Raw genomic sequence first — 144179 nt, 5'->3', positions numbered from 1 at the left:
ATTGATTGTGGCAGCATTAACTTCAACAGGCCCAAATTCTGTAGAAATACACATTATACATCACTTGTTATCTGTAGCCTACATATGTTTCCTTTTTCTTATCAGTTTGTATTTTCTTAAAGGACTAGTGTGTAAGATTTAGTGGCATCTAGCAGAACGGACTCGGCAGAAATGGAAAGATAATACTCACAAACACAGACGGGTGGCAAATTAAAGGAAAAACCCAACATAAAGTGTTTTAGTCAAGTGTTGGGCCACCATGAGGGATGAACGCCATTCTTCCAAAAGATATTCCCTCATTTGGTGTTTTGATGATGGTGGTTCACATAGGTGTGCAGTTGAGTTGAGATCTGGTGACTATGAAGGCCGTAGCATATGATTTATGTCATTTTCATACTCATCCAACCATTCAGTGACCCCTTGTGTCCTGTGAATTGGGGCATTGTCATCCAGACCACTCCCATCAGGATAGAAATGTTTCATCAATAGGATAAAGGTAATCGCTCAGAACAACTTTGTATTAATTTGCAGTGACCCTTCCCTCTAAGGGGACAAATGGACCCAAACCATGCCAGCAAAATGCCCCCCCACAGCATAACAGAGTCACCAGACCCCCTCACTGTAGGGGTCAAGCATTCAGACCTGGACTGTTGTTTTTTCTTTTGATTTGTCACCCGTCTGTATGGTTTAATTAGTGTATAATCACCTGAAAATAAGAATTGTGTAACTTAGAATGAGCCCTTCATATCTACATAGGGAACAGATCCTCTTCTACAGAGGCCGCCATGTTTTAACAGTAGCCCAGAAGGGACAAACCAAACACCGGCTCTAGAGAGGGCCTTTCGTGTTTTTCGTGGCCACCATAGATTCTCCTACACGCTTGGAAGGGCAGGTTGAGGGGAGGGGTATTCAGGTGGTTGCTAACCTCACTGCTAGATGCCACTAAATCTTACACACTGGTCCTTTAAAGCTGGAGCGCGGGACTTTTGTCTCCCCCTTCTGGCAGTGAGAGTAATAACAACACTGTCAACACGTGTTTATGTCACAGGCTCCGCCGTAGCCTACTCCGTCACTACTGTCGTGGCTGTAAAATGGTGGATAAATTGTTTTGAGCGTCACACAACTGCCGCGAAACGACTCATTTCACCATCAGAATTTGATCCGTTCGGTCCGATAATATTTGGAACGTCTAGAAAAGTCGCACGATTAAATTATTTTATCCCCGTTCAAGTTAGCAGAGGGCTAACCGGAAGTTAGCGTCTCGGCTGGCGGAAGTCTCCGGTGCACAGGCTCGGCCGCTAGAGCATGCGTAGTATGCATTCATCCGGCCAGCGCGGGAATGTCAAACCCGACACCAGATTAAAAACTCTATACGGTGAAACCCAGAGAGATTTATCTGGTGGTGATTGGCTCAATCAGCATTGTTGTGAACTTGTTTGGCTTGAATGTAACAAACGTTCATTTATATGTAAAAGTCCCGCACTGCAGGTTTAGGAGGAGCAGATATGCTTACAGGCGTTTTAGTATGCAAAATTGTAAAAACTACTGTATTCAACAGCATTAGGTGCCTTAACAAAGAGCTTTTTGACACATTTAGACCAAATTTGTGACTCGACTAATCAATGAAGAGTGAAAATGCTAAGACATCTGCTTCCCCCTTTGAAATATGGAAACACTTCTCAGAGTTCACTGTCAGTCCTTCTGTATATTATTTTTGTTGTGTGGAAGTAAATGAACTGCCCAATCGATTAAGGGATCAACTGAGATGAATGTTAACCCACTTTTCTTGTGTTTAATATGTACTGTTCATATCACCAGCAGCTAATCACCGTTCTGAACCTGGCTCAGTCTGTCCTTCCCCTTCGTCGGACGTCTCCATCCTACACTGTAAACTGTTCCAGGTGTACCGTCTGTGTGGTCTTTGTCCAATAGACAGCTGTCAAGATTTCCAATTGATTTAAAAAAAACAACAAAAAAAAACACAAAAAAAAAGCAAAAAAAAAGCAAAACAAATGTGAATAGTTTGCGGACATTTTAGCGTGTTGCGTGGGTAGTGGGAAACATGTAAAGAGAATTAAAAATGGGCAGTGCATATATTGTCCAATATGTAAATCATGTGAACACATCTTGTACTTATTTAACAGTTTTGAATACTTGAAAACTATATAAAGTTTCTTTGTGACTCTTGTTTCCTGAGCGTGTTTTGACATCTGCTGGATGTTGATGTCAAAGTGATATTTGTTATGTTTTCATTTATATCTTCATCACAGTGCAAACATGTCAGTCATTGAAGAAGTGGCTACATCTTACTGATAAAGTTAGGTTATAGTCTATATATTTCTTATTTTCAGCAAATCCCATGAAAAGACAGAAAACCAACAATGTGTTGGCCGTCCATCAATCATTTTAAGACTTCCCTACTCTGTATCTCTCAACCCCAAGCCCATTGGTTCCTACTTAAAGATATATCATAAATAAGCTGGTCGCTGTAGTTTTTAGCAAACGTTGCTCAAACAGGAAGAAATAGTGCATTTGTTGGGGACTATTTTCAGCGGCGGATGAATCCACACTTAGTGCGCCAGTGAGTATTTCTGGCAGCTGTGTGGGATTGAGTCAAAATAAACTACAGTTTATGTTCATGGTGATGAAGGAACACGTCACCCGGTGCAACAGTGTGACTCATTGATGTGTTTTTAATAGTTTTTGGACAAAAAGGAGGTTTACAGCACAGAGGAATAAAATATATCAGACTTTGGATACACACACAATACTTGTTAATAGAGCAGTTAATCGTTGGTTTTGGTCTTTTCATTGTATTTGTTTACAATAAGAAAATTATAGACTATCACCGTATGTATCCTCAAAATTCAATTTGTTAGAAAAAGACAGCAGAAAAGTATATAAAGGTATATATGAGAATGCTAAAACAGATGTTCAGTAAGTATGATGTTCACCATCTTGTAGCAGAGACACTTTAAAATTGACCGTAGTTTAATATGAATCAGCAGATTTATGATTAAATAGTCCATATATGGAGACAGCATTACTATTCATGATTATTATGTTTTATTTTTCCCCACATACTTCAGTTACATCATTGCATTATCTTTTTTTTTTTCACATTTTTCCCCCAACAAAATGTATTTTATTTATATTTATTTCATTATTTTTATTTAAAATCCAGAAGTGTTGATAATATATTCAATGTTACAGTATTAAGGTATTTCTAAAATAAAATATAATAGAAATATATAATTCTTGAAATGAATGAGAAATATTCAACCGTTTTTTATAAAGAAAATTAAGAAATGGAAATTTTTCTTTAAAAATGTATGTAACAAGAAAAGATAAAAGGAAGAAATTTGTTTTCAGGGGTTTTTAAAAATATATTTCTATAATGTTTTTCAAGAACCAGTTAATTAATAAGAATGAAACGATAATAAAAAGCAACATAATTGAAAGTGTGCATCTCAATCAAGAAAAGAGAACAAAGTTTGGAAACCAGAAAGTTAGTTTTTGAATTTAAAACACAACAAAACAAGACAACCATACAACCACATGTAATCATAGTGTAGCAATCTAACTTTTGACCCTGTTGTTGTCAGCCAATCAGGAGCGTCCTTTCAAAGCTTCATCCAATCAGATTCGACGGAGCGCTATTTGAAAGCTGCTCGGCTCACTGTTGTTTACCTGCAGAAATCGGTGTTCACGGATCTGGTCGGTAAATCGAGCTGGTTGGTGCTAAAATAAATAGTTTCTTTGAGTCACAGTTTGGCCTCGTTGCCGACGTTAAACATGTCGTCTGTTGAAGCTCGTCCTGTGGTGAGTAAATGAATTTATTTAGCTGTTTTTTCTGTGTTCTTAGTGAAGCCGCCGCTATTAGCTTCGTCGGCTAACACCGTTAGCCAACACCATCTGTTCTCTGGCTTAGCTTGGAGTTAACTTGGTCATTTGTGCTTTTTATGCAGCTATCAAAGGCAGCTCTTTGTCAGGCGGCTTTCTCTAGCTTCTCAAGTTTTTGAATTGAATGTCCTTCTCTTTTCAGCGGCTCCCAGCCGGAAACAACCCAGTAAAGATGGGTAAAACCACCGCAGCAGGTCCGAGGAGACCTGCTCTTGGAGAGATTACTAACGTCACTGCAGCAGCAGTCAACAACACAAAGGTAACATTATGAAAGAGAAAGTTTGGTTCACTAACAGGTCTTCATATTTTATGCCCCTTAAAGGACAGGTTCACAATTCATCAAGTCTGTCAGGAGCCCAAATGAACATTGAAACCTGTCTTTCTTGCTGTAATCATTCCCCATGTTCATACTGACCATTAGAAATGAGTCAAATCAAGTAGATAACTTTCAACGTTACAGTCTTTTTCGTGCCAAAGTCCCTCTTTTTGTTACTATGCTTCCGCCGCAGCTCAACAAGGAAACACTGTCCGAGGAAACACAAAGAGGGAATTTGATGCTAAAAAAACTAAATGTGTCAGATATCCACTTGATATGACTAACTCAGACTGCTGAAGCCTCATATACGTCACATTATCTTTTAAATGCATTTTAGCACTAAATGACTCTGTGGACACTGGACTTTGACCTCCATCACTTACACATTGAAAGCACATTTGACGGGGATCTTTTTAACAGCCAGTATGACCAGGAGGAATGATTACAGCGAGGCAAACCTTTTACTGTCTATGTGGACATGTGACCTCAATCTTGAGCGCTGAACAGCTGTTTATTTTCAAGTCTAACAAGGCTTATGTACCCAATTATATCGCTATTTACTTGTCAGCCATCATGTATAATCAGCAGATGTTCAGGTCAACTTATTTATATAGTCCAATATCACAAATTTGCCTCAGGGGGTTTTACAATCTGTACAGCAACATAACATCCTTGGACACTCATCCTTAGATGTTGCTGTTGATTTGTATCAGTTGGCTTAAAACATTGTTTTCATCTGTAATTCCATGGCAGGTTGCAATCAAAACCTACAGTGACAGAGCAAGAGATATACAAATTATACACAACAAAAATCTAACAGTTAGACATAATCTAGCAAAGTGTATCTCAGGCAAAAATTTTATGTACAAGGCAAACCCAGTCAAATTCAGTGTCTGGACAGAGTTGACTAGTTGTTTTTAGTCAACTTTTCATTTTTGCTTGCAAGCTACTGTGAATGCTGACTGCACAAACGATCAACTTGTTTCCACAGAAGAAGGGAGCAGCCAAAGAATCAGCCAAACCATCTTGTGCCCAAAAAGCAAAACCGTCCCAGCCGGTGCATCCAGTAGTCCGGGTCGAAGCGCCTGCGGATCCTCTCCCTCCGGTTTCAGAGGAGTCAGCTGACGTGTCGATGAAGGAGGATGAACTGTGCCAGGCTTTCTCTGAGGCGCTGCTCACCGTGCAGGACGTAGACGAGCAGGACGCTGACATGCCGCAGCTCTGCTCAGAATATGTCAAAGATATTTATAACTATCTACGTGTCCTGGAGGTAATTAATCCCCCACTAAGCCAAACTCTCTGCTTTCTCGTGTAGCTGTTACAACCTCGTCTGTCTCCACAGGTGCAGCAGGCTGTACGCGCCAACTACATGCAGGGATATGAAATCACTGAACGCATGCGAGCTCTTCTGATCGACTGGATGGTCCAGGTTCACTCCAGGTTCCAGCTGCTGCAGGAGACTCTGTACCTCACAGTTGCCATCCTGGATCGTTTTCTGCAGGTAAAAACCGCCTGAATCGTGTTTTTATGTTCATGTTTTTTGTGAGGTGTGTAAAAACCTTCCTGCTGCGCTGCAGGTCCAGCCGGTCTCTCGTAGAAAGCTGCAGCTCGTCGGTGTGACTGCCATGCTGGTGGCCTGCAAGTACGAGGAGATGTACGCTCCAGAGGTCGGAGACTTCGCCTACATCACAGACAACGCGTTTACAAAGTCTCAGATTCTGGAGATGGAGCAGCTGGTTCTGAGGAGCCTCAACTTTCAGCTGGGACGTCCTCTCCCGTTACACTTCCTCAGACGGGCTTCCAAAGTGGCTAATGTGAGTTTTTTGCATGAATGAGATGTAAGGATGAAAACTATTTCTTCATGTTTAGACCAGATTTATCAAGATTGTAGCAACGGTGTGAAAAGTTGGAACCGTCAGTAAACTGCAATAAGCACCAATCACCTTTTCTATCTGAACAGTTCATTAGTTTTTCCTTCACAATATTAAACTGATCTGCCAACAAAATGCACTCAAATTTCCATAATTAGTCTTTCAACGAAGAGTTTGCACAACTCATTTGACCACACAAACAATGCTCCTTCTAATAAAAATTCATACTAACAGTCAGATCTGTTGGCTGCTCCTTTCTAACAATAGTTGGAAAGTTGTACTGAAATTTAATTTGCTTGGACTGATGATTGTATCCCTGACTCTCTTTTTACTGCACATTAATGCGTACACACACAAGTGTATATGGGACAGTTGAATGTTTTTATAATGTCCTGGATGTTTGTGTCTCAGTCTGATGTAGAGAGACACACGCTGGCCAAGTATCTGATGGAGTTGACCCTCATCGACTACGACATGGTGCACTATCGTCCCTCTGAGATCGCCGCTGCTTCCTTGTGCCTCTCTCAACGGCTGCTGGAAGGGCTGCCGTGGGTGAGTTTGTTGGAATTGAAGCGACCAGTTTAATATATGAAGAAGTTTCCTTTCACTGCTTTTTAAACTGGTCTGTGCTTTCTTGTCAGTCTCCTACACAGCAGCACTACTCCACTTACGACGAGGCCCACCTGAAGCCGATCATGCAGCACATCGCCAAAAACGTTGTGATCGTAAACGAGGGGAAAACAAAGTTCCAGGTGAGTTGTCTGATTTTAAAAAGCACAATAACTAATGGAAATGTGTGAAGCACAAGTTTAAATGAATCTGTTTCTCTGCAGGCTGTCAAGAACAAGTACTCCAGCAGCAAGCTGATGAAAATCAGCCTCATTCCTCAGCTGAAGTCTGCGATCATCCAGAACATGGCGGCTGCTCTACTCAACAACTCTTGAGACCACTTTTTTTTCATCAGTGGACATTTCACTTGCACTTTATTTTAGATTTTTTAGATTTACAAACTGTGGAGAAACTTCACTAGTTTTTAATAAATGATTTTTATAATTTTTGATCCAAGCTTGTAGTTTGTTCAGAAATTTGGGCACTAATCAGTTCTGCTTTTTGCCAAAAATTGTGGTACGTGTGATTTTTACTCTTCTGCACCATGGTGTCTTGCAGCCTATCAATCAGTCTGAGTTTCCTGCTGATAATGAAAATTACAGTTTTAAAATCGGTGGTTTCTAACAGCAGCTTGGCTGGACCTTTAGTGGACATTTCTGTGGACTTAAATAGTCTGAAGGTTTTCCACTGAGTTCAAATACTTTCTACCTCAGTGGGTGACGCAAGTGCCTTATTTGTTTTTTGGGTTTTTTCCATAATGGATGTTTTCTGACTGAAAGATGCATGGTCATTGTATAAACACTTGGACACAAATGTTATCATGCAATAGATGTAAGCAGAGCTGCATCTTTTGTACTTGTGTGTTTCTGATGTTTGAAATATTGTGCTGTCACACACATGCAACTTGTGGTAAACATGGGATTATTATTATTTTTTTTTTTTTCATTTAAAAAAAAAAAACACTGAATAAATTGCTTTAGCTTGGCTTGTAAATGTTGTTGGATCTTGTTGACATGTGACAGCTGTGTTTATTGAATCTAAACATATTTGATCAGCCTAATTTTTAACAGCAATATATTAATCTGTATAAAGTACTCTGAAATTCCTACATTATAATCTGTCTGGGCTGCATTTTAACATACAACTGCAAAATTACATCTACTTTGGTACAATCTGGGAAAATACAGTTACATACTGAATCATGAAAACTTGCAAAAGCAATTACATTAAATTGAAATATACCTTTAAACTGTTACCAGGAAATCTACAGTGTCTGTACAAGAGTCCACAGTAGGAATGGAACAGTGTGGTCATGATTACAGGTGATAAATGTCTCATTACCTGCATCTATATATACTCCAATAACTTTGAGCCTTGAGGGAAGTGACATCAGGTGTGAGGAAAACCTGATGTACAGACTGTGAACACAGTCTGGCCACAAACCAGCCAACCAAGAGAAGACCAGCTGACTTTGCAAGATGTTGAGACGGAGCTTCGCTTGCTCCCTGAATGCACCAATTATACCGACCTGAGAAAACACTCAAACCGATCATCATATGTCCAGAGGACTGGAGGAATTTCCCCATATTTTTGAGAGAAATTGGCAAAATGTGTTTTTGCATATTGCAACTGGAGCCTGTTTCAACAAACCAAGATTAGTGGGTTAGCTGGCTGTCTGTGGGCTTAAAGGATGGGTTTATCATTTATAAAAGTTTGCCTTAAACCAACAGGAGCCCAAATGAACATTAAAATATGTTGTTCTTGCTATAATCATTCCTCCTGTTCATACTGACCATTACAAATGAGTCAAATCAAGTAGATATCTTTCAACATTACAGTCTTTTTAGTGCCAAAGTCCCTCTTTTTGTTACTATACTTCCACCTGCAGCTCAACAGGGAAACACAAAGAGGGAATCTGATGCTAAAAAGACTGTAAATGTGTCAGATATCCACTTGATATGACTAACTCAGACTGCTGAAGCTTCATATAAGCTTCTCATCAACTTTTTAATGCATTTTTGCACAGATGGAGTGGATTTTTGTCCCCCGTCACTTCCATTGTAAGTGCATTATGAAGGGATCTAGGAGGAAAGATTACAGCAAGAAAAACATGTTTCAATCAATCAATCAATTTTATTTTAAATGCAGATTCACCATGCAGCGTGGTCCCAATACACTTTACAATTAGAGAGAATACAAAGGACAAAACATACAGCAAGAAATTAAAATAATAAACCACATTAAAAACATCAATATTAAAGATATATTAAAAGGTGATGGACCCCACTAAGTTGTAGGTGATGCTGTAATGAAGTGATGCAGGTTTTCAGTCTTGATTTATAATGGAAGACCATTCCAGAGATAAAGGGCACAGTAGGCAACGTTTCAGTATTCATTTGGGCACCTGACTATTGATTTAAGACAAGACTTGAAAAATTGTGTGTCCTTTAAATTTGTAATGGTGTATTTTTCAAGTCAAGTCAGTTTTATTTGCTATATTTTTTTTTTTTAACAGAAGTTATCTCAGGGCATTTTTCACATAGAGCAGTTCTAGACCGTACTCTTAAATTTACAGAGACCCAGCATTTCCTCATGAGCAGCACTTGGCAACAGCAGCAAGGAAAACTTTTAACGGGAAGAAACCTCAAGCAGAACCGGACTCTAGGTGGGTTTAGGTCCATCTGCCTTGACTGGTTGGGTTGAGAGAGAAAGAAGGAGAAGCACAGTAACAGCAATAACAACAATAATATGACTAATAATAATAATAGCAGGCGTGGGCGTCAAGCAGGAACACGGCAGCACAAGGTCTGCAACTACGACCCACTGAAGCCTGCAAAGTCACCCTGTGAGACGAGAAAGCACAAAAACTCCGAGGAAGAAGCAGAGTTAGTGACATGCATTAATACATGAATGCGTACAGATGGAGAGGAGCTCAGTGCATCATGGGAAGTCCCCCGGCAGTCTAGGCCTATAGCAGCATAACTAAGGGCTGGTCCAAGGTGAGTCTGGCTGGCCCTAATTATAAGCTTTATCAAAAAGGGAAGTTTTAAGCCAACTCTTAGACATAGAGAGGGTGTCTGCCCCCCGGACTGAATCTGGTAGATGGTTCCATAGAAGAGGAGCCTGATAGCTGAAGGCTCCCATTCTACTTTTGGAGACTCTGGAGAGTTTTATTGGTACTTTTTCCTCAATAAAGGATCAGAACACTTTTTCCACCACTGTGTAACCCTGATAACCGTCGCTTGTGACGTTGCTCTTTGTGTGTTTGAAGAAGAAAAATCAGGCCACTAGGATACGACGTAACCCCAGTGAGAGAAGAAATGTGGGACTGAGGTCGATGAGGTCAGGCTTCAGCTCACCAGCTCTAATAGTGTCATTAATCCGGAGCGTCGCTCATCTGTTATAAAACCATCTGAAGCCCGGAGATCGACTGAGAAACTGCTCCTTCAGTCACCCGCTTTGTTCGACGCACAAAACAATCAGACGTTTGGCTCCGTCTGCGCTCTGTGATCACAACTGTAACGTTTACGACGTTGGAGGCTGTGAACGTAGCTCATGTTCCCTCGCATGCTGAACTGACTGACTGTATGTGCTGTGTTGTGGTGTGTGGAGGGCCATTGTACTCCTCAGACTGACCCTGACCTCACCACTACCACCACCACCACCACCCGCCTCCACCCAGACAGGTCAGTCAATACTGAATGGTGTGAGCTGCTGAACACTGTAACAGGACAGGACAGTAATCTGCTACACACAACATAAATATTACCACTGTTATCTGACACCCTCACACACAGGCCAGCTGCATTAACAACACTGAGGTTGTGTTCATTTTCAATGGAAATACAGGATTATTAGCAACTTGAGGGGAATCTACAGTATATTATGCCAGTAGTTCTCAAGCTTTTCGGTGTCAGGGACCCTCAAATTGATACACATCAGGCCGCAGACCCGTATTTGATAAGATGTAGTCTCAGGGATCCCCATCTGATAAGAATTAGTTAATCCATAACTGTCTATAGTGGCAGATTAACAGTGAAGAGTGTGAAACGTTCTCTCATTGGGTTAACCTCTAGTCAATGAAATAACAGTGAAATTCAAATATTTCCCATTTTTCTGGGGACCCCCTGGAGCTCCCTCAAGGACCTCTGGGGGTCCCCAGTACCCAGGTTGAGTACTGCTGCATGATACAACTAAAAACTAAGCTGGTGGTATTTTATAGGCTGATTTCTGTTTCATATTTAGCTTTTTACAACTTTTAGGCCAATAAATAAAGGATGAATTATTTCACATCTGCTGGAACCAGCTGCAGCAGCTGTTCATGAGTTTAAACCTCGTTATACTCAACTTTATATAGAAACACTTTACACACAACACAGTTGATGTCATATAATAATATAATGTGAATCTAAGATGATCACTGGGGTAGGAAATATAAACCCAAAGGGGAAATAGTAATGTAGTAACACCCTGTAAAACCACAAATCTTCATTTTTACATTTCTGTTCGTGTTCAGATTAAACAAACAACATATAATGTGTTAAAATAGTCAGAGAGAACTTTGAACGGAGGCATGCTAGCTGTTTCCCTCTGCTTTCAGTCTTTATGCTAAGCTAAGCTAATCGCCTCCTGCCTCCAGCTTCATACTTAACACACAAGAGCGGCAACCTGTTGATCTTCTCATGTAACTCTGCATATTTCCCAAAAATATTGAATATTTCCAACTGTTTCCAACCCTCAGTGTATCTAACAGCTTTGTTTTTTTGTCTTGTGTCTTGAGTATTTGTGCATCTAATATCCTGTTTCTGGCAGTTTTGGTGTTGTGTGAGTAAATTCACATATTGGAAAAGTTCAACAAATACATTATAAAATAAATAAATTGAGGGGAAAATGTAAATTAATTGTGATTCCTATCATTGAGGTAGTATATATGTTTTAAAAAATGGGTCATCCAATAAAATAATTTAGATAATAACAATAGTAATAATAATTTTGATGGGTTCCCTCCATTACATAATAACAATAACTACTATTTTTATACAACTTTCACACAAATTGCAAATAAAAGGTTGCAAACGAGCAATAAAACACAACAGATTCCTTCTTGTGTGCAGTTGAGATCTTCTGTTGTTGCACCAGCAGCTTGTTTTTAATCCTCCTCTTGTTCCATGATTACGCGCGGCCGTTGCGGGGATTTAAGGGTTACAAGGACTCGTTAATTCTCATATCTGCCACACGGTGGGGACTGAAGGAGACTCCCCCGCTGCTGAGCTTCAGTCTGCAGACTCGCTGCTGCTGCTGCCGCTGCTGTTGCTGCTGCTTTGTTGTTCCCGTCGAGCAGGAGGTCACTCAGTCCGACCAGCAGTCCACTCAGAGCGCACAGGAGCCGCACAGCTCTCCGCAAACACCGTCCAACTCTCCTCCGCAGTTCAGCGCAAAAACAGGTAAGTAACCCGCAACTCGGACTCCGTGAGGTGAAGATCCTGTAGACGGAAACTGCATGTCTTACTTATGATTTTTTTTTTTTTTTGCACACGAGGCGCATGTGGCTGCACGGGTGATTGGGTTCAGATTGATCCCCAGATCATCGATTGATTGGTAGTTTATGAAAACGGTCATATCCTCGAAGCTGTTTTATGAATGTAATTAACTGAACAGGGCTGATGATGTGGCGCATGTGGGATGATTTATGCATTTGAGTTTCACTATTAGACCACTTGTTACTTTGGGACTTTCTGAAATGTCAGTTTTCTGTTCAAATTGTACATGAAACATCTTATTTGGCAGCTCAGACATGCACTTATGATCTTTAAAGGCTCTTTTGGGAACTCCAACAAAAACTGATTAAAATGTACACAACTCAAACTCTGATTAGTTAAGATTCAGCTGCAAACCCTTAAGATATTTAAACACAAACACAAGGCTGCTTTGGTTAAAAATAGCCGAGTTGATGCAAATAATTTGGTGCAAGCAGAAAGTGAAGGTAAAGTTTATCTGTCACTGTGAGGAGGAGGAGGAGGAGGAGGAGGAGGAGAAGGACTGGACTTTGTCCCTAAACTGGATTTTATACTCACACCTTCCCACATAGTTGCTGATTAAAGTTTTTAAAGGGGAATCAAGCGTTCAATATTTGCCAATATGCAGTGTGTGAAGCCAGAATTTTCATGTCAAAAATTTTAGATTCAGTTTCTTTTTGAGTCATGAGGGTCCTAAAGCCTCTGAAACAGCATTTAGCTTCTGACCCCTCAAAACAAAGCAGTGTCTCATTTGTTACAGATTGCCTGCAAGCTGTGATCAGTTCAACCACAATCTAATCTTTGCCTTTTTATTTTAAGAGTCCAGAGGAGGTAAAACTATCCGACATATCTCTAGAAAAAGGCAAAGATTAGAGGAAAGTCTGAAAAAAATCAAGAGATGAGACGATTAATTGATAGTTTTGAGTCATTTTTAAGAAAAAATGTCCAAATTCTCTCATTAAAACTTCTCAAATGTGAATATTTTCTGGTTTCTTTAGTCCTCTGTGACAGTAAACTGAATATCTCTGGGTTGTGAATCGTTGATCAGGACAAAACAAGACATTTGAGAACGTCACCTTGAACCAGTGTCCACCATCTGCCGACATTTTAAAGACCGAGTGACTAATCAGTTAATTGAGGAAACAATCGTTAGTTGAGGCCATAATGATTCTGTGTAGCAGAAATGTTTCTGTTTGCTGTTAATCATCCTGTGGGCTGGTCTTGTGGGAACCAGTGATTTCAGACCATCATGTGACACTTAAAGTCTCCTTGAACTAATTTACAGAAACATATTCAATCAATCAAATGAATTGGAAAAAGGTGTAGAGAGGAAATAAAAGTTGGCTGTTTTTTAAGTGAATCTGAATTGCAGTTGATTGTCGGTTACAAGAACTCCAAGGTGGCATCTTTACATGTCTTGTTTTGTCGGACTAGCAGCCCAAAAACACCAAAATATTTGGTTTATAATGATATAAAACACAAAAAAGCAGCAAATTCTCACACTTGAGGAGCTGGAATTGATGGATTTTGGCTTTTTTGCTTGAAAAGCGACTTAAAAGGGTTTCTCGGTTTATAGGGCTGCAACTAACGATTATTTCTCAATGAACTGATTCGTTGTTTGGTCCATAAAATGTCAGAAAATGGTGAAAATTGTCGATCGCTGTTTCCAAAAACCCAAGATGACGTCTTCAAATGTCTTGTTTTGTCCCGACGGACAGTTTACTGTCACAGAGGACTAAAGAAACCAAAAAAATATTCACATTTAAGACGCTGGAATCAGAAAAATTGCAAATTTTCTTCTTAAAAAAATGACTCAAAACGATTCATCACAATAGTTGGCAGTTAATTTCATAGTTGGCAACTAATCGATAAATCGACTAATCGTTGCAGCTCTATACTGGATACAGAGAGGAAACTCCATCAGCGACTGACCCGTGTCTAAAATGTAATAAAAGATCGATACTGGCTCAAAATTTTATCAAACTTACACAACATCCAGTTCTCCTGCAGGGCGATCGACTGAGCTGTGTGCCCCCGTTTTTTTTTTTGTTTTTTTTTTTTAAAGCCGGGAGGGACTGTTATGTGTTTATGAGGACTGGTCTGCGTTACAGATGGAAATGTGGGTCAGTGTTGTTGCATGGTGGCATCACAGCTCGGCCAACATTTCAGCTCGCTCCCCCTCCTGCGTCCCCCCCCCCCCCCCCCCCCCCATCAGTGAATCTCTTCCTCAACATCTGAGGCTGTAAATCATTTCAGCTGCAGGGTGAGCTTCCCTCCAGCATGACCTTAATTACCTTTCCATACACCGGGAACAGAAAAGAGTGTCTTGTTGAATGGATTATGCTCTCTGCAGCAGTTAGCAGCTGTTGGCGGTTTAAGGTTTGGACGGCTGTCAGACAAGAAACTATAGAGTCACCTTCGCGAGCGCCGTACCAGTTTGGCTGCATTCTGCCACCTTTTGAACAGGATTAGTTTAACCTGACGCAACACGCCTTTGTGTTTTAAAACGTAGGGAAAAAAATAGTCAACAAACTTCTGTGCATCTTGGAGGAAGGAGAGCTGTGTTTGATGATTGCATGAATCCATAACCTGTTTACCCTGTTTAGTGGAATTGCCCTGAAGGTAATTATGGGTTTAATAAGGTTTGAGCCGCTCACATTTCTCCTCCACAAACAAACAACAGACTCGACTCAAGTAGAGTTTTTGCTCACAAATCAAAGGTTGTTGCTGTCAGATGAAACCACTTTTCTTCATAATGTCAACTTTTCTTAAATAGGAAAGTAAATTTGAGTAATCAGAGTTTCATAACTCACAGAAAAGGTACTTTTAAAGGGGAAGTCTGGTCTATGTTTTTCTTTTTGTCAACAATAAGATAAGATCAAAACCAGCAATTAACTGATCTGCAAAGTGCTGTCTGTCATATATCTGATTCCTCTGTGTCATAGAGCTCCTTAAAACTATTAAAAACACCTCAGTGAGCAGCACTGATGCACTGAGTGACCTGTTCCTTCATTACCATGAACACACGCTATAGTTTATTTTGAATCAATCCAACAGAAATACTTACTAGAGCACCAAATGCAGATTCATGCACTGCTGAAAAATAATATTTCCTCCTGTTTCAGTAACGTTCGGTAGAAAACTACAGTGACCAGCTGTTTCTGAAATTACAGAGCGTTTAAAATAAATAAACTATTTAGTTTGACTCATTTAGTTGGAACCAGTCGTCTCGGAGCTGAGAGCCCCAGAAAGTATCGAGAGACAAACTTTTCATTGGATTTGTTGACAATAAGAAAAATAAAGACAATTGGAAGCTTTATTGTTTTTTAATTTTGAAGTTAACAAAATGAAAGTGGCACAGGACCAGAGCTGCAACGATGGATTATCATCATAATCAATTATTCTGATGATTGTTTCCTCAATTAATCGTTAAGTCTGTAATAGAGGAAAATCCCGTCATGATCTCCTGGAGCTCACAGTGATGTCATCAAACAACAAACAGGTCAAAACCCAAAGATACTCAGTTTACCTTTATTAGAGAAGACTGAACCAGACACTGTTAATATACGACTTAATCAATGATCAAAACTGTTCTTTTCAAATTGTCTTGTATTGATACTACACAACATCTATAATCTATAATATATATTGATGCTACATGATAAAAGTTTCAGTAAGGATACAAAACAACTTACATCTAAAGATATGAACACGTTTTTCTGCTAAATTTATTTTATCATTGAACAAAAGAAGCCGAAGTTCTTAAATATTAAATGTTGTCTAAACACAAGCAGCTGAACAGCATCAACTAAATAAAACTGATTAAAGACGCCAGCTTATAGTACTTTGGACACATTTTGGTCATTATTAAGGTTCAGTACTCGGCCCTATAATCCACCAATTGATTAACGACTAATTGTTCCACCATCACATGAGACAACGGCGTCGTATTTTCTCCTGTTTGGTTGTTTGTCAGCAGGAAATCTGGAAAAAGGTCCAAATTGATTGATTTTCATCAGCAATAATCTTCAGTATTCAGGTTGTACCATCACTGATCACTAAAACTGAAACAATTAGTTGAATGATTGATTAGTTGATGGACAGATAGTCCAGCAGTCAACACTTTATTTCTACGTTTCAGTGTAAATATAAGTGATGGACAGTTACTTATTGGGTTCTTTAAAAAGAAAAACCACCAACAATGACTGGTTCCAGCTTCTGAAATGTGAACATTTCCTGATTTTCTGAGTCTTCCAAGATAGTAAAACTGATTATTTTTGGTTTTTAGGCTGCTTGTTCGGACAAAACGAGTAATTTCAATATGTTAATTTGGGCTCTGAGAAAATGTGATGTGCATTTTTCAGTAGGTTCTAACATTTTAAAAACCATATGACTGATTTTTAATTGAGAAAAAAATCTGGAGATCGATAATTACAGGAAAGAATAGTTGCAGCCTTAATTAAAAAATAGAAAATATAATAATAGACTGACTCAGATACAGCAGAGTCAGCTCTGATACTGATGTGTTGTGATGAGTTCATGTGTCAGAGGAAAAAGCAGATTCGTTCAGGTTCAGCTGATGTTTGCATCAAGAAACGCAGCAGATTTTCTGTTTACATGCTTCATGTCGTGGGAGTGAGCGCTCGAGTTTGAGTCTAAACAAGCATGAGATTTTTTTTTTCCCCCCTTACTTGAAGGGATTTGGGACGACTCCTTTTTCCCACACCTCCCCTCACCGCTGCACCTCCCCTGCTGCAGCGTCATCATGGAAACCTGCACAGCTTGCTCCTTTCAGTTGAGTGGGAATAGAGTCGTCTGGGAGGCCCGAACTGGTTTTGGCACTGGAGTGATCAAACATTGAATTAATCATGGTGGGCGGGATTCACTCACTGACAAGCCCAGGCAGTACCTCTCTTTGTTGTGTCCCATCCCAGCCCCCCTCCCTGACCAGTAGTCCACAACCCAAAGATATTCAGTTTACTGTCATGGACGACTGAAGAAACCAGAAAAAAATCACATTTAAGAAGCTGGAAGGAAGAATTTTAGCTTTTTTTCTGTAAAAAATGACTCAAAACGATTAATTGATTATCATTAGTGGGAGCCCAAAAATAAGCCCAAATTCTCACAATCTGACTGTCAACCAATCAGAATACATGTTTTTTGACATGTTTTAAGTGCAGTTTTCTGAATAAAGTTTAGAGGAAGAACACACTCGTTAATACATTCATGACGCACACAAACCAAAACGATGGTGGAGGTGAAGTTTATGTGACTTTGCTGCAGATGGATGACGAGCTGACGTCATCGTAGCGCTACGATTCGCCACATGTTGATCTCACGATCTGACAGCCTCAAACTGATACCGCAGTCTGACACCGATTGTGACCAAGATTTTATTAGAGCTGTCTTTGTGCAGCGTGACGTGCAATGAAAATTATACGAGCTTGGTGTGAAGGCGCTGTGTGAGCTGCATACTGGACCACGATTGGTTCCAAACTAGTTGTGATGATGTCACAAATCCTGCACATACATCATTCTGCACAGAGAAGAGAACAACATCCTACTGAATATTTGCTGGTTTTATTAGTTGTATATGATTGTAATCTGAATACTTCTGCTGTTTTCTGGATATTTTCCACTATTTTTTGACGTTTTATAGACTAAATGATCTGTTAATATCTTCTATTTCAAGCCAAATATGTTGCAGATTAAATGACAACAACTTCTAAATTTAAAAAGCTGAAAGTTTTGTCATTTTGCTTTAATGTAAGTGATATTTTTGTAATCACACCTTTTTTTTTTCCAGTCTGAGCTGCTTCCACACTGTGTAGATCTGGTCGTGTAGCTCAGGGCAGCTTTACATTGTCTGAAACGCACCTGAAAAACGTCTCAGGTGTCTCTGAAAACAAGATCTCACGGTGAGAAAGGGGCATCTTTCAAACGGACGCGGCTGTGTGTTTTTTTTGTATTGTTCTGAGGAAATGTAAGGCTGGAGCGGCCCTCCGTGTGTCGAGTTTCCCCTTTTGTTCCTGGAGAGAAAATAGTGTCTGAAAGCTGCCTTTGTGTCGGTGGCTGCTCTGAGCGGGACCCTGCGAGGAAAGAGGGAGGGCGTGTGTGTGGCGGGGTGGTTGTACTATTGAGAGAGTGGGTGTGTGTGTGTGTGTGTGTGTGTGTGTGTGTGTGTGTGTAAGAGGGGTTGTTGTCAGGTGGGGAAAAGACATGGAGGGGCGTTGTCAGTGTATTGTGTGTATTTTGGTCTCTTAGCTTAAGCTATTGAATGGTTAAGACCAAATATGGAGTATCATACAAATTATATGCTTCAGAAGAGGCCTTTTGTGCTCTTGTTGGAGTAAGAAAATCTTCAGACAGCTTAAAAATATATTAAATTGGCCCAAATATATAAGATGATAAATTTTTTTCTGGAGATTACATTTGAATAAGGGTTTAAAGGGGTTTTCATGGACAAGATAATTACGTGTCAACGACATCAGATATTCTTTTTGAATGGAGAGAGTACAACTGTGACTCTGGCTGCTCCAGAAAGTGTTGCATTATGGGTTGTTTGTAGCCTTAAAGGATAAGTCTGGCAATTTTCTATGTTTTCTTTTTGTCAACAAATCTCAACAGTATTTGAGAACAACAGTATTGTGTGTGTGTGTGTGTGTGTGTATCCAAAGCCGTTGTTGTCCGTCAGCGAGCCACACCGCTGCACTGGGTGACGTGTTCCTTCATCATGAAGAGTTTGGTTACGTTAGTTTGTTTAGAAATGGCTCCAAAGACTAATAACAGTGTGGAGTTTTCAGTCTCTGGACATCAGTTCTGCGTCATGCAGACGTCACTGAGCACTTGCAGGAACGTGGTTCTGTTTACAGCTTCGTTAGCCTGTTGTGCTACATATCACAAATTCTTAAACAACTGTGACTCAAGTTGTTTAAGAAATTTACAGTGTAGTGCAAAGTCAAGAGGTTGTGATGGTGATGAAGATGATGGTCCTGTTTACACCCGGTATTAACATGCGTCTCGGGTGATCTGATCACAAGTGGACAGCTTTAAGTGCGTCTGTTTACACCTGGCGTTAACATGCGTCTCCTGAGTGACCACTTGTGATCCGATCTCACTTCCCCGCTCTGTATGCAAATAAACACGGACATCATTCCCGTCCGTGGCCCAGACCACCTCCGAATGTGGTCTGAGTGATCGGATCTCACTCTGTCCTCAATGTGTCTTGGGTGCGTTTGCACCTGTATTTAGAGCCTGAGACGGATGTTAATACCAGGTGTAAACAGGGCCGATGAGAGGAATAAGATATATCATGCTTTGGATACACACGATCGTTGCTAGTTTGGCTCCAAACATGAGATTTGTTGACAATGAGAAAAATATAGAAAATTGCAGCCTCATCCTTTAAAACCACAACTTGCCATTTCTTTTTTTTGTACGGATTAAACAAACAAGATATAATGCGATAATCACTGAGCTTTAAAGGTGCTCGTAGTTTGATCTTTGAACTTTGGGCTGAGAGAGGCTAGCTTGCTTCTAGTCTTCATGCTATGCTAAGCTAATCTTCTGGCTCCAGCTCTATACTTGATGCACAGACATGATGGTGTTATCAATCTTCTCGTCTAACTCTGGGCAAGAAAGTGAATAATTGTATTTACCAAAATGTCAAACTATTCCTTTTTTTAAAAAGGAAAATGCTGAGGTGACCCCATAGCACATCCCTGGTTCGAAAGAAAAACAGCAAATCAACACATTTGACAAGCTGCAACCAAAGAAGATTTGGCATTTTTGCTTGAAAAATTATTGAAACAATTGAAACAACAATTTTCTATTGATCGACTAATCGATTAAACCGTTGCAGCTCTACTTTAGATAGAAATTATAGTTCTTAATCTGGTGATTTTTGGTCAATGTGTGAAATTGTGGCCAGTTTGTTACAGGGATAGTTAGTGGTCGTGTCTATAATGTGACTTCCAGGGTATTAAATGTTCATCTGCAATTTTCTGTAGTGGTCCCAGTAATATTTGCTGGTAAAGTGAACTGAAGTAACATCACATGACAGGGTTAAGCTACGTTTGAGTAAAAAAAAAACATAAATGCAGTTGCAAGAACAAAACTTTCCACTTATATCTTGGAATGTTTGATTTGAAAGGGAACTTATTTTAATTCTGTTCTTTCATCTGTTTCACTCTGCGGATGTCTCGCACCCACCTGGTCACAGCAATTACAGTCAAATCAAGCGCACCTGCAGAGCAGCCGGCCCACACTAAACTGACATAACAGCTACATGAGTCTCATGTTTTACCTGCAAGACTCGTGTTTTAATGCTGTTGCTCATCATTTGTGATGTGAAAACGTCATAAATAAAAAGTATTAGTTCAGTTATAAATCTAAACGCACCGCGGAGCGTCTCTCCTGCCGAGAGTCGATCACACTGGATGGTAGACGAGGAGACGCAGAGATGCGTCTGTTTAAACAGGAGTTTAACCGACTTCTCTGCATTTAACACCAGAGCTGAAAGCGTCAGAGCTCGGAGCAGAAACACAGTCGCTCTGCTGTTGTCCGCTTCCATCATCTCTCACCGATTCATTTTGAAAGAACAACAGCCAATGGGGGAACTCCAACCCTTGGCCAGCCGACAAATGGTGTAACTTCATCACTCACTCAGTTACAGACAGGCGAGGTTGTAGGGCTCCTCTGTAGCCGGTCCATATATTAAAGCACTTCTTTGGGTCTATGTGCCTTTTTTGGAAATAATAGCTGAGAAATGTTTTGTTCCTTCAGTCGTGTCAGATAAACCCTCGCTTTGTTTGTGCTAATATGAGATTTAAATTTCAGGCTACAAATAGATTCTGAGCTGTTATGAAAGGAGCAGCGAGGGAAGAGTGGAAACAAAAGAGTTGATTGTTGTTGTTGTTGCCCCCACGCACCTCCCGCACATTTCTGCATGAGTCAAAGAGTGTGTAAGCAACGTGGACCCGATGTGCTACAGATGCTGCTCACTAACACTGTACAACTGTCAGTCCTGTCTGTCACATGACCAACCGTCACCTCCAGACAGTCAGGAGTTAAGAGAAAACGTCTCCTTTTATAGCGTGACGGCACTAAGTTTCTCAGAGTTTTAAATCCAAACTCTCATATTAACACCAACAAAATGACAAAACAACGATGTGCAGAAGTTCAACTCATAGCGAACATTACATGAACATCTGCCCCGTCACAGATTCCAGTGTTGTTTCAAGTGGCATCAACATCTGGAACCTACAGCTGAAACAATTAGTCATTTAGTTGATAGATGTAAAATTAATCGAGGGGTGATATTAGATAATAGATTAATCTCTTTTAAGCAAAAATACAAAAAAATCATGCAAAAGTTGCAGCTCCTCAAATATGAATATTTGCTGGTTTTCTTTGTCTTCGATGACAGTGAACTGAATTATTTGGGGATTTGGACAGTTTGTCAGAAGAAACAAGTAATTTAAATATTTCTAGAGCCGCAGCGATTAGTCAATTAATCGATTTACAGAAAATTAATCAGTAACTATTTTGACAATAAGTTTGTTTGTCCCCTTTTTAAGCAAAACTGCCAAACATGTTGATTTTAGTTTCTCAGAAATGAGGATTTGATGTTCGTCTTTGTCATAAATGAATTAAATCAAGAAAACAACCAGCAGATTAATCTAAGTCTGCAACTAACGATAATTATCAATATTGATTAATCTGCTGATTATTTTCTTGATTAATCTATTTATCGTATAAGTCTTCGGTTATGTCGTCAATGCGCCTGTTTTGTGTTTGAGAGTCAATTTACTGTCATATATGACAACAAAAAACAGTTTCATCACATTTTAGAAGCTGGAACCATCAAATGTTTAACCATGAAATGATTAATCGATAATCGTTGCAGCTCTAGATTAATCGTTAAAAATAACTAAAATAATCTTTAATTGCAGCTATAAATATTTCATCTTGGGTTCTGTGATATTTTGATGGTCTTTCTCCACTGTTTACTGATGTTTTACAGAACAAACCACTAATATATAATGAATGTATAATGTGTAGTATAGTAGTCGCAGCCATAATACAACAGTTTATATTTTTCTTTTTCCAGGACAAATGTTTAGCAGATTAAACTTTAATGGAACATTTGTCGATCATTCGGCAGTGCGTCCGTGTGGGTGGTATTTTTCCACTCACACATCTTTTTTGTCAGCCAGTATCAAGTTGTCAGACGGAGCTTGACGTTAACTTGCTGCCAAAAAGATGCTGTAAACAAAAATATGTGACAGTTTCCCCAAAAAAAGAGTTGATAAGAGAATTATTGGTGTCGGGTTATTGACGGGGAATCAGAGCGAGACATCAAGTAGCTCAGAAAAATGAAAACAGAAGAATGAAACAGAAAAAAAAAAGTGGTTTCATGTTGACTGTGACGGATTATCTGTTGAACAGCAGCACGCCGCCGCCTGATAAATGTAGCCTCACTGGTTTTTACTGTGTACGGACCAGTTTTGACGCACTTTCCCATCCGAGTGGTGGAAGTGTGTCCAAACTTTTGACTGTTACTGTCTACAGAAAGAATTAAAAACAGCGGAGAGACCTAAAAGTGATGTGAAAAGTGACAGCATTGGAGTCCATAATAACACCATCTGTCACCTGTTGAATATTTGAGACGCAGCTCATCAGTTCGGATGCGACGGCCGGCTCGGCAGCATTTTTCCTCTCAGGAGCGTGTAAAAGTGAAACCTTGTTAAACATACAAGGGAGACATTTTCTCAGGACACATGAAGGAATGTGGCAATAGAACAGCTGCTCACACAATTGCAAAATAGAAATGAAGTTTATTTGGCCTCATGAATCGGTAATTCCCAGTATATTTCAAATATTTACAATAAACCTCACAAGACAGGAGGAAGAGGAGGCTAAAACAAAGACTGATTTGTCATGTAGGGAATGTAGGGAGGCGCATTTGGTGACTAACAATTAGTTTTATTATCGATTTAACCTACTGATTCTTCTTATCAATTCATTGATTTATGGTCTAGTCTATAAAATGTGAAAAAATGATGAAAAACTTAGAGCCCAAGATGTCGTCAGTTATCTTGTTTTGTCCGATCAACAGTCGAAAACCTAAAAATATTCAGTTTACAAACAGAAAAACAGAAAATCCACATTTGAAAAGCTACAACCAGAGGATTTTTTAAAAATTTGAAACATCACTGGCACGATAAACTGATCCGATAAAAACACTGCCAATAATTCTTTTGATTGACTAAATCGTTTCAGTTCTTGGTGACTAACTTGAAGACTTAATTCAACCGGAAAGTAAAACCAAGACCCTTCCAGATGCTACTGGTTATAGCAAAGTGAGAAAACGAGAACCGAAATTGGCAATCACACGGAAAGTTTCTGATCTCTTTTTAATTGGATTTCTTTGAATTTTTATGTATTTATAGCTGGAAACATGAGATGGCAGCTGGGAAACTAATAAAAACTCATGCAGATCCGTGTGAGACAGACAAAGAGAAACTTGCTCTTATCTTTAGTTTCCTCATTGAGTGTTGAGTCATTCAGTGCAACTGAAGCTGTGTTGTTGTTGTGCCTGGTACAATCAGAGGCTTTGGAAGGAGGAGGAACAGACAGGCAGAAGTGGAAAAGTTTATTTATTAACAGAATTAAACCAAATGGCTCCACAGGGAGCTCAAGTTGTTGAATTTCTCCAACAGAATCCAAACAATGCAGCTCCACAATTATCTGGGTTTTTATATCCAGTTTTGGGCATCGCAAAGAGTTTCTAATGTTTCTATTCGTCACATATTCCACTGGACATTTTAAAAGTGTTGCACGAGTTTAGAGATTGATTATAGTTTTAGTGGAATATATTTAAGTAATATACCAACTGAACTGAAAGCTCACGACAAATATCTTCTCAAAATATTTCTTTTAACAAGCAAAAAAGTAATCACTAATATGCAACTAGTGCAATTTGTGCATTTACAGTTGCAAAAGAAATTATAAGATGGATAGATTTGACTTTTTTTTGGTTAAATTTGTAAAATATTGTATGTAAATGTGGATATGGCACAATAAAGAAGAATAACCTTGTCTAGCCTTTAAATATAACTGGATAAAGACAATCTGATGTGCAGACATTACGTACCACAGCAAGTCAAACCAAAGCTCACATTTAGCTAAAAGTAAAATGGATCTATAAACGGATCCGAGTGGTACATCACATTAGTAACATGACGTCTGAACTATAAAAGTCAAACATGTAAAACCTGAATCTGTCTCTCCACCATCAGTTACAGCAGCTTTGTGTTGTAAAACCTCTAAAACATATCGACACAAAGGAAAGAAGAGAACTGAAAGTTGAATCACACCTTGCAGGAGGAAAATATAACTTTCACCCTCCAGGTGTTCTTGGAAAGAGACAGTGGTGTTTCCTCCGTTCAGTGAATCATCTCTGTCCACACGTTCACCTGCTGTGTTCTTTCGTTTATTTTTAATGCATCGACGCCGTCTTGGACACCGGTTGAATGTTTGTGTAATGGAATATGTGACAGAAGCTGGAGATATAAAACCCAGATAACTGTGGAGTCTTTGTATTCTGGAGAAATTCAACAACCAAAGCTTCCTGTGAACCTAAACAGCCTGAAGAAGCTGAAGTGCGTTCATATTATATAGCTGCTTTTTAAATTTCATTCTGAATCATAATAAATAAACTCTTCCACTCCTCTGTATGTCTGTTTGCCCCTCCTCCAGAGCAAAAAAAATTACCTTGTTTGCAGGCAAATGTGTCCTGCCAACAGTTTTACAGACATCTTTTATAATAGTCATTTATTTAGAAAAAATAAAGATATAAACTTTGAAAGTCTCCACAGATTAAAGGCACACGCTGTAGACGTGAGCTCAGGCTTTGTCCTGCGTTGCAAAAGTACGTAGTGAAATCAACCAAAGAGCTAAACGAAAAATGGCCAAGCATCAAGGAGACTGAATGTGTCAAAAAGAAAATGGGGTTTACCAGGACAGTTATCAGTCCCTCCAGGACTTCACAGTTTTTATTTATTATTGTGGGCAAAAATGTTTGATTTTGCAGCAGCTTTTCTCAAAAATTGCAATACAATTTGCAATGTTTTATGTGCTCTTTTTGCGGTAAAATTGCAGGAATTGGGAAAGCAATACCGCAATTTCTTTTCTGCAGTACCGTTGGTGGCCACCAGGACAAGTTGGTGGCGGCGGCGTATCCAATGCACTCAATGCTTTTCTGTTTTTAGCCTCAGCTGTATTACTGCCAACTTCCACATTTATTAAATCGCATCTCAATATCTTCGGACATAAAACGCTTGAATGATGAGTGTAAATGGAGCCTCAGAGTAGCTCGACCCAACTAAAACCTGCGCGGGTGATCAAGCCCTCGATAACAGTCGTGTTCAATTTGATGCTGCGCAGAAGAAGAAGAAGAACTTCACTGCTGACTGTGACCACAACAAATAAGAGAAAATATATATAATGGAGGCAATAAACTGAAGGTTCATAGGTGTGTTCAGCTGGGTGTGACTTCTCTAATTATGAAGTTTAGAAGACGGTTAGTGAAGTTCGTTAAACCTCATTTGATGTCACCTACAGCGTCAGTCAAGTCTGGACACACTTTCTCATTCTAGTGAAAGGGAAGGTGTGTCCAAACATTTGATTTGTGCTCTGAAGTACATTCTTTCTCATACATTTGAAACTTTTCTAAATAAAAATGTTTATTAGAAAAGTTTAGAAAAGTAGGTGAAGTTGTGCCAGAAATGTCATCATCCAGAGGACTTTACTGAGTGACTAAAGTGAGATCAGAGATGATTCACACTATGAACAGTAGGATAACAGTTTGGAGGACACTGAATGTTTTGTTTTTGTTTTTTTGGAGTCAAGAAACTGCCCAGACTTGACTACAGCGGTGTTGACGGCAGCGCTGGCTCACACTTCCCTCTTGCTCATCTTGAAAGTGAAATTCAGTTACACATGTCGTATAATTAGCGCAACACCTGGGAGGTTTTTTGGCAGCTCAGGAGAGCTTCAAATTAGGAAATGTGTTGTGGTAAATGAGAGACGCCAGCTCCTCTCTGTGTGTTCTCAGTGGAGAAGCTCTCAGTCTCACTTGTGTTGAAGTAGTTTCTGTATTTGTGAGCTGACCGACTGACCGGCTGCATCACTTCAACACACAGCGGTCAATACTGAGCTCTGTGTTCTAACTGGGACTCAGGAAGGTCAGAGAGGACAGACAACCCAGTTTCTAAGTCTGTGTGAACTGGGTCAAAAAAAAACCTTCTGACCAGACTGATTCTACCTGTAGAGCTTCAGTTTGTGTCCAAGAATCATTTTTAGACTTCACCTTTCTTTTTCAACAGCACATTCATGATATTTACAGCCTTCATATGTACTCCAGACTGTGTAGAAGCTCTTTGCAGAAAAAATTTGGATTACTCTTTGACTTCTACACATTTGACATTTGCATTTTTTGGTGTTAAAAAGCAGAAGCTATAAATAGCATCTTGCTTATTGTTTTTATTTAAAAGACATTTTTAAAAAGTTGCCATATTCAACAACTTTTGGCCGATAAATTAATTGAAACATCATGTACATTCCTGATGCAGACATGCTGCTGTTCTCTCAGCAGCTGCAGCACAAAGTGTCTCCGTGGCACTTTTTAAATTCAACAGAGCCTTTGTTACAGGACAAGAAACATAAAAATGCTTTTGTCATGTTAACAACTTTCAGTTTTGGTATTTAAAGCTGGGAGGGAGCCTTGAAGGCACCATCATGTTGTTTTGAAGGATAAATCTGGAGAAATGATTTGGCATAAACATTTCTTATTGTCAACAAATCCCAAAAGACCAAACCCAACAGTGAATTGATCCTACTAATTATTGTAGCCTGGTATATTTTATTGCTCTGTGCCATATTTGTCCCAAAACTGTTAAAAAGTCATCAGTGAGACGTGTTGGGCCACATCAAAAACTGACACAACAAGATTCACCCACACATGTTCACAAAATAAGCAGTTTATGACGCAGGAACTATTCACAGCGCCAGTTGATTACTGTACATAGCAAGCTAACGGCTAACACATTAGCAAACCAGGACTATGCTAGCACTGTTCAGCCATAATGGCTCCTCAAGCTTCTTTCTATTTCTACTCTAGTGGTGTTTTTTTTTTTTTGGTTATTGTGGCTTTTTTCATGTTTTATTTGCTCTTTTTGCAGTAAAATTTTGGGAATTGGGAACAATTGCAAGCAAAGGAAAATAATGCGAGTTATTTATTTATTTATTTTAAACTGCTACCAAGTGAAGAGTCTTATGTAATCACACCCTTCGATAAAAGCACACTGCATATCACAGAAACAACTATATTTCACTGTTTATATTGACATTTATTTTCTGAACATTAGAACCATGGACTCAAAGTTATATTAAAAAAGAAAATACTTTACTTGAATTCCATTTATGAGCCTTTATTAAATAAACATTAGCACCAAATGAAATCAGTCAATAATGCCATTAAAATAAATCCTTCTACATAAAAAATACAGTCCGCTATGGGCCTTGATGCAGCCGCTTCGGTCACAGTGATTTGCCTACATAGTTCATTCATTCATTCATTCATTCATTCATTCATTTATCCATTATTCATTCATGTAGATGTTTCTTATGCTTCGCAGTAGAAAACTGACTGTCCAGCGAAGATTTCTGCTCTTCCACAATGTTATGAGGACAAAAATGTTTCCACCTGAATGTGCACCTGAATCCTTGCTGAATGTGCGCTGCGATGACCACAACACGAAATGCAACAGTTGGTCCAAATCACAAGCGACTGTTGATTCGGCCATTTCATACCGCAAATATTGTCAAGATTTCTTGAATTTCCGTTAATAACTGTGATTGCAAAAATCGCAATTTCCTGAAGGGACTGAATAGTTGCTTCCCGCTGGCGTTTTTGTTCTTAAGACTGAACATCATTTCATTCAAGGAAGAGTATTATTGACTAATCATTGCAGCTCTAACAAAAATGAAACTAAACATTTTTGAAGCTTTTTTTTAAAGATTAATATCTTCAGGATCCAATGTGTTCGGGGCTGAGAGCCACAGACAGAGTAGAGACATCAGAAAGTGAAAGAGAGACGGACTCACACATTGCTGGTTTTGGTCTTTTCATGGGATTTGTTGACAAAAACGAAACTATAGAATATCACCAGCCTTGTCCTTTAACTCTGCATAAGATCTTGTCTCTTGCATTCGTGCCACTTTTTGTTTCACTTTTTTTATCTATGGTTAAATCCCTACCTACTGATTTTTACTGCTCCTGTGTTGTTACAGTAAGCATTTTTTAAGTTCTAGGTTTGAAAACGAACCTCAAAGAACCTACTGAAATTAAGTGTAATTTGTGGTTTCAGTCTTAAAAAGTGGCGTGTCTCCTTTCAAACGCTTGCTGTTTAGTATCAGAGGCTGACCTGGTCTTTGTTAAGGCTTCAGCCTGCTCTGTTTATAGTCTATAATACCTTCCATCTGGCTTTACCGAGACCATTTGCCAAAATGTCTTTCCCATTGCATATTCTCTTCCTCTGTCATCCCTGCAGGTGCCCCTCCCATCCCTACCAGTCTCTGAACTGGCACAGGCAGCGTTGTAACAGTAACCCATTTACAGTGATGGGGAATGTGGGTCGGATACACGGGCACTGTGCTCACGCTACAGGGCTTCACTGCCAGGAGGAAAAATCCAGCCTGGCCTCCATATTTCACCCAGATTTTCATAGATTTATTGGACAGTAAGAGGCCATTACTGTACAGAGGAGGAGAGCAGGGATGGTTACAGGGAGGTGAAGAGAATGTGGAAAAATTACTGAGAGAGAGAGATGCTGTGTTCATGTCAGGCTTGATTTTTGTAAATATGATTCATCAACATTTTCCTATTGCAGAATACAAATAGTACTGTAAGCAAATAGTAGCAATTTTAGGGTGTTTTTTGTGGGATTTAATAACTTTGTGTCTGCATTCAGATATAAAAAAAAATCAAAATTATTCATAATTTCTGTACAGTTTCGCTCCGATAGCTAGTTACATTTGGATCTGGTTCCCAAATGGCAAAGTGTCCCCATTCGCTGAGCTCCAACGCAAAAAAAATCTCCTTCACATGCAAGTATGTGGAAAACATTCAGGCAGCAGGCTTGTCATCTTTTGACAGTGTGGTTTTTGGTTATTTCTATACTATTATGATATTGGATATCTCTGTTAAACGTGGTCAAAGTTCCAAATCGTGAGGTGAATGTATGTAGAAATGCTGCCTGCAAGTCAAAAGTCAGGGCTTCAGCCTGCTCTAAACGCTCCGTTTGTGATGTTTTTCTTCTACCTTGCTGACGAAGTGACGTCGGCTCGTCGCAGAAGCTCATAAACAGCCGTTTGTTCTGTAGCTTATGTTGTTGTTTTCTAAGGTTTTTCCATGTGTTGTTCATATTGTCCACTCTCATATTTCAGATCTGATTCGAGCTTAAACATGTACAGATGTATTTGAGAAGTTGACAAAAAGAAGTGATATCCTGCTACTATAGTTTGTTTATGCAGCCTAATACTTCCAACCAAATTCCCTCCATATCCTGGAATCAGATTTAACTTCTTGTTTTGCATGTGTGAAATCTTTTTGATTGTTTTAAGTGATTTTTGTATTCTGTTTTTATTGATACTGGAGGGAAAATGCTCTCATTGATATCAGGATATTGACTCCAGGCAGCCTTCGTCCTGCCCTACATTATACTGTAAATTAGTTGTATCTGGATCTGAGGGTTTGTGTAAGTCAGAGAAACCGCGGGAGGTCAGAGGGGGTATTGACCCTCCTCCTCCTCCCGTGCTCACAGATTGAGGTTGGGATTGTGCTGGTTTTGCGGGTGTAATCCTGCAGATTTGAGCCCCCCCTTAGTCCTTGATCATGATCAGCCAGACCAGCTTAGACACGGAGGTCTTTCGGTTCTGTAGCATCTGTCACCTCGTGTTCACATCGAGCTCATCACCAAACAAATCTACACACTCGTGCTCTGACTTGTGGTACAGCTAAACCACATCTCTCCCACACACAATAACTTCTCTCCTGCTCTAACCATCATTTGCATGTCTCTTGTTCATGTAAACTTGTAATGTGACTGTTATGTTTCATGTTTACAGATCCGGCACCATGGGGAAAGGCTGCATGACAGCGACCAAGTACTTCCTGTTCCTCTTCAACCTCATCTTCTTTGTGAGTATTTATTTGATTTATATGGTTTGAAGTACAAACAACATACACAATACGATCATAACAGAACAATAAAACCCAGCAGGGACAAAGTACAACGTACATTACTGATTAACTTTTAATACAAGATAAGATTTAGCTTCATTAATGATTCATGATAAAATGTCATTAAAGGAGAAATCCACCTTAAAACATCAAATACAGAGTAAAAAAACTTCTCTATTTCATATTTTCCTTATTTGTTTTCACCAAATGTAGTGACTTCATGTGTAGAAACAGTATTTCCAGCAACTGTTATGTGTTAAAACATGAACTATAAATAAATGTAACACATATTAACTATTTAAACATTTATAATAACATCAATAATTTATAATATTAATAATGCAGTTTTAATAAATTAGATAGTCTGACTTTTTTTTCCAGTTGTTGTTTTGTTATTGTCAAATACTAAATAGTCGTGTGTTATCAGACCAAATCAAACAAACAATCACCTTGACTGCAGCTCCTCCTCCGTCAGTCAGCGCATTCAAGCATTAAAGACGACGTTGTTTTGACGGTGTTCAAGTATAAAAGGAAATATAAGTTAATATAAAGTTGGATCAGACTGTTGTGAACAGCTTGAGAGCAGCGTCGAAACAATCCAATGAACTTTTCATTCATGTTCTGGTTCTGTTTCTCAGAGTCTTAATTACAGTGTAGATGAAGTGTTTGTTGCCTTGTTACCATGGCGATACTCATTTCCTCTCTGTCTCTGTTGTGGAATTGAAGTCTTTGGTTTGAGGTTAAGAGTTTCTCAGCAACCTGCCAGACGGATGTGATACTGTGTGCGTGTTTTGTATTTCTTCTCTTACTCGTCCTCTATAGGAATATACTGTACGATCTCCGCAGCTTGTGCTTCTCATGTTGTTGTCATTGTCGTTTGAGTCTTATTATACTCTCCTCAAAAATAAACAGAAATCAGACTCTGAGAAACTCAACAGGTCATCTGACAACACTTACATCTGTTTTGAAGACATGTCAGACGTCCTTATAGACTCTTCAGCCCCGCCAGAACCAAAAATAACTGAGCTGAACACGGCTGTATTTACCACTGAGGACCTCAGTATTTTCTACAAGGAATTTGTCTATTTTTAGCAACATTAGAAGGAGCACTTGACATTTTACAAATTAAAGTTACACGGTGGTCTTTTATAAGGCTGATAACATTACTTTTTGGACTCTTTATACTTTAGATATTCTTAGATAGATATCAAAGTCCTTGAAACTTTGACTTGACTGCTGTGAAACTGGATTTACTTTAGGCTTAAAGACTTGAAAGCCAAAACATTTCAGTTTCAGGTTTCGACCTTGTAAAGTCCTGAATCAATAAAAAATGAATAAGACAGTGACACATAGGCATTGAATAGCTGCGCACCTTGAATATTTAACAGTCAGGTCTGTTACTGAACTAAACAACTTGCCTCTTGACTTTCAATCTGCTCATTTAAAACTTGACTTTAGGACTTCAAAACATCTTTTTTTACTGGACTTCTGTTTACAAAAACAGAAGCCAACTCAGGACAGTCTCTGTGTTGCGTTAAACTGTTTGCTGCAACACGTGTCTGTGCTGGTGACTAAAGAGAAATCTCTCTGTCTTCAGCTCTCAGTACTTCTGTAACTTCTAACTGAATTTCTGTGGTTTGGAGTTTAGTTTTACTCCTACTACTTTGATATATCAGCTTTATTTTTCTGTTTACTGAAGGCTTTCATCTGTATCAGAGCTATGGTAAGATGCAGAGTATTTCCTGGCAGTGCTTCACATCAAAGGTTTTCGGTGAACCAGCGGGAAGCTTTCATTGTGGAAAATAATTTGAAGATGAATCTATGCAACAAGATATGGAAAATTTCTGTACAATTGTATTAACGGATCAGTTTTAAATCTTGCAGGCAGAAACAGCCACTGAGAGATGTTAGCTGAGTTGCAGAGAACAGCACACCTTCAACACATCAACAGTGCTTTTTACTTTGCCGTCCTGTGCTGTGGAAAAACATTCATACTCTGTCTGCGCAGCTGTTGCTGTATCTCCACCCGTGACAAAAAACGGCTTTTTGTCTGCTACAGCAACTTATCTGCTCTGTAAATCACTTGTTCTTTGTTCTTTGAGAAAATTAGAAACCTAAAGGTAGAAATTTATGTTTCAAATTATTTGATTTGATGACGGCGCCCCCTACTTTTACATTTTTTCAATTAAATACTGTTCAATGATCCACTTACGTAGCTGGAGTCCTTATTTCCATACAGCAAATCAAATGCATAAAACAACAACGTGCCTATTATTGGCAGAGCAGACGGTCACACTGAGCCTGATTTCATCCTGCTACACAGCACAAGACTCCAAAGACTCTTTCCTGCTAAAGTCTCCTTCTTATCTAACTTACAAACATGAACACACGTCTTGTCCTGCACCTTAGCTTGTTGAACGAGCCACCAAACAAACATTCACCGGAAACGTGCAACGCTAACGTCAATTAGCAGGTTAGATAGCTAATCAGCTGCTCAGCACATTAAACAGCATGTAAACATACCTGAAAATGTCACTTCTGACCTGTTAGATGCTGGTTTTGTCGTCCTTCGAAATCCCTGTTAGCTAAGACTTGTAGCTACAGAAATTTGTTTACTTTGTCTTCATTCATACACCGGTAGTCTGCCAGCTGCTGTCAATCAAACACAGACACCGACACGCCCCTCCAGCAAGCTGAGGCATAAAATAGTATTCTGATATTTCCCCATTTTGATGACTAAATGTGATTTCAGTTGGACACTACTGCTGTTAAAATAAAACTGTATAAAACCGATCTGTGAGTTGATTGTGTTGTTACCTTACATACGCAGGAACACAAACCTGTTAAAGTGTATTTCTGACTTTTCTGACCCGTCCGTGTGTTTCTCCTCCAGCTGTTCGGGGGCGTCATCATGGGCTTCGGACTGTGGCTCCTCCTGGACAATCAGAGTTTCATAGTCGTCCTGAGTAAGTGCCTGTATCGGATTTAATGTAATTTTCCTTTCAGTGAAACCGAGGAATGAACGGAGCAGATCTGTGTTTGACTGTAAAACTGAAGACTGGCTCATAAGTTTATTTTCTTTATTGTTGATAGATTAACGATGGGCAATGTAATTCACTTGACCTGTTTCTTTTTATTTGTGTGTTTTGAAACAATTATCACCTCAGTGAGGTCAGTTATCTGTGTCGGTTGTTTTGATTGAACCGTCGTCACTTTGTTCTGGATTTTAGTGCGATGACTAGTGAAGGACAAATAAAACAAAACGGCCAGTATATTTTTTTCCACTGGACTCTTTACACTAATCCACTTGTAGAGCGCATGTAGGCCAATACAAATGGAGCCATGATTACACAGGCTGAAAACAGGCCAAGTTCTGGCCGCAGGCTCCCTCTCTGCGTGTGTGTGTGTGTGTGTGTGTGTGTGTCTTTAAAAGAAACAGAGAGACAAACAGAACCAAAGATGAAGACATTTTTCCAAAGCCTCTGATAAGACACTCTTTCAAACTGTTCACCAGTCACAGTGACCCTGATGAAGTTCGTACTGTAGACCCACACGTGTTGATGTTACTGTGAAAGTGAAGTCTGTGTGTAGGAGGCTGAGGTGTGATGTGTGTTCACTGCTTGTTTTCCACCATATGAGACTGTTCAGTTAAACACAAGTGTCCAACAGATTTCCTCCATTTTCATCTGCCTGGTTCTCTGGACTGTGTTTTTAAAAAAAAAAAAAAAAAAAAAAAATTCCTTTCAGCCACAAGAGGAATTTTTCCTTTTACATCTTTGTCATCATTGATCTACGAAGCCCAGGAGAGGCCATGGAGAAAAGAATAATAATCCATGCTCTCAAATTAATAATTCATCTTCTCGATTTATCTATTTTGCCTGTTCTCCTCTTGTAGAGGCACCAAACGCATCCAGTCTCCCGCAACTTTGAAGAAAGCGATGAAGAAGACATTTCCCCTGTTCTTAGTAATGCATCCATGTGTAACATCAGTTACTGATCCAAGCTGGATCCGAGGCAGCCAGGATTAGCTGTACGTCTTCCTTTCTCACACAAAGGCCATGTTCTTTGCACTTATTGTGCATCCCGAACCCTGAAGCATTTTTTTATGAACTGGATGACATCCGAAGGGGGCATCAAAGATTTTTTGAGAGTGAAAAAGTCTGTGTTGAAGGGTTCTTGGATAACAGTGTTGCGCTTACAAGCCAAAACTCTGAGTATATCCACATATCGTAGTCCAAGATCAAAATAAAACAATTTAGCACAAATTACAAAATTGAGAGCAGGAATTATTAAATTTAGAGCACAGATTATCCATTGACCAGTGCTTCTGTGGAGCGTCTGGAGCGTGTCCAGCTACAGCACATATTAACAAACCTGGCAATCGCACCATTGCTGCATCCAGCTGTTGTTTGCACGAAACTATCCATAAGGCGTTTTTACATTTCTATGTGTGTACAGATGAAACAAACAACATGCAGTGTATTATAAGTGAGCTTTAGAGGTGCTGCTAGGTGTATTTTTGAACTTTGGACAGAGCTGAGCTAGCTGGTCCCCCTGCCTCCAGTCTTTATGCTAAGCTAGGCTAACCTCATCCTGACTCTAGAAACATTTTCCCCAAATGTTAAACTCCCTGCTGTATCTCTGTCTGAACAAGTGAAAGTAAGTGTATTAGAGGAAGAGAATCAGAGAGGAAGAGAGAGAGAATGAGACGAGCAGTGTCAGCGAGACAGAAAGGCACAGAGACGACTGAAGAAGAGTTGATGCTGAAGGAGAGACAGCCAGAAATATAGAGACAGACACTGAGCAAGTGTAATGGAGAGATAGCCTGTGTGTGTGTGTGTGTGTGTGTGTGTGTGCTCTCACAACAGGGAGCGTCACTGAGGACATTTGTCCCTCGTCCGTGGCCACTCTGCAGGTGTCCTCCCCTCAGACACTGGGCCCTTTCTGCTCCGTCCAGCATCAGCATGCATCACATCAGCCCAGTGCGCTCACTGCCTTACTCATCTCACACACACACACACACACACACACACACAAACACACACACAGAGCCACATCACCGGTCTGACCGAGTGGAGGGAGCGTGAGTCCGGGGATTTCATGGAGGTCAGGGATGCGGTCATACGACACAAACCACACGTAACGGAGGGTTAAAGTGCAGCTGACAGATTAGCTTTGTGTCTGGACATAAATGACAAGTATTGATGCTCAATGGAACATTTTATAAGCCGAGCCGGTGGCCCGTTCTAGGCTCACAGATGATCGCAGAGGTTTTGAGGGTGAATCAATGAGCGGCCTGGTGCAGCATGTGAGAGATGAAATCAGCCTGGTGCTGCTGAAACCTGATTGTACAAAGTCTGAGCTGAGTCAGAGTGAAGCAACCAGACGTGGTTCCTGCTTTTACCCGTCTGATATCATCCTCGTCATCTGGTTCATTACAACTTCAATCTTGTTTTTTGGTAGTTTTGGCCATCATTGGTGTCAGTCATGATCTCATAAATAGGTTCTGGGAACACAACTACAATTAACAACTAACATTGTGCATTGCATTCTTGCATTTTTGTTCTTGTCACCTTCATATATTTCATACACTTCATTTCTTTGTCCACAGCACAGTCAGGATTTTAATATTAATTTCAAGTTTTATATCATATTTCACAACTATTATTATTCCATTTTGTGAATAGAGTTAAAATTTTCAATGTAATTTTAATATTTTATTTCATTATTTATTACTTTACTTTCGTTTGTAGCGTCTAATGAGTTTAGTTTCACTCCTGCGTTTTTTCTTTGAGAAAATCAGAAACCAAAAGGGAGAAATTTATATTTAAATTTCTCTGATTTCATGAAGGTGCCCCCTACTTTAACATTTTTCAATTAAATACTGTACCATCATTTGCTTACATAGTTGGAGCCCTCATTTCCTTACAGCAAATCAAATCTTGCATAAATTGATAATGTGTCGTTCTATCTATCATCAGCAGAGCAGATGGTCACACTGAGCCTGATCGCATCCTGCTACACAACACACACGGCCCCTGTGTGCGATTATGAATTTAAGATGACTTTGTGTTTGTGTTTTTTAAATATCATCTTTTTTGAGAAAACCAGAATGTTGAAGTCCTGGTATGTAAGCTTTAAACAAGAAAGCTGATCCTGAGGGTGACTCGGCGGTGTTAGCCAAAGTGAGGCGTAATGGAAACTTGTGCGTGTTGTTTTGTGGGATCGGTGTATTCATGGTCTGTTGGCATTACATGTCGAGGTTCACAGATCGTAATTCAGCATGCAGTATTTCGGCTTTAGTCTGGGGTTGAGGGCTGCGCTGGTCGCCCTGCAGGTTGACACGGCACACGTGTGCATGTGTGTAAAGGCACTGAAACACAGGCAGGCTTTCATTTCCTGCGTCACCCCCCCCCCAGCCTAATTTTCCATCATAAACTCCGCTGGTTTCCCTTTGTCTTGGTTTTGAGCTGCGAGCTGCGTGCCCTGGTTCACTGATCCCAGGGGTATCCCATGTTTCCTTGAGGCCACAAGGACTCTGTGAGGGGGGGTTTCAGTCTTTAAAAGGGTCTGTTGGCAGACATCAACACAGTTACGTGTTCCTTCCAGCATGCTGCATGTACACAACCTCGACTTGCTTTTGTTCAACTCTGAATGTAGATCTCAGATGCTGTGATTCTGTATTTCTGCAGGTTCGATGTTAAAATAAAACTGTCGGTTCTTGATGCGTCATGCTCCATCAGTGAAGAGGGTTCCCCAAATCCCAATCTGGAGTTTGAACTGTAGCTTTTTATTTTAGCTTCCTGCATTATTTTGGACACTGATTACACATCAGTAGAAGAACATTGCAGCCACACGTTGGTTTCTGATTTCATTAATTTGTGATGATCACACATGAGCTCATCTTGTATCAGTTTCCCCAAAGTTTGTAGAGTTCTGTTTACTTCATGGAGTTAAGAGGATTCTACAAAAGTTTTTCTTTATGAAATAATCCTTCAGATAAATTCAAAAATATACGTAGGTCTAACAGAAAAAAGATACTGATGATGTACTACGATATGAATGTTTTTCATGACCAACTTTTTATTTTTTGATAAGTTGTATCCCATTCATACAGAACGGGACAAGCATATATTAATACAACTAAATGACAGATAGTTGCAGAAAATGAGAGCAAAAAACAAATGAAAAGGAAAGAAAATTAAGAACAAAACAAAAACTAACAATACATACAGTTCATCCGCCCACACAGCCCAACCCATCCCGCATTTTAATTCCTGAAAATGTGACTGTTGACAGTCTGAACATTGACAGTCACAGTCGATCTTTCAGATAGTGATGAACCTACAGATAATTATCAGCGACTCTGCAGCTCCTCTCTGCTTTACAGAGCTTTCTAGTGAGTTTTAGCTCATTGTTTATCTGTCCGGCTGCAACTTTACTGTTTTGGTTCACTCTCAGCGCTCTCATAGCGTCATTTTGGGCCGCAGCAGGCAGCTGTTTGCAGAGAAAAATCCCTAAAAAGCCACTGTACACTACCTGCTCAGCACCAAATGGCAAACAGACACAGTTAGCTGTAGACTAGCTGGTGAACATAGTGGAGCATTTGGCAGCTAAAGAGCCAGATATTTCCCTCAGGAGTTGGTAGAGAGCATAATATATAAGAGTGAATATTGGACTTACATCCACCAGATCCACTCAGATACATTTTACATGTAGGATTTCAAATACTAAAAGACCATGAAAACTATGATATTAATGTTGTAGTAGGTATGAAGTATAGATTTACAGATTCTGACATCTTTCATAGATTGAGACAGCAGATTTATAGATTCTTTTGCTGCACTTTGTATGTTTTTACTGTGCCTGCCAATCACCCGCAAAACTCTGTCTACCCTAAATGACTCTCTGGAATTATATGTAATTTGGCGAAGGTTGTTGACGTAGAGTTTTGTTTAGTTTTGAGCTGTTGAGATAAAATATAGTGTATGTTTTTGCGGTGAGGTCTGATGACACTCTGAACAGACTTTTCGACTCAGATGAGGCAAGATGTACAGTAGAAGGAGTCTTATTTTTCAGAAGATGTTTTGCAGATTTTTCAGGCTGTGATGTGTCACATGGAAGCCCTCATTTGCCAATGTAGAAGTGCACACTCCAGCAAATTCCTTTCTTTATCTCCACACTCTAAATCACATCGTGAAGAGGTTTTTCTGTGTCAGAAATTGCTGATGACTTAGAAACAATAAAGTAGATATAGTTTGTTATTGATGGACACAAAGATCTGAAAGTATGATCCCTGAAGTAGGCATTTCTACGCAGTTTGGTGTGGCCTGGAGCCATGCGCCTGCTGAAATATCTCACCAGCCGCATCTTTTCACCTGTAAAATAAGATAATAAAAAACAACTTTACATATATAGCACCTATTATACATAAAAATTCAGCTCAAAGTGCTTTGCAAAACAAAGAGAAGAGCAGACGATGTTAACCTTTAATATATTAAAATACATTTAAAAATAGGGGGAAAGTAAGATAAACAGTTAATAAATGAAATAGAATAACTGAATAGCCATAATAACAGCAACATTTATCTTTATCAAAACCATTTCCACCATCATTATCTCAATAATTGTAATCCGCTAAGACTGAGCCAAAAATAGCAGTAGCAACAAGGATACAATCTCTCATTGGCTTCCCACCCATGAACACTGCCAGTTATGTTCCAGGAGTTACTGCTGATCAAACCTGTGCCAGCCTTGTAGATTGTTTTCCAAGCAGACCTGCATCCAGGAGGAACTTATTTAAAAGGAGTACTCTTTTAAATAAAAAGGGATCAAAATCAATGCAGCAGAACCAGATATCATCTTTTTATTCCACATGTTCTTTTTCTAAAACCCTCTCAAAACCTGGTGCCTACATTACCCACAATGCAACTGGTGATTGAGGGGTGTTATGCTAGTGCAGCTAGCACAGTTTTAAGTAAAAAGGGATTAAAATCAATGCAGCAGAACCAGATATCATATTTTTATTTCATCTTTTTCCAAAAACTTGTCAAAACCTACCCACAATGCAACTGGAGATTGAGGTGTGTTATGCTAGTAACGGCTAATGTAGCCTGGAGCTGCTAGCCTGCAGCAGAGATGAGGAGCTACAGAGGTCTTTTGTAACTCCAAACCCCCAAATTTATTTTTAACTTTTCTAAGTAGTAGCCTTCAGCCCCAACTGACAGTGACTCATATGACATCACTTAAGGCAATTTATCAGATTTCACACAGCTCCCTCTGGAGTTAGTGTTAGCATCTCCCAACACCTGGAAATGCACTTGTGTGTGTAAAAATAGATGGAATTCTCCTTTAATGCTGGCTTAATGTTGTACAGAAGTCACTGTTGTTTTATTTATTGCAGGGATGTTTTATTATACTGCATTAGTTTTATTTAAGTGTACCTAATGAACTGGCAAGTGCGTGTATTTTATATTAGTAGTTATGTTTTTATGATTTTGGCTCTGAATCGTTGCTGTTTGTTGTCCTCAGTACATTTCTTTGTTCTGTGTTTTTAATGTCTGGCTGCTGACCAGATTTCCTTCAGGATGATAATAAAATTAAAGCTGAGTTTTCAAAACCTGAAATCTCATCTGTATTGTTTAACAGCCTGGATGTATTTGTAGAAACATGCTCTGCACACCTCTATGCTGTGTGTATGACGCAGACAAACTACTGATGTTTAGGGCTGCAGCTAACAATTATTTTCATTATTGAATTATCTGTCAGTTATTTTCCTGTTTAATAGATTTGTTGTTTGACATATAAAATGGTGAAAAATGTTGATGATTGTTTCCAAAAGCCCAATTTACAACCTAAAAAATTTAGTTTTGTCCCAACCAACAGTCCACAACCCAAAGATATTCAGTTTGCTGTCATAAAAGACTGAAGAAACCAGAAAATATTCACACGTGACAAGCTGGAATGAGAATCTTTTTTCCTTAAAACTGAGTCAAAATGATTAATTGATTTTAAAAATATTTAATAGGCGATTAATCTTCTGTCAACTGACTAATGGACTAATCGTTGCGGCTCTGCTGATGTTTGAGACAGCGCGGTTTCTGATCTGCTCTCCTCGTTTCTCTGCAGATAACTCTACAGCTGTAAAGGTCGCTTGCTACATCCTGATTGGAGTCGGAGCTTTCTCCATGCTCATGGGCTTCCTCGGCTGCTTGGGGGCCATTTATGAGATCCGCTGTCTGCTCGGCCTGGTGAGTAAGAGGAGAATACTGCATGTTTGTATTTATTTGTGTATGTATGGAAACATCCTGTAGACATGATGATGGATTATGCAGACATCGTACTATGGGAGCATTTACTGCCTTAGAGGTTAAAACTAGTTCTGTGTTTATCACTGATGGCAACAGCAAAGCTTGAAATCACTGGATAAAAATTTAAAGGAAACACTTAAAAGCAAAAACAATCAGTCAGTTAATCGATTAGTTGATAACTGAAGTTATATGCAACTATTTTGACATTCAATGTTTTCATTTTAATCGCTTCTTTCAAGCTTAAATACCAAACAGTTGACAGTTCTGGGTTCTCAAATGTGAGAATTTGCTTTTCCTTGTTTTACATGATAGTAAATTGAATATTTTACAGTTTTGGACTAATCACCGGCTCTAAGAAATTATAATGCACTTTTTTTTTTTTTACTATTTTCTAGGAATTAGTTGAGAAGCTGGTTGTGTCCAAAATCACTCCCATTTTTCTATATAGTGCACTATATCTACTGTCTGCCATTTTATTTGAGTGTTCAAGTGCTAAGTGTGTAAATGTATCCACTAAATATTATAGTAGTAGTAGCAGTAGTATAGTAGAGTATTTCCATTTTATGCTACTTTATACTTCCACTCCACTACATTTATGTGACTTATAGTTGCAAGTTACTTTTACTAGTTAAGATTTTATATAAAATAATATATTTTAATATTCTAACTGTTGTTTAAATTGTCCACTCTTTTCTTTTCTTTTTAAAATGTGTCATGCACTTTGAGCTGCATCAGTGTGTGAAAGGTGCTTTTATACAGTAAATAAAGTGTTTCATTGTTATCATTATCAAAAAAAACATGATACACTGTATATAATATGAAGCAGTACTATTATTATTAATTACTGACTAAAATTGGCACCACAACGATAAACTACAACATTAAAATGCTTTTACTTGTATTAATTACTGATAAAAACAAAAATATAATATACTGTAATATAACTCTAAAAGAACTTTTGATACTTTAAGTACATTTTTAAGTTGAGTTTTACTTGTACTGGAATATTTTTAAGACTACAGTATTTATACTTTTACTTTAGTAAAGGATCTGATAGTAATCTGGATTTTCCATCACTTACTGTCACAGGAAGTAGTGATGAAGTGATTTCACAGAGTCGATGTTGTCAGTTGAATCATCTGCCTGTTGTTTTATCTGCGTCATTGTACACAGAGTAACGCAAGAAAACATCATGACAGGCTGGTTTCTGTTGCTGCTCTGACACTCTCAGCTCTGGTGCTGAATGTTAACGAAGTCGACTAAACTAAACGTTGTCAGCAGCCAATCAGAAGAGACGCCCAACTCAACCTAAATATGACCAGGACACACAGGGATGATGAATACTGACAATAAAACATGAATCTTACAAGTCAAACAAAAGACTCACGTAGGCTGTTAAAGCAGTTTGATTATTAATTAACCATGTTAATTAAACATGTTTATAGATATGAAAAAGCTTGAACCATGAGCACATGACAAAGTAATATATTGACGTACTACTACTACTACTATCTTCTGAGGTTTTATAGATTTTACATATGATTAATCAGAAAGATAATCAATAGTTAGTAGCAGCCCCAACACACTGTTTTAAAATGTGTCTTCATGAGTGTGTTTGTCATCTATTGTTGATCTCACAATCCTTCCTCCCTCCTCTTCAGTACTTCACCTGCCTCCTGCTGATCCTCCTCGCTCAGATCACAGCCGGCACTCTCATCTACTTCCAGAAGGCGTTGGTGAGTGATGTCACTTCCTCCATCCCACTGAACTTATGTGTTTTTCAGCAACAAGAAAGCGCCTTCAGCTTCCTGTCTTCACCAGAAGTGGAGATGTGACGCCTTGTGTACATTGACATCTGCTGCTAGTAATCACCTCGCGCCCACATTTACGTAGATATCTGATTGATTTTATAAAATAATGCACAAACGCTGGCAGAGCTGAAAGAACACCACTTTCTTCTGCAGCAGTCTGACAAACACTGAGCGCTATTTTCATACCGGCGCTAATTAGATCATTTCTCCTACACAACACCCGAATCAGCTGCTCATGTTTCTGTTCAAATAGTCATGAGACTGTGTCGATATTTGTATTTTCATTATGTGTTTATAACAATATGATATCAAAACATAAGTTGCCTGAATGTGGCCATTCAAAACGTGCTGATACAATATTTCTTTATCTAAAACACAGAGTGCAGAAGAGTGGAAACTCAGTTAGTTACACTATTACACACAGTCCTCATGGCTTTGGCTCTTTATTGTGTAACCAGCTAATAATTCCAACTTGTATTTTCAATAAAATATGTTATTAGTTGTGTTTATAAATCAGAAAACAGACCAGCAAAGAAGAAAAACCATCTGGTTTAGTGATCGTTTGTGACAAATGCAAAGAATGGTGATGTAAAACTATATATAAAACTATATATTATATAATATATTAAGTAATAATCTGCATCATTGTACCTCTGTGTCAGCAAATCCAATGGATGTCACGTAAGAGTGAAAACACTTATTTCAAACATGGTCCCAAGATGTTAAAAGACAAAGAAACATTAACAAGAACAAGATGTTTGACATATGAAAATAATCTTTCTCATCTCATATCTGTGGTGGATGCGGTCATGTCAGTTCACATGACCTCCTCAAACTTGTGAAACATTTGTTCCCAAAAACCGCAACATTCATTATGGGAATTTCCCCCTTTTTAGTCTCACCTAGAATCTGCATTAATGAATGTAAATGTTGACTGTGTGCAGTGAGTTTTAACAGATGGAATGTGGTGGTTTGCAGCACACCTGTTAATAATACACCTTCATCCTCTGATTGGTTGGCGCTCACACTGGCTGTTTGTCATAACGTGCCATCAGAAGCAGTGTAACAACAACAAGAAGGAACAACAACATGTGCTATCAATAGAAACTGATTCTAACCTTCCTGGGTTTCATAATAAGTGTACGACTTTAACTGAGAATACAGCATCTGATAAGCATCATCTGATAAGGTGACATCTGGTCAATGTCATACACCAATAAACTGAAATTGAAACTGACAGCGTTTGGTGTCGCGCCGCCCTCTAGTGTTTAATATGAAGTATTTACATATAAACAAAAGGCAGCAGAGATGTTTAAGTGGAAAATTACTCTTGAGTAGCTACTGTATCGGAATATGTCAGTAATTTTACTTCTTTTGTGGTTATTTTAATATTTTTTTATTATTTTTTTCTTAAAGATCCCCTCCAGACATATTTTAAGACATATAAAAATACTCTGCTTTGAGTAATAATTTGTATGTGATGTTTTTTTGTCACAAAAAAAGTACAAATACCTGACATCTCCTTCTTCCTCATTCAAAAATCTAGAAGCTATGAATATGCATATTTTTCATTCCAAACGTTGAACGTCGTGACACAAGACGTCTCCTCCTTCACTGTAAAGTCTATTCTCAGTGTTTGTGCACCGGAGGCTTCAAGTTTCCACATCGCGCTCGTGTAATGTCTCTGGCTGACGTCCTGAGGCCAGTTGTCTTTTGAACTCTGCCCCCTTCGTCTCGGGGAATCATCTTATCCCCACCCTGCACTGCTGATTGATGAGCCCAGTGCTCTATTAATATATAATATACAACATGCACTTTAGTTGTTGCACTTATAGTTTCTACTTTGTACTCCGTTATTATGCGCTTTATGCTTTTTCATTTTTATTTATTGTCATTCTTTCCTGTATGTATTTTAGATTGTCCTGCAGGGGAATAAAGTTCTTTGAATTTAACTGAAAAGTACTTTCACCTCAACTTCCAACAAAGTAACAGCACATCTAACTGAGTCGGACACAGTTCTGTTTATTCCAGTTTATTCCTGGACTGTTTGTTGTTATCTGTGCTGCTGCTGTCACAGTATCACACTGTGAAATAGTTTATGAGCTGGACGATGACATGAACGTCCACAACTAAAGATTATTTTCATTATCAATTAATCTATTTATTATTTTCTCAGTAAATTGATTAGTTGTTTAGTTTATAAAATGTTAGAAAATGATGAAAAATGTCCGTTGCTGTTTCCAGAAGCTCAAGCTAACGTCCTCAAATGTCTTGTTTTGTCCCGACCAACAGTCCACAACCCAAAGATATTCAGTTTACCGTCACAGAGAACTAAAGAAACCAGAAAATATTCACATTTGACATTTGGACTTAAAAAAATGACTCAAAACAATTAATCAATTATCAAAATTGTTGGCGATTAATTTAATAGTTTGCAACTAATCGATTAATCGACTAATCGTTTCAGCTCTAGTAGCATGTTTGTTTATATTTTACTGATTTGCTCAAGCAACAAAAGAAGAAGAAGAGAGAAAACCCGACAGACTTGGAGCAGAAGTCGTCTTGGCTCTGCTGAAATGGACTTTGAGTTCATGGCTTCATGTCTTTGCTTCAAGTATCTGAATAGAAAAGGCTGTAAAAAAAGAGGAACTCAGTTCTTCGGACTGCAGACAGATCTCTGTTTATTGTATCTGAACATTTGTTGGAAGCTCTTGGCTCTTCTCAGCCTCTGCTCACTCTCTGCCAAATTGAGTTTCAAGGCAAACCTCCCCTCCTTCTGCTCTGTAACGAGGGAATATCTGCTTTTCCAGGACAGTACGCAGATCTGTGTTCACTGGAGACCTTGAGCGTCTGGATCCTCGGATCTCTTAGAGAAAAGATTTAACAACAATTACACACAGATTTCCTGCGTCTCCAGTGGTTTGGATCCATTCAGAAACAACACTTCTGTGTTTGGCTTCTGGTTGAAACTACTTAATGTTCTGAACATGCTGGAAATCTGACCACTGATCGCAGATCTGGCTGCCAAAATCTTCACAGCAAGAATGCATGGCTCATGATTCACTTGACATACCAAAGTCAAGAAAAAATAGGACATTATTCAGGAATGCAAGTGAAACATGACACTGATTTAAACTGCTGTAATACTGTGATGTTAATTTATCCTACAGATGTGTTTCTTTTTCAGGAAACTTTATGGTGTTTTTGTTACAAGAAAATCAATCTTGTGTCTGTATGTTGCTGGAAGGTGATTTCTTTATGTTTTGACAAAGCTAGGCTAGCTGTTTCCCTCAGTTTCTAGTCTTTATGCTAAGCTAAGCTAACCAGCTGCTGGTGGTAGCTTCATGTTTACCATAAACATTCGAGAGTGGTATCAATCCTCTCATCTAACTCTCAGCAAATAGAATAGAATAAGCTTATTTCCCAAAATAATAACAATAATGATACTTTATGTATGTAAGTGCTTCACAAGTCGATACAAACAAGGTAAACAAAGACAAAAGTTAGGAAAATTAAACCATTAAGACAGAGCAGTGCTAAAAAGATCAAGAACATTAAAGGGAACATAATCATGGTTTTTGTTTTTTTACACAGTTATGACGTCAGGTGTTAAACACAGTCAAAGTTCCAAAACTTGAGGTGAACGTGTGTAAAAATGCTCCCTGCAAGTCAAAACCCAGGGCTTCAGCCTGCCCTCAACACATAGTTTGTAAAGTTACCATTACTTCCCCATCGAACTGACATCAGATCGTTTGCACTTCTGCTCAAACGGCCGTCCATTCTGTAGCCTTGGTAGCTAACGTTGTTCATGTTGTCCACTCTTATATTTCAGATCGGATTCAGACTTGAACATGTACGGATGTGTTTCAGAAGTTTCTATTTTGAGTAAAGAAGGAGAAAAAGAAGTGAAATCCTACTATGATTGTTTATTGACGTAGCCTCTGGAGTGGAATTCATCGGGAGGCGGGGTCTTAAAGAGACAGGAGCTAAAACAGCCTGTTTCAGACAGAGGCTGAACTGAGGGGCTGCATAAAGAGCCAGTATAAGATGAATAAGGAGTTTTTTGAACTGTAAATCATGCAAAGATATTCCTGTAGAGCCCCAGAATATAAATATACACCTGGAAATGTGCATGATAGGTGCCCTTTAATTAAAACATATTAAAGAAATAAAACCAGGTATAAGTACATAGATTCATACACACACGGGCGCGTACATACATATATTCCTACAGATGCTACATCACACACATGCACATATCAAACTATTCCTTTAAGTCAATGATGAGACAAAAAACTAAACCTACAGCTTCTTCTTCTGCACTCTATCACTGATGTGTGTTCAGATTGAATACAGTGTAATTTTCCATCTAATTTATGTGTGCGGGTTTGAACACTGGAGTGTTTTTGCAGTCCATATTTATTCACCACAAGAGACTAATGAACATGACACACCAGCAGTTGCACTTTCGCTCCTGTTGTCTCTGTGTGTTCTCTTAAACTGGAGTCCTACAGTTCTGGGAATACAATATTTTTCCTCGAGGAAACATTTTCAATTCAAGAGGACACAACTTTCTGCTTCAGTTTGAACCAGCTAGAGTAAATCTGCCATGTTTGATTAGATATTTTATCAACACTACAACCTGTTTTCTTTCAGTTAAATGATGAGATGTCCAAGATCGTCACCAAAGTGCTGGACAACTATCCAGGAAACAACTCCACCACAGAGCAGGCCTGGGACTTCATCCAGAGGAATGTGAGTCAGATTCATGCTCTTTAAATCTGTTTTTATCTGAAATGAAAGCTGCTTTTAAATAACTACAAATACAAACATGAACTAAGTGTCTCATACTGAAGTGTTTCCGTCAGTTGATGTTTCAATCGTTACTGCAAAAAGAGTTTTTTAGTGCTGAAATTCTTTATTTTTCACCCTTAACATGTTTCCAATACAAATTAACCCTTTCAGCCCAATTAATTTGAGTAAAAAACATCACCTACTTATTCTCACATAGACGTACTGTAATACACATCTGTATGAAACCAAATCCGTCCATTTTTTTTACCTTTGATGATGAAATTAAGATATTTTAATGGATTTTAAGGGGATTTATTAATGGATTGTAATATATTAAGGTATTTGTAATGGATTACATGCACAGGTTAAGGGGTTTTTAAGAGGTAAAAAATTGATGGTTGATTTTCATGTTTTTTTGTTCAATTTTAAAGGGTTTTTAATGCTTACAATGTGTGATATTATATGTTGTAGGCAGTTAAAGCTGAGGCCATTGCTAAATTATTTATTAACATTAATAAATGTTTGTGAACTCTTTGTAAAGGGTGACTTATCAGACAGTGGTACCAGAAAACAGAATGATTTGTTCAATTCAATATTCATTTTAAAATGCTGAAAGATAAATGAGTTTTCCTTTTAATTCTTTGATTGTGAACTTTGAAGACAACAATAGACAGTTATCCAGTCCTGGTGTCTATATTCGGCATCAGTTTCAGTTAGTGGGCTGAGCTGATCTGTCATTCAAAAATCTTCCTGCCAAACTCTCAATCTAACATCTGACAGGAAAATTGATGCAGAGACCAATTTTTCTGCCTCTTAAGTCGACAAATTGACTTAACCCATAATTGACGAGGCGTTTTCATTCCTGTCTGAAGAGCTGCTCAAACTGAAACATCCTTGAAAAGTGTTTTTTTTTTTTGTGGGCTGCTGCTGACAGTCTCTCTGATCTTTTCATTCATGATGCTACTGATTCTCCCTGCTGACCTCCGTCCTGCCGTCTGTGTGCAGATGGAGTGCTGCGGCTGGAACGGTCGTCTGGACTGGAACGGGAACATGGTTATCATCAACAGCTCTCAGCTGCTGTTTCCCTGCTCCTGCCAGAACATCTCCGTCACCACCGGAAACTTCTCCGACAGTGGATTCTGTGAGGCTCAGACACCCGACTGGCCCGTATACGACACGGTAAACCATGTTTTCTGTTACTCTCACCTGACATGAAGGATTGGGGGGTGGAGAGGCTCATACTGGTTGTGTTCTTCATTCAATCACTCTGTGTTTCTGTGTCTTAATCAGGGCTGTGCTGCCAGCGTGGAGAGCTGGCTCCTCACCAACATCTGGGTCATCCTGGGTATCTGCCTCGCAGTGGCTTTTATTGAGGTATGGCAGCACCATCGTTCATAAACAAGTCATTACCTGCTGGCTGGTGATTTTCTATATTTTTCTTATCATCAACAAATAAAAAGACCAAAGCTGACAATGACCTGGTCTACTAACAAGTATTGTGTGTATCCAAAACCTGATATATCTTATTCCTCTGTGCCATAGACGTCTGTTGTCGTCCAAAAACTATTAAAAACACGTCGGTGAGTCACACCGTTGCACTGGGTGACATGTTCCTTAATTATAAAGAGTTTAGTCACATTGATTTGTTTAGAAACGGCTCCAAAGACTAATAACACATTTACATTTTACATTTACATTTTGTCTTTTGGCAGACGCTTTAATCCAAAGTGACTTACAATCGAGGCAAAACAATCAAGCATTAGAGAGTGACTCCAAAGGGCCGTGGTACAAATTCTCAAGTAGCTGACCAGATACAAGTGCATTGAGAAAGAGACAGAAGGAGGTGTTTTTGTTTGTTTTATTAATATATAAAGTAAGAAACAACTTGAAGTAGACAAGCACATAAGAAATACCATAAGCAACAAGAAAAAAGTGCAACAATCAACAAAGTGCTAAAAAGGTTAAAGGGGCTCAAGACTTCAGGTGTTCACGAAAGAGCTGAATTTTCAGGCGTTTCTTGAATGTACACGTTTTCAGTCAGTTGGTCCGTGTAGGGCAGACGCCACTGAGCATGTGCAGGACCATCATTTTTATTGTAAACAATTGATAATTTTTCATGTCTTTTCGACCTGTATGAAGTTAGTATATTCTTCTGAATCCTCCAGCTCACAGTTTCTTCTTCTTGTGCGTCAGACAAATAGTAAAAAAAACAAAACTTAAGTACATAGTCAAGAGGTTGTGATATGTAGCACAACAAGTTAGTGAAGCTGTAAACAGAACGTTCCTGCACATGCTCAGTGGTGTCTGCGACAGAGACTGAAAATGTGATCGCTGTTATTAGTCTCTGGAGCCTTTCTAAACAAACTAACTTGAACAAACTCTTCATGGTGAAGGAACATGTAACCAGTGCAGCAGTGTGGCTCATTGATGTGTCTTTAATAGTTTCTGGACAACAATGAAAGGTCTACGGCACAGAGGAATAAGATATAACAGGCTTTAGATACACACACAACACTTCTGAGTAAATCAGTTCAAAGTTGGTTTGGATCCAAACATGAAATTTGTTGACCATAAGAAAAATATGGAAAATCACCAGAATGATCCTTTTACAAGCAAAAGTCCTGCATTCACAATTGTACTTAAGTAAAAGTAAATTCTAATTAAATAATCTATCTTGCCTTCTTTTCCAGGCTTTTGAAATAAATTTAGAAATCATAAATATATCCAAATTAAACATTGCATTTCATGCAGTACTTTTTTTTTAATGTGGTGTTGTTTTACATGTAAAAGTTCACGTTCGAAAAGCCAAATGAAACATTTAAATCATGTTTTGGAGATATGAAATGTTTGGTCTGTCTTGTGTTTGTGTTTGACAGCTGCTGGGGATGATGCTGTCCATCTGCCTGTGCAGGAACATCCACACGGAGTACAGCAAAGTGCCAAAGTACTAAAGATCAACCAACAACGTCCTTGAACTGAAGATTCACAGAAACAGAGAGAGTAAACGTGATGCATTTTTCCACCCTGTATTAGGTGAAATATTTTGTCCAAATGTAAAATACTGTAATGTGAGTTTGCTTCATATTTTGTTGGATTATTCTTCTTTTGAGGCACTTCCATCTGTTTTTTGTCAGCCCAGTTTTCCTTGGAGAACTTTTAGAGACTTTTTTTAGTTTGAACTTTGGATCAGAGAGCGATGCTGAAAAATGTTTTAGAAATATTGGATCTGAGAAATAAGCTGAGGAAAGTAAGAAATGATGGATGAGGAGGATACATGCAGGCTCTCAGGCTCAGATTACAGTGTTGCTGGTATCCATTAAGACTGTTTCTCTGTTAGTTTTCGCTTCATCGTTTCACATTTTAGTTTCCCAGAAAAACCTGAAGCGAGAGATTCATACAGATTTGGGAGATTCTGCACGACAACTGATTTGGACAACTGGAAAATCCACAGAGTGTGGTGTGTGTGTGTGTTTTGTTTTGTTTTTGTTTTTTTTATTTTTATACACCAGCGTTTTTGAGTTATTGTGAAAAGTTTTTAGTACTTTGTATATAATTTTAGTCATTATTTGTGTGAATTTGAATCAAAAAAAAAAAAAAATACTGCCAGTGTTTTCTTTAGACGCTGGTCTGTCCTTGAATTTTAAAAAGTTCTTTTCTTTTCATGTTTTCTTAATTTTGAAAGGATTTTGTTTTGGAAATAATGGAAATAATGAGGTACTAAAGAAAAAAACCTTTATGACTCCAAAAGTACCACTCCCAGTTTACAATTGTCTTTGATGGCAAGCAGAAACAAGACTTCTTTTTAAAGATAGCTTTAAGTTCATCTACAAGCCCATATTCTACCTAGTTTAACCTAAAAGAACAAGTGTTTGAGCAGTGAAATGTTTCTTTTAACCACTTTTGAAATATGTGAACTTTGAATATGAGGAAAGGGAAAGAATAGATTTTAAGTTCTATTTTGGAGCAGAGGAAATATTTTTGGGGAGATCCATCCTGGAAGTGAAATTTGTTTATAAAACAAATCATTTAAAATTCATTTATGTAAAATTTTAACTTTCAGCCAAGATCTTGTGTTGTTTTTAAGAATGTACAAATACACCACTCTGTTTCCTTTTTATGTACAGTCTGTATGAAAAACATTCACTTAACCTTATAATGGTTCCTAAGACAGAAAAGGACGTCTGTTTATAACTAGATGGACTTCTGGTAGCTAGCTGGATTAGTAAGTGTGTACTCACAACATTCATTCTGTTTCATTTTGCCAATAAACTGATTACAATACTTTCTTTGTTTGAAATCAATCATTGCTGCAAAAATTGCATCCAAGTTTTGTTGCATTCATATTGTATGTATGTATGTATGTATGTGTGTATAAATATAAAATGAAAGAAATCTCAGCACAATTCTGAAAGGTGCAGTGTGTAGAATTTAGTGGCATTTAGCAGAATGCACTTAACAGAAATGGAATATAATATTCATAAGTGTTTGTTTTAATTAGTGTATAATCACCTGAAAATATTGATTGAATTGTTGTGTTTTCATTACCTTAGAATGAGCCCTTTGTATCTACATAGGGAGCGGATTCTCTTCTACAGAGCCCGCCATATTGCACCACCATGTTTCTGCAGTAGCCCAGAACGAACAAACTAAACACTGGCTCTAGAGAGGGACTTTCACATTTTTCGTGAGTTTTGCAGCCACCGGAGGTTCTCCTACATGCTTAGAAGGGGTATTCAGTTGGTTGCACTCTGCAACCTCACTGCTAGATGCTGCAAAATCCTACACACTGGTCCTTTACAGCCATACTAATTAATATTTTTATAACTATGTATGAACTGTCAGTGTGTAATGTGTTGGTTGTGGCTTGTACTGATGAACCTACAGAGAATTATCAGTGACTCTGCAGCTCCCCTTGGCTTTACAGAGCTTTATATCAAGTTTCAGCTCATTGTTTAGCTGTACAGCTGTAACTTTACTGTTTTGGTTCACGCTCAGCGCTCTCATAGTGTCGTTTTTGGCCGCAGCAGGCAGCTGTTTTCAGAGAAAAAGCTCCAAAAAACCACTGTACACTACCTGCTCAGCACCAAACGGCAAACAGACACAGTTAGAGACTAGCTGGTGCAGCCGTGGGGGGCGGGGGTCACATCCTCTCCAATTTATGAAATATGGAATTTTGTCCCCCCCCCAATATTTGTAATTTACATGACATCAGACTCCCTCAAAAGGTGAAAGAAAAGTAATTTTTTCCCCTCAATATTCAGAGTTAAACCGACTCCAAAAAGCACAGGATTTGTATTATTCACAGAGAACCTCCTGCATCTTTGTGTTCATTTCATTTTCTTTCTCAATGACAACTTAATATATAGATACAACACTCTGTACAGATGTTTAATTAAGATAACCATTAAAACCTTTATGTGTAGGTTTGAATATTTGTAACTTTGGTGACTCCTGGTGGTGAAATTACTTATTATTCCATAAACACCTCTACTTTATTACCATGTCCAAGAGTTTATATTGTACGTGATTCCACTTGTTGTTATTGTATTAATCCATAATTCCACCCAGGAGCATCTAGCAGTCAATGTTTTTGAGGTTTCACAATGCACGTTAAACCGAGTTAACAGTAATTATCCGCTTTGGCTGCTATGTTTATGATCAAACCACCCCCCATCAGTAACTATCTACAACTATAACTGAATACAGTAGTGGAGCATTTACTCAAGTACTGTACTTATTTTGAGGTACTTGTACTTTACTTGAGTATTTCCATGTGATGCTAATTTATACTTCCACTCCACTACATTTCAGAGGGAAATATTGTACTTTCTACTCCACTACATTTATTTGACAGCTTTAGTTACTTTTCAAATGAAGATTTGACACAATGGATAATATAACAAGCTTTTAAAATACAACACATTGTTAAAGATGAAACCAGTGGTTTCCAACCTTTTTGGCTTTTGACGTCTTACAAAAAGCAGTGTGTAGTCGGGGTCACATTTCAGATGTCTATGAGTTGTTAACAGCTCCACCAAATAGTGATTTTTCCCTCTAAACTTCTCACATGCTTTCATTTCAATAAATGTTCAAATGATCCAATATTTCAGCAAAAATCAAAGATTAGAGAAAAGGTCCAAAAACTGAAAACAGATTTGTGTATCAGAACTTTGTTTTTTCTTCTTTCCTCTCCTATTAATCATCTCACGACCCCTCAGATTTATCTGCTGACCCTTTGGAGGGGCCCGACCCCTAGGTTGGGAACCACTGGACTAAACTAGCTAACTGTATATAAAGTAGTGTAAACTAGCTCCACCTCCAGCAGCTACAACAGTAACATGCTGCTCTAACACTGATGCTTCACTATTAATAATCTAATGATGTCATATATAATAATATATCAGTCAGAGGGACCAAACCACTACTTTTACTGCAATACTTTAACTACATCAAGCTCATAATACTTATGTACTTTTACTGCAATACTTTAACTACATCAAGCTCATAATACTTATGTACTTTTATTGTAGTAGGATTTTCACGCATGACTTTTACTTGTAATGGAGTATTTTTACATTCCTGTATTGGCACTTTTACTTAAGTAAAGGATCTGAATACCTCTTCCACCACTGACTGAATGACACTTATTAACACTATATTGCATTTAATATCATTATAGAACAAGAAAATGTTAGTGAAAAGACTTTAAACTCAGGGCTAACATTAGCTGGTTAGCTAGCAGCAGCTGTTGATTATTAAACGTTGAATAAAGAAAGCTCAAAAACATTTAGCTGCTATTGTAGTGCTGATTTAGTTGCTAATAATAGCAAAGCACAACAAGCTAACACAGTTAACAACGTCATGACCTGGCTCCAGTGGCCACAATAAAAAGGAGACACACTATGATGAAGCTTCAACAAAATATATTTATTTAAGTAAATTAAACCAAATTAAATAGATAACAGAACATTTACAATAGGAGGCGTGGAAGTCAATGGGATCAGTGGTGTATGTGAAGCATGGATGGTGAGTGTGTGTGTGTGTGTTGAAAGGTGCATGAAAGCAAGGATAAGAACTAAACCAACATAACCAAATCAAGAGGGAGAGGAGCAAGGCTGCAGCAGCTGCAGCAGCTGCAGCAGATAGGAGAGTCAGCCAGAGAGTGAGCTGTGCTGCAGCCACCTGAGAAATCAGGTGTTGCAGGTTAGCTAACGAGCACCTGCAAAGAGAGCAGACAGGTGACTCACACAGCAGCCGCAAGATGACAGGGGTCATCACAACATAGTGGAGCATTTAGCAGCTAAAGAACCAGATATTTCCCTCAGGAATTGGTAGAGAGCAAAAACAGAGCTAAAAGAGAGTGAATATTGGACTTACATTCACCAAGTGGACAGAAACACAACTCCAAATGAATGATAATGTTGCTCTGTAACTGCTGGATGTGGAAATAAGCAACTGTTTGCTTCAACATATTAACTTGAAAGGTGATGATGTGTCAGTGTTGTGACCACAAATCAATTAATACAGGTTTAAACTGAGGATTCCGCAGCTTAAAATATTTTAACTTGAGAGAGGTTTTTTAAAAAAATAAATAAAGAAGATAGAAGATAATAATAGAGGCAACTGTATCTCCTCATAAGCTTCAAAGTCAGTCTGAGCCGCAGTTGTAAACACAAAATATCCCAGTGGACAAATTTGTGTGTTTAGTCTGAGCACATCCAGGACCTGCAGCTTTACAAAACTCAAGAGGCAGAACTGCAGCAGCCGTTACTTTTCTTACCTGTAGACAGAGCAGGTTGGACTGAAATTGCTGAGCCTGATGGTTTCAGGTGCTTCACATCACTAGACGCTGTATGCATCCTAGTTGAGTACTTTACCTTTGGTATTGTGAGTATTTTCAAGTACCTTGGAGCTGGACCTCCTTATATTTGATACATTTAGTTGGACACTTATTATGCTGCACATCATGTGCTGTTTTTAGCTCTCTAAACTTAGCGGTTTGGAGTGACTACAAGAAAGAGTATTAAATCACATCTTTGAAAACAGCTTACATAACAGCATGACTACTGTTGCTACCATTTAGTACCACTGTTATTCCTTGTACTATGCTCATAGTTATATGCATTTCTTTTAGCAATGTAGGAGACTTCTCCTGTGTTTTGTACAATAATATAATAACTTAAACAGATAATGAGTGACAATGTAGTAAAACACAGTTGTAATAATATAAAATATGTCTTCATAGGAGAGTTTATAATTGTTGACAAATACTGTACTACTGTAAAAAACACAAATCTGTTTACATCTACTTTATAGTGTGTTATAAACCATTTATTAACTGTTTATATACTGCTTATAAATGCTGAGTAGGATAAAATAATTAGTCCTTGTGTACAGGATTTTAAAAAATGAGAAATTGGACATCTACATTACCATGACACCTGACATCTGCTGATGAAGATCATGTGATATGATTGAAACAAACAAATGAATGCAGAAAACAACAATAAAAAAACTGCACACAGTTCTGCAGTTCCTGCTGTAACCAGCAGGGTGAGATGTACATCCACACAAAAACCTCAGTAACAGATGCAGTTATCAAAAGTGTCCAAAGAAACCAGGAGAGAGAAGACAGGTGAAAGACTGATGAAGAACTGAGTTAATGTTGTGATGTCTATTTGAGTATCAATGAGGATTACGTAGTGTTTATTTAAATATTAAGATATTATTTGGTATTTTCAAGCGTGTTTCACAAGCTTCATTTCTTGTGTAAGTCAGACTTGTAGAAGTTAAGAAAAATATAAACATGATTGAGGGAAAAGGGGATGGAAAAAGTTTTTGATTGTGATGTAATGTTTTTAATGTAACATTAAAATGTATTTAGGTCAGATATTATCGAAACATTCTTACAAACCCCCTCTATACAACTTTTAAGACATATAAAAAGACTGCTTTGAATAATCATTTGTCTGACGTGGTTTTACCTTGTTATTATTGGTTGGTTATTACCTTGTTAGAAATCCTTAAAATTACATTTCTTCCTTCTCTCTCAATGTAAAAATCCAGAATCTATAAATATGCAAATCTTTTTCATTTCAAAAGTTTTCCTGCTGGATACCAGATGTCTCCTACGTCACTAAAAATCTGTTCTCAGTGTTTGTGCACTGGAGGCTTTAAGTTTCCACATCACACATGTGTAAACTGAATACTGGTTGGCTCCAAACTAGTTTTGATGTCACAAATCATGCTCGTAGGAAACATATTTTAAACTGAGATTTAATGTGAGCACAGAGTAACTTTCCTCCTTCAGCAGATGAATGTGAAAACAAACTCTGCACAAACATCATTCTGCAAAGAGAACAACATCCAAATCCAAAATAACTTTGTTATTACAGAGACCATACGAAAACATATCCATATGTTTATGTGTGGTCTCTCTGTAATAAACAACTTAATATTATTACAGAGAGAGTAAAGTACCAAAAAAAGGTACCTTTGGGTACCAGTACCAAATTTGAGGTACTGGTACTGGTATCAGTTCAAACCTTTACAACCATAAAATTTATACTTACAACTTGTCACAGGTTGTCCATAAGCAGTGAGTGGCTTAACTGAAGAGGGACATTTCCTTCTCATTTTGTTTAATTTTAATGTTTTTTAAAGAATTCTGAGGAGGTACAAATGTCCAGTGTTTTACAAGAAAAAAGATTTTAAAGGCAGGAAAAAAAACCCAATTTTGTTATGCAGTAATGTTTGGTCTCCTTGTTAATCATGTCATGACCCCTCAGATTGATCTGGTTAGTCATTGGAGGGTCCTGACTCCTGGATTGGGATCATTTATCCGATGAATTAAGGTGTCAAGAGTGTCTCTGGCGTTCACTGCTCAATGAGTATCGACAGAAGTTTCATACTATTCAGATAAGTCAATTACACACACTCACACTTGCATAACAATGACATCTCGCCTGCCAGCCCTCCTCATACTGAGCTACCTTTAACACTCACACACACTCAGCTTCATCCTGTTTTCAGAAGGAGGACAACACTCCCACGTCTGTCCAACACACACAAATTCACGCTGCTCTGAACACTCTGCTCAGAGCAAAGTGTTCAGAAATCTCTGCCAAAACTCCACATGCACATGTAGTATCCTCCTTCACCCTGTGCAACAGTTCATCTGACTGTAAACACGATGTGTGTTAAGGGTGAAAGAGAGACTTGTTTTTCTTATTATTTTATTACAGATATAAGCAGGTTATTATTTGTACTGTAACCTTGCAATTCACAACAAATGCAACATGTAGAGCAGTGATGTAAGCAGCCATAAAATTATAATTTCCAGTGTTACTCAAACAAGTCTTGCTAAAACAAGACTAAGGGCATTTTCAAATCTATAATTCATTTGCTCTGGTCTGAATCAGTGGATGAGTTGGTAAACTTGGTTCAGTTTCTTTTCACAAAGAGAAAAATCCAAAGGAACCAAAATGCATCACTACAAGTCAGGTTAGAATAATCTCTCCTCTCATTGGTCAGATGTGTCTGGGGCGGGAGTAAGAATGTAAACACAGGAAGAAAGTCCTGAAGAAGGTCCTATTTGCTAAATATCAAAAATGCAACACACCTCGTTGTTAGTCCAGGTCAGAACACAATAAATTCTCCAGCTAGTTGTTAGCAACATGGGTGTATTGTAAGAGCTGGATACCAGACCCAAAATGGTGCCTACTCAGTTCAATAAGAATTGCTCACCTCGTGCATATGCAAAAAATGTTTCTAGCTTCCGTGTTTACTTCCGGGGGTATGTGGCCCACTGAATATGTAGTTTCTCCCGCTCAATCCATAGACTTTACATTGTGATGATGTCACGAATTTTTAAATCACGTTTCTAGGCTCAAGGAAAGCTTTACAGGCGTCTCTTTTAGCAACTGTTAAATTCGCTCATCCGCATCCCAGCATGCAACGTGCACCTGGCTACGGGAGCCGTTTAGCTTAAACTTGCAGCCTTGTAGTCGGAACGATGGATATCAGACAGAGACTGCTTCCTCTAAAGGGTTTAACATCTCATCTGAGGGAAGGCATCTTGTGGAGCACAGTGTCTGTGCTGGGGCATTGGGATTTATTATTAGGACCAGATTCATTATTAGAACTTCCAGCGGCAACTTAATTTTTCCGAAGAGGTCTCCCATCCAAGTTCTAACCAAGCCCATGCCTACTTAGCTTCAGTCACTGAGCAGATACAGGGTACATGTTGGTATGGCTGCTGGATCTTTATACTCTATGAGCACTGTTGGATGGTCCGGTGTAGTAGTTTTGTGTATTTTACGAAGGATGTGTGCAAGGTGCAGACTTTGTCTTGGATTGCTTTTTTCTTCTTAGTTTGTATATTTCTTTTATTGTTTATGTTTATTGTGTAAGTTTTGGGAACATACTGTAAACCAATTTCCCTCTTAATCTTAATTTTTCTCTATTTTTTGTTATTTCATAGAAAAAATAATTAGAGACATCTCTACCTAGATTTACTCTATCCTCTCCCCACATTTTTAAAAATTTCTTTTTAAATTGATTTATTTCTTCATCTTGTGCATGCTAAGTCTCTATGGATTGCTGTTTTCTTGTATTGTCACTTGGTGGCACTGTTTCCTTGTTTGTATATAGCACTTCATTTCAGCAATAAAGTTTACGCAGAATCAATAGTGCATTATCAGTGCTCCATTACCTAGCAAACTAGGTAACGAGGAGTTTGAAGTATGATAGCAATATCAATTCAGTGCTAACGTTGAGCTAACGTTTGCTTGAATAAACCTAACCAAGAAGACAAAGTGCTATTTCTTCTTCCTCTCATGTTGGACTGAAGGCAGACTGGATGCTACAGTCACTCACTATCGCCTCTTAAGGTATAAAGTGGTATTACAAGACAGGACAGGCTGGGGCTAGCTGGTTAGCATGCTAACTTCAGTAGATAGCTCTGAGACACCATACATACGCATGTATTATTTCTTTGACATAACATGAAAACTGTTATTTCTTCATATTCTGTTGATAAATTTAGTTTTTGAATGTTTTAAATTAAAATTCTTGCCAAGTCTTACACAGTGCAGCTTTAAGAAATAAAGAAAACACAGACAGTCTAAAGTTAGTAAATTTCCTGGAAAGATCCAGGTACTTTAGAACTAATTTAAAGGTAAAATAAAGACAGTGTTCAATTGATACACTTCCAATTAACAGATTCCAATTGCTAAGCTAGCATAACCTATAGTCAGTTCAAAGCAGGTCAGCCAAACATGCAAACATGTTTTGTCTACAGAAAAACATACAATTCAACATATGTGACAGTAAAGTTTCCAATAATAAATGACAAATGGAAATCTATAACTTGTACCAAATTACACTGACAATTCTTTCCTGGAAACTTTGAAGAAATTAATAAGAAGAAACTATAAGAATAATGAACCTTTAAAATAATGCGTAACCAAAAACTCAGATGACGTGTCCTGGTGGTCCAGTGGTTAGGCAAAAAAAGTCTAACAAGTCCACAGATATCCAAAACAAAGAACACAGATTCAATAAAATATGGGTCATTTACACACAAAGACAAAAAATAACTAAAATAAAAATAGATGTTATAGATGAAGTTGAAGCTTGACACTGGATAAAAACACTGCAATTTAATTTATTTCCACAGATGTTTCTGCAGTTAGTATGTGGTCTTTGTTTACCACTACCATCATCCCATAACCCTCCCTTGAGAAGTGTATAAAACTTCTCGAAACCAGTGTTACATAATGCTTTACACAAAACTAACACATACATACAGGAAGAAAATAAAACAGTAAAACAGACATACGATTAAAATGTAAGATGTACAGTATATAAAACAAAAACAATTGGTAGATCATTGGATAAAAATGAGTTTTAAGAAGTGATTTAAAGGAAGATGACTTATCAGCCTGAGCTCCTCAAATAGGTTGATCCACAGCCCTGACTGTAAAGACCAGGGCCCATATTTATCTGTGCTGATAATGATTACTAATTCATTTCCCACCGCTCAGTGTGAAGTTATAGAAAATCAAGCTGCATTTGTGCAAATTGTGGCTTTATTTATTCAATTATTCTGTTTGAAATGGCTGATGGCAGAGATATATTTCAAAGACCTGTAAGGACACATAAGTCAACAGGAGGTTTAGCTGGAGATGAGGTGAACAATGGAGAAGATAAATTTAATGTTTTTAATGAAGTTGTGCCCACTGTCTGTTTGCATCATTATCGCTGTGTGCAGTGGTGTACAATACATGCAAGATGCTGCATAAATCTAGAAAAAAAGATGTAAAGTATCTGATTGGATAGAGCTGGACCATGCAGCTGAATCAAATTATCTCACCTACAAGTTTAAATTATATGGTCATTGTTGTAGCCACCTGATTGGCTTACCAGTGTTTACTTACAGCCTAATGCAAATGACTTGTTAAATATCATTATGAGATATAAAGTATTCATTTTAACATCATATTTTTGCATATAAAATCTAGATACCTATACCTTTAATATTTATACACAGAGCGACTCTGAAATGCAATCTGGAGCCATGAAGAGGCGGCTGTAGATTGTAGATGGTAGAGTCCACTAATCAGAAGATCAGCGGTTCCATCCCTGGTTCCTCCAGATGCATGTCAAAATGTCTGAACCCCAAATTGCTCCTGATGGCCGCACCAGTGGTGTGTGAGTCTGTCTGAATGTGCATTAGAACAGATCCTGATGAGCAGGTTGGCTCCTTGCATGGTAGCCTCTGCCATCAGTGTATGAATATGTGTGTGAATGGGTGAATGTTTACATGTATTGTACAGCGCTTTGAGTGGTTGGAAGACTAGAAAGGTGCTATATAAGTGCAGTCCATTTACCATGTAGATAACAGAAGTTAACTTGGGGTGTAGTTGAAAGGGGAATTGGACAGTGGAAGAGAAGATGTTCTTCGTGGAGAGGGTTTGCCACATGTGTCTGTGCAATATGTGCAAGATGCAGCACTATTACAGGCTGTGAAACCATGTGGCTGAACCAAGATAATTTCACACAGCTGAGTCAAATTACCTGTTACCTTAATTAACATATAGGCTACATTTATTTCTCAGGCTTTCTTTACAGTTTTAAATATCATCTTATAATGAATTTTGGCATCATGGTTTTGTTACATAATATTTGTAAGTTACCTGCCTGGTTACATGCCTATACACATAATATACCAAATTACCACTGTTTAACATTTCCAGCCAAGACTGTGAGAAAGCTACAACACGCCATCATTATTTCTACTTGGCTGCTCTGACTGTCATAAAACAAAAGTAGTGAGTAGTGAGTGAGTAAATCTCTTCTGCTTCATAAATAAGTTTTAGTCCTTGGTTAACTCTCAGTGTGATTCTGAAACACTTGATAAATATAGGCCCAGGGTCAAAGTCTTACTTATAAAACCTGTTCTTTTAATCTTTTCTGCATCAAACAGCTCATATATAACACATTTGTAAAGTGCTGACATCAACAAAATCCAGAGATAACTGTTCAGTTTGTAGTCAGTTCAGTCCAGATTCAGACTCCGGTCCAGATGGATAATCAGGATACATCTGATCCTCTCTCAACACACACACCTGGATGTTCACTCACACTCTTACAGAGATAATCACTTCCAACTGATGAGAGAAGAAGAAACAACAGAGGTTATAAATCAGTGTTTAGTGAGGCTCATCAGCTATCAGTCAGTGATGCAGCACATCCAGCATAAAGACCAGCTGGGACTTCAGTCCTGTTCAGACCAGAAGTGGAACAGCTGTGTGCCGTAGCCAGCTTCCTTTCAGCTCTTATGTTGATGTGTTGGAGTGAATACACTGAGCTCCACACTCACAGCCCTGCAGAGACTTTTGGTATCATGTCTGTTTACTCTGCAGATTTCACTGAAGTACACAGAGGAATGAAACTGCTGAAAGTCATGAACACATCATTACTGCAGAAACAGAGACATTCACTCATCTGTTTACTGATGGATTGACTGTTTATCGTGTGAATTGTTACAAAAGTTTAAAAGCTATAGAGTTTCTGTGGGATTTGAAGATCTTTCCTGCTGTTAAATGATCACATGACAATCAGTCAGAGCTCTCAGCTAAACACTTGCTGTGATTCCTGGACTTCAGCAGAGGTTCTTTTGTATAAAGACCACATGGTTACTAAACATAATTATGGTTCTGTGAAATTAGAGCCAGTGATTTGCAGGCTGCAGTCAGACTGATCTTAGAGCTCTGACAAAGATGAACTGATCAATTCTTTAGTGTTGAAATTAGAAACACTTTCAGATCAGATTTGACGGTATGACAGTCTGATGATCAGGACCTCTATCACTATACATCTTATAGGACATCAACTCAAACACATGATCACAATAAGCTTCTGGCTGATCTATTTGGCTGACTGTTCTCTCTCTCTCTCTGTCTTTCTGCCCAATCCTGAAGCTTGTCACCACTCTCCTCTCACTGGGGAAAACAGCCTCACTGAGGAAAACAACCACTGAGAAGGTTAGGGGTTCTCCAGAAAATACTGGATATTTGCTTTGATACTAACTGTGTTTAATACAATACTTCTGAAACCAGCATGGAATGACTTCAACTCTCTACTGACCTCAGAGTCTCCAGTCTACAGTGTTGACTTTGCTTAAGATCAGACAGCAACTTCATGTCTGAAACCTGCAGCTTGTTGTTACGCAGTTCCAGCTCTGTCAGATGGGAGGGGTTGGACTTCAGAGCTGAGGCAAGAGAAGCACAGCTGATCTCTGATAAACTGCAGCAACTCAATCTGAAAAAGGAATAAATGATGTCACTTTAGAACACAATGTTGCTGCTTTAAATCATTCAATGTTTCGTAATCTGCTCAGAGCTGAAGAAGGTTTATAATGTAGAAGTTTAGAAGGTTGTGTTACGCCTTACATGTAGTCAGCCCTATGGGGTGAACAACACTCCACCATTCACCCAAAGCAAAACCCTAACACCTTTTAAAATACCCAAACCATGAAATTTATTGACAAAAACATACAAAATCACCAAGGCACTAAATATATACTATAAATAAAAAAACAGAAACACTAAATAGAGAGGCAGCAAGACCAGCAGTTCACAGTGCAGGTTAAAAACTGTCAATTACAAACAGTGAAAAAGAGCTCTCATTAATATTAATGACAACATGCTGTTACTTCAATAAAGACACAATAACTTCACTTCTTAAACTCTGTGGCTCCATCTATACAAACTCATGTTGTGCAGCCAAACACAAGTAAAAATGCAAAAAGACTAAAACATGACACATCTATATTTTTTAGGCTTACATGTACAAAACAGTTGAGCAAGAAACTGCCTTGAAGCCAGTAACTACAGACCAATAAGTACACTACCAGTACTCTCAAAGGTTGCTGAGAAACTTGTCATTGAACAACTGACAACATTTCTTAATACAAGCAATTTTGGTCTACATTGTATGCAGTTTGGCTTTAGAGCAAATCATTCCACCGAAACTGCTACCTTGCGCTTAATAGAGCAAATTAAATCAAGACTTGACAAAGGAGGAGTAGTTGGTGCTGTATTTTTAGATCTGCGTAAAGCATTGGATACAGTCAATCATGATGTTTTAAAACTCTCTGAATTTAACTTCTCATCTAGAGCACTGGCATGGATGTCTTCATATTTATCTAATAGGATACAATGTGTTAAAGTTGGTGACACACTGTCCAGTAACATGAAGTGCACAATGGGTGCTCCACAAGGGTCAGTGTAAGGTCCCCTATTATTTAGCCTATATATTAATGATCTCCCTCACCAGTGTCATGATGTAGAACTACAAATGTATGCAGATGACACCGTTGTGTACACACACGCAAAAACAGCTGAATTAGCTGCTGCTAAGCTAACAATTGCATTGGAAAGGATCACACATTGGCTTGATCAATCATGTCTGAGTCTAAATGTAAACAAGACCAAAGGTATGTTTTTCTCTAAAACCATGGTACAACCTCCTAATGCTGATGTTTTCATCAATGGTGAAAAAATTGACAATTACTGATTTTAAATATCTTGGTGTGACACTGGATCCAAATTTGAACTTTAAGAAACATGTTAACATGTTAAAACAGTTAAAACCATAAAGTACAGCGTAACAAATTCTAGATATGACTGTCTCGCTTTGGACACAGCCAAGATATTTATGCATGCTATGATTCTTTCCCATATGTCTTATGCATCACATGTTGGGGGCAGGCTGGAGAAACATCCATAAAACCTCTTGGGTCCTTATACAAACAAACTCTAAAAACTCTAGACGCAAAGCCAATACATATCCATCACTGTAGCGTACTGGAGAAATATAATTAACTGAGCTTTGACAATTTTAGATTACTCTCAAATTTGTGTCTAGTTTATAAAATTTTAAATGGTTTGGCCCCTCCTCCACTATGTGACTTTGTGTACACTCACTCAGTAAGTTCTATTAGATCTGCCAGAATATCTTCTATACAGGATTGTACCATACCATTTTGTCGCACTGCATTTGGGCAGTCAGCTTTCTCTGTGAAAGCCACAACTCAGTGGAATGCCCTACCTGATGATATGAAGAACTGTAGTTCAATCAATACATTCAAGGCCAAATTAAAAAATCTACTAAAGACCAATCAGCTGACCACTAAGTCTAGTTTACATTATTAATTTCTAATTGACATTGTGGATGTATGTGATGTGCTGTTGTGTGTAGCTTTGTATTTTGTATGGTGTGTTCTGTGTGTTGTTGTTTTTTTGCTTTGTACTGTTTGTTGTTGTGCTGTTGTATGTTTTGATTGTGGGGGACTACAGATGCAAATTAGCTCTGAGATAGCTCCAGTGCAGTGCATCTTTAATGTTTAAAACTGCACACTGTCCCATTCAATAAATCAAATCAAATTTTAAAAAAAGAATAACATAAGACCTGCATCACTTGCAAGGGCTTCATCATTCTGCACATTAAAAAACATAAATGCAATCCCTTAATGCAACACATGAACTGACAGTACCTGCTGTTTTAACTATATAACTTTGAGCACAGACAGCAGAAACTGAAGGTGTGCTCATTAGCTGATCTGCACTGTTTGTATTTGTGTTGACAAAGCATTATTCTGATACCTTCAGACAGCTGCTGGTTGGCGTTAACTCCCCAGTAGGTAGAGACAGACTGAATACAGTACAATCTGCACACTGTTCAGTCAACTTCCATGATTTCACATCTTGTAGTCAGAGTTAATATCAAGTCAAGTCAAGTCAATTTGATTTATATAGTGCCAAATCACAACTCAGGGCACTTTTTACATAGAGCAGGTCTAGACCATACTCTTTAATTTCCAGATACCCAACATTCCCCCATTAGTCATCATGTGACGACAGCAGCAAGGAAAAACTCCCCTTTAATAGGAAGAAATATCTCATTAACAAACAAACCGAGAGCTCAGATCAGTGTTGAGCCCTTTTTCATTCTGTTCCTCTCATAGATGTGATCTCTTGATCTCCCACAAAACAGCCAGAGTCAGCTGACCATCCTGAGTCACAGCAGTCCCATAAACTGCGGCAGATCCACAGACTAGAACTATTCACATCACGGTTTACAGGACTGTCATGACTCAAGGCAGCTAATATAGCAGCTAGCATCTACGTTACTTTTAAACTTCAAATACGATTTTTGTGCATGTTGTAATAACTCAATTTCCACAAAGTAGACATTTTACATTGCTCTAACTGAACTATTTACAACAAGTAACCAATGCATACAACAAACAGTGAACATGTACATGTTTACTGAATAAAGGCACAAATGCAAAGATTGATCTCTAGATTTCAAGAATCAACTATTGGTCAATCAAATAAAAATAGTGAGTAATTGGAAAATCTATTTTCTTGTTTAGGCCTAAAGTTTAGAAGATGGAATCATCAAACACCTGAATCCAACAGGATGCAGGTTAAAACTGTCAGATATAAAAGACGAAAAACAGAGGTTCAGAGTGAATTATCCAGTGTTGTTATATGATGGTTTCAAATATGTGGCTCAACATTACTCTGACACAGTCAATGGACTAAACCACTGAACAAGAAAAGAAAGACTTTCCCATTAACATGCTCAGTATGGATCCGCATAGTATCAGCTTTATGTCTGTAGTTTAGTGTCACCACAACTGTACCATCATATTAGTTAGGGCCGGCCAGACTTGCCTTGGATCAGCCCTTAGTTATGCTGCTATAGACCTAGACTGCCAGGGGACTTCCCATGATGCACTGAGCTCCTCTCTCCTCCTCCTCCTCTCCCATCTGTATGCATTCATCATCATCTCGCAGGAAACCCTGGGATGCAGGCCGAGCCTTTGCGGTCCTTCGTGGTCTTGTTGGTGTCCTTCCCCGGCTATTGCTGCTGTTATTGTTATTGTTATGATTGTTGTTATTATGCCCCCCCCTTTTTCTTTCTCTCTCAACCCAACCGGTCAAAGCAGATGGCCACCCACCAAGAGCCTGGTTCTGCTTGAGGTTTCTATTTGGTGCTATGTCAATGAAAATTGAGTGATTGATTGATTAATCTCAGCACAGAAGTAAAAATGGTGTCTGACCTCAGAGTCTCCAGTCTACAGTGTGGACTCTCCAGAAAATCACACAGCAGCTTCACTCCTGAATCCTGCAGGTTGTTTCCAGACAGATCCAGCTCTCTCAGATAGGAGGGGTTGGACTTCAGAGCTGAGACCAGAGAAGCACAGCTGATCTCTGACAAACTGCAGCGACTCAATCTGAATAAATAAATAATAAATAATGTAGATTAAAATCCATTTATAAAGAATATAGTAAAGAAATATTTCAATTTAAAATGCATATTAGTTGAGAGGATCTTTTGTACACAAATGATAAACATTGGTTGATTTTATGAACTGACAGTGGACATTTTCTATGGTTTCTTTAAGAATCAGTCATCTTTTATAACTATAGACCAAATTTTATACAGTAAAAATATGAATATATGGGGAAAAAATTAACTTCATGGATGTATATAAATTAGGTTCAGCTGTCAAACATTAAGATCAACAATAGTAACAGACAATCAATGAACTGACCTCAGAGTCTCCAATCTACAGTGTGGACTCTCCAGTCCAGCTGACAGGTGCTTCACTCCTGAATCCTGCAGCTTGTTTCCTCTCAGATCCAGCTCTGTCAGATGGGAGGGGTTGGACTTCAAAGCTGAGACCAGAGAGGCACAGCTGATCTCTGACAAACTGCAGAACCTCAGTCTGAATAAAGAATAAATGATGTCAGTTCAGAAGACAAAGTTCATAAATGCTATCCCATAAGGCAACAAATGGACTGTCAATACCTGCTGTTTCAACTTTATCACTTTGAGCACAGATGGCATAAACTGAAGGTCTGGTCATTGGTTAATCTGCCTTGTTTGTATTGGTGTTTACAATACATCATTCTTACACCTGCAGACAGCCTCAGGCTGGTGTTAGCTCCCTGGCAGGTAGAGAGAGACTGAATACAGTGCAATCTGCACAGTCAGATCAGATCAGTGTGAGGAGTCTTTTTCAGTCTGGTCCTCTTGTAGATGTGATCTTTAGGTCCCCTACAACAGTGGTTCTCAAATTTGATAAGATTTTTGCTTTTAGATGTTTTATTACAGGAAGGGATGAAACCCATGACCAAAATAGTCATACATTCTGTCATTGTGTTTCTTATGGATGGCATTATAGTGACAATAAATTATTCCCCTTTTTGCTGGGGAGCCCCTGGAACCTCCTCAGGGATACCCTGGGGGTCCCTGGATCCCACTTTGAGAACCACTGCCCTACAAGACAGTCAGAGTCAGCTGACCATCCTGAGTCACAACAGTCCCGTAAATTGCAGCAGGTCCAAAGACCGAAACTATTCATGTCACAGTTTACAGGACTGTTGTGACCCAAGGCAGCTAACATAGCAGATTATAATAACACATTATAATAACTCGATTTCCACAAAGTAGACATTTTACACATTATGCTGCTCTAACCAAACCATTTACAACAAGTAACCACTGCTGACACACAACACAGTTCACGTGTACATGTTTACTGAGTAAAGGCACAAATATAAAGACTGATCCTTGGATTTCAAGAATCAATTATTAATCATTCAAATAAAAATCATGTGTAATTGGAAAATCTGTTTTTTGTCCAGCCTTAAAGTTTAGAAGATGGAAACTCCAAACACCTAAACTCAACAGGATGCAGGTTAAAATCTGTCAAATATAAAAGACAAAAAACAGAGTTCAAGAGGTTCAGAGTGAATTATCCATTGTAGGATTTCTTGTTATATCAAGGCTTTAAATATGCAGCTCAACGTTACTCTGACACAGTCAATAGACCATACCACTGAAGAATAGGCTAAGTCTATAGAATAGACTTTACCAGTGTGGATCAGCATAGTATCAGCTTTATGTCTACAGTTTAGTGTCACTACAATTTTCACACCATATTAATCTCACAGAAGAAGTAAAAAGTGGTGTCTGACCTCAGAGTCTTCAATTTACAGTGGGGACTCTTCAGAAAATCACACAGCAGTTTCACTCCTGAATCCTGCAGCATGTAGTTTCCTCTCAGATCCAGCTCTCTCAGATGGGAGGGATTGGACTTCAGAGCTGAGGCCAGAGACTCACAGCTGATCTCTGACAAACGGCAGTCACCCAATCTGAATAAATAATAAATGGTGTTACTATGTCCTAATCAATAAGCTTTTCTCTAAAATGAGTAGAGTGACTTTGTCATTGTATTATTGTGGATCATTGTAATGTCAGCCTTCTACAGATATCATCCAAATGTCACCACAACATTCATGACACCTATTCATGTCAACACTGATTCATAAAAAATACTTTAAACGCGTGCATTGATCTCTCTCTTTAAACAGATATTAGTTGAGAGCATCTTTTGCATACAGATGTGACTCTTTAACAAAAATGATAAACATTAGTTGATTTTAAAAACTAATAGTGGACATTTTCTACAGTTTCTTTAAGAATCAGTCATCTTTTATAACTACAGACCAAATTTTGTACAATTAAAAATGAAAATACGGAAAACAACTTCATGAATACAAGTTATGGACGTGCATAAATTAGGTTCAGTTGTTAACACATAAAGCACAACAACAATAGTAACAGAGTCAGTGAACTGACATCAGAATCTCCAGTCTACAGTGCGGACTCTCCAGGAAATCACACAGCAGCTTCACTCCTGAATCCAGAAGCTTGTTTTCACTCAGATCCAGCTCTCTCAGATGGGAGGGGTTGGACTTCAGAGCTGAGGCCAGAGAAGCACAGCTGATCTCTGACAAAATGCAGCCACTCAATCTGAATAAATAAATAATAAATAATGTAGATTAAAATCCATTTATAATCCAATCAGATGCATTCAGGTTTTAAATGTGTAGTTCAATATTACTATATCCTAATCAATGAGCCTTTCTCTAAAATGAGTCATTTTATTCCATTATTAACTTTATCATTGTTTTATCATTGTGTTATTGTGGATCATCATGTCAGTCTTCTACAGACATCATCCAAATGTTACCATAAAATTCAGACACCTATTCATGTCAACACTGATTCATAAAAAATACTTTAAAACACCTGCATTGTTCTCTCTGTGTCCCTCTGTGTGTATGTGTTCTGAAGGATCAATATCAATGATCAGACATTATTCATTAAAACCCATTAAAGAATATAATAAAGAATTATCTCTCCTTCAGCAAGTAAACTTGATCAATTCTAAACAGATATTAGTTGAAAGGATCTTTTGTATAAAGGTGTGAAGCTTTACCAAAAATTATGAACATTAATTTACTTTAACAACTAAGAGTGGACATTTTCTATTGTTTCTTTAAGAATCAGTCATCTTTTATGACAACAGACTAAATTTTGCACAGTAAAAAAATTAACATGGAAAAAAGAAAATTAACTTAATGGATGTAAATGTATGTACAGTACATAAATTAGGTTAAGTTGGTAAATTAAGATCAACAATAGTAACAGCAGTGAGTGAACTGATCTCAGAGTCTCCAATCTACAGTGTGGACTCTCCAGCCCAGCTGAGCTTTACTCCTGAATCCTGCCACTCATAGAGACTGAGGTCAATCTCTCTCAGATGGGAGGGGTTGGACTTCAGAGCTGAGGCCACAACTTAACAGTGAGTCTCAAAGAGTTTACAGGCAGTAAGTCTGTCATGACACATATATTACAACATATGTTATCATGAAAGAGGACACTTTATATTTACTTCATGCATTTGATGATGAAACAGTTTGACATTCCCTATTTTGATTAACATTTGCTCTTCACATCAGTGTTTCAGCTAATTTTGTTTTTACATTCAAAAATAATTTTCATCAGATTTGCTGATCCCCTGTGCTCACTATGAAATGGCTCTGAAACCATTAAGAAAAAAATATGATGAAAGCAATTCTCCATTACTTCAGAAAGTGCCTTTGGAAAATGATACAGATCATATTTTAAACTCTTAATCATAATGGTAAAAACAGTTTGTCTGATTATATATTATTTGTAGAACCTCCTCATGTAATAATAACTTTACTGCATTCACTGATAACTAACATGATTTTCAAGTTTTTGAATAGTCATTAAATTATAAAAATCAAATAGTTCATGTCACTATTGCCTTGTCTTAAAAAATATATTTTCCCCTGTTTTAACTACCAGGTGCCAATAGAACATGTGTGGCACGTTCAGTTTGGCTCTTTTCCATACAAGGGCAGTACCTACAGCATTTACTACAGCGCTGTGAGACAGGCTAAACAAACAGGAGAAACATGCAACTACATGTACACGATTACTACAGCCATCAAAAAGTTCTGTGTGGAATTCCTTCAAAAAAATAAACAAAAATGAGGTAACGCACAAACTCTGCCAGGTAAAGCTAGCATATTACAAGTCTGAAACTACTATGCATAGTCGTTTGAGAGTGTTGAGAGTTGTGAAAATCGTGAATGAGTTTCTCTCTCTGTCTCTCTCTCTCTCTCTCCCTGTGCATGTGTGGTATAATTTTAAAGACTTGTGATGTGCTGAAGGAAACAAAATGCAAAGCAAAACGATGATTATTGATATGATAAGTTTTAAGCAGAAGTATGTGGAATTGTTATTATTATGAAGCATTATACCAGTCATATTATATGTACACCTCACAAATTCTTGTGATTAATGTAAGGGCACATAATATGGTAAAGATAATCACACTCAGTGCACTGGATTAAATTGTAAGTGTGTTTGTATTAAATTTCATTATTTTTTTAAAATAACTTCAAGAGAGAATTAAGAAATAAGGATGAAAAATGGCAAGAATTACCTTTAAAAAAATAAAGCCAGAAGAAAGAATATGGAAATGATGTAAAGAGTTTCTTATTGTGTAATTGGCCAGTATGAAGAGGTTGGACAGAGGTGTGAGCTGATTTGAGACATCTGCAGAAACTTCTTCAAACTGAGGTCCAGAGATTTATTATGACACATGCATGTGAGGAACCTTTGAAGAACGGTCGAATAGTTCCTAGTGAATGTAGAATAGTATTTTCTCTTGAAATGCCTATCCCTACTGATAACTGAAAAATACTGATACATGTATCACAACCACCACAACCTCTAAAGTCCCTTATTTGTTTTACCAGGTTTGAACAATGCCCCCATCACCCAAAGGAAGATGAATAGAAGAAAAAACTGTAAAATCCATTAATAATTACTAAAAATAAATAGAATAACTGCATTCATTAACAGCTAAACACAACCAACTGAAAAATCAACATTATTTGCACTCACAACATTTGAAACGGCTCAACAACATCTGTGACTAAATATAATTGATGTATTATTTTGGCTATAAACAAGTAGAGTACTATTTTAACAATAATAAGAATTTTATATTATTTATATTTGAAGAACTAAACTACTAATCTACACTGATTTATAATGTTAAGCACATCTGAATTTACCGAGCCTTTCTGCAGTTCCTCACAGCTGGGATCAGTCTCTTGCGTCCCTCCAGTGATGTGTTGTACTTCTTCAGGTCCAACTCATCCAGAACCTCCTCTGACATCTGCAGCATGTAGGCCAGAGCTGAGCAGTGGATATCAGAGAGTCTCTTCTCTGATCTGTTCTCTGACTTCAGGAACTCTTGGATCTCCTGATGTACTGAGCAGTCGTTCATCTCCATCAGACAGTGGAAGATGTTGATGCTTCTGTCAGGAGAGATATCAAGAGTGTTCATCTTCTTCAGGTTGTTGGTGACTCTCTGGATGATTTCTGGACTTTTCTCTGTCTGACCCAGCAGGTCCCCCAAGAGACTCTGGTTGGACTCCAGAGAGAGGCCATGAAGGAAGCGAACAAACAGGTCCAGGTGGCCATTTTCATTTCTGAGAGATTTCTCCATGGCTCTCCTCAGGAAGTCATCCAATGATGGGTAATTATGATTACTGTCAGATGGGTCATGCCTGTCATTATTTCTGAAATAAGCAGAAATTTTCTCGAGGAAAGACTTTGGTTTTGACTGCCTGAGTTTGTACTCCTCTCCCAGGAATTCCTCCAGTACCTCTGCCTTCCTGTTTGTGTAACAGTGGTACATGTAGACTGCAGCCAGAAACTCCTGAACGCTCAGGTGAACAAAGCAGTAGACTGTTTTCTGGAAGATCACACTCTCTTTTTTGAAGATCTCTGTACAAACTCCCGAGCACACTGAGGCCTCTGTGACATCAAGACCACACTGCTCCAGGTCTTCTTTATAGAACATGATGTTTCCTTTCTTCAGATGTTCAAACGCAAGCCTCCCCAGCTTCAGAAGAACTTCCCTGTCAGCCTCCGTCAGCTCCTGTGGACTCGTCTCATGTTCCTCATCATAGTTTTGCTTCTTCCTCTTTGTCCAGCAAAGAAGCAGCAGGAAGTGTGAGTACATGTCAGTCAGGGTCTTGGGCAGCTCTCCTCTCTGGTCTGTAGTCAACATGCACTTCAGAACTCTAGCAGTAATCCAGCAGAAGATTGGGATCATACACATGATGTGGAGAATCCTGGATGTCTTGATGTGTGAGATGATTCTGTTGGACAGCTTTTCATCACTGAATTTCCTCCTGAAGTACTCCTCCTTCTGGGCATCAGTGAAGCCTCGTACTTCTGTTACCCTGTCAACATATGTGAGAGGGATCTGACTGGCTGCTGCAGGTCGGGAAGTTATCCAGACAAGAGCCAAGGGAAGCAGATTTCCCTCAATGAGGTTTGTCAACAGCACGCTGACTGATGACTTCTGTGTGACATCAGACACAACCTTCCTGTTCTTGAAATCCAATGAAAGTCTGCTTTCATCTAGGCCATCAAAGATGAACAAAACATTACAGTCAGTGAGCTTCTCTGCTGTGACCTTCTGTAATATTGGATGGAAATCATGGATCAGCATGAGAAGACTGTACTGCTTATCTTTGATCAAGTTCAGCTCCCTGAATGAAAGCAGAATCACCAGATCGACATCTTGGTTTTCCAAGCCCTCTGCCCAGTCCAGAATGAACTTTTGCACTGAGATGGTTTTTCCAATGCCAGCGACACCATTTGTCAGAACGACTCTGATAATGTGTCTATGTTGGTCAGGTAAGGCTTTAAAGATATCGTGGCACTTGATTGGAGTGTCATGGAGGGTCTCCATCTTGGAAGTTGTCTCAAGCTGCCTCACCTCATGTTGGGTATTAACCTCTTCACTCTTTCCCTCTGTGATGTAGAGCTCAGTGTAGATCCTGTTGAGGAGAGTTCTACTTCCTGCTTTAACATTTCCTTCAGTCACATGTTGATATGTCCTTCTCAGACTGAACTTATATATATCTGAAACCTTGTGCAGACCACTATCTTCTGAAAGAGAAGAAAAATATAAATGTGAACATTTATCAGTGTGTTTACTTGTTCTTATGTACCCAGGTTATTCAGAGAAATTACATGGGTAATTGGGGAACGTGTTAATACACACAGTTGTAACCTGGTTACTGTAAATATGTGTGTACAAGCAACAAATCAGTGATCATATTTCTCCTCTACATTGATCTTTCTTATGTATAGCATACCTTTCCTTTTTATCAGTATTAGTGATAGAAGACGTGTGTTAGACCTGACTTTTTGCTCTGTTTTGCTCTGTGTCTGAGTCAGAGCTTTTTCTCACAATGTGAATATGTCTGAATTCAACAAACAGTAAAATGTTAAGAGGTGGAAACTGACTTCTAGAGGGAACTTTGTGTTAGTTTAAATTTTAGTCAGACTTTAAAACAAGGATAAATCACTCTGTGCAATGATCTCCCCTGTTATTCAGTTGTTCCACTTTCCCTATCTGATTTGTTGAGTGCATGGCAGAGAAACTAGCAATCTCCAGGAGAAATCTACTTGGGGAAATAATAAAAATAATAAAATAACACATTTAATTTGTACCACACTTTTCATTCAGTAAAACTCAAAGCTTCTCTACAACCCTGATTACAGTAACCAATAATGGTTACTTTGTAGTGACCACCCGTCAGAATTAAATCATTGCCCACCTGACAAGAGTTCATTCATGTTTTCCACAGTTGCATCCACAATCTTTCAATGAGCCAATGACAGCCCCCCCCAGATTACCCACGCAGTGTGAAACCAGCCTCGAGGATGTATTGTATGTCTCAGAGCCACCAGTGTCTATTGGTCAGTGGGGGATATATTACCAGATTTACAGTTTGCATTGTTATGTCTGTCGTCATATGATCATTTAGTCTGACTTCATATGTATCTGTCCCATTACTTTTGAGCCCCTGCAATTTAGGCACTATGTGTTTATATTTCTATGTTGATGTAAACCTATAAAGCTGAGACTTTAATGTAGTATCAATTATTTTATTTTAAATTGAATGTGCTGAAGCACAGAACCTGAAGAAAAAAAGATGAGTTTGGACTGTATCTAAAATTACGAAAAATATAAAGATACAGTTTCTCCTCACAGATCTGTGATTTCATGTTTGTCTCTCACTGTGACTGACCTTCTGCTCCTGAGCTGACATTTGGCAACTTCCTCACCAGATCATTCCTGCTGATCTTCTTTAAAATGCTCTTAATCACTTCAACCGCTCCAGCAAATTCATATTTCTGCACCATCAGGTCCACCGTGTCCCGCCTCTCTGCCTTTGACAGTGGGTTCTCTTTGATGGGTTCGATGTCACCCACCTTTTCGTACTTCAGGAACCACTTGAAGTTCTCAAATTCATTGTCTCTTAAATCATCCAGAATGTTGAGGAGGTCCATGATCTTTGTCATCTTGGCTCTCTGGTAAAATCACAGAACATTGATAAGAGAACAGTTTTGTTTCTCTAGGGCTTTTCACACTGCACTTAGCCCAGGGTTAAAAGCATTCTTAGAACCTTCTTAGCCCCAGGTTAAGGGAGCTTTTAGCCCCTGGCTAAGAAAGCTTTCACACTGGCACAATTCTGGCATATTGCCAACCCCATGGGCTAACCCCGCCTTTAGCCTAGGGCTTGCTGGCCCTGCACCAGGGCCTGGTTAGCTCTGAGTTTGCAGGGTTATCCCCTGAAAATTGAATAAACATGGAGCTAAAAGGTGCCAGTATGAAACAAGGCTACAGTAAAATAGAGTAGTCATATGTCATTTCAGGGCTTTTTAGCCCTGGGCTAAAAATATGTAGTGTGAAAAGTCCTTGTCTGTCTGCCAGTAGAAACTTATTCTGTGTTTCTACTAGATCTGACTGATTTGACAAAAAGCCCAGTTTGGCTCAGAGAAACTCAAGAGAATCTTCAATAAAAATGTCTCATCACAAGTCTTCTCAGTATCTGTTCTGGAGCTTTCTATCAGATCGAGTTTTCTCAGTTATCATGGAAATGTACATTTTAAAATTTACATTTTTCTGGCTTAAATGTTGACAATAAAAGTTCAATCTTAAACAGCAGTCAACAAAGCAATCTCACCACAAGGTCCAGTTAGTCTTCTGCTTTCACAACTAACCCATTTGTTGTGGTTCTGTGAACTCTGGTGTGTTCACGTGTTTTGGTTGATTCGTTAAGGCTGGTGTTAAAGCTGTCCACCAAGAGTACCTAAAAATGAAGGTTGTCTCTCAAAGTGCACTCTTGTGTGTTTTTTTGTTCTGTGAAAGTAAAAAGGACAAACCATTGGATTTTAATAGTAGGCTACATATGTAATTAAGTCATTAATTAAAAATTGAACTACTGTTAAATCTGCTGGATGTAAAACTGTCAAGGAAGTGATCTTATACATGATCTGTAAGCCTAGCAGTTCTCCAATAAAAATGAGTGAAACTATAGTGAAACACAGTGACTATCCTCCTGTAATATCATGCTTTTTGATTGTATTTCATCCTTCCTGTCTGTCTCTAGTTATGATAAATGACATTCTAGTCCTAACTAATGATGTTGATAGTATGTCTCTGAGCTCTTTGTGACAACAGAGATGATCAATAAACTCAACAGGTTCAGTCCGTGATTTTGATGATTCTATTAAGAGTTTTCAACACCTTTTGGAGCATTTTCTGTTATGCAAATAAGAAACAGTTTAGGCGTTTGTGTGAGAATTGGGCCTTAAGTTTCTAACTGCTAATGCTGAACCCACCTTAAGGCCTTCATCATTTCAGGTGATATCGTACTATTACGGCATTTTCCTGAACATGTGTTTAAATACCAAAAAACAAAAAAAACAACAAAAAATAACATAGACACTATGACTGTGGGGTCTGTGCTTCTTTTTGTATCTACAGATACGTGAGAGCAAAGAGATTTAAATTTCTAAATGTGTAAACTCTGAATGAATATGATGAACATCCTGAACATTTATCTCCTGTAAATTCAATTTGTTTGTAGTGTCTAATGTATGCACGTAGTTTGACCGTATTGTCTACAGACATTTTATGAGCTGCAGTGCTTTGTTAAACACATCAGGTGCCACTTTACATTTAGATGGCTAAACTTGCTGCATAAGATCTTAAGACACTCACTCATAAAATTATGGCGGCGCGTGTAGACGCAGCGGCCCCTCGCTGTCCCGACTGTGCGGTATTTTGTTCTGTTAGTAAGTGTTTGTCCGGAAGTTTTTCGTATTTGTCTCATCTGTCTACGCTGGAATACAAGTACAGTCGACAGACTCTGTTAGACATCTGCAGGAACCAGCTTTACAACACTTTGGATACTGCACAAACAGAGTCGATAGAGGAGCTCGGATTACTCCGCCGACCTGCAACCACACCAGACTCGACTGCTGCTCCCCCCTCGGAAAGGAGGCGCCGCAAGCAGTGCACGAGGAAGCAGAAGAGGGGCAAGTGTGGAGGTATCTGGGCTAGGCTAGTTGCTAGACCAACTCACCCAGCCATACCATGCATCCTGCTGGCAAATGTACGATCCCTGGACAATAAAATGGATCACATAAGAATGCTGAGGTCAGCGAATCGTAACGTGAGTAATTGCTGTGTGCTTCTCTTCACTGAAACATGGCTAAATGACAACATCCCCAACTCTGCTGTACAACTGGAGCAGCTAACATGCTATCGAGCGGACAGAGCCCTCGTAAACAGAGGAAAAAAAAAGAGGCGGGGGAGTCTGTGTTTACATCCGTGATGCGTGGTGCCGTGACGCTGTGGTGGTATGCAAACACTGTTCACCACTGGCAGAGTTTATGATCATAAGGTGCCGTCCTTTCTATCTGCCGAGGGAATTTACAGTGATTTTGCTAGTCGCTGTTTACATCCCTCCCACCCCCAACAGCAGTGACAGGAATGCAGCACTTTGTGAACTGTATCAGGTCATTAGTGAACAACAGACAGCACACCCAGATGGATTCACCATCCTCGCTGGAGATTTTAATCATGCTGATCTTAAGACCATCCTCCCAAAACTTCACCAGCATGTTGATTTCCCAACAAGAGGAGACAACATTTTGGACCTGGTCTACAGAAGAAGAAGGTACGGGTGTGGCCAGAGGGGGCCTCCTCTGCTCTCCAAGACTGCTTTGACACAACAGACTGGGAAATGTTTAAGCAAGCAGCCACACACAACTACCTCACAGACATTGAGGATTACACAGACACTGTTACTTCTTATATCAGCAAGTGCATTGATGATGTGACCCACACAAAAACCATCATGACTCGATCTAACCAGAAGCCATGGCTGACAGGGGATGTCCATCGGCTGCTGAGGGCCAGAGACAATGCCTACAGAGCTGGGGATGAAACTGGCCTGAGAACAGCGAGAGCCAACCTGTCCCACGGCATCAGAAAAGCAAAACAGGAATACACAAACAAGATAACCAGCCAATTTAAAGACAGCAGAGAAACACGTAGCCTGTGGCAGGGCATTCAGACCATCACAGACTATAAACCCACGCCACAGCTCTGCAACCACAACATCTCTCTGCTCAACAACCTCAACAGCTTCTTTGCACGTTTTGAAGCACAAACCAACACATGCCCACAGAAGACTCCACCCCGCTCCCACGATCAGACTCTGTGCCTGTCGGCTGCCAGCATGAAGAGGACACTCTTCGCCATCAACACCCGCAAGTCAACAGGTCCAGACAACATCTCTGGTTGTGTTCTGAAGGACTGCGCAAAGGAGCTTAAAGATGTCTTCACAGATATATTCAATACCTCTCAGGCTACCGTTCCATCATGTTTCAAGTCCACCATCATCATACCTGTGCCAAAGAAACCCGCTCCATCTAGCTTCAATGACTGTTGCCCTGTGGCACTGACCCCCATCATCATGAAGTGCTTTGAACGGCTAGTCATGTCACATATTAAATCCATCCTCTCCCCCACCCTGGACCCCTTCCAGTTTGCATACTGGGTCAAACGGTCCACAGAGGATGCAATCTGCTCTGCTCCGAAGCCTCTGTGCCCGCTCCACCAGACTCACTAACAGCTTCATACACCAGGCTGTCAGGAAGCTGAACTCTCTCCCCACCCTCCCACTCCCTCCTGGACACCCTGGATTCTGAACCCTGACCTTCAGGGTGCTTTCCTCGACAGACTGTGTCACCCCAACAGTTCTGGTTCTTCCTCCGCAGGCTCCACTTCACTCAGCTGCCCGTCAGACCCGCTGCTTCTCCCCACTTTAACCTGAATAACAAACTGGGGCTCAGGGCTCTGGTAGGATCCACATGCAGAACCAGGGCTAACGTTAGCTGGGAGGCTAGCAGAGGCCAGCTGGCTGTGCTTCCCTTCGGTCAAGCTGCAGCTAGCCTCTCAGCTAACGTTAGCCCCGGCTCTCCATGTGAATCTAACCGGAGCACCGAGCCCACCTTCTGCTCCAGAGTGTGAACCACAGATTAAATCCTACACATTGATCCTGTCTGTCTAATAAACTCAAAGAAAACTCTACTGCTCCACCCACATGGCAGGTTCATTTAAGTTTTAATGCTGAGATCCTGAGCTCCAGTCTTCCTAAGTTCTCCCTTCATATATTGTCTTTCTTGATCATACTTAGTACAATCTACGATTGCATGCATAATAGTCTCCTCAGCCAACTGGAAAAAAACGTGCATATATTGGTATCGGCAATCGGCCACAATGAGTTGGAAATATCAGCATATTGGCATATTGGATATTGGCAAAAAATCCAATATCGTGCATCCCTACCAATAACTGATGTATGAGGTTGTTGGAGGTGGTTGTTGTAGTGTTGGTTGTCAGTCAGTGGTGTTTGATTTTAAATTATATTTCAACACTGAATCATCTTCAGGTCAGTTTGCAGTAGAAAAAGTCTCTCACTTTGTGTCTGATGGTCCAGGTTCATTACTAAAGTCTGGAGGATAATCTTTAGACCAGTTCTCTTCACAGACAGACAGCTGAATAATAGAGACTCTGCTCCATCCTTCTCCTCTGAGGAATCTGAGAGGTAACCAAGTAACACTGGGGACACACACACAAACACACACATACATAGTATAATAAACCCAGGCCTGTTCTCAAGTTAGTAGCTTCTTATTAGTTTACATTACTTTAACTACAACCATGTGTGTTTTCTAGCCATCACAAAGATAAACTTTGACTCTGGTTTAAATCCAACAAACAGACTTCAAATAAACATCTATCTTGTTCTCAACTGTGACTTTTCTTTATTTTGACCCTGCCAGTGCGCCACTTTACTTAGCTGTGAGGACACAAAATCAGGAGAAGAAAACAGGAAACAATGTTTGGAGATGTCCACACTGTGATATCATATTTTTCTGACAGTTGAATCAACTAAACAATTATTCCAAAAACTAATCAGCAATTTAATAAATAATGACATTATTATTATATATATAATTATCATTATTTGCAACCCTAATATTAACACTCACCCTGCATCAGACTTTTTTCCTCCTTCTGCTCTGTTGACTTTAAAATGGAGTCAGCTTTACTTCCTTCAAGTATATCCAGCTGCAGCCCCAGCACGTACATGCAGTATCTACATGACACACCCAGGTAACTACATGTAACACCTACTTGGTTAGGTTTAGGCATGAGGAGGGGGATGGTTGGGTTAGGGGTTGGAGGGGGTGTGTCGTGTAGTAAAGTGGGTGTGGCCCGTAGGGTTAGGGTAAGTCTGCAAGACTACAGCCAGACCCTCCTCACTCTCTTCCTGTTTGCTCCTCTCCCTTTCATTCCTGGAAGTCACGTGAGAGAGAGAGAGCCGGTCCAAACAGAGATAAGCGTTTTGCTAGTCACCATTTAAAGTTGCTCCCAGCTTTCTAGAATTACTTACAGTAGTTTTTCTCAATGGGGGTGGTACCACCCCCAGGGGGCATTCAGAGAACGTTGGGGGGCGCTGGAAGCAAGATCTTTGATAGGGAGGCGCTAAGGTGTTCTTGGGGAACGTTTGTGTGTGTCTGTTTTTATGCCAATTTAGTCCTACATTCTATGCACATTTCATCATTAGGCTTCAAGGTTTTCCTATGTTTTTTCACAGCTAATCCTGTTCTGAATTTATTCTTTTTTCTAAAACAATAATTCAAAAACCCCAAATTCTTTAGTAATGACAAAGAACCAATAAGAGTATTGATCAATACTCTTATTTCTTGCATTTGGCATTTTGTTCATTCCACCAATGCAGTCAATAAAGCAACATAACACATCACTATAACTACCATCTCTACTGTCATCAGATCATTTTAACACCTGCTGACACAAACATGATGAAAACTGTTGGTTACATTACCTCTAGATGCTGAAAATAATCTGAATCAAGCTGATGAGTGAAGGTGAAATTAATCAGCAGCAAACAGTCTCAACTCTCGGTATTCATCTTTAACCTGGCAAACACTAGCTGTGTTCTTTAAGGAAATCTGATAACAGAACAGCAGCTCTGAACTTTGGAATGAAAAACCTGGAACAAAAGTCAAATACTAACAGACAGTATACATCTTTGTCAGTTTAAGTCTGATGTGTGCCTTTTATTCCAACAAGGAAATAAAAAGTGCTGAGATGGCATTAATGTAATCTGTTGTATCTCTGTGATATGTGCAAAACAGGACAAATAAATTGTTTGTGGATAAAATAAAGATAAAATTCTAAACACAGCTGTCCCTATAGCTGGCTAGTGGCTACAGCCTGACTATGGTAGGATGAGAAAATCGCAGTTCAAATCCATTCACTATAAGCCTGTTTTACCAATGTTTTGTGATTATTATATTTTATGACACACAGTGCGTTTTTTTAAAATAAATATTGTAATGATAATAGTCCAAAATCGTTTGAAAATGCATGGTTTTTAGTCAAATAACATCAAATTTTATTGGGGGAGGACCCCCAAACCCCCTGACCAAAACCCATGTGGCTCTTTAACCTGGTTATTTTATTTGACCACTGCAAAAAAAACAAAAAACAAAAAAACAAAACAAAACAAAAACAGATGGTTGGATGTGTTCTTTGTGGTTTCTTGGGTGTGTTTATGTTTAACTGACCTGGCTTACTGGTTAACATAATTTTACCACCATGACTAACACTAAAGTCCACCCTACACACCTTGCAAAATGGACGGTTGTTTCCTAACATGTTTTTGGTCAGGAATGGGAAAATAGTCTTTCTAATATAAAATAGTATTTAAATATTTACTCAGATATTTCATTGTTTTGATGGCCTGGTCTCATGTATTTCATTATCCATTTTTCATGCTGTTTACTGACTGAATGACTGTTTTGACTTGTCAAAAAGAAGAAGACAGGGAAAAGGATGCTGCTTGCTTTATGCTGCCACCTGCTGGATGGTTGTGGGTATAGCAAGGCTTTGCTGGCATATACAGTACATGTATGAATTCAATGGTGCTAACCAAAACAACTTGAATGGAAACACATTAAAAGTATTCCTAATTACTGAAAGTGTAACTGTCCAATGTCTTTGTGTGACCTTAAACCTGCAGCCAGCAACCTTTTGTCTCCCCAATATGGTAGAGAGAGTAATTACAAAAACAGTCTGTCACTACTGTTGCAGATGTAAAACGGTGGATAAATAGTTTTGAGTGTCACAACGCCCTTGAAATTTCATTATCAGAATTTGATCCATTCGATCCAATAACATTTGGAAAGTCTACAAGAGCCACATGATTAAATTATTTTATCCCATTCAAGTTAGCAGAGGGCTAACTGTTAGTTAGCCGGCTTGGCCAGGTGGAAGTCTCTGATGTGCATGTTCTGCCCATAGAGCATGCGCAATACGCATTCATTTGGCCAGCATGGGAACGTCAAACCAGACACTAGATTAAAAACTATGTATACTATGAAATACAGAAAGATTTATCTGGTGGTGATAGGCTTAATCAACATTGTGTGAACTTGTTTAGCAAGGGCTTGAATATAACGGACATTCATTTATGGAAAAGTCCCACCATCTGTTTTGCTTTATATGGTTTCAATATCTTTCCGTTTTTTCCATCATTGGGTTCATTGTATTTTGTTCATTTGTTTTCACTGGATAAACAGATTTTTATCAGTTTTTTTTTTTTGATTGTGAGTTTTGGAGGGATAAATGTGAGGATTTGTTATAGCCTGCATCCAAGTAAGAGCTACAGCCTCCATCTTGGTTGCTAGTTCAAGCTTTTCAACTATAAAAAGTATTGTATTGTTTTTTTTATTATAGCTAAGATGAGTCATCACTTGTTTGATATCACAGCACAAAAAAGAATATAAAAAAACATAAAAACATCATGACAATAAATAAACTGTTGTTGAGTGAGCAGCTTTCATGGTGGCAGTTTGGGGTTGAGGACCTTACTTAAGGGCTACTCAGTAGTGGTAATGATGGAGGGCCAACACTGCTCTTTTTGTTCTGATTAAACCAAATTTAACGTGCTGGTCCGGAGAAAAGTGAACACGCTTTTCTTACATTGGCCACCATGGTCCCCAGGGGTACTTAAGTAAATTTTGTAGTTAAAAATGGTAAATTCACCCAAATTTCCTTAAAAAACAAAACATGTTTTCTCACTTATCTCTTGTGGAATCTAACTACTGGAGGGTGGTTTTGAATACAGCTGAAACAATTAGTCGATAAACGGAAAATAATCCGTAACTATTTTGACAATCAATTTGCCGATTCCCTATTTCCTGCTTAAATGATTTGCAGCTTCCAGTCTTAATAGGAAACTGAATATTTTTAGATTTTGTGTTTTAATTATTAATCAAGAAAATAATCAGCAGATGAATCAATAATAAAAATAACTGCTAGTTGCAGCCCTTATTTTAATGTATCTATCCCTGCTATTTCTGCCCTCCATCCCAATATAATGATTTATATAATGAAACTAGTTAATGTAGAGATGAGTTGTTATTAAGAATTTACTAACTGCCTGTGTGTAAAATCTTTCTTATGTTCGTAGGGACTATCATTAGGAAATATTTTATCTAAATACTTTCATAATGTGTAAATCAGTTGCCAGGAAGCATCTGTAGCTCCGTGAAATACAAAGCAACCAACAAGTCACTGTAGCGTTATACACTGTAACGACACTTCCAAAAACATTTTTAGAAGCCAAAAGATAAAATAAAGTTAACTGCCAAGGCTTTGTGAATGTATTGTAGGTCTGACTTTGTTTTATTTCTATCTGCATAACAGGAGAAACATCTGTCTGTTTCATTCCCCTATACATGAATGTGTAATTGTGTTAACTTGTGCTGTGCTGCTCCCATAAAAAAATAATGGATGTAGCCACCGTGATGTGACCCACCGGTTTGTGGACTCCTGTTTTGAAGCTTTGAGTTTGCATTTTGAACATCGTCATCTTGGAGATTTGGAGCTAGATGACCATATTTGAACGAGAGGGAGGAGCTGACCCTAGCACTAGCTGCTAGCTTGATTAGCATGGTGCATTTATAGTCTATGGTTAACTGTGATAATGCTAATACTAATGCTAATTTTTGCTAGCCAAAAACAGCTCCCAGTCTGAAAAGTGAGGCCAATTCTTTCTAATGGCCAGCAGGGGGTGACTCCACTTGCTGCAAAAAGAAGTCAGATTGTATGGAAGTAGATGAGACAATTATCTTACTTCTCTCTTGATTTATTACCTGAGTAAACACTTTGCTAATGAGTTTATGGTCTCAATCGCGATCTTTATCTGTTCTCCTTGTATATTTTATTTGGTGTCTTTGTTTTTTATTTATTCTGATTTTATTTTATTGTATTTCTTTGACTGTGAAGCACTTTGTGACTGGTGTTTGTGAAAGGTGCTATATAAATAAACTTTGCTTTGCTTAGTATCAAGTCTTCTTTAATGCATCATGATGTTATTTTGTAAATTATGGCCCCATTTAGAGTGAAATAGATGATAAAGCAGTGTATGCTTTAGGGCATGGATACGCTGTGATTGACAAGTCGCTACCACAGTGACAGCGTTGAATCCGTAACATCACCATGTTGTAACCCCAGAGTCACAGAGTAAAGGCGTAGCTGCTGCTATTTGAGAGTGTGTTTTCAGTTCATTAAAATTAATTGTAACATTTTGGTCACCTAAAAAAGTCTTGTTCAGCATTTGGGTGTGATAAAAGACTCTCTAAGGAGTCAGATGTTCCGTTTTTCTGGTGAGTACATTTTGAAAGTCGCATTAGCATTAGCATTAGCATTATCACTGTTAACCATACATTGTAAATGCACCGTGCTAACCAAGCTAGCAGCTAACGCTATGGTCAGCTCCACCCACTCGTCCAAATATGTTCACTTCTGGCTCCAAAAGTCAAACATGGTGACGGTCAAATCCAAGATGGGGATGGCCAAATCGCTAAGTATCCAAACCGTACACCAACTATCCAGTTACCAGATACCCAGTATCCAAACCATGCACCACCTATACAGTTACCAGACACCATCTATCCAGTCATCCTACGCTGCCACCCAGTGGACATTGCGTGCGACCCAGTCGACAGCGCGCACCATCCAGTCGACAGTTGGACATCGCGACAGCTTGCAAATGAAAAACAGAACAGAAGTTTGAGCAATTTACTAGATATTTTATTTCATGTCAGAAAATGCTTTGATATCCCTTTTTTTCAAATTGAGTAACAAAGCATTTTTAAAGCACCGTATTTAATTTTATGATTTTGTTTCAGAATAGGAAATCAATTGAGGTGAAGTTACATGGATTTAACAATCTGCCTTGTGAATTCTGTATAATATTTGATAAATCTCTGCCAATATATAATATATAAAGAGCTCTCCATAGATGTCATGGTGATTACGTCCTTTTTTTTTTACAGTCTATGGTCAAAATAGACAGTTAATAGTGAATTTATTCCAGTGCATAATCAGCTCTCTATTCAAGATTCAGGCAGAGTTAATACAACAGTCTGCATGAATATTATTATTAGAGGTAGATTTAGATGCACGTTGAGGAGCTGCTTGAAAAGAGAAATAGCTAATGAAATAGCTAGTTACAGTCAGTTTAGTTTAATTTAACTTTCTTTAAATTTGAATAAATCTTGCGCGTATGTAATTACATCATGATGTCATCGATATGCAAATTAGAACGTTATCTAGTGACATCTAGTGACTTTTCCTGCAGGCTTTAGCTACTTCCCACTGACAATGATTGGCAACACTGCCGAGTCGTCACCATCAGTTCATGGCTGCATGTCAGGATAATAACCAATCCTCTCCGTCCCCGTTGTGGAGAAGGCGCACTTTGTTTTTCCACCCCATTCTGAACAGCTCTCCACTCTCCTCTCATTCCTCTCCTCTGTCTGCCTCCTGCTCCAGCATATGTCATTTTGCCTGTGCAGGGGTGCGTTATACAACCGGCCCGTTATGCTTCTCCATCCCAGTCTTGCAAACTATTGGCTAGTTGGTTTGTTTACAACGCACAGAGCTGACCATAAACAGGCAAGAGGCCATGTGTCACAAACTGCAGTAAAACCCCCAGTTGAGACGCATATTGCAAATCCGCTGTATACATGTCCAAAGAATGCTCCTAAAACCCGAATAATAACAGCATATCCCACGTCTTGATCGAAAAATGCTACATTCGGAATAAGGCCTAATTTGGAATTTCCAAACGGAATATGCTGTTAACATGACCCATATCAAATTCAGAATATTGTCATATTTGGAATAATAGTGGCATGTAAACATAGTCTTTGACTCCTTAGATTCTTCAGCTAGTTTTATGTTACTTCCCTCTCCCCTGGATCAACTTGGTGTCATAACAGTGTGTTTTTCCGAATTAATAGTATTCGTGCAGTTTACAGTGAGATTATGCTAACATAACAGATGTTATTTGGCTATTTAGTCTAAAGTTATTGACATAACACTGAGATATATTGTGTTTTTTCTGTGGAATGTTGAATGTCAGGTCAGATATGTCAACTATATTCCATATTTTCTCTTTTATTCCTCAATCTAAACATCTCAGATATTAATAAGATAACATTTTCAGTTGGTTCATTTAGCTAGCTTAGCAACAGGATCATTAAAACATAAGAAATGTGTTACCTAGTAAATGGTAATGTGTATATCAGTTGCAAGGAAATATCTGTAGCGCCATCAAATGTGAGACAACACACTACAAGTCAATGTAGCATCAGAAACTTCCAAAAACAATATTTTTAGGGACCAAAAGATAAAATAAAGCCACTGTAGGTCTGGATTTGTTTTATTTCTACCTGCATACCGGGAGAAATATGTCTGTTTCAGAATTAGTGGTATTCTTGCAGTTTACAAGGACATATCCAATTATGCTAAGCTAACCATCATTATTTGGTCATTTAGTCTAATGTTATTGACACAATGTTATGCAATTTGAGGTTTAATGTGTTTTTTCAAATGTAAAGTGTCAGGTCAGACATGTCAACTATATTCCACATTTTCTCTTCAATCTAAATGACTCTGATATTAGCAAGCTAACTTTAACTTTGTCAGTTAGTTCATTCAGGAAGCTAACGCTACAGTTACCCCTGGCAGTTAGTAGCTGTAAATATTTAGTAACAACTCATCTCTACGTAAGAACTAGTTTGTGTGGTTTGTGTGTTAATTAAGTGATAAATCTTCACTTAATAAGCACTTAAGTTACAACAAGGCCTAAGTTTGAACTTACTGTACAAACAGCTGGTTGGTTGTTAAAAATGTGGTACGTTCCCTGTAACTGTGAAAACATGTTGCTCAGGAAATGACTAAATAAAGTTAGATGCATGTGTGTCCTGTCATGTTCAGCTCACAGTCTGAACACACAGAATCACATCAGATGTCCTTCAACACAGACATGTGAGAAACAACAGCTGACAGGAAACAGGCAAGACATTTAGTCTGTGTGAAGGTCTGTTCATGCATTCACACACACACACACACACTCCACAATCCAGAACAATGAGATCATCATCAGCCATGTTAAGCATAATGTAATTTCACCTCACAATGAGGGGCGTTGAATCCACAGAAAGGAAGTCATTAGTGATATGGATGAGAGTCTGTGTGGGGTCGATGGTGGGTGTTGGGTGGGGGGCTAGGTAGGTTAAAACCCTGTTGAGCCTTTTCTGATGAAATTCTGCTGGTTGAAAATATTCAGGGAAAAGCTCATACAACAGCACTTTGGTGAGGGCGGTACTCATTCACGTCATTCACGTTTTGTCTGAAAAAGTCTCAAGTGCGCTGTTCCTTTTTCTCCTCAGACCTAACATAAGACACCCAAGTCTCCCTCATTGAATTTAGCTTCACATCAGCTTTTTTAGCTCAGATTATGGAAAACAACAAAATATCTTACCATAATTATGCAGACGACACAGAGATTTACATAACGATATCACTACGTGACATTGATCCCTACAAGCACTGAATCACTGATTGGATGTACCAAACATTTACAATAACATTAAAAACCTCAAACCAAAGCCCAAAGTAATGGACTATGACCTTAATTTTAACATCGACATTAAAACAGATACAAGGAATGAAAGGACGTAAATCTCAGCAGGATTTAGAAAAACCTGTCCACACGTTTATCTCTACGAGCCTACTGTGCTCTATGGTGTCTTTACAGGTCTCTTTAAAAAGTCAAACAGTATGTTTATACTGTATGGTGTAACACTGGTAGCCTACCAGCTGCTGTCAATCAAACACAGACACTGACACGCCCCTCCAGGTGGCTGAGACAAAAAAATGGAGCATTACTAGTATTTCCCCAAAGACCATTTTTCCTCATTCAAAATTATTAACAATACATTTTAAAAAAATCATGTTGACAATATTTTGACTGCAAAGAAGGATGATTAAATGTGATTTCAGTTTGATTTGAAGTAGAAGCTAAATGCGGGTGAGACAATGATTGAGCTTAAACACTTTCTGTGTAGACACCATGTAAGTGGATAATTGGGTTTAACAGGTGACTTATTTAAAACTGCCTGATCACTTGATTGACTCACCTCTAGCACTCTTTTTGTATCAGTCACCCAAAAAATGATTTATAGCTATGTTTGAGTGACAAATGCCATCTAGTGGCTGTAGTAAATCTGGCCCAGAGCAGCAGTGCAGTTCAGATGATGTATATATACGTTGACAGATTTCCTCATTCAGAGGAGGAAGGGTGCATGGAGGCATTAACTCAACAGTGGACTTTGCCACAGGACACCGCTGTTCATTTCCTGTTTCCAACCGCGATTCGGGACCGTTTTTAAAAAAAATGTAACTATGATCGTCCCCTAACCTCAACCCTGTGGTTATCATTGTAGCCATGACGATGAAGGTCACCTAACTTTAAGGAAGTGGTAACTTAAATCCACACCACATGTTTCTTTAACCTTAACAAAGTCATCATTTTAATCAAAACCATGATCTAACCCTAAACCTAACCAGGTGGTTTTTGGGCCTAAACCTAACCAGACCTTAACCACAGTGTTGTCACATCATAAAACATAATTATTTTTTAACAGTGATTTCTAACGGTTTTGGAAAGCACAGACAATGATGTTGTCCTGTTGATTACTGCCAACAGGGGCGCCAGATTAGAAAATGCTCCTATGTGTTGTTCTGGAGTCACATGGTCAAACCACGTATTTGGACGTTTAATTTGGAGGACTTGTTGAAACTGTGAGATGTCTAGAACCTATAATAGAAAGATCTTAACTCATTTTAGCTTATTTGAGAACTATCTTAGCACCTTGCAACCAAAATAATGAATGCAAAAACTCCCCATATACTTTAAGATCTAACATTTTCGCAAGTTGTGTTTTGATAGACTGGTTCTTGAAATGCTGTATGAGTCACTTTTTCTGTCCATTGAGCTTTAAGCTTGACACTCGCCGCCCCATGTTTCTCCTGCATATACAGGAGGGAAGTGTAGCATGGAGGACCTCATTTGGAGATATTGACATAGCTGTGAATGTCCACAGAAGCTCCCAGGTGTCCTTTCCAACAACAGGCAGTGTGTTTGTTATTCTGCATGTGCTGAGACCCAGGAGTGTTCCTTCTCCTCCTCCACCTCCTCCTCGTCCTCCTCCTCCTTGTGCAGTATCAAAGTTCACAAAAAGGATTCATTCTGCATGAAACTGAAGGTTTTGAAGGTTTGGGTTTCTGTGTTTTTGCCAACATCATTTATTTAATATTTAATATTTGAAGTGAAATGTTGAAATGTAGTGGCTAATGTGTTTATTAAGTGTGTTTTTCTATTTCCGTCTTGTTACTGTGAGCCTCATTGAGTGGTCCTTCCATCAGCTGACAGTGAATTAATTCGTGTCACGTACCATCACAAAGCTTTCATGGCTATAAATGCAGTTGTATTTGTAGTGTGATGGTGTTTCTCTCCAAATATCTTAAACATATTTGAATATTTGTATCTGATCATATTGGGGACTTTTACTGTTGTATTGCATGAGTGGGTGAGAAATGCTAAAGAAGGAAACCACATACTTATAAATGCAATGAAAAACTAATGGAACATCTGGGTTAGTGGTCCACCATCTCCTAATTACTGAAATATATAAATAATACAGAAAACATGTATCAGAGGCAGGATTTTACCACTCATCACAGAAGCAATTATTTTTTCTTTCGTCATGACAATGTGTAAAAAAATGCAGTTTGTTCATTCATTTGTATGGCAGCATAACGCCACCATGACAACATTTTTTAATATAATTTAATAATTTTTAATATTTGCTAAGTTTCTTGACATAATGACAAAACACAGAGTTTTCAGAGACTCACTCATTTATGTCAAAACTTGTATAGAATACATAAAATACATGCTATATTAAGAAAGGTGTTTGAGATATTAGACTGTATCTGTATCTCATAAAAACAGCAGTGCTGCTGCTGCTGAAATGTTATGCATGTGTACGTTTAAACTAACTGATCAAGGCAGGCTGCCAATGCAGAAGGCTCTGGCAAAAAAACACGCAGGACAACTTTTCACTCAAAGCAGAATTTTGAGTAGCAGTTACCTCCATTTCCAAAAAAACAAAAAACAAAAACATGTCTTTATGTCAAAGAAGTCACAATGCAGAAAAATCAGAGATTTCTTTTCAAACACATCATACATGTTAGAAAATAATTGCTGAAAACATGTGAAAAGACTGTGAACTATGTGGAACTGATTTGTGGATTTAGAGCATTAAACTGTTTCCACCATTTCTGCGTTCAGGATTTTTTGGGCGGGCCTGAAATGGTGGCTCAATGGATGGTTGAAGGGTGGAGCTGCCAGCAGCTCCCGCGTCAGCACTGGCTGTTTGACTGGGAGGAGGGGTAGAGTCAATGGATGCACTACTGGCAGCGGTCAACACCTGCCACTGCCTGCGGCTTTGGCTTCAGCATCGACTGTGCAGCTGGGAGGTCCCCGGCCAGAGGGAGAGCATTTGCCGGGCTGCACTTCACAAAAAAAGCACAGCGTGAAAGGCAATTTTTCAAATGGTGACGGCCACAATGAAGCCGCCAAGTATGTTGCAGCAGAGAAGTGAGTAACGTTAAGTGCACCAAACTCCATTGAAAAAACATCAATTTAACATAATGATTATTGGTGATGGATTATTTTTACTGAAACATGTCCACATTTACCTACAAAATATGTCCCGAATTAAACAGTGGCTCCTAGTGTTTATAGGTGTTATTTTTGAAATATCTTCCAGGTTGCTTGTCTTACATAACAAGGCCTATTCAAAATTGTGTATTTTTATACAGGAGTTTGGTATGAGCATTGTTAACTCAGAGGCTGTTTAGTTGGGCAGACACGCCCCCGGTGTTTTCAGAGTGGAGAATACTGCTTATTTTTCCACAATTTTGAAACCTAATTTTATAAACTCTGCAATTTTTTAAAAGTAAACATTTTTCTGTGGCTGCGAGAAACTCAGAACACATATTTATTATTGCTTTATACAGACTGTAAACACTTTTTTCCCACAACATCAAATTGAATGTAATGTTTCCAGCACTGTTTCAATCACAACAGTTCACATAGACGCAAATCTACCCCCTGCTCGTGCCAAGTCCCAGTGGGCGACCTTTCTTTTTCCGAAGTCCTTCATGCTTGCAGCTCCTCCGCAGGCCTGTCAGGGTTTATACATCAGGCACCTGCAGCGGGGATCGCTGTGCCCATCACATGTGACAGTGGAACACGCTGAGGTAATGGACAGAGACAGAGCATGCACTGACTTAACTCACAACTCACTGCTCCGTGTCTCTCCAACCAAGAAGACGAGGAGGGTTTTTTGTATCTCCAAAATGTCTTTCTTCAGAGGACAAGACACAGCAAGAATCTCAATTTCACTGGTGGTGATTAGAGATAGACAAGCTGTCATGCTGGATGACAGGTGATGTTTCGGGTGGTGAAATGAGAAGAAAAAAAGTAATTTGTATGCAGGGTCTTTTTTTGTTTGACGTCTGAGGAAAGGAAATGTTTTATCTTATCTGTTTAGTCTGACAAACAAAAAAAGCTGCATTGTTTGTCCACACCATATGTCTCTTTGTATCAACCATATGTTTTTGCAGAGACTAAAACACACATTTGTTTTTTCACTTCGATCCACACTGTTTCAGAGAAGGTGAAATATGACAATAAATCATAAATGAAATAAATTAGTATCTTACTGGACAAAAAATTAGTATCAACAATATAATTGAGCACCTCATAATTAAAAGATAAAATGAAACAAAAATTATCTGAGGTCAACAAATGAACTTTCAATGCTTATTTTGTTAGCATTCAACAATTACAGGTCCTATGAGTCAGCCATTGGCCCACAATTAACATTTAGTGCTTGTGTGAGGTTTTGAGTACGCTCGTTGAATACTAACATATTTGTTCAAATGATGAGGTGCTCCAATGTGAAACCGGAACTGCAGGTTCTGTTCCTGAAGTAGGAAAACCTCCTATAAGATCACAATGACTTTTGTAGTAACAGAAATAACTGAAAATCCAGTTTTAGAACAGAACCTTACTCAACAGTATGTCGCGTTGTTCAAGATATAAAGACATAAGTTGAACCAAATAATTACAATAAGCAAAATAATTACACCAAAAAACTCTGGTTCTTTGATGGAAGGTCAAAAGTGAATAACTAATATAAAAATTTTAGGAGAGAAGTTAACTACCACTCCTGCATTTCAAGTAGCCTGGTTTCAGACCTCAGAATAACCGCCAACATCTCAGATTTGCTCATTCATGGCTGTTTCTGCTAGATGGAAAAACAATCGACCATTCAGAGCTTTGTAGGTGGGATTAAGAATGGGAACACCATCTTCCTACATAGCTAATTAATTTGCTACAAAGCTACATCCATGAAAAATTGCAACAAGTGTGTATAGGATTGACTCAGCTGTCAGAAGTCAACTTACAGAAATAACTTTCTTTAATTTAAATATTTCTTCAATCGATGTGAAATTGATGTTATGTGCAATATTGTCATGTTATGTAATTGTTGGTGTTGGTATGGCTGAGGTTGTATTGTGTCAGAGTCCAAGACAAATTTCCCTGAGCGGGACACTAAAGTTTATCGAAAAACATTAACTGCTCTGAACAACTGCCACTGCAGCTTCTGTGTTGATTGAAAATTACAATGGTGGGACACATACAGTGCGTCTTAGTTAGGGGAAAAGAAAGAACTTTCATCCCAGCAAGAAATAGGCTAAAATGAACCTAAAATGATATTTTCTGTTGGTTGTTTTAGTCAACCAACAGAAAATAAAACCAACATTGACATAATTAATTGAAATATTTCTTCAATCAACGTTAAAAGTGTTAACTGCTTCAAACGGCACCTGTGTTGAATGGAAATTACAACAGTGGGATGTATAAATGAACCTAAAATGAACACAATGTTAGGTTGAATAAAATGGCAGTACAGTCTGATTATCAAGTCATGTTTCAAAAAGAAACAGTCATCAATCTCAAAAATTCTGCAGCATGCAATGATTTCACTGTAGAAACCTGATAAAACATTTAGAAGTTTAAGTCAGCTCATTTTCAGACTCTGGATCAATGTTTAAATGAATTCAGCAAATATGGTTTGCTTGCCATTGCAAATGAAAAAGTGTTTAAAGAAGCCATGTTGCTATGGCTTCTTCTCCATAGCAACATGGGCTGAGGCTCATGGGTATTGTAGCATTTAGAGGCTTTTCCCCTAAAAACAAATAAATTAAAACAAATTTTATTTCTGTTTTGTTTTTGTTTTTGTTTTGTTTTTTTAAATAAGCTTGATTGAACTCCACAATCTATACAAGTACCCCTGTTTGGGAATCAGTGCTCTACAATCACCAGTCAACTTTTATAAATAGCTGTTCTTTCCTAGCTTTATTGCTTTCTTACAGTTTTTTTTAATCTGAACCAAACGTAATCATGGAAACTAAATTTGTTTTTGGAAACAGCCATCCTCATATTTTCAACAGATTTTAGATACAGGGTTGAAAAAATATTTAAAGTCTACCTCTATTCAAAAATGTGTTTTTCTTCTTGTTCCTTCAGTTGGATGTTTAAGCTTCACTGTGCATAATGATGTATGTGCAGAGTTTGCAAATTGGTTTGGTAACTTTTTTAATGGAGAAATCACATCAGGCACAAATTATTATTCAAGGAGTACCAAGAGTATTTTTATATTTCTGAAAACATGTCTGGAGGGGGTCTTTAACTAATATTTAAATACATGTTTTTCTGGGGAGAATCAAATATTTTGCAAACTGTACACAACAAATCTGAAGTTTCCATAAAGAAGCTGCTACAGCCTTTGTACTACAGAGGAAGGACAATCGTTATAAGCCGAGATAAATCCTAGTGATGTGTTATGGTTTCCCCGCTGCGACTGGCTTTCTCACCCGCTGTGAGACCAGGAAGTCTGCTGCATTATTTAAAAATCACCCTCCCAGCCACAGCCTCTAAACCGCTGCAGGTTCCCTTCTTCTTTGAGTGCAGAAAATAAAAACTGTTTTTATAGACAAGGAGAAGAGAGAAGGTGAAGGTTCCTCAGGAACAAAAATGCTGATGTCAGTCGAACCACCCATGGAGAAGGTGGTGAGTGGAGGTTTAACTCGTCTTCATCGCTGTTCCAGATTGTGCTGAACAGACTCGAGCTCCCTGGTGTCCTCGACATATTCTGCCAGATGGTTCTCCTCTGTCAGTGCAGGGAACAGAGGTGTACTGTTCACAGTTCAGTTAGGATGGCAATGCTTCTCTACCATTTCACTGAGCTGTGTGGGCTGTACTCCTAAACCCCTTCAAACTGAAATACCAAGCAAGGGGTTGTGGGAATATGATGTATTTTTGAATTAGGATTTGAAATAATTTTTGAACTAGGAGGCATGGATGTTAGTTGTTGCTCCAAAACACTTTATTACAGATTTTTATGTGTATTTGTGTGTGTGAGAGGGGATGGGTGGAAAAATCTACCTGACTGACCCCTTGATTGTAATTAAAGATAAGAATTTCATGACTTTGAAAATGCAGCAAACCAAACTACATTGAAGGATTCTATATTTCTCTTATTGTAAACAAATCCCATGAAATTACCCAAACCAACAAATAATTGATCTATTTACAAGTATTGTGTGTGTATCAAAGCCTGATATATTTTATTCCTCTGTGCTGTAAACTTCCGTTGTTGTCCAAAAACTATTAAAAACATGTCAATGAGCCACACCGCTGCACTGGGTGACATGTTCCGTCATCACCATGAACACACACTGGAGTTTATTTTGACTCAATCCCACACACACCATCCTGCTGCCAGAAATATTCACTAGAGCACCAAATGTGGATTCATCCGCCACTGCAAATAGTCCCCAGCAAATGCACTATTTCCTTGTGTTAGAGTCACATTTGCTAAAGACTACAGTGCCCCATCATTTTTAAAGATTTACATCTTCAGTGGGAACAAACGGGTTGCTGCTGAGAGCCACAGACAGGGTAGGGAAGTTAGAAAGTATTGAGAAATTGACAGACTGTTTTGGCTTAACTACTGTCATCCATTTCTAAAAATGAGGCATTCCAGGCAAGGTAAGAATTTTAACTGTTAAACCTTACAGTAAACTTGATTAACTGCAAGCTTAATGAAAGAACTGAAAGTTGATTGTGGTGCCACAGTCTAAAACTTTGACATTGGTTAGACTGGTCAAAATTGGAAGCAAGAGGAAACAGCAAGCCTGGTCCTCTCCAAAAATACACCTGCAAATAGTCACTCAATCAGAGCTTTGTGGACGAGATTAAGAATCATCTTCCTACATCGCTAGCTAATTAGCTACATAACTACAATCATGGGAAATAGCGACAGAAAAATTGGACAAGCATCTACGAGATTGACTCAGCTTTATAAGCTGTTGTAAGTCAACCAACAGAAAAGACAATCTTTAATTGACATAATTAATTGAAATATTTCTTCAATCAATGTTAAAAGCATTAACTGCTTTGAACAGCTTCTGTGTTGAATGGAAATTACAACAGTGGGATGTATATGTCACCATATTGGTTGGCAAAACAAAAAAAAAGACCTTTCTCCCAACAATAAATCAACTAACATGAACACAATGTCAGGCTGAACAAAACGACAAATCAGTCTGAGATGTCACAGAAACAACATATTTCTTGGCAAACAGCTGAGTGCAGTAACTTCCCGCTTCTTGTTTTTATGCTAAAATTAGATGGAGAAGAATGCCTTTCACATCAACTTCTGGTATCGATCTTCTCATCTAACGCCCTGCAAGTGAACAAATAAGCATACTTCCTGAAATGTCAAACTTTTCCTTAAAGGGAAACTCCACTGCTTTTCCACATCATTGTGTGTTTCCAGGTGTTGGGGGGTACAACTGCATATGTGTAAAAAGTAGTAAAAAGCCTTTTATGTCTCCAGAGGGAGCTGTGTGAAATCTGATAAATTGTCTCAAGTGATGTCACTTGAGTCAGCATCAGTTGTGGCTGAAGACCACAAGTTTGAAAAACAAATCTTGGGGTGTGGAGTTAGAAAGAAGTGAGGTTACCAGACCTCATCTCTGCTGGAGGCTAGCAGCTCCAAGCTACATTACTCACTACTAGCATAACACACCTGAATCTCCAACTTAACTGTTGGCTTTCAAGGTGTATTTTGGGTAAAGTAGGTACTGTGTTGTCTTCTTTTAAAGCAGGACTATCTGGGACTATCAGGACTGCACTAGTTTCTTTTATTACCTTGTCTATGTACTATGTATCTGTGTACTTTGTTGACAGTTGTTCATTGTGATTCATTTGATAGCACTGATTGTATTCAGTGTAATGAATTTGATCATTTTGTAAAAATAATTTGCTGTGATTGTTTTTACCATATTGGTCTATTTTTATGTTGTAATTTGGATTATGTGTTCATTTATTGAATTTATGTTTTGTTATTGTCTAATAAAATGATTGTGGATTAGACTGCTACATTAAAAGCAACTAGAAAATGCATGTGAATGCTGACAGCTGAAATAAATTGCAAAGCATTGCCGAAAATTCTACAGACTTGTTCAGTACATTTGTACATTTAAGAGATATGGCAATGAATAAGTAGTATGGTGGTATTTCACTAATGGCCACAAGGTGGGGCTATTGGTGCCATGATTCATTATGTCGTGCACATTGTCATGGAGAACTTGTGAACAATGTTTCGTTTTATTAAAGACAACATAATTGTAGAAATATGTTATGATATTACAGTAGCGCCCCCTGTGGGTAGAATTGTATCAAATGTTACACACTTGTGCAATGTGGCGTGTGTACAATATTCCCAAATTTGGTTGCAATCGAATTGAGTAGTGAAGAGTTATGGCCCGTTAACTACATCAGGCAACGCCTTCAAAAGTTTGGTAACCAATCAGAGACAAACGGTAAGTGATACCAACAAACTAACACATAAGTTTTGTTCAGGGTTATTTAAATATGGTATGTATTAATTTTGGTGAAGATTAGATCAAACATGTGCCAACAGAAGCCAAAAATGTTTTTACCGCAAAACCCAAAATGGTGGAAAATTTTTCCAGGTGCAAATGGGCATGGCCTATATCCATCGAACACACTGTGCAAATATTGTTTTGATAGGCCACGGTTCATCGGTTATTAGCAAAACACATAATAACTGGTACCATGTTTTAATATGTTAAGCATTTCCATGTGGGACACCTTTCCGTGAAGTATGAATACACTTTTAGTGCACTTTTAGAGCACTTTTAGTTTTTGAAATATGTAATTTCAAACATTCCTCCCATAGACTATTCCAGAATAAACTTTAATATTTTAAAAATATATATAAAATCACAGGAATGTGCTAGAAAGAAGAAAAGTTATAGCATAACTGTCCTCAAAGAGCTGAACATTTTGATATTTGAAGGGTTTCTGTTGCTGAAAGTATGCCGAAGTAGTTAGCAATCGAAAAACGTATGGAAGAATAAATAAAGATTTGAAGAACAAAAGTGTGAAGTGCTTGTCAGCATTCACACTAAAAATGGATCCAAACTAAACTGTGTGGAGCGACTTCATGACAGCATTTAATGATCAAGCAGGAGTAGGTCACCTTGCCCAGAGGCATCGTGGCTGCACTGGCCCATCAACTACATCTGCACCAGTCCATTAAAGTGAAACCAGCATCAGTGAAAACACAGCTTGCACAACTGGATGTGTCATCCTTTTTATCTCTGCTCTCATTTTATATTCTTTAGTTGTTTCATGCACTATGTGAGTGATGGCTTCTCACATCTGGCGGCTGCAGATTAGCATAGTTTTCTGAGTAGAGTGCAAATTCAAAATCAAGAGATGAGAAGGGCAAACTGCATGGATTCTTCGGAGGTTACTTTGTACCTTTAATATTTCTGATGTGATACTTAAATTGGGATTGATTTATGAATTACGATGGCAAGAGGCTAAAATGCAGAGTAGATATTTCACATTAAACATCCATAACAGCTTCCTTAGAGACATTGTACATCCACACAGGTGTTTTCAGTTATTCTAGTTCATTAGCTTAGGTTGAAGTTGGAAGGAGCTTTGTTGGGAATAACGACAGGTCACCGGACTTCGTGTACTGAATATATATATATGAATTGTGGAGATATGTGATCGGCAAACTATTTCATTTCTGTTGTCATTTTCAGCCATATATGTAATATAATACAGTGGTCCGACCTATCTGATGTTTCTACTGTGCTTATTTTATGTACTGTGTTGCTTTGCTAGCGTCTTTGTAAACCAAATCTACTGAACAGTAACATTTCACTGCTGGTCGGATTAACTGGTGGCTGCCTTTGTCATAGTGGGAAGCTGCCTTACCACTGCTTTACTCATTTATTCTTACTTTTAATTAGTTTTACTACTTACTGCTTATACTTATGTGCATGTGCTTCTTTGTTTATTTCTTTACTAGCTTAAACTGACATTTATTTTTGCTCTGCGCCATTAAATTGTATGTACGTGATGCCATTTTTTTTGATTGGCTAGTGCTTGTTGCCTTCATTGGTTGGGTTGGTTAGGTTTAGGCAGGAGGAGTGAGATTGGTTAGGGTTAGGGTAAGAATATCAGGGTAAGCCAATCAGAGGCACAGTAGGGCAGGTCATGACTTTGCCATCCTGGGAAAAAAAAAAAATTGACCATGTGAGGCAGAGATTTTCTACCCTGAAGTTATTGTAAACAAACATTGCGATTGGTTCTATTATACTTTCATGGTCAGTACATTTGTTATCAAACATGTAAAAGTCTTGGAATATACATGTTTGTCGGTTACATGTTATGTAATATTTTCAAATGTGTTTCTCTAATTTTGTTTGTGATGAAGAATCTAAAAGTACAAGTTAATGTTTGTGAAATAAGAGATACAAAAACATTTTCCACGTGGTTTTATTTTCCTAGTATTGTCTATTGCTTTATTCTGAAAATCAGATGCGGAAGCTGTATGTCTCTAACGGTTAGCTTGACTGTGGTATAAATAGCAGTTAACAGCAGCAACAGCCCACATCAGTCTGCTGCTGTCTGTGTCTGCTCTGAGCTACCGGCAGCGTCAGTGCTGATTGTAAGAGTTTACTGGATGTATTAGTTTGTTAGGAGACACTCGATTTCACTCCCACAACAGACAACTTTGGAGGAAGAAGCTCATCTGTTAGCGGTAAGTTACCGACGGAGGTTTATATTGACGTTACAGTGCTGATACACTAATAACAGCTAATTTACAGTAGCTATGTTATCAAACACTTAACGTTACCTTAATCATCTGCTCTTATCAAATCAAGTTCCGACTAACATTAATGTTTTTAATATTTTAGTATTAAAACAACTCATTTGCTCATATTTTCTATTAACTTAAGCGGTTCAGTGTTAATTTGCGACCGTTAGAATTGAACAATTTAGCGGTTTTGGTTTCAAATATTGATAGAAAACAAGAGATATTGTTTTAAGGTCTGATTTGACCTTTTTTTTTTAGCATTAGAGAGAAATAAAAACATCCTTCACACCTTTCTGTCAGCCTGAAATGTCAAGACCTTTCCTAAAGTGACCCAGAATATAAAAAAATAGAAATATTTCAACATTTTATTTGTGTGCAGCTGATACACAGTCTTGTCACTTTGTAAATTTGACCCGTATTTATTAAAAAAAACAACAACTCTAAAACCACCATTCAGAAATGTTGTTGTATTCTTCACGTTCACTAACATTCATTGAAATCATGATGGTTGTTATGTTCTCCTACTTTTAGGTAACACAGGGCTATAATATAGTGTGATTGTGAATGTTTTTTTTTCGCCATAAACAAAATAAAAGCATAAAATCTAAAGAATACACTTTCTCTCTGAAAGCTTAATTACGTATTAATCACCTATTCATTAATGACTGATGAGGTGCTCATGAATGAAAAATACATTTGTGGCTCAGAAGTTTGGTATAGAGACTAATTATGAGAGGATACCGAGAAGGTTCAGAATATGAACAGTATGTAACGGTTAAAACCTTTATTAGAACCATTATTAAAGCACATTTGTTCTGACTTCCATAAATATTTTATGAGATGCAGTTAAATTCTGTGCAAAACTAGTGAAATATTAATTTACTGATTTTATTGGTTGTGCTGACTTTATGGCTCTCATTGGTCTTATTGGATGTGTGGTTATGTGTTTATTTTTATGTATGAATGATTGTTAGGATGATGTTTGGTCTGGAGATAAATGCTCTGTGTGATGCAGCGATGCTGAGCCCAAGAAAAAAATTCCCAAAGGGGACAAGTGATACTGCAACCATATCTAGGTGTGCATTTTTAGCTTAAGGACTAATTAAGATTGAATTAAGGGCTGCAACTAACGATTATTTTCATTATTTTCATTATCGATTAATCTGTTGATTTATTGTCCGATTAACTGATTAGTTGTTTGGTCCATAAAATGTCGGTCATGTTTTCCTACAGCCCAAGGTGACGTCCTCAAATGTTTCATTTTGTCCCCACCAAAAGTCCACAACCCAAAGATATTCAGTTTAACATCACAGAGGACTAAAGAAGAAGAAGAAGAAGAGAAGCTGGAATCAGAGTATTTGGATTTTTTAAATTTATTTATTTATTTTTAAATGACTCAAAACGATACATGGATTATCAAAATAGTTGGTGACTAATTTAATAGTTGGCAGCTAATCCTTGTTCAGAGTGATCAGTTTCTGAACAACGATATGTGATGAGGACGTGGATGATGACTGACAGGTGAACAGGGGATACAGTAAGAGTACTTGAGGTCTCCTCTGAATGGACAACCTCATTACCTGAATTAAAACAAGTGGTTTACATTGTGTAGAAAGTCGAGAAAAAAAGGTTTTTAGAACCATTTCAGAGCAGTTCCTCTGACTTAGAATATGTTCTTTTTGCAGGTGTGTCGAGCTGCAGTGATTAATCCATTCATTGTTTTTAGTCATTTTTTAAGAAGAAATTTCCCAAATTCTCTGATTGCAGCTTCACATATGTGAATATTTTCTGGTTTCTTTAGTCCTTTATAACAGTAATCTGAATATCTTTTGGTTGTGGACTTTTGGTCTGGACAAAACAAAACAAAACATTTTAGGACATCATTTTGGGTTGCAGGAAACAGTTATTATGTTCTGTTATTTTATGGACCAAACACCCAATCAATTAATTAAATAATACACAGATTAATTGATAATGACAATAATCATTAGTTGCAGCCCTACATGTGTGTAAAACAGGACACTGCCTCTTCTGTTGACAGTTCACCAGCCGGCTATATTTCATATTTTTAAAGTAAAATTAAATCTTCAAATGAGACTTGATTACCTGCCATCGTGGCCTGTTGAGGAGCCAAACAAGCATTTGGCTGGTGGTTGGTGTCACTTTTACACCCAGTGAATCTCTACAACACACTGCGACCCTGCTGCTTCAGCTGCCAGACTGTCTGTAGAGACACACTTTGTTTTTTCAGTGTGAAGTTGTTTTTTTTGCATTTTGTATAAATCAGTTTGGCACATTCATGTGCACCATCTGCATGAAAAAAAGTTCAGAATATGATCATATTTATTGTTCCAAAGCAAACCAAAAGAAGATGCATTACATATCTACTGTGGTGTTACATGTTCACATTTATGAGGCAAATGTTAATTAACGAGTTAGTGAGCGAGCAAATCCACTTTAAATCGACCCTCTTGGCAATGCATCAGTGTGTTTTTGGGTCTGTTTGTTGTCTGGTCTTTTCTTCAGGCTGCAGCTGATGATCATTTTTCATCTGTTGATTTTTTGATCAACTGATTAAGCATTTAGCCTATAAAATGTCAGAGAGTAATGGCAAATGTCCAGAGAGCTCAAGGTGACATTGACAAATTGCTAGTTTTATCTAACTAACAGTTAAAAACTAAAATATTGTAAGTTTAAAACGATATAGTACAGCAAAAAGCAGCCAACCTTCCCATTGGACAGTTGCTGTTGGCATTTTTAGCAAAGCTAGCAGTGTGGCTCTAGGGATGGCATTATCAGCCAGTCAGTCTTGACAGACAGAATTGTTTGGACTACTATTAGATGGACCATCATGACGTTTTGGACAGACATTAACAGATGAATCTTCCCAACTTTGGTGATTGTTTCCCTCTAGCACCACCAGCAGGATTTTGTTTGTTTTGGTGTTTGTTTGCGTTTGTCTCAACAACTATTGGATGGATCCCCTCAGGATGAATCGTAATTTCTTTTGTGATCCATCATCAGGTCAAAATTTCAATGTGTTCAACACGTTGGTTTATGATCTAATACCTGCCAAACTACTAACATTTCCATCAGCCTCAGCTGTACTTTGTGTTTAGTGCTAATTAGCAAACATTAGCAAGCTAACATGCTAAACTAAGATGGTGAATATGGTAAACATTTTACCTGCTAAGGATCAACATGTTAGCATTTAGCTCAAAGTACTGCTGTGTGTAAGTACAGCCTCACAGAGCAACTAGTGTGGCTGTAGATTCTTCTTGCTTAATAAATCACTCAAACAATTAATTGACAATCAAAAATTTCTGTCAATCGACTAATTGACTTTTGGTTTCAGAAATTCTATTCATACTTTTCCGTTTGCAACAAAGGAGTTGTTGAGAGGTGAAAATGCTGCCATTTCCTCAGAGGTTTCATGTTTCTTTAACTATTAGAACAAGGTTTTGTTTTGATTTTTGCTTTTTCTTGACTGCGCTCTGCTGCCGGTCTCACCAACTCAACATGCTGAAAGTTCAGGTCATGTCTCTGGGGGGACGTTGACAGTCATTGTGGCGAGGGGAACCACAGGTCCATCTGTCCCCTCCCCTCGTGTGCAGCACTGAGGGACTTACTCTATTTGTGGATCACAGCGTGGTCGCTGTGGTCTGACAAAAGGAGTAACGAGCCGCAGGGGGCGTGATCCTCAATGACTGGCAGTTACTTTACTTCCCATCCTGCCAACAGAGCGTCTCGAGGGTAAACTGAAGGAGGAACGCTGCTGATTGGACTGAAGCTGAGCTGTGACAAATAGAGACCTACTGTAGACTTGAGACATCTGGTGTCATCTGGAGAAAATACAAAAGATCAGGCTGTCAGAAGCTTCAGTTTAAAAAAATATTCCTATCAGCCAGTAATTTGGATTGTAGTGTTGATAGTTATTCCTTTCTTTAGTAATGTTTGGTGATTAAGCAGAAAGAATTTAAGTACTTTGTTTGGATTTAGAGCTGAAATTAATTGATTAGCTGATTGGAAAGCTGCAACGATTAGTCACTCAATTAGATGCCAACTATTAAATTAATCACCAACTATTTTGATATTTTGATTTTTTTAAAGAAAAATAGTAAAATTCTCTGGTTCCAGCTTCTCAATATTTTCAGATTTCTTTAATCTTCTGTGATAGTAAAGTAATTATCTTATCTCGGGTTGTAGACTGTTGATCAGGACAAAAGAAGACTTTTGAGTTTTTCACAATTTTCTGACATTTTACAGACCAAACAACTGATGGATTAATCAAGAAAATAATCAGATTAATTTTCTCAATTTATCTATTAGTTGTTTAGTCTATTTAATGTCAGAAAATAGTGGGAAATACCAGACATAAGTACCCAGAACCAGTGGTGGCATCTTCTAGCCTAAATTTTTTGTTCAACCAATAGTCCAAAATCCCCCAAAAATTCAGATGTAAAGCAGAGAGAAGCAGCAAATTCTCAAATTAGAAAAAACTGGACCCATAAAAATTTCTACTTGTTTTTGCAGACTAATTTTTTGACAGACTAATCAATTAGCTCCAGTCGATTAGAAAATTAACAACAGTTTTGATATGATGTGAAGCAAAACAGTTTCAGCCTCTCAGATTTGTGGATTAGCTTCATCTCTGTTTTATATCTTTGTAAATTTCATATTTTTGGCTGTTTGTTGGACAAAACTAGCATTAAAAAGATGTCATCTTGGGCTACAGGAAATCCCTTAGATGGGCATTTTTGTTTTCTGACATTTTATAGACATTATATAAATGATTAATTGAATATCGTTGTGTCTTTTGCTTGGACAAAACTTGCAATTGGAAGACACCATGTTGGGCTTTGGGCAATTGTGATGGGAATTTTACAAGTAAAGGTAAACAAAAAAGCATTAGTTGCATCCCTGCTTAGCTTCGTTCAGAAAAAGCTAAACTAGAGCTTCCAGCCTCTTAAAATGAAGCAACTCGTGACCCCTCATCACAGCCCTAATACGGCCTCAGTGTGAACATAGGTGTGATCAGTTCAACCAAAGTGATTTTTCCTTCGCAGATTTATCTCATTAAGGGATTTTTAAAGGTTTGAAGAGGTGCCCAGTATTGTAAAAAACAAGGTAAAAAGTAAGAAAAAGAGATGAAACAGTGCATGAAGGATTTCTGTCTGCTAATGAGGAATGTGTGTGACTGAGTGGTAATGACTCAATCTGGCACAAAGGAAGAAGGAGGAACTGCTGTTTCCTTGATTCCGTTGATTTAATCACCAGCGTTTAACACAACCAGCTCCCTTCAAACACACTGCAGACACATCATGTTAATGACCCGGTGCTCTGTCAAAGGTTTCTAGTTCTAACGAGATTAAATTCAGCCAAACTGAATTAAAAAGCAGATGGTGAGTCCCGCCCTCCACAGAGCGACCCCTCCCCTGAACTACGCTCACCTCTGCTCTGTCATGCATGAGGGCTTTATCAGCTTTTCTCTTTCTTGGTGGTCTCGCTCAAAAAGCATTTTGATTTTCTGTATTGTTCAACCACATAAAACATTTACTGTTATGTGAAGATATTTATGATAAAGCACTTTTAAAAATCTGGGTTTCAAAGCACTTCACAATAAATTTGAAGAAAATAGAAGAAATAAATGCACATGAAAAAAGAGGAGAACTTACATTTGAATAAATTAATGAAGTAAAGACAAGTGAGAACATTAATAAAAAAGACTCAGTACAAGTAGGAGACATCATGTATCCTGCAGTTAAATTTTGCATATTCATAGATTCATAGATTCTGGATTTTTCAGTGGGGGAGAAGGAGGAAATGTCATCTAAAGTATCTCTAACGAGTTAACTGAACGTTTTGTGAAAAAAAAATCAGGTTATTAGCACTACGTTTACAGTTTTTCAAAGAACTTTAGTACGAAGTCAAGAGGTTGTGATATGTAGGACAACAAGCTAGCAAAGCTCTGTAAATGGAACTGTGTTAGTGCACATGCTCAGTGGTGAAGTACAAGGTAAAAATACGATCACTGTTATTAGTCTTTGGAGCTGTTTCTAAACAAACCAATGTGACTAAACTCTTTATAATGAAGGAACACGTCACTCAGTGCAGCGGTGTGGCTCACTGACATGTTTTGGTCCGGAAGGTCTACGGCACAGAGAAATAAAATATATCAGGCTTTGAATACACACACAATACTTGTTAGTAGATCAATTCATCATTGGTTTGGCTCTGCACAGGAGATTTGTTGACCATAAGAAAAATATAGAAATGGAGGCGCCCTTTAAGGCTTTTGTTGACCTTTAATAAATGTATGTAATACAGAAAAATGCCCTTTACAATTTACCAGAGTACAAGTTGAAATATTGACATGTCAGTGCAAAACGCCAAAAGATCCAGTTTACTACTGAATGAGCAAATATTCACATTTTAGAAGTGAAATTTAACAATTTTTGCTTGAAACAAAGATGATAAATCGATTATCGAATAGTAAAGACTTGAACATAGACAAAAGCATAGGTTTGTAGAGCTAAGGATTTTACAATATTTCATAATTAAAGTAACACTTGAACACTTTACCTGTTTATTAAGGTTCCGCTGGAAATCAAAAGTTATATATATATAGTTGTAGTTATAGGCAGATATAAGACTAATTAAACTAAAGAATTTGCAGTCTTGATGCCATCTAGCAGTACGTGAAACTTTGCGTACATGATACATAGAGTGTGCTAACCTTTAGTGCATTCCAACCAAATTGGATTTGGTAATTTAGTCACTGTGGTCAGAAGTAGTGCAGCTGTAACACAGTGGCTAAATTACGAGATAATTTGGCACCAAGCCACTCGTGCACACACTGAGCACATGAGAGCCAATAAATCCGACCAGAGTCTGTACACGGCTGCTGAGAGAAACCAGCAGACAGTATTTTTCTCCACATGAACATCAAGTTTATTCTCACAAACCTGAACCAGATGGTCCTGGCTGTAATGACGGTGACGTTTCTTTTAAACACCAAGGCAATTACAGCGAGTGGAATCTGCTCCCTGTGTGGTCCCGGTCAGACAAGAGCTGCTCAGCGGTTCAGTTAGTTATATAATCTGCATGGAGGGTTACAATGTTAGTATCTGAAATGCAGTTTTTAGTCACACCCAGTGTATCGGATTCACTTAATAAACAGCAGTAAACACTAGTGACTGTCAGGATGACGAGAAGCAGCACAAACCGTCCTCTGCCGCTGTGCAGGACTCTCAGCTGTCTGAGGAGAGTGAACGCCACACTCTCCGCCTCTGCTTCCACCTCTTGGGGTTCGAGTGTAATTGGGTCTCTGGAGGATTACGTGTCTACCTCCGTGCTCAACATTTTTACTTTAATCTTTTAAGGTTTGGTTAGTCCTCCACTGGCTGACAGCTCAGCACTCTCAAGTGGCACTGAGGGCTGAAGTGTTGGCAGCAATTGGGAATAATTCTCTTTTCATCACACTTCCATTAGGGGTGAAGCTGTTCTTTAGCTTTTAAAGCAATCAGATAACAGCTTGTAGTTTGAAACTGGCTGACAGTGTGCTGGAGCTTGTTTCTCTGGGTCCATTTTGTTGGTTAGCCTTTGTGTAATGACAATAATTTTATAGCTCTCGTGTTCTTACTGTCATTGTCGTCCAGAGGTGTAACGGGACACAAAATTCTAAGTTCAGTATGATTTCAGTACAGCAGAGAAAACAAAGAAAAAGGTAGAATATAACATTTTGGTCCTTCATTTTGAAAAACATAAACATCTGATAATCTGAATCTCATTGGCAACAACTGTTAAGGTAACAGTTTAGTTGTGCTGCAGTGGAAAGTAAAAACAACATTCAGAATGGCTTCACTCAAAGGCTGAGTGAAAAGTTGACAGCCACAGAGAGTTGAAAGGGACAGAGGAGACACAATAACGTTTAAATACAGAAATATGGTGGATATTTTAATAATAGTGCACTCAGTCAGTGTCATGGGAGGATCGTCCAGCTCGGGTCCCATGGCAGCGACGCTACATGAGCATGGTAACCAAGGTAACCAGGCTAACTTGGCTAAGCCGGCTAGCATATATCCATGGATGTATAAAGAGAACTGGATACAGCGTCGGAGGCGTGGCCCTGTTCATTCGTATGAAAGTTGCTCAGTGGCGCATGAAGCCAAAAAAGTTCGACTTCTGCTTATAATATTACCCGGATCTTCTGTGATCATCGGGCCCATAGAGCAAGCGCAGTAGTGGCCTTCACTGGCCGAGCCAGCTACTTCTGGTTTAGCCCTCCGGCTAACTTGAATGGGGATAAAACAATTCAATTGTGCGGCTCTTTTACGCTTTCGAAATGTGATCGGACCGAATGAATCAAATTCTGATAGTGAGACGAGTCATTTCGCAGGGGTTGTGATGCTCAAAAAATGTATCTGCTGATTTACGGACGTCTCTTTCACAATGTAAGTCTATGGACAACAGCGTCAGATGACGTTGTAATTACATGGTTTGGCCACTATGTCAAATTGGCCTCACAGCCTGGCGATGTTCGTGGGGGCTTGCATATATCCACTAGCATGCTACAGCTAAGTGGTGCACTGCCAAAACATTTCACTGTGGAACTTGCGCTCTAGAATTATTGTTCCGCATGTCGGAGTCAGTGGATTATCAAACTATTTTGACAGTAATTGTTTGTTTCATGGAGCATACCAAACTGAGGAAAGTCACTTACCGAAGTGAACATCTTGTACTGAATAGTTTGGGACGAATACACAATTACATCCCCCTGTTGTCTAATCTGCAGCTGAAAGGAACAGTTTTAAGCCCCTTTGCTGTTGATGATCAAGGTGTTATGGAGTCGAAGCAGACGAAAAACAAAATGGTAAAACTTTTAGGTTGTTTAAAAGGTGCTGTTTAGGTTGACATTTTGTACGGACATAGATGGTCCCCAGAAGATAAATCTTAATAACTTTGCTGCACCTCTGACTTTTCCTTTAGTGCTACTAGCAGGTTTAAACTAGTGGTGTTGGGTAAAATGTGTCGATAACTATTGGATGGATTTAACATTGATGTTCCCCTGAGGATGAATCATAATAACTTGGGTGATCCTTTAATTCATATAGCGCCATCATCAAGTCAGAATTACAGTTTGCCAAATACTTGCTTTGTTGCTTTGGTCAAAGAGGAAACAAGGAGTGTTTAATTAATTTAAATATTTGTATTGTATATACAGTATATTACTTTGTGTTGCTATACCATTAGCTGTAGCTAATGTAACATTAGTGCCATAACTAATGGTCTATTTCTGACTTGTATTTTTCTCTTTTCTATGTATTACTTTGCTCTAACTAACTTGGTTTAAATAAGTTGTAATAGTTCTTTTTAGATGAGAAAAAAGACAAACTTGCTTTGTGTTTAGTTCTAAAATGCAAATGTTAGCAAACTGAGATGGTGAGCATGGTAAACATATTAAACATCAGTATGTTAGTGCTGTCATTGTGAGCATGTTAGCATGCTGACTTTAGCATTTAGCTCAAACCACTGCCTTGCCTAAAAAAGTCTCATAGAGATGCTAGCATAGCTGTAACTCACAGTCTGGTCCTTGTTTGTTGATCAATTGTAGATCCAAGATCAAATATGTCTTGAAATGAGTAAACTGTGAATCTGTTGCTGCACACATTAAAAAGACAGGAGAAGGTTTTTCCTTTGAACTTGCTGTCATCAGGATGACTTTGAGTTCATTTACATTTGTAATCTGCATCTCAAACAGATCATTAAACACTTCAGAGATGAAAACAGTTATTGAGGTCTTCTGAGATGTTAAATTGGTGCAGGATTAGTCACCGTTTCACTCATCTGCACATGAACGTGATTTTGTTTTTTTCCCTCCATTTCACACTGAGGAAATAGAGCAAGTAAGAAACGGGAGCGGGGCTTCTTGCTGTGTGGGCAGCGCTGCTGTCAACAGATTTGGAAGGTCCTCCACATCCGTGAGTCATGTGCCTTCTGTTTGATAGTCCTGCATCATCGGCACAGCTGCCAGCAGCAACCTGTAGCTGTGTGCAGAATGAGCAGACAATATCCTGCTCAACAATGAGAAAAGCAAATGACTGTCCTGGACTTATTCTTAAAAAACATAATATACTACATACTGTACTATATTAGTTAACCACAATCATGGTGATGTTCGTATTTTTGAAATTTATTATGTCCACAGACTTTCTGGTTTACTTTCTTTCAACTCGTGTTGTTCACAAAACCAGAATATCTAACAAAAAGGCACAAATTACTGTTCATTGCAGAAAGGTTCAGATAGAGCAAGTGTTTTGCATTAATTTGCAGTTGTGTTTCAGGCCATCTGGCAAATGTAAATCCAACAGTCACTCTGCTTTTAGCTCTGTGTTGCTCTCTACCAACTCCTGACAGAAATATTTGTCTCTGTAGCTGCTAAATGCTCCAGTATGTTCGCCAGCTAGTCTCCAACAGTCTCTACACCAGGTCTATTATAGCCTTTTCACTAAAAACAGCTGCCTACTGTTTGTGGAGTCAAAGGTGATGAGAGCAGTAAACAGTTAAGTTGCTACCAGTAAACCAAAATATGTAGCTACAGGCTAAAACGCTCTGTAGGGTCAGATGATAATTCTGTCACTTTGATCCATGTTAAAGAATAACTCAACACTCACTGAAAATCTGGTTTTTGCTGACCTGCAATGGTTTAACTTCACACCTTGCTGCAGCGATGTACAGGTGTACTTGGGACACTATGACGTCACTACTGGGTGTGGTTACAGACACAACAGAGCAATTGTGGAGCATTTAATGATATAGATCATATTTGGGCCTGTATGGTATCTCTAATTGTAGTGGTTTTAATGTGATCAGGTTAAGCCACAGCTACACTTTTTTGACTTTTTCGTTCCCATTTTGTGAAATAAAATTTAATGCTTGTCAAGCGTGATTGTGGAACGTGACTTACTGACTACAGAAAAACATAAACCAGTTGGGATTACTGGCCCTAAATCACATTATCAACAGATCACCATCATCATCAAAGTCAAAGTCTGACACATGCTCTGCAGCCTGAAGCTGCATGTTTGATCGTGTTCAAAAGCTGCTTCAGTGTTTTCACTCAGAATGAGCTGAAAACAATCGGCTGGTCATCAGCTCTCACAGATCAGCTGTGGTGGCTCACAGGGGACAGTAGTCACACTGAATATTCAACAAAAGCTTTGCAAACACTGAAATGCAAACAAAGGAGCTCCTAAGTATAGAGCATTGAGGGATTAGTTGGTCCACTTTTAATGTTGCTGCAGTATTGTCTGTATGACGGCAGCAGAATAATAGTGTACTTACTCAGCTTTACCGGTTATCAATGTTTTTCACGCTTTTCTGTTCTGTCACGACTCTTCTGTCTGTCTGTTTACTGCTTAAGTCTTGATGGTTTTGACAAACAGTTCTGCAGTTATGAATCATGTTTTGCATGTATGTTTAAAACAAACAAAAGAAAACATGAATCATGAACTGTGAATTGTGTAGAACAAAAAGCTTTGTGTTAACGTTTCAGAGTGATGAATCACTCTCATTACTGAAGTGATTTTTCCTTTTCCTATGGCATTTCCCTCCTAATGTACTGTAGGTACCATACTGTATACAGTCGCAGCAACAGCATCGATCATCATTTTATTCCTGCATGCGTGCGGTGGTTGCTATAGAAACAGCCAGGCATTAGGTAGGCTACAATGCCCAGGTCACAGTATATACCTTTGTCTAGAAGGAGAGCTTTGAAAAACTTTTGAGTAATGACTTTAGAAATATGTCGATACATCTGAGACGTGCAGGGTCGGGTTGATGTGTTAAATGTGTTTAATGAGGCCTGCAGACTGAACCTCCTCAGTGTTGTCACATCTCTGGATAGATTATTTCAGGTATGGAATGTGCAAGAGGCGTAAAATACAGAATATACAGTATTTTAGTTAATTTGATTGAGATTGAAAATGATGTGTTTATCTTTAATTCAACAAGACTAAGAGTCTCATGCTGGCGGCTCTGAGAGGCTGCACAGCAGCGCTTTGAGCTAAAGGCTAACAACAGCAAGCTAACATGCTCACAATGACAACGATAACATTTTGGCTGTATTGTTTACCAGGTATGCTGTAAATGGTCATTGTGTTAGTTTAGCGTGTTAGCATGCTAACTGTTTCTAATTAGCCATAATAATCTTAATGATAAAGTTGATATGACACTTCTAGCATGTGCATCGTTTAAAAGCATAAAAGACATAAAATTATTCATAGGCTGTGTGACAAAAATGAGTTTTAAGACGCAATTTCAAATAAACATGATTCGGTTAGTCTGAGCTCCTCAGACAGATCTTTCCAGTGATTTGGTGCCCTGACAGCAAAGGCAGCTGATACAAAGTACAGCTGAGGTAATATTGACATGACTTGACTACTCTTGGGACCGTGAATATCTGAACCAAATTTAATGGCCATCCATCAAATAGTTGTTGAGTTATTTCAGCCAAAGCGGTGGATGACTGACTGACAGAAAGACAGTCAGTCAGTCAGACATTGTCATTCCTACAGTCCTGCTGCCAGCGAGGCTAAAAACAAATCATGTATTCCAGTAGAGAAACACTGCTAAGCTGTCATTTCCTGTGATTTTTATAATACTCATCAAGATAAGAACCAGAAACAAAATCTTACATGTCAGTCAATTAAAATGTGGTAATGTTTTATCTTTTGGTATTCCTTTCACAGGTGATTTCTTTGTATGTGAATATATTCCAGCCATTATTACTCCTCTTTTTTTCTCCTCTACAGCTGATGTAAAGCAGCACCTGGTCAAAGGCTAAAGACGTCCATTCACCCACCTACATTTGAACTCAAGAGCCATTAAACAGGTACAGATGGTATGATGCTTTCTGTTGCTATTCAGTCCTCTCATAATGTTCTGTCTTCAGTTCACTTCAGTTTTGTCATATTCACAAAATTTCTGTTTTGTTGAATTCGTTTCAACATTTCTGAGTGCTTTTACCTTCACACAAGAGCTCATGTTTACATCTGTATGTTAGTCTGAAAAACTTTGGGATTTCAGTGATATTTGGTGGACAGTTATGTCTAATAAACAAGTCATTTGTTTTTGGTAACGATGGCACCACAATGTAGCTGTTTACAGAGCATGGTTGGTTTTTTCTTAGATTTCCTGCTTCAAGATATCTCGCTCAGGTTTCTCACCACCGTGTCTACAAATATTGTTAGTTCTTCACCAGAAACGTTTGGATGAGCCCAAAAAATAGTTTGATATTCTGAAACTTTTTCTAAGCTAGGAGGATCTCTAAACATCTAAGAGTGTAGATAGCGTGTACTGAGCCAGTCTCCAACATTTGAGGGCATTTAATGGCAACAATGTGTTTGTGTCTGACTTTCCTTCTCTGTCTGTGAATCTTTAAAAAAAAACAGCTCACAAACATAGTAATAAAAAAAGATTTTTCCCAAAATGGCTGGTCACTGTAGCTTTTAGCAAACGCTGCTCAGACAGGGGGAAATAGTGCATTTTTTGGAGACTATTGTCTGCAGCAGATTAAACCACATTTGGTGCTCTAGTGAGTATTTCTGGCAGCAGGATAGTGTGTGTGGGATTCAAGGAACATGTCACCCAGTGCAGCAATGTAGCTCATTGATGTGTTTTTATTGTGTTGGGATACACACACAATACTTGAAATTTGTTGACATTAAGAAAAATATAGAATATCATCAGTGTCACTCTTTTTCTCTAAAAAACACTGCTGCCATCACCATGATTGTCGTGTCATTGTGTATTTTGATGCAGGTCTGACTGCTTTTTCTAGAAGTTATTTTACTTTTTGTCTCATGTCACAGTGACTCTGTTTTTATTGTGGCATACAGATAATTACCCTGGTCTGGTTTACATCATTAGACTGATCAAATAGAATTCAAACTCGTGGCTGCAGACAGACAGAATAATGAATGTAAATCCCCACAGAGGTCAGACTGAAGGCCTGATCAAATTTAGTCCAATTAACGCTAACTTATTTACACTGTCAGATGTCTTTGATGTTCAGGAGCTTCATCTACTTCAATAGAAACGTATTAGTTTATGTGGATCCCAACAAGTGTTTATTCATGCAGTTTTATAAAGAATGCAGTCTGGAAAAGTATCAGTTAATTTATCTTCTCACTGTGTGTACTGCAAAAACTCAACTGCTTTGTACAACATGCAGCACGCAGGCACATGTGGTCATCCCCACAAACTTATCAAACACTAGGGCTGCACAATAAATCGTTTCAGCATCGACGCCGCGATGTGCAGAAGTCACATTGCAGGACGCATGATGTTACATGCTACAACTTTTGATGTGCTCTGGTTAAGGGGTGCTCTGGTTAAAGTGGAATTATCCTTTAAAGCAGCCCTCAGGTTGACCAACAGAGAACATTTCCTCAGAGACGAGGGTGATGGCATCTTTTTCCCCCTCATGTCAACATTTATAACAGCTCCAGACTAACAGGATGGAAAGACAGAACCAGCGGCACTGACTAAAACATGACATGTTTGCTGATACTGAGAGTAGTATTTTAGCTGTGTTAAATAATTAAATTGTCTGAATTTTAAACTCTATTTTAGGATACAACTTGTCCCCGTGTGCATAGTCAGCACAAATCATGACATCACTTTCACCTCAGTTCAACTGGAAGAAAAGAATCGTCTCACTTTGAGAAGAACGTCATGTTCACTGCACCACAAAACACGTGCGTGACTAAAGTTTACAGGCATTTTATCACAAAAGAGTCATCTTGTCATTTTAAATTCACACAAATTGTGATTTTTTTTTTGTTCTAATGACATTTAATTAGTAAACAAACTCACTAACTTTTAGATAAATTCTGGATCTTCACCTCCATGTGTTACATTTGTGTGGTATAATAAGTTATGTAAATTAAAACTGTTTTGCATCATGTCACAACCTTGACAGCATTTTTCAGAAACATAAGGCTCCTAATGAGAATGACCTTAATTTACTTTCTAATAATCAATATCTTCCCTGTGGAGAGAGGAAACTGACCACTGGACAACCTGCAGCGACTGTTTAAACAGGTCAACAGTGAACAGCTCGTGGTGCTAAAATCAGGTCAAACTTAACTAGATCAATGATGATAACAACACTTAATCTTAATTAAAACACTATTTGAATTCCACTGCATCATTTAACCGAAAGAGATTTACAACTAGAATTGCAGCCTGGGATTGATAGGATACATACAGTACTTCTCTGTCTGTGTTTTCTTTAAAAAAACATTTTCATTGCAAAGAAGAAGAAGGCCAGACAGTCTAATAAATCTATTTTTATTTCAAGAATTTAAAAAAAATCTTACTGTTCTCCACTTTAGTAGTAAAACTGTTGGTCCTAGCCTGACTAACCAGACTAAATTGCCTTTCCTTTTCAGATTGTATAGAACTTGGTGTGCTCAGCTAAAGGTCATTTGTTTTGTGTGGAAGCTGATGAATCTCAATTGTGATAGTTTACTGATCTGAAATATCATGTTAAGCTGGAATAAAGGTGATATCAGTAGCTTATGGGGCTGCGACTCACAATTATTTTCATTAGCGATTAATCAGTTAGTTGTTCGGTCGATAAAATGTCAGATAATCGTGAAAAATGTTGATCACTGTTTCCCTAATGCCAAGATGCAATCTTAAATACCTTGCTTTGTCTCGACCAACAGTCCACAATCCAAAGATATTCAGTTTACTAGCATAGAGGACTCAAGAAACCAGAAAATGTTCACATTTAAAATGCTAGAACCAGAGAATTGGCATATTTTTTCTTAAAGGCCTGATGAAACAGAAGTTAGAGTGTCTTTAGCTTCTGTACTATGGCGTATTTCCCAGTGAAACGGAATATTTGAGCAGTGTACAAGAGGGATTTAAATCAAATCCTTCGCATTTGACTGGACCATCTGGTTAAACTGTCAAAGTGATGTCACTGTGTTCCCAGATCTCAGCAATTAATTTGGTGAGTACAGTGTTATCATAACTGATAGAAATGAGAGCCAAAACTTTAAAAAAAAAAAAAAAAAACCCAAGTTGTAATAAACCAGTTTTTTCTTTAACTAGTCCTCTTGAGTCCTTTAGCAGTGAACTGATTCCTCCCACAGCTTTTTGTGCTGCAATAAACAGTAAAGACTGCTGCACTCAAACAAGAGCAGAAAGTAAAAATACATAAAGCAACAAAGGGTAGTGGAATATGTGTTATCCCGCCCAAAAGTGGGATGATACTTCAGATCTCTATAGTTTAAAATGTCGACTTGAGATCCATTTTGTCTAAAATGCAGAGAATTGCAGAAGTGATAATAAATGTTTATCAGATTCCCCACATGGTCCATATCTCACACAGCAGTGTGAGATTGCTCTTCAGATTCCCAACACAGAGTGTTTGAAGTGGCTGCCATGGCAATAACTTCTACATTGCAGCTAATAAATAAGGGAAAAGGAAAGAAGTGACACTAAATTAGCCCAAACTGGTTTGAGTGTCTCACTGAAGAGGCTGATGATTCAACTAATTAAACCAAAACTGCTGGTGACCCCATGAGAGCTTCACCTCTTCTTGCTTCTCCACTACTATTCTTTCACATCTGTTTAGCATTCAGAACAGGAAAGTCAGTCAGTATTGTTGTGACCTGGCTCAAGTGGCCACAACAAAAGGGAGACACACCAGTGTTAAGTTTTAACAAATAGATATTTTATTAAAGCAAAATGAAGCCAAATTGAACTAAATTAAAGAATTAACCAAATATGTAAAGCATGGGGTGTGGATATCAGTAGCGTCAGCGGGTGTATGGTGTGCATGGGTGTAAAACACAACACAACTAATCCAAACAGGTGCCTGCGGGGAGAGAACTGCAGCAGCAAGGCAGCCAAGTGTCAGAGAGTCAGCGAGAGCGTCACTGCAACCAGGCTTAAATAATGAGGGAACACACCCTCAGGTGTTCCAGGTTAGACTGACGATCCACCTGCAGGACGAACAGAAACACAGGTGAACCACACAGCAGCAGAAGATGACTCAGCAGGGGTCACAATATGGATGCTCCAAAGAAGCCTCCGCCTTCAGGGACGCCCCATCTTTATGTATTCCTCATCCAACTGTTATTATTTGATATGCATCTCAGGGCCTTTCCAAAATCAAAGTGTGTGAAAGAAGATAATATGATGTCTCCCCCGACTGGCTCTGTTTATGGTTATGAGGCATGGTGGCAGCCCCTCAAAGGGAGCAGCTGTCCTTGTGACTGGTTTTCATAACAGGTAGCTTTCAGCAAGGACAGAGAAAGGGGGGAGTGGTAATAATTACCTCTTTGAAAACACTCCCCCAAGGCTAGCCTTATCCAAGATTTCTCTCCTCCATTTCACCAGTCTTTCTCATCCACCTTCATTCAGTTCCTCCACATGAAATGAAAGATAGAAGAAAATTGTTCATTGACTTTGCTTAAGTAACTTTTAAATGCTGAAAGGAGTGTATTCAGAAGCATCTCTAGTTGACAGGACTGATTTTAGGGAGATTGAAGGATTTTCTGAGAGATTGGCACCACTTTTTGCCACCATCATTTACAGAAAATATCCTATTGTTTATTAATAACATATGTTCAAGGTTTCTTAATTAGTACTCAAGGGTAAATTTGTTGTGCAGACGAGAGATTCAGCATTCCAGAGTTAAAAACAACATCACAGCGATACAGATTCAAGAGACGTCAAAACAAAATACATTAAAACAAGTATCATCATAGTATCAAAAATAGTATCAGAGTACAAGAACTCCTAAGAAGGTCATGACAAAGTGCCTCTACACACACTCATCCACTCACTCAAAAGCTTAAAGTGCCATGCATGGGTAAAGTGCATCATCTTGTGATAGCTTTGTTTAGTAGTGCAATGGCTGCAGGTACAAAAGCATTTCTGTATCGTGTTGTTCTCCACAGCCTGAGCGAAGGAGCTGGAATTCGCTATAGAACAGAGCTCACCTTACAATGTTTTTTTGTTTTTTTTAATGCATGAATTGTGCTATATGAATAGGATGAAAAGTTTCCTCCTCCTCCTCTTCTTCTTCTTATTATTATTACTATCAATAAAAGTCCAATAAAAGAGGTTCATCTTGGTTTTATCAATGTGAAAATGGGACAGTTTTCTGAGACAAAACAAATGCTCATGTCCCTTTTTACACACTGCCTCAAAATTCTTCTCAAAGGTCAATTTAGAGTCAATGGCCCTGTTCGCGCTTAGTTTTAAAACCTGTCTTGGGTGATCGGGTCATGGGTAGACAGCAGTAAATACAAGTGTAAACGACCACCAAGACAAGTTGTGATCTGATCACTCAAACCACTTGCTGAGGTGGTCTGGTACGCATTTTACCACATATCTTTTGTAGTGTAAATGCTAATGCATCCTGATGCGTCCCCGACAAGGATGTAAAAAGAAAATACATCAAACCAGGATGTGGTGGTTGTTTTGGTGACAATAGTCCTATGCCAAATGACTTTGTCCTGCCAATCTCAACAGTTGGAATAGCCCGTACATGTATATTAGTTCTTGAAACATTTGTGTTTTCTTAGCTAGTCCGTGCAAAACAAATTTGGTGCTTGTCTGGATACAGACTGACATAATAACTATGCGCGTGGCCCTTTGACCTTCTAGTGGAAGTGACATAAGCAGTAATAAAATCTGAACAGAAGTGGTCAGCTGTGTTCAGATCACTGAAATGCATTTTAAAACCAAGTAAACAGCCTCTATGACTGTCCCAAGATACCTGTAGCTTTCTACACAGTCTGGTCTTTGATTGATGGTAGTCTCATAGATTGAAGTATGAGTTCTGAAATCTATGATCATATCCTTTGTCTTGGATACGTTAAGCTCCAAGAAAGATTTGTCACACCAGGTGATAAACTCATCAATGACTGAGCCTTGGCTGGACTCCTTGTTGTGTAGCAGACTCACAATGACTGAATCATCTAAAAACTTCAATATGGTCCTGTTCTTATGCTTACTTTGGCGCATGTTTGTGTACAGAATATAAAGTAGAAGTGAGAGAACACATCCCTGGGGTGAGCCAGTAGAAGACCATAATGAATCTGATAAAATGCCGAGTTGGATAGTATTAAAAGCTGTAGAAAAATCAATAAATAGCAATCTAGCATGGGTTTTATTCCCCTCTAGGTGTTTAAACAAAAGGTTAAGTAAGGTCATTATAGCATCCTCAACTCCTCTGTGTGCCCTATAGGCAAATTGCATAGGGTCGAGTGCATGCCTGGTTTCCCTTGTAAACTCTGTCTTCACACACACAAGAGAAGTGTGGGCAACCAGCCTGAAATCATTAAAAGCTTTGGGGCTGCTGCCTGTAGGAAGAGGGGTGATCAGATCCTGCTTCCACAGGTTTGGTACACGTTGTAGGTTCAGAGACAAGTTGAAAATATCATAAAAGATAGATCTTAATTGCCTTGCACATGACTTCAGTAACTTTCCACTGATATACTCATGGCAGGACAACGCCTCTTGTTTATCTTTAGAGAATGGAAGGACTTTTCAACTTCTCTTTGCTCCAGGACAAAGTACTGATTGTCTTTGAGTTTACATCTAAGTCCCTCAACTTCATCTCTAAAGTCAAACTGATCAAATCTCTGATAGAAGTTATTAAGAACATTGGCAGATTCACTATCTGACCTGAAGCCATCCATACAGTAGCTATGTTGGTTTCTGTTCTTGCTTTGCTGTATGCCTGTGATTGTTTTCATGCCAGACCAAGCTAAAACAAGGTTCCTCTCAGCCCCTCCTCCTTGACTGAAGGACAGGTTCTTCTTCTGTGGACTGTAGACTAGACCTAACTGCCTTAGACATCCACTGTTATTGGAGTAAACCTTAATCTTTTTAGTAGGAATAATCATATTCTCACAAAAGGTAACATAAGAACAGATTACATCAGTGAGTTTATCAATGTCCTTGCAAGAGTCTTTGAACATCTCTCAGTCAATGCAGTCAAAGCAGCCTTGAAGACAAGCAGTGGATTCCTCAGACCAGATTTTAACATCTTTGGTCTGGATTTTTTCAGTTTTATATGTAGAGAGAAGGAGCATGCAGTTGTGGTCAGCAGAACCTAAGGGAGGCAGGGGGATTGATTTATATGCTCCCTTAACTGTACCATAACAGAGATGTTATTCTGCCTGGTTGGACACGTTACATATTGGTAAAAGTTTGTCTAAGACTTTTTTAGGGACATATGATTAAAATCTCCAAGTTTGAGGTTAAGTGCTTTGGGTGAAATGGACTGTAGTTTTTGCACTACATTAAATATAGTGCTTGTGGCATTGGCAGGATTTGCCTTTGGATGAATATACACAGATGAATATTTGTGGGAATTCACATGGTAAATAGAATGGACGGAGCGACACTGATAGAAGTTTAACATCAGGCGAGCAGAGTCTTTCTCTGAAAGTCGCAGAGCCACAATAGCACTTATTGACATAGAGGCACAAGCTCCCTCCATTAGATTTTCCTGTCACCTCTGCTTGACGATCCAGGCAAAATGGAGTACCTAATCCGTCTATAGACAGGTCGCTATCTGAGTCCTGCTCAGTGAGCCAAGAATCCGTGAATAGCATGATGCAGCTGTCTCTGTAGTCTTTGTAGTAGATTTCCTTGTAGCTCATCAAGTTTATTCCACAAGGACTGGACGTTTCCTGTAACCAGGAGGGCAGGGGAATACTGGTGAGCTGCTGTTTCCTTAGTCAGTCTGACACCTCCTTTTTTCCCCCACTTCCTTTTCTTAACCACTCAAATGATCACAAATCAGGGTTTCATTGTTGTCCCTTCAAATAAAAGTGAAAAGTGCCCTGAGATAACTTGTTATGATTTGGTGCCATATAAATAAAATTGAATTGAATTGAATTGAAATAAAGTCGGGAAACTGAAGATGATTAGATGAGGCAGCGATGATTAAAAGCTCCATCACTGCAAATCAATAGTGAAATGTCTAAAAGCACCTGTTCATGACGATCATAGGCAATCAAGCATCAAAAATACGCACAAACTCACTAAAAACATCAAACATAGGACGCCGAAAAAACCCACAGCAGGTTGCCGCATGAGCATGCACCCTTGCGTTCCAGGCAGATGCCTGACTGGTGAGTTAAAAAACCATTTTTCTCTGCTGTCTGCCAGTATGGTGTGACATTTTAAAGCTGCATTGTTTCATTTTTGGACACTGGGGGTGGAAGAAAACAGCTGCCACCAAATCCCTTCCTCATAACGTTATTAGCAAAGGCATCAAGCAATATTAGCATTCATTTTGAGTGATGTTTTTGTCCAGCTGATGAATGTAAGTCCAATATTCTCCTTTAAGCTCTGTTTTGGTCTCCACCAACTCCTGGGATATCTGTCTGGGTCTGGGAGTGCAGGAGTTATGACTCATTTATATATACAGATGTGTATACATATATGGATGTATATGTAAATATACAACAGTGGAAAGCATGTAATTTCAATACTGAGCTCCGACCATGTAGATATTTTGTTAGGTTTCCACTGAACCAACAGAAAACAAAGTAGTTAATTTCCAAGCAATGAGTCCATTCACTGTTTTTCAAGTTCTGGTGGCTCATTAAATAATTACAATAAATGCAAAAAAACAAAAGATGTAATACCAAAGACCTGCTAACAGCATCAGCATTCTCACAGAAGTCAATCAACCACACAGTAACTACTGAAGCTGACTTTTTTACAACTTCAAGAAGGATAAAAAGTCTATTTTCCAAACTCCAAACCGTTACCTGCGCTGCAAATCCAGAACTTAAATATGCATCTCATTACTACTACTTTTTTTCCTGATGATAAATGATCTATTCTCATCCACTGAGGTAAAAACAACCTGACAAACCCTTTGATTTTTCTTCACACACTGCTAAAAGCTGTTCAGTAACTTCAGTATATTGAGAATATGCTTAGAGAGGATAACATTTGTATTTAATGGTCCAGTAAACTTCTCTGGAGTTTTAGCTCACAGTGATGAGTAGAAAATGATTCAGTGAACTTTTCCTTTAAATATCTACATAAAGTCATTAATTTTGCTGACGTTAAAAAATTGCTTCCACAGTGACACTCATTGCATACGCCACCTTTATTAGCATTTATAATACACAGTGTTGAGGAGTGCACAGTCAGCATATTGCAGCAGTGAAACAAGATCCCAGTGTGAATCTCCAGCTTTCCACAACCTGTGTGCGTAACTGTTTCTGCAGCGATTACCCACCTGTGACAGGATGCTCCAGTCCAATAAATCACGGTGTCAGAGAGGCTGGAAGGAAGTGCAGCGTATACAGAAGTGTTTTCCCTCAGTGCAGGAAAACTAGTAGACCTGATTGCCTTCATCCATCAGAACAGAACTGTGCAGCAATGAAAGGGGAGAGGAAAGCCCAGAAGATTTCATCTTTCTGTCTCCGTACATTAGAAAGTGATGTAAAGTGATGAGAAAGTAAATATTTATAAGATTGGTATTGATATTGGTAAATCTCAGGAATATCGTGTGGTTGCTTGTTGGTGTTTGTGTATTTTCCCTGTGTGGCTTCTGATATTCTGAATACAATGATATATGAGGTCCGTCCAAGTGTTCAAATATTTTGTCACCATGGACAAAATGCAATAACTGTGAATAAATATGTGAATGCTCTATATGGAGTTTTGGAAAAGCCACTTTCAGATGGTTCTTAGACTAAACACCAAAAAAATGATAAATTTGTGATGTTCAGCTACTCCAGGGCTTAATGTATAATGCAGTAAGTGCTATTTTTTGTCTGTTTTCTTTAGAAAGTCTGGTCAAGAGATCAAGAGATTTTATTGTCATTTGCGCAAGTACAGAACAGTAAAGGTACATTGGAATTATTCTCTAACTCACTGGTCCCCAGTATAGCCCCCAATAAATGCACTATTTCCACCTGTTTGAGCAACATTCACTAAAAACCAGAGATGCACCGATCCACTTTTTTCAGTTTTGATCCAATTCTGATACCTGAATTTGGATATCTGCCAAACCAATACTAGAGCTCTTTTTTCTTGACTATTATTATTAATATTGTAATCATTATTATTGTTATTGTTGTTGTTATGTGTAAGGCTACATGCAGCTGTAATAAACCACACAGCACTTCTTATTAAAAGAGGTAAAAATATACAAAAATGTATTAAATTTTAATATATTCCAAAGCAAAATTTGACATGGTGTGTAGTGTGTCTTTAAAGAAAAATCCATTAGTTTCTACTAGGGAGTTGTGCTGACCCAAAACAGCATGCAGACAGATTCTGAGGTTAAAAACAAATTAATTTATTATAAGCTAAAACAAGTTAAGAACAGATTGAAAACACAGGTTAAAAGTCCAAGTCTCTCAGAAGAAATAAAACATCACTAAAGGAAATAAAATGTCTCAGTGTTAAGAGTCCATCTTAGAGCAGTCCTGTTATAGCTTTTTCTGCAGCGTGCGGGTGGTCTCACCAGACTTATCTGTCTCAGTCTCCTACTGCATCAAGAGTTCATATGATGTAAGGTGGAAGAATCCAGCTATATAAACTAAAAGGGACGAGCCAAAATAATAGCACAGATTCACCCCTCCACTTTCCAACAAAGTGTGTCCCTCTTTCCTCCAGCGGCCTGCAGGCACAGCATGCTGAGCTCCGTCTCCTTCCTTCTGTTGGCTGTTTGCCTTGCTTTTACACTCTCCTTTTCCGCAACCAGGCCATAGGCTGGCATCTTCCCTTTGTTCGTAGGTTGCGTTCATTGCATACTGAGTCTCTTCTACACTGGTCCGTCACTGCATCCATGAGCTCTGCTTCTCTGTCGGCCGGTCAAAACATTAGACTATGGAATCTGGATTGGAATGTGGATCAGTAATGTCAGTCCAATATCCGATGAGTGAATGATGTCAGTATCGGCACTGATACCTATATCAGTATCGGATTGTTGCATCCCTACTAAAAACTACAGTGGACAGCAGTTTTTAAAGATATACATCTTAAGTAGGAACCAATAGGCTTGGAGCTGTAGTCTGCTCCTCATCTCTGCTTGAGGCTAGCGGCTCCAGGCTACATTAGCTGCTACTAGCATAACACACCTGAATCTCTGACCGAACTGTCAAGTTGCATCGTGGGTAATGTAAGTGTCAGGCTTTGACAGGTTTGGTATAAAAAAGATATTATCTTAGGCTCTGTTGCATTGATGTTGATCCTTTTTTTAAAGGATATTTATAGGTATTTTTTACAAAGTCCATCATAGGTGTGACAGTGTTATAGAAGTGAAATGCTAAATCTGTGGAGTACTCTTATAAAGGTTATTTATAGTTGTGCATTAGGAGGCAACCATGTAGCTTCTTTTGAGAGCCTGTAGCTGGACAAGTGCCTTCTCAAAAATGTGACTACATCTTGGTGCTACAGTGACCAGAAGAATGCTTGTGTTTTCTCTTACAAGTTTCCAGTGCCGTGGAGATCGTTGATAATAAAGACAACATTAAGCAATTTAAAGAAAGACTCTCACTAGTTTTCTCCTTTTCAGTAACACATCTAACAAAGTCACATCCAGATTTTCACAGTGACAGACTGCTCAGCAATAGTCTGCAAATCAGTAATGAGACAACATGAAATAGAAGTTACCCAGATGTAACTACAGTACTAGAAGGACGTGCACTGTCCACTGTCACTCAGTATCACAGAATAAATGAAAGAATGTAAACACAGTTACTGTGGGGAATATAATTAAATCATGTAATGATTTGGTTAGTGTTTAATGACAGTTGGTGAGAAGCAAAAGACCAAAATCAAATCAAAATGGGTTGTTCTCTTTCCTAAACGCTTAACAAGCACTTAATGGAAAACAGACTGATGGACTATGGGAATCAATATCTTTTAAGTTATTGTGTTTGATGGCAGCTGGGCTTGACAAACAGAGAGAACATCAGTACATGGACACACACTCATACAAACAGCCACATACTAGGTGCTAATACAGACACACTTACTGAACTATCAGGCTGTCCCAGTATGAGCTAATCAAACCCAACACCTGAATGATCTCCAGTGTTGCCCCGCAGGAAATCAGTGCAGGGAGAATCAGGCTGCAGGATTATTGAATTGAAGCAGAGCGATTCTTCATGACTGCAGAGGGGAGAGAGAATTTTTTGTGGCCATTCTCTGTATGGCTGCGTGAAATTACCCAGCTGCCCCCAGACCTATTTTTGAAAGGAGCCACAGCTGCTAAATGGGACGAAAGCACTACTCTGTGTTTCTGTGTGTGAGTGTGTGGTACACACTCAAAATGTAAGATACAGGAAGAAGAGGACCTGCATTTTTGTGTCATAAAAGTACCTTTTTCGCTAATGTACCATAACAGGCCAGATGCATAACTTTTGATCCATCATAAAAGCTGGAGTGCGGGACTTACATATAAATGAACATCCATTACATTCAAGCCCTTGCTGTACGAGTTCACACAATACTGATTAAGCCCATTACCACCAGGTAAATCTCTCTGTATTTCACAGAATACCAGAGTTCTGGTGTCTGTGGTTCCTGCGCTGGTGCACCAGTAGTGATGTGTTTTACACATGGTAAGGTCGGACTATCCTCAATGCCCTCCAACCACATTGCGTCACCAGGGTGGGGACAGGCTCATGTAAAAGATTTCAGGGGTCTACAGTGATGACATCAACAGTTTTTGTGTAATTACTCTCACTGCCACAAGGGGGAGACAAAAGTTCTGCACTGCATGTTTAAGGTTGATAGTTCAAGTTTCATACCAGTTCAGCCTAAACTAAAACTACAAACATCATATACCTGTCACAAGTATGAATTGCATAAATCAAGCCTGCGTCCCTTTTTAACAGAGGGGTCACACTATATAATTATATATAATATACCGTATACGAAATATGAAAATGTGTCTTCAGTAATTGTATTTGACAAATCACATCGCCAGATTCCTCCAAAAGCTGAAAGAAAGTAAATTTGTTCCCCTCTGTCAATCATACCATCACTGATGCACATGTTAAATATAAACTAGTGCGTCACTGCTATGGATGATTAACACATCTGAACTGGGATTTATAATATAACAGCCTGAGGATGATCTATCATTGCCTTTGGTTTTAGGTTTTAAAATGTCTTAAATTCAAATATGTAGTCATTCATTTTTGTTAAACTTTTTGTCTACTTGTGGGCAGTGGAAACAAGTCGTGAACCCAACAATGTCATATCATCACCTTTCAAGTTAATATGTCGAAGCAAACAGTTGCTTATTTCCACATCCAGCAGTGACGGAGCAACATTATCATTCATTTGGAGTCGTGTTTCTGTCCACCTGGTGCATGAAAGTTACCAGAACTAGTAGAGTTCAAACTGTTGATGCAGATGGTTTCAAATCAAGCCCCCAAACTATTGATGAAGGTGTCACTCAAGGATTAATATAATGCCCACTGCTATTTACCCTACACATAAATGACATTTATTTTACAACTCAGCACTGTAATGTCCATTTTTACGCGGATGATACCCTCTTGTATGCCATCGGCCCTTCTGCAGACCAGGCTTTCTCTAGAATCTGCAAACCACTTGCATCAATCCGGCAGTCATCAGTGGCAAAATGCCCAATTTTTAATCATTTTAAAAACACACCACACTCATTGATGAAGACTTTAATAACAGAGCCTTAAGCAGCTACAAGAAGATGTGTCCTGCCAAGCTGAGAGGAAAATTACACACTTGCACTTCATACATGTTTAGTGTGAGGTTCTAAAATAAGTGCAGGACATCACCCTGATCATCCAGTTTTGTTTTTTGTCTTTTTTATTGGAACAGCAGCTGATGTTGAATTTATAGATTTTCCTTCTATGTCAGCTGTTTTTGGATTCAGTTTTCATCTAAAATGTAAGTGTAATCATGTAATTATAACAGAAGTAATGTAATTATGATTGATTAAATCATGATTACTGGTAATTGTGACAGCTGTTTTTGCATTTACAATCCCTGTTGGTTTTTAATCAAGATGTCTGTTTCTGCTTTTCATTTTTATAATTATGGCAGCGGTTTTGTGATTGCAATAACTGCAACTGTGTAATCATGTTTTCTCTGACATCATTACAATGCTTGTTAGGTTTTAATGTTTTGTTTTTTGACAGCTCTTTATGTATTCTTTTTTTTTTCTTACAAACACTGTCTCTGTAATTGTGTTTTTCTCTTTGTTCATTTCATAATCGCAACGCCACTTTCTGTTTTCTTGTGGTATTTGTGTAATTTCAGTTCTTGTGTAATTGTGTTGACATGAGTGATTGACAGAGATGTGCTAATAATGCTGAGTGCAGACAAACTCCCAGCACACCACACATGCCCTTATTTTATTAACCCTGACCTCACCCAAAGAGGCAGCAATTACCCAGAGTGAACCGGCAGTCGCAAAACCTGTGTTTAATTGCAGTGAGAGCAGAGCAGCCGGCATTTTACTTCATTAAAATAAAAGCCCCACAGTGCGGTCAAATTAGCAGTAAATGCACATTTACACAGCTGAGAGCTCACCAAAGTCAGACAAAGAGAGAGATGGTAAATAAGCAGGAGTGACTGGTGTTAACCGGCGTGTCAACCCTGTTAAAAGGGCGCAGCGGAGGACAGCTGTCAGTTCCAGTCAGTCTTCACTGCTGGTTTTAATCTCAGAGACCTGACACCCACCAGACATAACCCTGGCAAACAAATCTCACCTCCCAAATTTAAGGTGTTTTTCAAGGTATTTTTCTTTGCATGAGCAGCAGTTTATTTCAAGCTAGGATTTTTTTATTGTTAATCTAAAAAAAAGACAATTTTAAACATCAAAAAATGTTATAAAATGAAAGTCAGAAAATCTAATTAAATACAGCATGCATTGCACAGAGATTGGAGAAATGTAAATAAATGGAAATGTGTCAACAAATAGATAGATTTAAATGTGTAAAAATAGTACACAGGCGATAAAAATAAATAAAAGAATTATTTAACTCAACTCAACTTTATTTCTACAGCAATTTACACACACACACACACAAGAGAAATGATAAAGAAAAGAGAAAAAAATGATTATTCTCATTTAAAGTTTTCACAGTTGTAGAATCATACAGTAACATTACAACACAGTGAAATAGACACCATCAGACCCACAGCACATACTTCCATAGAGCAGATACAGATATTGATGAAAACAACAATATAAAGCATTTTATAAACAAGTCTCACAGCTATTGTGTCCAAATTCAGCGACTAGATCCAGCAAAGTCTGCATTTCTACATCACATCATGCAGTCTGGCCTGCTGGATCCTTTACTCAGATCTGGAGCACACATCCTTTGCAGTTTCTAGTGCCAGTTGTTTAATGAACCATTCAGGTCATGCTCATCAAGTTGAGGGCGACTTCCTGGTATACCCTTGAAAAATGTGACTGAGTTTTGACGCGACCAGTGTTTTGGTCTTGTGAGACTAGACACAGGTTCAGCCTGCCCTTCAGGTCCTTGATGGGCTGTTTCCTCTGGAGGATCCTGCAATTTTCCAACCCAACTCTGGAAGGAAGGGATTCTGGATTACCTCCAGATTTACATTTCTTTTTAAAATATTCCACTATTTCACAGCTTTGTTTTTTAACAACAGTGAAACCACCCACATCATGTTTCCATGTTTTTATTCTGTAATGTGTTGCACACAGTGGTTCATACCACACATTGTATAAAAGAACAAGAGGTAAATGTCCAGAGTCTCACTGATAACAACACATGCAAGCATATGTCTGGTGATACTCTACATATCCTGTTTTTTTTTTCTTATTGTCCTCAAATCTCATGAAAAGACCAAAACCAACAATTAACTGATGTACTAACAAGTATTGTGTGTGTATCCAAAGTCTGATTTATCTTACTCCTCTGTGTCATAGAGCTCCAATGTTGTCCAGAAACTATTGGCAAAAAACTACATATATTTGAGCTGTTTTTAAAGATTTAAATCTTCCTTAGAGACGCCAGAGAGTATTGTGAGACAGACTAACACAATTAATTTGTCTTTTAAAAACAGTAGTAATATAAACTATAGCCAGTTCCTGAAAGTGTCTCAGTTTATTGTTCTGATCACTAGCTGTGTTACTGTATGTCTCTCCAAAGAGAAGATTATGTTTTATCTCTTGAATAAATAGAAGAAATGCACATGAGCAGAAACAGCTACCATGGATGAAAAACATCTACATCTCCAAAATGTGTAATTTCATCAAACCAAACTAAACACAATTGTTGATGAGATTTTATCAGAAATAAAAACCTTTAGCATCATCATTTAAAAGTTTCAATGTGGTAAAACAAGTGAAATCCTTCACAGTAGTCTCGCTCTTGATTAAATTTGCCGTTATTAAACTAAACTGCTTTTGGTCCCCTCAGATGTGACAGGAGGCTATGTGTTAGTTTTAACTGGTAAACACCATCAGGGACCATAAGTGCACAGTTGGTCCTCTTCACACCCACACGGCTGGCCCCACTTACATCAACATGTCCTCCTCACCAGCAGCCAACGTCCCTCCATGTGTCATACGATCCCACAGGGACAGGCTGTCAGTGTCACGTCCCCAGAACTGACAAAAACTGTCACTGCTGATGTGTCATCATGCTTTTCTCTGTGCTGCTTGTTGTGTATGCTCATATCAAATGCCGAGTCTTCAGTGCCTTCATGCAACATGCTGCATAAAGCGACAGTGTAAGATGTTTCACATTTATCATTGATATAAGACTAAAATAATGCATGTACCTGTTCCAGTTGAAGCATGAATTCACACCAATCAGGAGTTGCAGCACACCTCCGCAAGGTTGTGTGGGAGTGGGAGGTGGGGGTGTGGGAGTGTTCATTTGTAACCGCCATGAAACAATCAGAAAATAACAGTTTATTCCTCTCATTCACCTGCTTTCTCGCTACCACTCCCTAGCTTGTTTGACATTTCTCCAAAAGTTGATTCTGGTTCAACTTTCAAGCTGCAGGCTGCTGCTCAAACTATAAATTGACATTCAAAATAATAAAAAAATTTTAGTAATTAATTTTTTGTTGATTGATAAATTGATCATCAACTAATTGTTTCAGCTCTTTGAACTGTATATATGTTTGAATTTTCTTAAATTATATTTTTCTACAATTTTCTACTTATATGTTTAATACCAACAGAAGTGTGTGTGTGTGTGTGTGTGTGTGTGTGTGTGTGTAGGGGCAGGGGGAGGTTTCAGCGAGAGGCTCAGCCATGGAGGGGGACTGCCTCAGCTGTATGAAGTACCTGATGTTCATCTTTAACTTCTTCATCTTTGTGAGTTCTTCTTCTCTCTTCTTCTGTTGTCTAAAATCAGAATGAAATGAAAGCAGCAGACAAAAAACATATCTGTGACTTTGATTTGTTTCTCAGAATATCTGACAAGAGCAAATGTCATAAGACAGAAAATTAAAAACATTATTACTTGAATAATAGTGTCCATAATATGCAGCATCTTTCCTTGTTGTTTTCCAGTCGTAAGATAATATAAAAGAAAATATTAATAAGCCTGTTGGGTTATTTTTGTCATTTTGCTGTTGCAATTAGTGCTAATGCAGAAAAAAAATCACCCAGATCACATTAAAATACATAAATGAAATTCTGACAAGCTAAAATAAAATGTATTATTTATGTGTTTTCATACCAAAAATATGAACTATGGGCTGTTTACAAACCTGGATTATTCACTTGGTTTTCACCTCTTTCAAAATATGTTTGCTTTTGTTTGGTACCATTAACTCTACTGCTGGTATGAGCTGTATTGGACTTATTCAAAGGATAAGGCTGCAATTTTCTATATTTTTCTTCTTGTCAACAAATCTCATTGTGTGTGTATCCAAAGCCTGATAGATCTTATCCCTCTGTGCTGTAGACCTCCGTTGTCGTCCAAAAACTATTAAAAACACGTCAATGAGCCATACAGCTGCACATCATAACCTCTTGACTTTGTGCTTCATTGTAAATTCCTCAAAGATCTTCAGTACAAAGATACATAAGATATATCAGGCTTTGGATACACACACAACACTTCTAAGTGGATCAGTTCATTGTTGGTTTGGCTGCATCATAAGATTTGTTGGCACTAAGAAAAACAGAAAATCAGCAGCTTGATCCTTTAAATATTTTTGTCAAGTCTTGTACACTCTGTATTCTGACTGACTCAGCAGAGTATGTTGATGTGCTGAACAAGTATCAGCAGTTAGTGAAAGTTTACTGTGTTTCAACTTCAAAAGTCACCAGCTGAATGTTAACACTGTAGCTTACCCCAACACTTTCAGCCCCCAATGAAAAACAGCATTTCGCTGGTCTTTTTCTTCCCACCAGTCAGGAATCTGAATTCTCTGGATACTTATTAATTATCTGTGATCACATCGTATCGCTCTAACTGACTAATTAACCCCCTATCTCCCAGCTGGGTGGCTCCTTCCTGCTGGGTGTCGGTATTTGGGTGCTGCTGGACCCGATGGGCTTCAGGGAGATCGTGGCAGCCAACCCCCTGCTGTTCACAGGGGTCTACGTCATCCTGGCCATGGGAGGCATGCTGTTCCTGCTGGGTTTCCTAGGCTGCTGTGGAGCCATCCGAGAGAACAAATGTCTGCTGCTCTTTGTGAGTCTGCTGCAGTCAGCAAGTGTCATATTTCATTAATAAGATGAAGAGAGGGAGTCACTGGTTTTATTGTGACAGAAAGAAACAGGGAATCATGACATCCAGTGGGATCATCGTAGGAAAAGTGAAACACTTTGTCATCACTAAAACATTACTGCACATTTTCAGATCTTTAATCAAGAGTTAGTTGAGTAATGATGTGGTTCTGGTCACAGCATGTCACAAATGAGTCTCAAAGTCTCACTCTAGTCTAAAATGTGTTTTTCATCTTGAGCTTCTCTGTGCAGAATGATGTTTGTGCAGAGTTTGTTTTCACATACATCTGCTGAAGGAGGAAAGTTTATTTGTGTTCAATGATGGTTTCACAATTTTTCAAGTCAAACAACAGTCAGGAGCCCAAATGAACACTGAAATAGGTTGTTCTTGCTGTAATCATTCCTCCTGTTCATACTGACCATTACAAGATCCCTTCATAATGCACTTACAATGGAGGTGATGGGGGACAAAATCCACAGTCCTTCTTCTATGCAAAAATGTATTTAAAAGTTTATCTGAAGCTAATATGAAGCTTCAGCATCCAAATGAGTCAAATCAAGTAGATATCTTTCAACGTTACAGTCTTTTTAGTGCCAAAGTCCCTCTTTTTGTTACTATACTTCCACCGCAGCTCAACAGGGAAACACTGTCCGAGGAAACACAAAGAGGGAATTTGATGCTAAAAAGACTAGTTGTCTAATGCTAACAAAGACACATTGTGAAGGGTTTCTAATTCTAATGGTCAGTATGAACAGGAGGAACAATTACAGCAAGCAAAACCAGTTTCAATGTTTATTTGGGCTCCTGACTGTTGTTTTAAGACAGACTTGAGGCGTGTACCTACAACCATGATTTGTAATACAAGTGTGATGTGGAAGCTTGAATCCTTCAGTACACAAACACTAAGAATAGACTTTACAGTGAAGTAGGAGACATCTTGTGTCCAGCAGTTCAGTTGTTGAAATGAACGATATTTGCATAATTATTCATAGATTCTAGATTTTTTCATGAGTGAGAGGACGTAATTTTAAGGTTTTTCAACAAGGTAATTTTACTTTTTGGTGGAAAAAGCATGTTAGTCACAATTATTCCAAACAGAGTATTTTTTAATGTTTTAAAACATGATTGGAGGGGATCTTAAAAACATTTTCAACCATTTTTCATCATTCTGATTGATCCTGAAATCTCTGCTGCTTCACTTTAGAGCTTCTTCTGCTTTATGTACATGGCTGCAGTTCCTAACTCACCAGTGGACACAGTCACACTTCAAAATTACTCTTTTTCAACATATCCATGGCTACTGTTTGAGTCTTTGTTTCCTCTCCACTCTTCGGCTGCTTCCTGTCTACATGCACTGCTGTGTAGAGTAGTGTATAACATACAGTATGAATGCCTCATCTGCTTCTTAAAGATTAAATATTTAGTTGCTTTTGAGGTTGATTTGTTTTATTTTGTTTCATTTCATTATCGTTTGACTCATAAACTCAGAGGAGAGAACGACACCCACAGAGCACGACAGAAGAAGCTTTAGAGCGAAGTGATCATAGGTAGAGCTGCAACAATTAGTCGATTTAATTGATTAGTTGATCAAAAGAAAATTAATCAGCAAATATTTTGATATTTAATTATCGTTTAAGTTGTTTTTAGTAATTTTTTCGAGAACATTTGATAGTTCTTGGTTCTCAAATGTGAGAATTTGCTGCTTTTTTGTCTTACATTATTACATTTTTCACAGTTTTCTGACATTTTCAAGATATATATATAACAATTAATCCAGAAAACAAGGAGCATATTAGTCAGTAAAGAAAATAAGTTGCAGCCCGAGTCAACATCAATCATAATTATGAAAAATTCTGGGGGAATCTAAGTAGAATATAGTTGAAGTTGTACATTAAAAGACCTTATATCTGTACAGTGTGTGTTTCATCAGATTGGTACTGCTTAATTTAATATACACTTTACATTTATGTGTTAATTCAGCCTAAAAATGGTAAACAATTATAATGAAACTCCAGTAAGGAGAGTTAGAGGAACTGAACCATCTATCCTCCATTATGTAAAGCCAGATTGAGACAATACAAGTGTGCCATCTAGAGGAGTTTAATGTAATAGTTCTCATCATTATTACTGTCAGTGTTTATTTATTTGACCTTCATTTCACTAGGCAGAGAAATTATTATTAACAGCCTCGTCAGCTTACTGTTGCATGTTGTGTGTGTTTGTTTGTGGTACACAGTTTGTACATATATGTCACATATCCGGAGTCATAGTAATATTTGTTTAGACAGTCTATGTAGAGTAAGTTACTGTGTAGATGACAGTAATCCATAAGCATAAGCTCTCTGGGTAACACTGTGACCTTGTTTGTGTCTTTACTGGGCTCAGTTCTTCATGCTCATCCTCTTCATCTTCCTGGCTGAGCTGGCAGCTGCCATCCTGGCGTTCCTCTTCAGGGAGCATGTGAGTAACGTCTCTGGATCACTTTGTTGGTGAACAAAACTTAGTTAATCAGTACATCACCCAACATTCTGCTGATACCAGAAAGAGTTCCTGCTGTTGTTTTACAGTTTCTCTGTCGCACCAACAGGTTTAAGCAACTGATGCATTTTCCTTTTGTGAATTCCTGTTGAGTCTATTATTAGTAATCCATCCTTTACTATAAATGACCACAGAGAAGGTTTGAAGCAACAAAAGGTTTTCATATTCAAGTACAGCGACAGAGCAAGTCAAGTAAGTTTATTTAAAGTGTAAAATCACTGAAGTCTCAGTACACTTTACAAGAAGGTAGTCAACATTACAGATAAACAGATTATAACACATGAAAACACAGTACAACAAAATTAAAATTCAAGACAGAACAGAAACCAGTACCAAGGAAAGTACAGCTTTTATAATCAGGGTTTAATTATTTAACTGCAGGCTTTTAAATGATAAACGATTAATATTTATGCTGCTTGCTGCGTTCTAGTAACCGAAGCTTCGTGGCAACATCATAGCAGTTCTCACCACACAGATGTTTTCATTAACTTGTAGTTTTGTCTGTATTTTGTCTGACGACGTCATGATCAACACAAACAGAAAAATATGTTAATGAGAAAACTATATGTGAATTCAGCCGTATTAAATGAAGAGCAGGAGTTTCCACATCAGTGTTTTTGTTCTAACACATGACCCCTGAGGGGCTCTATAACTAATGGATGATGATGATGATGATGATGATATAATCAAAGGAAAATACAGTCCCTATAGTTACATCTCATAATTTTCTCTCTAACAGTTTTAAAACATGTATAATTATCCATAAAGTGTCCAAACATTGTGTGCACCATGTTTCAGCCAAATGAGTTCATCATGTGCATAAAAGCACCACAGAAAACTGGCGACGGTCAGACGTCTCTTTACACGTGAGGTTTATCGGCCCTGATGACCTCACAGACAGACATGGATGTGAATAGCAGCAAAGTATTCTTGTACTCGAGCACGTTGATCCATGTGGTTATAAATATTGGGCTGCATGATGATGTCCACACAGACACTTGCTGGTCAGGCCAGATGGCAGAATTTACATCACTCATAGACTCATGCGGCTATTATACACGAATGTGGAGTATTTTAGCTTTTCATGCATATGGACTCAAAGTGACAGCCGCCTTCTTCCCTCTTGCTGGCTTGTGGTCGTGTTTAGCGTTGATACGTTATTTATGTCTTCAGCTCAGAATGTTATTTCCTCACGTTGCCAAAATACTGGTGCAAGTTATTCATTTTAGGACCGATGTGTTTCCATGCATTGTTTTTCTTCCTGGAAGTCAAGTTATTAAGACGTTGACAACAATGAGCAGCTTTTCCTTCATTTTGTTTGAAGTACTTCTGCATAGTGTATCGCCAGTGTTCCTCTTTACAGACTCACAGACTTTTGACTCACATTCCTTCTAAGTTCATTAGGACTCAACAGTCTCACTGTGAAATCAACAAGCAGTCAGCTGACTTTCCAAAAGTCAGCAACTCTTCAGACTTCACTGAAGGAATTAATGATAAACTTCATTTATAACCCACAATGCACAGTGTTGTGATGATAACGATTACTGGAATTCTGCAGTGTCATTTAAAAAGTCATCAGAACAGGAGTTTTTTAACCAGCATCATGTTTGTATAACTGTTTGTCTTATGAGGACATGATGGTGAGAGACTCTGAACAAGTGTGATTGGTTGTTTCTGGACATTTGCATAAAGTTGAACCTCACGTCAAACCGCTGAAGTCATGGTGGACTGTGCCAGGATGTTATGTGGATGTTAAATTCACAATGAACGGCATCCTGTTGAACCTCCAGTGTTTGTGTATGTATGTGTGAATGGGAGTGAAGCTGGCGGTGACATCTTATCCTTAATTTGGTGCAGTAAATACAGGATATATCAAAAGTGTTTTAAAAGAAAGCTTGAGGTAGAACTGTGTTTTTAACAGATGTACAGTCCTCAGAGTTGTAGGTCATGAATACCTGGTAACAACAACTGAACTATGTCTGTATCTCTGTACAGTTAACCAGAGAGTATTTCACCAGGGAGCTGAAACGTCACTACCAAGGTCACAACAACACGGATGTCTTCACATCCACATGGAACGCCATCATGACCACGGTGAAGCATCAATTCTTCAATTACCTCTTTTTTCCACCTTATAATCAACCCAGTGTGACAATATTTACCATCTGTTGTCCACCATCCCGTTTCTTTGTGCAGTTCGATTGCTGTGGCGTAAGTGGCCCTGAGGACTTCGAGGAAAGTCTCTTCAGGCTTCTCAGCCCCAATAAGATGGTCCCTGAGGCCTGTTGCCAGAGGAACAGTTACCCTGGAGACCTGGAGCACATCAGCATGGAGCAGTGTGTGAGCGGCAGCGTGACCTTCCGACACAACAAGGTCATTAGAGAAAACACATTTTTCACACAGACCAGAGTGCACTTCATGTCAGTTTGAATACACACGCCTGAAAGACCCTTTAAAATAGCAATACAACAATTTAAAAACACTTATTTCATTATCACTGATGCATTAATGTCTAAGCAGCGTTTTAATGTTTCAGCTGGTCCAGGTTGAGCCATTGAAATACTTCATATACTGAATATAATAATGTTGTATAAAACTAGCTTAATCAAAGCAAATCATGTGAATTCTGCTAAAGATGACAGTTACTGCTACTCTGCTGAGCTATTCTACTTTAGCCAAGATCGTCCAACTCTGTTTTTATGGTTAATTTAACTCCTTTTCATTAGAGTAAAAACTGCTTTAAGTGAAATAAAATAAAAATCCAAGAGGCAAAGAGTGAAATGTGCAAGTATTACTGAGAAAATACAACTTTATCTTGTGTCTTAAAGACATTTATAACTAACATTAACATTTTAACATTAGCAAGGTGTGGGAAAAAAGCAGGATCCAACTTAATGCTGATTAAATGTTTATCAGCTAATGTAGCTTCTGTTAAAGATTTTGTGTTTTTCAGTTCTTTCCTGAGCTGATATTAGAATCTGTTTCACATGAGGCTTTATCAGGTTTTATAAGACTAACAGAAGTTTTTAGGTAATTTAGCAGAGTATTATTGTCACCTCACACAACACAAGAAAGTATAACTGTTTTTTAACCCGACAAAAACATTATGTTAACGCTGCTTAAAGTCTTGAGCAGAGAAACGTGATTGTTCTCAATCACTATGATGTCATCAGGGTTACTTGACAAAGCTCCGCAGAGCCACAGAAGACATTTTAAGAGTTTCAACTAGTTAACTGATCTTGATATATAAAGTTGGTGGAGTTCCCCTTTAATCAAAGCTGAAATGCAGAGTGTTTACTTCGTGGACTACAATCGTGTTGCGGGATTCGTACTTTTAATTAAAGTGAAGAATTGTTGTACTTCCTCCATCTCAGAAACATGATTCATGACTTTCAAAACTGTGCTTCAAAAAGAGTTTAATGCTCTCAAAATTATTTCCTCTTTCTTTCTAACCCTAACGCTTAAATACAGACTAAAACACAGCGTGCAGACCGGTGGACATCAGGATTATTGAGTATGGTTGTAGTTCTCTTCATCGCCGTGTTTTTTCATGCAGGGCTGCTACTCGGCGATGGTGGACTACTTTGAGACCTACATCTACACAGCAGGAGCCATGGCCATCGTGGTGCTGACAATTGAAGTATTTACTCCTTTTTATTAAAATACTGTTTCATTTATTGCTTTTCAAAATCTGCATTCGGGACAGCAAATGCGATAAAAGCACGAGTGTGTTGAGTAGTTAAAGTGTAGAAGTCGAAATGCTGAGTAATGATATTTAACAGTATTTTATTGTGGAAACCAACAGCTGGTTGTTTTTTGTCTCTAGAGAATTAAAGGATAGATGAGGTGATATTATATGTTTCTCTTATCGTCAGCAAAGCACCAAATATTGATTCATCCACTGCTGAAAATAGTCGCCAACAAACTTCCTCCTGTTTGAGTAAAAAACTACAGTGAACAGCTGTTTTAGGAAAGTGAAGTGAAAGTAAAGCTGCAAGAAAAAATGCTACAAGTTTGCTGGTTGCAGCTTCTCATATTTGAGGATTTGAAGCTTTTATATTTCATACATGATAATAAAGTGAATATCTTTAGATTTTGGACTTTTGATTGGACAAAACAAGACTTGATGACATCACCTTGGACTCTAAGAAATTATAACTGGCATTTTTCTCTATTTTCTGACATTTTCTAGGCAAAGTGATTAACTGATTGATTTAGAAAATAGAGACACATTGTTGGTTTTGTCTTTTCATCTTTTTATGTTGACAATATGAAAAATATAGAATACCATCAATGTTGACTGTACACTTTTTTGCGCATGCTTGAAGGGTTTGAGCTTCTCTCCTCAGCTTTAAAACAAGAAGCTCAACACCTCTCTCACCTCTCTGATCGCTGTGTGTCTCGTTGTCTCCGCAGCTCTTCGCCATGGTGTTTGCAATGTGTTTATTCAGAGGCATCCAGTAACCGCCGCCTGCAGACGCATCATCAGCAGCAGCGGCAGCAGCAGCCACCACGAAGGCAGAAGCAGAAGGAAGACAAAACTGTAAAATATGAAATGTATTTGTACAGTGATCGTTTATGTGTCTCATTGGTTTTGTGACATCATTTTGTATTTCACAGCAGCAGCAGCAGCAGCAGGAGGAGGAGGAGGAGGAGGGGGGGGTTGAGGTTCTGCTTTGGACACAATAGACACACACACAGGAAGTCATCTGTGACCTGAAGCCGAGGTTCTGCACTGTCAGCACTGCTTTCTCACAAGTAAAGGATTAACACTGGTGCTTAGAAGTTCTACCAGCTAAAAACTAAGGGCAAAGTTAACGGTAGACGTGATTCTGAACACTAAAGTCACTTTAGTCCAGGACTTAATCTGTGTCCAGGCAAAGATGGAAACACACACCACACAGTTTAAAGCATGATTTATAACCTCAGCTGGTCATGATGATTGATTTTCAGGATCATGAAGAGTCTGTTCAGTTCTGCACAACAGTTCAGGGACCGGCGACAGCCAGCACATAATATCTGTCAAAGATATAATATCTATCAAAGATGTTTGGTTTCTACACTTAGAGTCTGAGAAATGTGAAGATGATCGTGTAGTTTGAGTCGGTCGTCAGAACACAACAGGCTTCATGCACCAACATTTTATCCTTAAACTCTGAGATTTGTTTCAACTCGGATTCAACAAACTCTTTTAAGGTCACAAACTTGTTTCATCCTGATGAACGCCTCCTTTTCATGAGAGATTTCATCATTAAGGAAAGACAAGTTTATTTATACAGCACATTTCAACAACAAGGCAATTCAGAGTGCTTTACATAAAATATAAACGGAATGTAAAAGAAACACATTAAAAAAAGACACATTTAAATACAATTTAAAAAGAGTTCAATGGACAATAAAATAGAGTAAGACAGATAAAACAGGAGAATAAAAGTTAGAGTGCAGCTACAGTGTAAGATATGAATCAAAAGCCTCAAAATTGATTTAAACAGAAAAGTCTTCAACCTTTATTTAAAATAACAGAGTTGCAGCATAATCAATGCCTCTAAAAATGGCCATATTAGGCGACCTGCTCCGCTCCGTTTGTGTGTGAGTTTCATTCACAAAAATGTTCCTAAAGAGTAAAAACAAGAATTTCCCTCTGTTACAAATCAGCAAACAAAAACACAAAGTTAGCGGTGTCAGTATTCAAGGACAAAAACAAAATAATAAGAAAATATAAATCATCAGAGCAGCGAATGATTTGACATGAAGTTAGATTATCTCTCTTTTAAAGCAATGTGCTCCACGACTATTATGAGAGGCGTCATGTGACAGTCACAGAGATATCTGCCTGCAGCAGGTGATGTTACACCGTCAGCTGCAACACAACATGATACTGGACAGAGAGCTGCTTAAAAACCACGAAGCAGCTGTTCCATCTAACTACTGAACTGTAGGAGTCATTTGTGCCAAAACATGCCAACAAAATAATAGAATAAATTTAAAAAAAAACATGAACTTATTACTACAGATATTACAGTTGCATTTTGCAGGTTATCTATTTTTAATTTTTTTTTAGTTTGTTACATATTTAAACTGTGAACTCATTCAGATTAAGGCGTTATACTAATTCAAACAAGTGTTTTCCCCCTGAGGAGAAAGGTGAACTGTCTGCACACGACTTCATTCATACCTGAGAGAAAAATCTGAACATGAGAAAACTGGTGAATGCGACGAGTTCTGTGCGTTGTGCATGAGGCCCGTTGTCATTCAGACGAGTCATAAATCATTAAACGTCTTTTCACAGTCTGTTTTTAATTGTTTGTTTACGAGAGTCTGAACGTTGAAGTATTAAGATAAGTAAAGGAGTATTCAGTATTTAAGTTTGTCATGGAGCACCTGTAAATGCATGCATCTTCATGAAAAGGAGTGTGTGTGTGTGTGTGTGTGTGTGTGTGTGTGTGTGTGTGTGTGTAAATATACCTCAGTAGGACTGTGCTGGTGTACAGTATGTGTTTTTCTCTTTGTGCACAGTGGAATCATGTTAATTTTGTCAGTGGTTATAAAATGGAAATTTAGCTAAAATAACTTTTTTTTTTCTGTACGTGTGTTTTGAAACCTGTAAATGGCACTGAGTGACATTAAACTGATGTCTGTGATTTTAGTGGTGGTTTGTTTCATTTGTCCTTCATGAACAAACGCTGCATGTGGGGAAGTGTCGGCTGTAAATTCAAGAGGAACAATAAAAAAGTGTTATGAACACAGGAGATCATAGATATAAACTAATCTAATCACATGTAGAACAAAACATATTATCTGTATTAGTGTTTCCCAACCTTCTTACCTTGTGGTCGTTAATATTAAGACACTAATGATCAGTTTTAACTCGACATGATAGATGAACAACAACCAAAGACTTATTTTCCCCCTCAGATTATTTCATTTGTATTATTTTTAGAGGCCTGAAGATGTAAAAGTATTATTTCACAAGCAAAAAAAAAAGTCAGAAAGAAAGAAAAAACATCCTAATTTTGTGTCTTTTTATCTCTTTAATCATCTCAGTTTCAAACTTGACCCACTACTGATCAACTGTCCCAGCAATAAAGTCAAACACAGTACTCATTAAAACACTGCAGCTCTGTTTAAAGTGTACAGACACTTTTGGAGTGTAAATATCGATGGATACTGTGGTGAAAACTTCCTCAAGAGGCTGAAAGAGGATTTCTGGATTTATACTCTCGAGATATTTGTTGTGGTTATTTAACAAAAGAGAGTTTTATATGCTGTATATTGAAAGTGCATTTCTTGCCATGGGAATAGAAGTTAAAATAATCTCACCACAACTTCCTGTTTATATATGTATAGACATTACATCATGGCTGAACCGCTTCCAGTTATAAAATGAGAAGTAAACATTTAAAGGGTCTGACACAAACAGAAAACTCAACAACATGTTACATGAACAGTAAAAACTACAACAATAATACAAACAGTCATAGAAATAAAGAGACAATATAAGATCCAAGTAAATATTAAGAACTGCTAATAAAATGAAATAAACTACATAAAACATTGTCATCACAAGGTCCATATTACTTACTAGCAGTTTTCAGCATTTACTTGGATCGTAAATCATATTTATTCTATGGTTGTATTATTATGACTGAGTGGTTGTTTTTACTGTTAATGATACATGTGTGTGGTGTGTTTTTACCCATTACAGGATGTAAATCACCTGATTGTTCCCCTCTGGCACAAAAACAAACTGTTTTTTTTTTCTCCTGATTTGGGTGGATCACATTTCTGCCTGGTCACCATAGAGTCAGTACATTTACACCCACACCGAGGCTTGTAAACTGATATAACTGTAAAAACAAAAGTGATAGGGAGACAGCTGTTGTTTTTTGCTGAACTTTGTGCTGCAGGTTTCTTAATATTACAGATAATATTCATGTAAGTATTTGAGCCTGTTGAGTTAATCCATTACCAAATGTGGAGAAAACCTCTTGAACAGACTGGGACGGCTGCTCTGTACCTTGGACTCGTTCTGTCACACTTGGTTGGAGAAGGTAAGTTCATGGAGTAATTTGACAGGTAGAGTGTTTTTTCTTCAAATATAAAGGCTTCACACTCCATGTGCACTAAAGGAATAACAGTGTAGATTTTTGTATTTTCCTTTCTGTCCTTCTTGCTGGTTTCTGTTGGTGTAGTTGTAGATATCACGGTTTGTTTCTGTATCACAAGAAACCAGCGGCTCCATCTTGTTTCTAATTCTAATGTTGAGTCAGTCATGTTGCATCATGTGATTCTCTGCTTCCTGTTAATCACCTGACACACTGGAAGAAAAGAAAATCTCCAGAAAATAATCCCCCAGAAACATGTCAGCTTAGTTTACTTCCCTAATTTAAAGGCAGTCGGGTTTCAGCACAGTGTGAGAATCAACAAACCTTTTCCCCTTTCACTGAAGTCACACTGTCATTGTGTGTTAGTGCAGTTAGTAAGCAGGAAACATCTTAAAAACTCTCTTAGATGATGCATTTATGGACATTCCTGAAAAGCTCTGCAAATAAGAGTCATTTTTATTATCGATTAATCTGGTGAACAAACCAATCATTTGGTCTATAAAATGAAAATTCAGATCACAACTTCCCAATAAAGCCTAAAGTAATGTCTTCAATTTGCTCATGTTGTCCAACAAACAAGACCAGAGATATTTATTTAGAAATGATACAGAAAGAGGAAAAGCAGCAAATCCTCACAAATGAGAAGCTGGAACTAGAATGTTTTTGCCATTTTTTACTGATAAATGACTTAAAGCAGCTATAAATTATATTTGTTATATTAACAGTGTATCAAATGTCAGTGTGTAATGTGTTGGTTGTGGCTCGTACTAATGAACCTACAGAGAATTATCAGTGACTCTGCAGCTCCGCTCGGCTTTACGGAGCTTTATAGTGAGTTTCAGCTCATTGTTTAGCTGTTTAACTTAACTGTTTTGGTTCACTCTCAGCGCTCTCATAGCGTCGCTTTGGGCCGCAGCAGGCAGCTGTTTTCAGAGAAAAAAGCTCTAAAAAGCCACTGTGCACTACCTGCTCAGCACCAAACAGCAAACAGACACAGTTAGCTGTAGACTAGCTGGTGAACATAGTGGAGCATTTAGCAGCTAAAGAGCCAGATATTTCCCTCAGGAGTTGGTAGAGAGCAAAAACAGAAGCTAAAAGAGAGTGAATATTGGACTCACATTCACCAGGTGGACAGAAACACGACTCCAGATGAACGATAATGTTGCTCCGTAACTGCTGGATGTGGAAATAAGCAACTGTTTGCCTACT

The 144179-nt window shown here is 38.4% G+C and overlaps 5 protein-coding genes across 14 annotated transcripts in view; 4 read left to right on the top strand and 1 right to left on the bottom strand.

Moving 5' to 3' along the window:
- Positions 1-2182, top strand: part of kmt5b (lysine methyltransferase 5B) — an 11836-nt gene extending 9654 nt beyond the window's left edge. For all 3 annotated transcript variants that reach the window (XM_067603719.1, XM_067603798.1, XM_067603885.1), the window contains exon 10: positions 1-2182. This exon is cut by the window's left edge and continues 2654 nt beyond it. The gene's annotated coding sequence lies outside the window, so the exon portion shown is untranslated.
- Positions 2183-3664: 1482 nt separating this feature from the next.
- Positions 3665-7150, top strand: LOC137192911 (G2/mitotic-specific cyclin-B2-like). Its single transcript, XM_067604010.1, has 8 exons — positions 3665-3822; positions 4046-4162; positions 5211-5489; positions 5562-5720; positions 5797-6033; positions 6502-6642; positions 6732-6842; positions 6924-7150. Exons 1-8 carry the CDS (start codon positions 3796-3798, stop codon positions 7032-7034), a joined length of 1182 nt encoding a protein of 393 aa, XP_067460111.1. The 5' UTR covers positions 3665-3795; the 3' UTR covers positions 7035-7150.
- A 4792-nt stretch (positions 7151-11942) lies between these two features.
- Positions 11943-51718, top strand: LOC137192683 (CD82 antigen-like). The gene is made up of 9 exons (XM_067603596.1): positions 11943-12143; positions 30408-30480; positions 33416-33488; positions 40651-40772; positions 42494-42568; positions 47300-47398; positions 48443-48616; positions 48728-48811; positions 50314-51718. The coding sequence occupies exons 2-9, from the start codon at positions 30418-30420 to the stop codon at positions 50386-50388; spliced, it is 765 nt and encodes a 254-aa protein (XP_067459697.1). The 5' UTR covers positions 11943-12143; positions 30408-30417; the 3' UTR covers positions 50389-51718.
- Positions 51719-59575: 7857 nt separating this feature from the next.
- LOC137192337 (NACHT, LRR and PYD domains-containing protein 3-like) lies at positions 59576-82514 on the bottom strand. Of its 7 annotated transcripts, XM_067603233.1 has the most exons (11): positions 80846-82514; positions 80271-80411; positions 76462-76637; positions 75523-75805; positions 72481-74374; positions 69662-69835; positions 68998-69174; positions 67569-67742; positions 67074-67247; positions 63089-63262; positions 59577-62109 (listed from the first exon to the last, which is right to left on the bottom strand). In XM_067603233.1, exons 4-11 carry the CDS (start codon positions 75794-75796, stop codon positions 62100-62102), a joined length of 3051 nt encoding a protein of 1016 aa, XP_067459334.1. In that variant the 5' UTR covers positions 75797-75805; positions 76462-76637; positions 80271-80411; positions 80846-82514; the 3' UTR covers positions 59577-62099. The 7 variants fall into 7 exon arrangements, with proteins under 7 accessions (XP_067459072.1, XP_067459253.1, XP_067459416.1 ...); XM_067602971.1 differs by having other exon boundaries at positions 59576-63262; XM_067603152.1 differs by having other exon boundaries at positions 59576-63262; positions 72481-74371.
- A 17830-nt stretch (positions 82515-100344) lies between these two features.
- LOC137192214 (tetraspanin-18B-like) lies at positions 100345-141511 on the top strand. Of its 2 annotated transcripts, none has more exons than XM_067602851.1 (9): positions 100345-100531; positions 113401-113480; positions 130866-130961; positions 132097-132291; positions 134713-134787; positions 136861-136959; positions 137062-137238; positions 138422-138505; positions 139282-141511. In XM_067602851.1, exons 3-9 carry the CDS (start codon positions 130899-130901, stop codon positions 139327-139329), a joined length of 741 nt encoding a protein of 246 aa, XP_067458952.1. In that variant the 5' UTR covers positions 100345-100531; positions 113401-113480; positions 130866-130898; the 3' UTR covers positions 139330-141511. The 2 variants fall into 2 exon arrangements, with proteins under 2 accessions (XP_067458952.1, XP_067458879.1); XM_067602778.1 differs by having other exon boundaries at positions 113401-113489.
- Positions 141512-144179: the final 2668 nt, after the last annotated feature.

Source organism: Thunnus thynnus, chromosome 1, assembly GCF_963924715.1.
Source record: "Thunnus thynnus chromosome 1, fThuThy2.1, whole genome shotgun sequence".
Taxonomy (NCBI): Eukaryota; Metazoa; Chordata; class Actinopteri; order Scombriformes; family Scombridae; genus Thunnus; species Thunnus thynnus.
This window is presented reverse-complemented; position numbering and strand designations above follow the sequence as displayed.

Coding starts and splice junctions, on each gene's coding strand:
- LOC137192214 (XM_067602778.1), top strand. Junction 130,962..132,096: donor TCTTTAACTTCTTCATCTTT/GTGAGTTCTTCT, acceptor CCTATCTCCCAG/CTGGGTGGCTCCTTCCTGCT. Junction 137,239..138,421: donor TGACCTTCCGACACAACAAG/GTCATTAGAGAA, acceptor TTTTTCATGCAG/GGCTGCTACTCGGCGATGGT.
- LOC137192337 (XM_067602971.1), bottom strand. CDS start 75,796: ATGACAAAGATCATGGACCTCCTCAACATTCTGGATGATTTAAGAGAC. Junction 69,175..69,661: donor TGTAGACTGGAGATTCTGAT/GTCAGTTCACTG, acceptor TTATTTATTCAG/ATTGGGTGACTGCCGTTTGT. Junction 67,248..67,568: donor TGTAGATTGGAGACTCTGAG/GTCAGTTCATTG, acceptor TTATTTATTCAG/ATTGAGTCGCTGCAGTTTGT.
- LOC137192911 (XM_067604010.1), top strand. CDS start 3,796: ATGTCGTCTGTTGAAGCTCGTCCTGTG. Junction 5,490..5,561: donor ACTATCTACGTGTCCTGGAG/GTAATTAATCCC, acceptor CTGTCTCCACAG/GTGCAGCAGGCTGTACGCGC. Junction 6,643..6,731: donor TGCTGGAAGGGCTGCCGTGG/GTGAGTTTGTTG, acceptor CTTTCTTGTCAG/TCTCCTACACAGCAGCACTA.
- LOC137192683 (XM_067603596.1), top strand. CDS start 30,418: ATGGGGAAAGGCTGCATGACAGCGACCAAGTACTTCCTGTTCCTCTTC. Junction 33,489..40,650: donor GAGTTTCATAGTCGTCCTGA/GTAAGTGCCTGT, acceptor GTTTCTCTGCAG/ATAACTCTACAGCTGTAAAG. Junction 40,773..42,493: donor TCCGCTGTCTGCTCGGCCTG/GTGAGTAAGAGG, acceptor CCTCCTCTTCAG/TACTTCACCTGCCTCCTGCT.